Raw genomic sequence first — 144,179 nt, 5'->3', positions numbered from 1 at the left:
CGTACATCAGAAGGAAGGGAGAGAGGGAGGGAGAGAGAGTGTGTGAGTGTGTGCGTGTGTGTGTGAGAAAGAAAGAGAGAGAGAGAGTGAGAGAGAGAGGGAGGGAGCGGGGGAGAGAGAGATGATGAGAAAGAGATGATGAGAGATGAAGGCAATGAAAACACTACTAGCAAGAGAGAGTGGTGGGGAAAGAGAAAGAGAGAGCGGTGGAACAAGTGGAAGATATATATATATATATATATATATATAGCAAAGGGTAGACAGAGCTTGAGGGACAGATAATCACATTACAAAAATATAAGGAAAGGAGAAATAGAAAGAAAAAGAGAGGGGAGAGAAAGAGAGGGTGAGAGGAGGAGAAAGAGAGAATTGAGGCCGGGACTCTCGTAGTGCCAACTAAAATACATACCACCGTGATGACGTGATACAAATAATACGGGCGCTGAATGGGTTGAAAGTTAAAGAAAGCGAAACGAATGGATTTCTCACAGCTCTGATGAACATGTATATGATCAAATATGTCTCAATACTCTATGAATGACAATCGAGCTTATTTGTCTTCGCATGCTGATAAATGTGGCAAGAGCTCGTTGATTTCAATACTAGTTCTTTGTCTCTCTTAATTTATTTCAAAGGAAGGCGAGTTCCCATGGGATTCGCACACGCAGGAGCAGATCCTGGCCTCTTTCTACTACGGCTTTCCATTCTTTCAGATCCCCGCCGGTCTACTGGCTGACAGGTACCCCCGATCTTGCACCATAATCATTGGCGTAGGGTACCTCATTTCATCCATATCGAATTTATTCATTCCCCTGGCTGCCTTCAACGGTGGTGCTCCAGCAATCATGGCGTTACGCATCATATCAGGACTGGCCGAGGTGAGTAATGAACCGATTATATTAGACAGCTCCGAAATATATAGAGATGTTATTGGTCCAGAGCTCGTCACGTGATATCAATTGCAAGGATCGTAATTGTTCTATTTTCCTGGCCGGTCACCTTCGATGGTCAATAGCTCTTGTCTATGATTATACTCCATGAGAAATAAGTAGAGAATAACATGTAATATATACCTCTCTCTAGTGTGTTGAATAAATCTAGTCATCTGATTGGTCGAACTTGGAGTCGCGATTTTAGCTACCGGTCACTTGTTTCTTTTTAAAGATGCCCGATGCCCCGGGTAACTGGCAGCATAAATAAATATTTGGTGAGACCCCCATCGGTTTACGTGTTAAAAGATTACAGTTAAACAATCAGCCAACTTTCCAGCGACGATTTACAGACAGTGTCTCAGATTTTCTGTGATTGTTTAGCCAGTCTTTACTCAAGAACCGGATAAGGTAGGAATTCTTTGTAGATTTTTTTTAAATTTGGTATATAAATGATATACCGACTGCTTTAATATTTGAAACATAGCTGTTTCTATACCGGCTCTCGGGGCGCCCACGCCTCGGGGTCATATCATAATGAAACGTCCCCTTGAGCCTATATAAATAGCGATGCCTCTCATAGCAGTCAATATATCTAAGGGCGCGTTCATGCTTGATTTTGACGGCCAGAATCAGGCATCTGTTACGCGTTTAGTTTAAGGCTGCGTTCATGCTTAAATTTTGAAGGCAGAATGAGCGATCTGAAACGCTCATCGTAAACGCTCATCGTGATCGCAGTTCCACGATGTACTGTTCATGCTTACTTCTCTGGCTCCCCCAGGCAATTCTCCGTGTGTGGCCTTAATTGGTCTTCCAGCTGGATTTGCAAACCTTCACTGTGCATGCTACGTAGACCCACTAGAGGTCAGTGCGTTGACCCCATTTAAACGCGTTTACAAATTGTAAACGCATCTTTTTGTGAGTTTACGATCGGCGATCGTGATCGCCGTTTTTCGGTGATTCTACAAAAGTGAGCATGAACGCAAGCGTGTTTTAAACTAAACGCGTAACAGATGCCTGATTCTGGCCGTCAAAATCAAGCATGAACGCGCCCTATAACACGCTTGCGTTCATGCTCACTTTTGTAGAATCACCGAAAAACGGCGATCACGATCGCCGATCGTAAACTCACAAAAAGATGCGTTTACAATTTGTAAACGCGTTTAAATGGGGTCAACGCACTGACCTCTAGTGGGTCTACGTAGCATGCGCACACAGGTTTGCGAATCCAGCTGAAGGCCACCCAAGGAGAATCGCCTGGAGAAGTGAGCATGAACAGTGCACCGTGGAACTGCGATTACGATGAGCGTTTACGATGAGCGTTACAAATCGCTCATTCTGCCTTCAAAATCAAGCATGAACGCGCCCTATGTTATAAACATGTTAATATATATTTATGTAGGTTATCAGTATGATTCTTAAAATGATTGATTATGGTTTAATTGCATTCAAATCTAGAGTGGCTGTTATCCATGTATCTACTCGCTGATGTCACGCTGGGCCCCCGAGGCTGACAGAAGCAAGCTACTCGCAATCGCCTTTGCTGGTGATTACCCTTTCAAAATTAATGTTTTTTAAATACTTTTCTTGCGATTCTATGGTGGAAGAAGTATAAAGAATATGTTGTAATTGGTTTATACAAATGGTACATATGTTAAGGAAAATTTTGGTAACATCATAACGGTGAAGAAATGGTGTAAATTTTGTTAAAAACACCACAAACCATAAAAAGCACTGCCCGCAAATATCTGCGGAACTAAACAAACGTGGACTTCGGAATTTTGGTCACAATTAGTTTACGCTTCCTATTAAATCAATTTGTGAAATACGAAAGTATATCGAAAGCAATCGTATTGATACTGCTACTATCATTGACTTAAGGTGGATCCAGAGTTCAAAGGGGCGCTTGCAATATTTGGGGGAGGGGGATTGACAGATCTTTCTTTGTGGATGAAACGTGAACGAAAAAGGACCATCGAATGGAAAGGGTTCTGCAGGGGTATTTAAGATTTATTATCACGTTCTTTCTCTCCCCTTTTATTCCTTTCCTTGTCTTTTTTCTTTTAACTCTTTTTTTCATTCTTTTTTTTCTTCTTCTCAATCGCGTCTTCCAGGGTCGTCATTTGGCCAAATCATAGCCCAACCTATCTCTGGCATACTTTCAGAATCAGACTTCCTCGGCGGTTGGCCGTCTACATTTTATCTTTTCGGTGAGTAAAGATAGCATCCCGAAAAAACACGTTGGCACCCGTTTTTTTAGTTAACTTAAAGGTAATACAAAGTTTTGGGAAATTTTGAAAATTGGATGGATAGTGATTCTTTACAATTTTGATATATTTGGATGCCCCTGTGGATGAATTATAAGCACTAGAAAATTCAGCTCATAATACACTTCTGCTTTCGAGAAAAATTGAATATACAAATTTAACGGTGCTCTAGGTAAATTTTGATAAATTTCAAATAGCGCCTACGGCCGTACAATGGTAGCTGCGATCATGAAAATCTCAAAATGTGTAGTTGTGATATATAATTTCCAAACGGGAATAGCTTATCCGTCGATTTTAGTCAAGAAACAATGTTTTATAGCTTAATTAATATTTTGACCTTGAGAGGGAGCTATACAACATAAAGAGTTTATTATTTACAATTTCATAACTTTAAACTCGATTTCAACCGCGACAACGATCACTGAATATTATAGGATCGCATATGCTTCCAATATGTTCTTTTGAACCAAATTCATGACCCCATACCAAAACTTTGTATTACCTTTAAAGTTCAGCTGGTATTTGATTTAAAGACCGTCATCACTACTGGGCCAGAAGGGATTAGACCACACAGAGAGCCATCGAGGTCACTGTGACAGGTGGCTATCTCATTAACTCAGCTCTCATTTAACATAAGAAAAAGAGGATCATGGGGGACCAACAGGCACCGATTGGGAAGTTTTCTATATAGAGGGAGCAAGTAGCTACAAGTATGGCAGTGTGCCTTTAAAATGTATTTTCCGAATGCGTATTACTTTCTCTTTCATTATCCTTTTTTTTCTTCCTGTAGTGGTATAACTATATATATATATATATATATATATATATGTTTGTTTAATTGTGTCTTTTTTATTTACTTTTTTGATCTGTTGCATCTTTTGTTTTCTGGCCTCGCGGAAGACCAGCAGCAACAATACACTGTTGCAGATGGTTATGGGTTACCAGTCGTATGTTTCCGTTTTATCTCTCTTGTATTGTATTTCGTTTTTTTTTTTAAATTGTAAGTTTTTGTCTTTGTATTTGTCTCAAAGCGAATTGGGATTTCATAAATATATCGTAGGCCTATTCCTGCATTATTAAAACAATTTTCTCTGCTTTTGTTTTGCTGTTATATAGGTTCCTTAGGAATCTTATGGTATATTCCATGGGTACTTCTCGTGTACCATTCACCTACGGTACACCCTAGAATATCACAGGAGGAGAGAGATTACATCGTGACTCAACTCAATCTCACAGATGGGGTAAACCAGGGCAATTTTTCTGGTTTGGGGGGGGGGCAAAATTCATTGTTGATCTTACTGGATCATTGAGGAGAGAGCGGTTCACTATTAGATTAAGATCGACTTAAGTTGGACTTGAACTATGGCAGGTCGTTCATTCCACCGGTTGAACCGGTTCATCATTCATGGCATTGGTCTCTCAAGGAACGTGCAAATTATGGTCACAAATCTACAGAATTTACATTTTTCGATAATCATTGTTGAAGAGAAACCTTATGTAAAGATAATGATTTCTTTGACATTTCCCCTATAATGTGAACACCAGTTCAAGAACTGTTGGGGCATAAATTGCTAAAAATTCTAAAGTAGAATTTAAATTTAAGTAATATTTCCTTGGGTCAACAATGAAATATTTTTAAAAAGTCAATTCTGTAGTTTTGTGACCACGATTTGGACGTCACTTGAGAGACCAATGTTGAGAGCAACCCGTGGCATGAACGGCATGCCGTAGTGTAAGTACAACTTAAGTCGATCATAGAAATTGTGAAACACCCCAGGCCAATAAAAAAAACACGCTCTTGCTCATAAGCACGATTGGTGCCTGAGCTGCCTCAACACAAATTATACTTACTTCAAATGCCCAGTGAATCTCTTGCGAGACATGCATTAAACTGGTCAATCTAGAACCAGAGGCGTTTGTTCAGGCATAGACTTTAGGTCAATGGTTCAGGGGGAGCACCGATCACATTCTTATTGCAGAATAGCAGGTTCAGTAGCTGGGAAATGCATTGAAACTATCTGTGTACAAATACATGCCTGTTGTAGACAAATTGATAACCTGTAGACCCTTTTTTCTATCTCGGAAATGAAATTGTACATCTAAGAATTATTTCGTTTCTTCAGTAAAACGAAATTGCATTTCTCTCACCAAATCTGTCTTTAACCTCGTTCCATACAAAAATATACGGACAATGCCTTTGAGGGATTAATCGGGTAATTTGAAGATCCCTTGAATGGCTGTACAGTAACCATTAAACATGTCGCTTCACCATTCTTCCTCAGCCACCAAAGACACCGAAATACCCGTGGAAGGACTTTCTAACGTCGATGCCACTCTTTGCTGTCTGTGCCACTGATTTTGCACTACTGTGGGTCCTCTATTCCCTCACCGCAAATCTTCCCATATTCTTGAAAGAGGCCCTGCGGTTCGATATCTCTCAGGTTTGTAAGACCATCGTTTAAATCCCCACCGAACTACATATAGTTACTTTAGCGCCCTCTATATAACAAACAAAGCCTAATCGGTGACCATTGATCCCCCATGGTCACCTTTTCTTCAGTTAATTAAGAGCTGATTTGATGAGATAACCAACTGTCAGAGACCATGCAGGGAGGCATAATCCCTCCTAGCCAAACTTGTGCAGAGGGGCTTGAATTCATCGGACGCAAATTAATAAGGGCTACAACCCGCGAGGCCGACATTTAACGAGACCGAAAACCCACGAGACAGACAACCCTTGAAACAGACAGCACACGAGACCAACAGCCCAAGACAGCAATAGCCCAGAGACAAATAACCCACATCCAAAAGGAACGATCCTTTGTCCGACTGACCATGGACCTAAGAGACCTCTCTTAGGTGAGATGGATGATGGTGGTGGCAGAATTAGCTCAGGACGATGTCCATTTTCCAGCTCCACGACGTGGTCGCTAGTGGCGGCAAATGAGAAGGCTCTTCAGTGTGCAAAAGCCTGGCAGGACATTTGAGATGAGATGGTGGACACGAAAGAAGACCTCTCTTAGGTCGATCCATGGACTGACAAGCCCTCTGAAAAAGGTGCCAGATCTCCCTCGAAGGAAACTAGCTTGCTGTTTTAATTTAATTATATGTTTGTTTGTTTGCATTGTGTTGGATTGTTTTGTCTTGTTTTGTCGACTACCATTGCCTACTGGATGTCACCTTTAATTAAAAGCACATATTGTCTTCTTTTTCTGCATACGTCTATTAAAATGTGAAAAATGTATTGTTGCTAATGATGTAATTAATGTTCTTTTTTGTTCTTCATCTTCTTCTACAGTCTGGCATCTTAGCATCAGTGCCGCATATTGTTTTCTTTTTCTTCATCATGGGTGGGGGATTCCTGGCCGATTTTCTCCTGACCCACACAAAGTTAAGCCTTACTGCTGTTAGGAAAATCATGACAACGCTCGGTGAGAAAACCGGTTTTATCTCTAGCCAGAGACGCATGCATCCCCATTTCACATGTTCCTTAAAATAGAAACAAAATTTGTTTCTTATAGTTGGATCAATGTATGAAGTCTGTGGTCAAATTAAGTATACGGACAACATTTTATCAGGGGGTTGTGGTCACACGGCCAAACATCAGCCTTCCAGGCTCTAAAGCCTAATGCAGACTAGATGTTACTCGACTACCACTTATTACGCAGACTTCAAGTCAATAAAATTCACACCAGAGTAAAGCGTAAGCGTCAGGCCTTCAGACAGTGACGGCTGCGACCAGACTTGGTGATAATGATGATCGATGATGATTTTATTTTATTTTATTTTATTTAAACTGACTGCTAAGAAAGCAAATAGGGTTGTAAGTAAGCAAATAGGGAACCGACAGCCAGTCCTCCACGAAGGACATAATAATGCGGATTAATACTTTACCAAAAGGCGCTATATATATAGCTCATCGACTCGGTTTCGAATCACGCCAAGATCACTCCTTTATGACCAATGAGCCATCGCGCCTCCTCAAACTTTTCACACGAACTGTTCTGTATGCACTCTTTTGGTTGTGTAGATTTTCCGTCAAAACTGTTGTTGTTTTTTAATACAAAATTGTTAATGCGAAACCTTGCGCTATAAGTCAATCACACCCTGCTTCACGGAGTTGCGTCAATGGCCAGGGATGGCACCTGAACGTCTTCTGTGTATGTATCATGTTTACATGCATGGATGTCCTGGAATGACGTAATTTGAATAACGCCTCGTGTGCATCGGACGTAATGGTCATTAAACAAAGCACACGGGCAAAATGTTATCAACACATAGTCGCATGTAAGCCTTACAGCTTTCGAATGAGAAATGCCAGTCACATCTAGTCATGGCACCAGGTCAGGTGTGTCCAGAAGATCGGGGAGCGTCGTTTTTAGTTCGGGAGAAGAATCGATTCTGAAAAACCTTTCTCAGGATCAGATCTTTTGAGGTCTTTAGGTGGTATCCGCAAGCGTAGTTCGAAAACGATATCTGAATTTCATTAAAGTTAATGAATTTGACATTTTTATCTTTGTTTTTGTTTTGTTTTGTTTTTGTTACTTTACAAGGGCTTGTTCCATCTGGAGCGTTTCTTGTCTTAGCGGGATATGTGGGATGTAACGCAACTCTAGTTCTCATATTCATCTCGCTGGGACTTGCCACTACCGGATTAGCTTACTCAGGAGCGTCCCTCACCATGATGGAGTTTGCTCCCGCCTATGCCGGAATGGTCGTGGCCATAGCAAACTCGGTTGCCACCATACCCGGCTTTGTTGCGCCTATTGTGGTTGCCATTTACACGGAGAACCAGGTATGTACCATTGATATAAATTGCAATGTATTTAAACTTTCATGAATGAAACTGGAGGGTTTGTTATCTTTTCCTCGCAGCAAGTGGCCGAATTGAGTATGATGTACAATTATAAAATCATACACATTTTAAAAAATCGCCTGATATATATATATATACTTAAAAATAAATAATTTAAAGGGTATTACATAAAAATAGTTTAATGAACTTATTTAAATTAGGAACGTTCACTAATGTATTGATTTAACTACGTGTAAATGCATTCAGGAGTTATCCTATACAGAAAAATAATGTCCATCTTCCTGAATTAATTTGTCTGAACGAAGGAATGATTTCAAAAGCAAAATAAGTTAAATTCGAGCTTGACAGAATACACCCTGCTCCTACAAAATAAAGAAAATGAAACAACTTATTAATACATGACTAAAATTTACAGAAATGTGGAATACTGGTTTAATAAAGGATTTGGCATTCTTCATATTTAGGTATTAGTATTAGGCAAGGAGCTTTTCAAATTTTGATATATCCATCATTTCATAATGGCGTCCTTATAAAGTGACCGGCATTTCCGTTAACCTTTATGATCTTTGCAACATGGGATCATTTATATCTAAAGTTCTAAACATATGAAGAAAAATACATTTATGATGATGATGACGTTAATAATGACGATGATGATGATGATGATGATGATCCCAGCATCTATATTTATATGTTAGAAAGCATGCAATGGCGCAGGCCTCTCCAGTGAAGTCGGTACTAACCAATTTGTAAAACTGGGTAAGTTACTATGAAAGGGGCTGTAGCATGGGAAATACTGGTTGACGCCACCTACGTCTGTGAAGCTGCTAAAGTGTAACCTCACGCTATAGTGTAACCTAACGCCTAAGAAACTGAAAAAAGGTTCACTTCAGCGGATACGCTATATACACACTGATACACAGTGGAACCGTTATTGAGGAGCACACGCTAACCGTATTTTGTTGGGAAACACAAGCGAACCATAATAGTGGCTCTGAAGGGACATCGCGAATCACAAACTTTGAAGTGAAATTCGTGATGAAAATATGCGACAAATCTCATATTTTGTCTCGATTTTTTAATTTATTTAGTTATATTCTATTTCCTTTATCTCTGCTTTCTTTCTCCTTCTCTCTCTTCCTCTCTTTCTTAATATATCTCACTTCTATAACCCCCCTCTCTCACTCTCTCACTCTCTTTCTCATCTCATTCTCTCTCTCTCTCTCTCTTTCTCATCTCATTCTCTCTCTCTCTCTCTCTCTCTCTCTCTCGTTATCCTTCTCTCTCTTTCTCTATATCTTCCCCCGCCCTTTCTGTTTTTCTCTCTGTCTCTCTCATCTTCTTCTTCCTTTTTCTTTCTATCTATTAATTGCTGTTTTGTGATAGCCGAGCTTTAGAGCCTTTGTACATGGTTGGAAGGCCCACCAATTTGATAGACACCATGCTGATGGACACACTTAAGACACACTTCTGCATGGATTTTCAAAACATGTTTATGAAGACGAATATAGTGATGAAAGTACAACACAAACCTAAATAAATTATTGGGCACTCCTTCGTCAAATTCGTCTTCAAACATATTTGTTTTATAAATCATTGCAGAAGTGTGTTAAATGACATCCTCTTTCACATCATTATATAATTTAACTGAAATTTTGCTATAAAATATTAAGACAATTTTGGGCTCCCAACACTTTAGAGGGGCTGTGTTTATAGTGCGTTCATTACATACATTCAGAAACATAAGGGAAAGCTCAATTTGATACGCTGACCGTTTTAAACGTAGTATAAATTCAAACATCTTTGGTTCTAACCAACCACATGGCCACATGATTGTTTCACGTTTATTTTGAAAATCCTTGCAGAGGTGTGTATTTTAAATGACATCCACTTTCACATCATTAAACAAATATAACAATACATGGTTGGCCAATTTGGGGGTTCCAACACTTTAGAGAAGCTTTATCTTCAATTTGTTATCTATTGGTACATAATTATGGGCCACTTTTTATGCCGTAGAGCGGTGGTGGTGATGATGATAATGATAATGATGATATGCGAGATGGCCATCTCGTGCAAGATTTCCTAACGTAGGCCTACCCTATCTCCCTAAAAATCGTTATGGCTGATAAAGATATTTTTATTTTCATTATTTTTATTTTTATTTAAAGGGTGAGAAAAGAGTTTTAAAACGTCGAAACAATTTTGAAAAAACAACTAAATGATAAGTTAAAGCCCCTCTAAAGTGTTGGGAGTCCTACACATTAATGGAAGAAAAAAAGTATGCACCAAAGTAAGCCATTTATGCATCAATTAAAAAAAAATCACATCTGAAGGGGCACATCCCCCTCAGACACCCCCTCACCTTGCGTTCTTGTTCCTGTTAATTGAACTTACGACTGTTTTCTTTTTAATTTGGCAAAAATTATGCACCAAACCGAGCAATTTATGCATCAATTGAAGAAAAAAAAACTTAAACTCTGAGGGGGGTACATCCCTCTCAGACACCCCCCCCCCCCTTCCTTCATTGCACGTCCATTCGCCTCCCCCCCCCCCCCCAACAAAATAACCTGGCGCTTAAGTGTAACCTGCTGCTAAAGTGTAATCTGCTGCTAAAGTGTAACTTGCTGCTAAAGTGTAACCTGCTGCTAAAGTGTAACCTGCTGCTAAATCTGATCGACTCCTTAATTCTCCCAACTATATTATTACAATTTAATTAAAATTAAGGTGATTGTTAATCACTAAAAAGCAATGAATTGGCTCTATATACCATTCAAGACATTTAATTGTTGAAAGATTTAAACAAATTCTGTCTTACAGTATGTCTTATTTTCATGGAAAAAAAGGTTGGGAGAATTCAACCAGAACGTCAATGACGTAGCGCTCATCCGCATCTCGCAACAACAAATAACCAAAATAACAATATGTTAGATTTCATATTGAAACGGTATTAATACTATTTCCATGAAATGTAGAAAGACTATTTATAACTGGATGAGCAGATGAGTAACTGTGATGTAGATGCTGGACATAGTGTGGTAACGCATGACGGTCAGTCTCTAGATCTCATCACGCGTGCGCCTTGCCTCAGCTCAGCTAGCTAGCTCCAGACGTATACACGAACAACGAACGCGCGCCGGCATCACGACCGCTACGGCCGCGAGCCCGTTCGCTGAAGTGAACTTCTTTTTCAAAAACTTAGGCGGCAGGTTACACTTTAGCGGAGTTTTCACTTTAGCAGCTTAACATACGTCTTCTTTTGGACAACTGCACGTAAACGAATGGACTTGATTAATATATATCACTGGGTCAGCACACGCTAGCGTTCGCGGAACAGACCGAAGGTCTCCTCACGCTTCAGTTTCGCGTATGTTGCACGCACGTGAATTTGTAGGCCTACTGCGGTCGCGTCGTCCGTAGTCGTATTATACCCGATTTTCCCCGAGTGGGCCTCGGAAAAGACGCATAGTCTGACTCTCGTCATGCTACAGCCCCTTTAAGTCAAGCTTTGGGGTGATTTTGACTGTCAGTCTCACGAAGAGATGAAGGAATTTTTATTAATAATACGCTTCCGATAAATGTTTGTACCGCAGGCAGACCTCGGAGGATGGAGAACATTCTTCTGGATATCCTTTGGGATCTGCATGGCAGCCTGGGTGATCTTCATGATCTTTGGAACCTCTGAGCTTCAGTCGTGGGCCAAAGTAGTCGACGACGAAGATGGCATTGATTCCAAAAGCTACACTAATGGAAGAGCCATCGAGAGCACCGATTTTAGATGCAGCACAGATAAATCACTTTAACGAAAGTCGAGCAATAAATATCCTTTTTTTAACTATTTAATAGACATGACCTGTTTGTAGATTCGTTTTACAAGTCTAATGACAGGAGGGTGAATTTTGTCATTGAATAAAAGTTAAAGTTTACTGAGGTTGATTTTTATACATACAGGTTGTAGAAAATGTATAGGTGATTGGGAACCCTGTAAAAAATCAGTACCTAAATGACTCCCACACACCTCCACACACATAGACACACGCACACATCATATCCCACGAGCGTGCAGACACACTCTAACAGACATCAACAGGTTTTCGTCATTTTTCTTTTGTTTTTCCAATTTGTTCTCACACCATGCCTTATTTCATTCCTTATTATTTGTCTGTTCTTCTCTTCATATCTCTTTATTTTCATATCTCTCTCTGTTTCTCTCTCTCTTTCTCTCTCTTTCTTCTGCATTTTTCCCTATTAAGTAACCGATTCTTGAAAGTTTACTATGTCAATAATACAACTTGATTTTTTTTTAAACAAAACTGTTGAAAGTACATAAAAGATTTATTAGATTCAAAATACATGTACTAAGACGGGGTACAATATCAATCCCCCAGAATATATACTTTGTATAAAAGACAGTTGTTCAATTAAATTTAAGGTAGGCCTACATCACTTAAAAGTATCCGGTAACTTTGTCTCAGATTCTGAAACAAAATCCTGGATTTAGCTCATGCTGCAATGATAATTATAAAGCTTTAGGTCAGTCAGGAACCCCATGACTTTTACAAGCCGATCGCCTGTCTGATTATCAAGATTTTATGATTAGAATTACAATTCATAACACTGCAGTCTATTGGGGTAAACGAGTATGGTAAAAACCGATCACTCAAAGATTTTTACTTTTTTGAGGCACTTCTTGATCATTTTGAAGCGCAGTTTTTTTCAGGGCTTCAATATTATACCATATCACAGACACTGATAACACGTAGGGCCGTGCATCTCAGATCTAACATTGTTAAACGATGCCTTTAATTCAAACGTGCGTTCGGGTGACCGTGAGGTCATCGCCAAACCGTATGCGAAGTACATTGTAGGACAGGTCTTTCAACTAAGATTTTTTTTTCAGAAATGTTGCGTGTTATGTTTTTTGTTTTTTGTTTTTTTTTCGAGAAAGAATTTTTTTATAAAGATTTTACAATCCCTTCTGTTTTCAAACATTTTATGATAGGTTAGCGTATTACAGTCTTTATTTTTTTTTAAACCATTATGAATTCAAACATTACCTTGAAATTAAAAACTATAATTGTTCCAACGAAACAGTGTCAATATCTATTTTGTTTTTAATCAAAGCTATATTTTAAGAAAAGCAATGAGAGGAAAGACTTCGAGGAAAACAAACAGAAGAAAAATAGAGAGAGAGAGAGAGAGAGAGAGAAAGAGACAGCGAGAGACAGACAGACAGAAAGAGAGAGAGAGAGAGAGTGAGAGTGATAGAGAGAAAGAGAGACAGACAGACACACACAGAGAGGTGAGACAAGGCAGATGTCAAGTCGAAGCTTCATATCTATTCCCAACGTTCTATTATAATCTCAGCCCGACTTTCTTCGAAAAGACATATTATTAAAAAGCACACTTTCATCCAATAATGGCGATTCGATCAGGAATAGTGCGGATACAATGATGTTTCTTTCTCGTTTCCGATGCCCCCGTTGCCGACGTTGCCGACATTGCCGGTATTGCCCCTGGAGCTGGTGTTGCCGACTTCGCCCTACTTGCTCTCTTGGGAATCAATATCCCCACCACCTTTGACCCCTTTGGCCCATGGCTGAAGCTCAGAGGTTCCAAAGATCATGAAGATTAACCAGGCCGCTACAGAAATCCCAAAAGTTATCCAGAAAAATGATCTCCATCCACTAATGTCGGCCTGTAATATACAAAATAACACGCATAGTTAAAAGGATATGTGAATAATTTGAAACAGCTGTTCATTGGACAACTAATACTAAAATTTGTTTTACGACGATTGATTATATTGATTGAACTGATCTACTTTAACTAAATTGTAAACAATCATTTTGCTCTTCATGCGATACATAATAAAAACAAACCTTCACCAGGGCGCAGACTTCCAAAAATCAACTCAAGAGAAATCTCAATACCGTATTGTATATCTTATAGATATAATCACTATGAATATGACGGACAAAGAAAGAGGACAAAATATACAGTTCCTCATTTTACCCTCAACAATTGCGATGGTAGACAAAGGTAAATCCCTTCACTGCTATTGTGTAAAAATGTGTAACATGCATATATCTGTTCTACATATTTTTACATAATAGCAGTGAAGGGATGTTCCTTTGTCTACCATAGCAATTGTTGAGGGTAGAATGAGGAACTGTATATTTTGTCCTCTTTCTTTGTCCGTCATGTTCATAGTGAATACCCAGATTACTCATACCGTAATGCTAATAAACTTTCGTTTATTACAAAGTGATGAACAAGGCTATTGAAATAAGCCAGTTCGTAGATACAATCTGCGCATGGGCAGTTAAAGGTCATCTGTACCAAAAAGGTAAAACCCACAGAGATGAATACTGGATATGCGCTCATGAAAGTTATGTAACATTATTCATTTATGCACCGACGGTACATTCTATGATACGCAGGTGGAAGTATTCTTTTCAAGAGGGCAAACAAAAGGTATTCATGGAGCACATCTAGGACTTTGGCAGTTATTATTCTAAGATGCTCAAAGTGGAACTTCTCCATGTGTAAAAGATATGTGGATATTTGGGGTCATTTGTACCATGTGCTATCTGTAAACTCCCTTATTGTCTGAGGTTTACATTTTTTGTGAAAGCCTTTGAGATCGTGTTTATCCAAGGAGTTACCACAGCGTGTGCAACATGCATACTGTACATGGTTTTACCTGATTTTCGGTGTAATTGGCAACAACAATTGGCGCAACAAAGCCGGGTATGGTGCCAGCCGTGTTTGCTATGGCCACGACCATTCCAGCACAGGAGGGAGCAAACTCCATCATGGTGAGGGACGCTCCTGAGAAAGCAAACCCAGTCGAGGCCAGTCCCAGTGAAATACACGTGATTACTAAGATAGCGTTACATCCCACGTAACCAGCTAAGACAAGGAAGGTCCCTGCTGGCAAAAGACCTGAAGAAAAAGAACATTTTTCCCATGAGAAGATCATGGATATAAATTTGTGTTTTTATGTTACACTAGTTATTAATAATATTAATGTTTTTGCTTATATAGCAATAGAGCAGTAGCGAGTTTCTAAGTACTTTACATTATTACCCCGTCATCGGATTCTGGCTTGCCCGCACACAATGGATGTACTTCCTCCACTTCCTAGGGAGCATTCCAGCACGAGCTACTAGGCTCAGATGCTACATTGGCATTTGCATCCTACCAGGTACCCATTTAACACCTGGGTGGGTGGAACCGCGGACCTTGTGATCGACAGTCCGGTGACGTATCCACTTGACCACAACACCTCTAAACCCTGGTTTGGGACTTTCTAGTTACTTTCCAAATGGTTACTGACATTGACTATATAGTAGTAAACCCGTTGTAAAGTGACAAAAAGGCCCACAAGACAGAGTTGGCTGATTGTGCTAGTTTCTTCAGCCACGAGTGGTCTAAAGCGATATCCCCGACAGCAAAAGAACTTTTGAACATTATTTATGCACAACCAATGTGCACCCCAGTTGGCCAATTCTGCTTTCTTCATTGACACACATGATGACGAACTGCCCCTACCCCACCTGTTATACCCCCCCCCCCCCCCCCCCCCCTCCATTCAAGATATTCCTGTAGCACCAAATGGTTCTCACCTCGCACTTGGGACGACTAATTCTATTTTTTTCCTTTCAACATGTTTACGCATTTCTTTGATTTTATGCCATTCCTTTCTTCTTCTTTTTTTATCCTTTTCCGATTCATTTTTTCAGATATCGTATTCTTTGATACCGTTATCTTGTATATTTTGTCATTCCGAACACCCAGGAATAGCCTCATTTAAATATATGGAGGTGTCCTGGTATAATGTTCATTAAACTTTACTCTCAATCCTGCGAGGTGTCCAAGGGTTGAGGGTTCGAATCCCAGCCCGGAACTAACGTCCTATGGCAAGATATTGATCCACATTTTCCACACTCCACCCGGGTGTAACTGGGTACCTGGCAATTTTTTGGGGGTAATCATGATTGCAGTCCCTCGGGAAGAACAGCATTGATTTGAATGGGACTTCCCTTGGTAAACAATGTTGTCATTGATATTTCATTTTTCTTATTATTAATATCATTAATTTAATTCCATTATTATTATTCTCATTAATATTAAAGGTATAGACCAGTTCTGGTCATGCGATTCCATTGTGAAAGAAACGTTGTGGAATTGATCAGAAAAGGTTGATCATCTAGCATATAAGTATTGCAAGGTTCTGGAATCATCAAAATGATACGAATTTTGTCCAATCTTGGTAAAGTTACAAGCACTGTATACAGAAAGATGTATATGGGACTACGCGATATCTATCCAGTCCGGATAATAATTTACCAAATATATCAATTAGTAGGCGGTTCCGGCAAAATTCGTATCATCACGTATTAGTCAAAACATATTCTTTCACATGATTAGTAATGTGAGCTTCCAGTTCATATTTTGAGAGGGGGGCGTTTCCAAAACTGGTCTATAACTTTAATCATTATTATTATTTATTATTTGTATTATCATTATCTATCCAATCTCCTTACCAAGCGTGGTCATGAATTTCCGGACGGTAGTGACACTTAAGTTGGTGTGTCTAAGGATAAAGTCGGCCACGGCTCCCCCGATCATGATGAAGATGGCAAAAGTAATATGCGGCACTGCTGACAGTATACCAGCCTGTTTTAAGGATACAGAAATAAAGAGATTTAAAGACCGTCGATACTACTAGGCCAGAAGGGAATAGACCACACAGCGAGGTCACTGACAGGTGGCTATCTCATTAACTCAGCTCTCAACTAACATGGGGGACCAACAGGCACCAATTGGGGAAGTTTTCTATATAGAGGGAGCAAGTAGCTATAAGTAGGACAGTGGGGCTTTAATGTTAACCACACGACCGACAATACTCACAGAGGTGGAAATATTGATGTGGTGACGGGGTGTAAATCTTTCATATGTGGAAGTCTTAAACAAGACTATTTAGCCTCAACATCAGAGATGTGAGTTAGTCCAGTGGCACGTTCCCTTGGTCGGCTCTTTGTCTTCGCCTCACAGAGGTGGAAATATTGATGTGGTGACGGGGTGTAAATCTTTCATATCGTCCTTGTTTTCACGAAGTGACGGTAGTGAAGTAAATCGTAACGCAAAGTGAATGCAATTTTTGTTCACTACCGTCACTTCGTGAAAACAGCGACGATATGTGGAAGTCTTAAACAAGACTATTTAGCCTCAACATCAGAGATGTGAGTTAGTCCAGTGGCACGTTCCCTTGGTCGGCTCTTTGTCTTCGCCTACAAACTGCCTCCGTAAAAACCCAATTACACACTCACACATGGATCTCGTAACCAAACTGCGTTTAATTTCGTGTTTTTCTTTGGTCGTTCTGTAGTACAATTTGACGAAGAAAGGGAATATGGGAATACGGGCCATGCAGGGTCGGGTCCGTAAGAATAGGGGGCTTTTCCGGGAGTCGAAGTAAATGATGAATCTGAAATTCTATACCGTTTTCATACGAAATAATCTCTCTGGGCGGTTTACGATGACGACACTTGCTCCAGTGACAACCTTGATCACTTCAAAGCTTCACTCAAAACTCACATCTTCCTTCAGACATTTAAATGCTAACTTTGTTGGAGGAGCTCGAGCCTTTGAATGATTTTTGAAACAGATAAATGGCGCCATACAAATTCTGTGAATCATCATCATCATCATCATCATCAATCGCTACGTACATGATCATGATGATTTCCAACACTAACCGAATTCTTAACTTCAACCCCGGATTCAACACTTTCCCTAGCCCTAGTCCCTTAACATTAAATCCAATTGCACTCTAAACCCGACTCTATTCAATTGTACGAATCCCGGAACAATTATTGTCGTGGGGCGCAATAAGCCAGATCATAGATACAACCTGCGCACGGGCAGATAAAGGTCATTTGTACCAAAATGGTAAAACCCACAGAGATGAATACTGGATATGCGCTCATGAAAGTTATAATAATAATAATAATAGCCTAATAGTCCACTCCAAATTTTATTAAACCGAAACGGAAATTCTTTTGCCCAATTGATCGTGAGCCCGGCAGCCACTGAGCAGCGCCAGATCGACGTTGCTCTATCCCCTTATTGTTGAACGCCAAACAAGGTAGCAACAACTCCCATCCTTTAACGTCTTTTGGTATGACGCGGCCGGGGTTCGAACCCACGATCTCCCGGTTGTGAGGCGGACGCTCTACTGCCTGAGCCAACACTACGTTATTGTAACATTATTCATTTATGCACCAACGATACATGCTAAGATACGCAGATGGAAGTATTCTTTTCAAGAGGGCAAACAAAAGGCATTTATGAAGCACATCTAGGACTTTGGCAGTTATAATTCTAAGATGCTCAAAGTGGAACTTCTCCATGTGTAAAAGATCTGTGGATATTTGAGGTCATTTGTACCATGTGCTATCTGTAAACTCCCTTATTCAGCAGGCATGGTGGTGCAGATTCTAGACTCTAGGGCCCGAATTCACAAAGGAGGTTTGTCGACAAACCTTGGTTTTCGTACGTCATATGACGCGTTTTTACGCGTTTTTTACAAACCTGGTTTGTAAAAAACAAAAGGAGGTTTGTCGACAAACCTCCTTTGTGAATTCGGGCCTAGATGACTAGACATTTACCACATGGTGTGTCAAGAAATACTGGACATCTTTACGAACCTGAGAGGTGTCAAATCGTAGAGCCTCCTTCAGGAAAATGGGCAGATTTGCGGTGAGGGAGTAGAAGATCCAGAGAATCGCAAAATCGGTGGCACAGACAGCATAAAGGGGTAGTGAAGTCAGGAAGTGCTTCCAAGGGTACTTTTTTGGAAGCTAAAAACAATGAAGTAAATTTCAGGACATTGTTCATGGATTTTATCACAGGGGAAAATATCAACTGTTCTCATCTTAGAACAAATTTTTTGGAGCTGCGATGTCAGAAAGTTTATATTTTCGGGTTCGAATTGTAAAAAAGAAAAGAAACCAAAGTAAAATGTTCAATAAGATTTGAAAACTAAGCCATTGTTTAAATTTATCCATTAAAAAATACCACTAGCTATATTTTGCAAAAATAAGTAATGAAAATGATAATATTCAGGATTATATAAGTTTCGTTAATTCGCTAACTAAGATCAATAATGCCACTTTGAGGGAATAACAGTTTAACTTCTTTACTTAACTGGTGAAATTAATAGCTTAATCCTCGTTAATCACATTGTCACGTACAAGATTGTTTGTTGATCATTCTGGGAGGCAGTGAACTCCTTCATCGGGCCTCAGAGTTCTCAGTTTGATCGGTGTAGTTATTTCTCATAATTATTGGACAAAACTCCTCTTAATAGGGGTTTCATCCAAACGTTTCTTAAATTAGTTCGCATTCATGAATACCAGCATATAGGTGTTTTGCCAGTAGCAGATATTGATTATTATATTCTACATACAAAGAATCTTGCGCTACGATTGATCAAAAGTAAATCACGTGATGAAAGATAGTTCGCCCATCATTGATGGGAGAAGAAAAGTTCGTTACACTGCGTAGATAGTAGTACTATCTACACAGTGCAACGCACTTTCTTGTATACGTTACGTATAAACGTACGTACGTAAGTACTGCATGCACTGTACGTATCGTACACCGTTTTCTAGCTGTTAATTGGTGATTTTTTTTTTTGCTCTAAAATGACGGAAGAAGTAAAATATTTCCGATGTGGAATATAAAGCAAATAATCACCTTTTGGTTTCAGGCGATGGCAAACTATCACTTCCTCGGCAATCTGAATGTATAAGCCATCTTTCCGAAGCGAAACATCCAGATCGCCTCGGGAGTGATAGTTTGTCCCATCACCTTCACCAACGGTAATTATTTGCTCACTATATACGGTTACCTTGTTCTGAAGATCGAGCTCTGCCATGATGTAATCTCTCTCCTCCTGTGTTATCCTAGGATGTTCCATAGGTGAGGAATACACGAGTAATGCCCATGGAACACACCATAATACTTCTATGGCACCTACATGCAGTTGTTTGAATAAAAAAGACAGACGGACACTAGTGCCATAGGTGGGACTCGAACTGCGAATCGTGTGATTCACAGTTCGGTGATGTGTCCACGATACCACCAGACCTCTTCTTGTATTCATTACGTCCATAGCTCACAATTCGATTTCATATGTTTATACAACTTACAGTGGATATTGTCGTTAAAGCAGTGTGATTTTCGTTGCAAAACGGTGTGGGAGATTCCTCTTTCACCTTGATAAATCAGTATATCTGGCTAGGTGCAAAGAATGCAGATTAATATCATGTTAAAACTGTCATAAAAATTAAGGTTGTGTAGTTTTCCATAATTTGGCAGCATCTTTCAATTGATTAATAACATATATCACCAAACGATATATATTTAAGTTTTTGTATGGCTATTATTTGTATTTTGTTAATAATAATTTTTGTCGTTGACAGGATCACTAAGGATTTACAGTTTTACTCACCGAAAAGATAAAAAGTGGATGGCCAACCGCCGAGGAAGTCCGAATCCGAGAGTATGCCGGAAATGGGTTGAGCGATGATTTGTCCGACCGACGAACCTGTTTAACAATAACAATAATATTAATCTGGATTGATATAACACTTAAATCCCGTCTGAACTAGTTTGGCCAGGGGGATTAGACCTCCCTGCAAGGTCACTAACAGGTGGTTATCTCATCATAATTATCAGCTCTCAATTAACTTAAGAAAAAGGGGATCATGGGAGACCAATAGGCACCGATTATAGGCATTGTTTGTTATATAGAGGGCGCAAGTAGTTATAAGTAGTACTGTAAGGCTTTAATATGGATACCGTCTCTAAGTGCTTTAGATATATTATCACCCCGGTCAAAGGATTCATTTACGCACAATGTGCATCATCTCCACTCCCTGGGGAGTATTCCTACCATATGGTTAATGTGAGGGAATGGGCAAATACTAACACAAATGTTTTCGTCATCCTATCGGGTCCCTATTTCTCTCTTGGGTATATAGTGGCAAATGTAGATCAATGCCTTGCCAAAGGACATTAGGGCCGTATCAGGGATCGAACCACGACCTTTGACTTTAAAGTCAAGAGCTTAAACCACTCGACTACGACACATCTACACTTTAACCGGAAAGTGAGAAGAAATGAGGTTAATACATAAAGATAGAGGGATTTAGAGATGGAGGTTTAATAGAAAGTTAACGGGAAAAGTATCATTGATTTTATTTATGAAATAAACATATTTAACGCGATCGTAACTGCTTTCGGAAAAATCACTATATCAGTAGGTTTGTGCGTCACCGATTGAAATGTACGGAACATGCCAATGAGGTATTACCTAATCTGGGGGGTGTTTAATCAGTTAGAATTGATTGCAATTTTAAGATCGATTTTAAAGGTACTACAAAGTTTTGGGAAATTTTGAAAATTGGGTGGATAGTGATTCTTTACAATTTTGATATATTTGGATGCCCCTGTGTATGTTTTATAAGCACTAGAAAATTTAGCCCCTAAAACATATCTTATTTCGAGAAAAAAAACTGAATATAAAAATTTACCGGTGCTCCCGGTAAATTTTGCTAAATTTTCAAATAGCGCCTACGGCCGTACAATGGTAGCTGCGACCATGAAAATCTCAGAATATGTAGTTGATATATATAATTTCCAAACGGGAATAGCTAATTGGTAGATTATAGTCAAGAAGCAATGTTTTATAGCTTAATTAATATCTTGACCTTGAGAGGGAGCTATACAACATAAAGAGTTTATTATTTACAATCTCATAATTTTAGACTCGATTTCAACTGCGACAACGATCACTGAATATTATAGGATCGCATATGCTTCCAATATGTTCATTTGAACCAAATTCATGACCCCATATATCAAAACTTTTTATTACTTTTAAGTCTTGATCAAACAAGTTCAAGTTCAAGGTTTTATTTCCACATGTGGCTCATAAAAAACAAGTGTACATACATCTTCAGACATATAAAAAAAATGCAAAGTAACACAAGATCAACAAACAATAATATTTAGAGACACAAATAGCAAACAAAATCTAAAGTCCATTAACACAGAACAACTAAATACATGTAGATATAAAAAATATTAAAAAAGCATGTGGGGGACCAGCAAAGGTCTGTTGAGGCTAATCCCCAGTACAATAATAGATATTTTGGATATTTTATAAAACAAACAAACAAACAAACAAACAAAAACCAACCACAACAATCCCCTGAACGGGATGTACAATGGGGCATTGAAATTTCCCGTGAGTTGATTTTCGAACATAGGTGCGATCTTGTACAAATTCTAAAATTTAGGTAGGGGTTGAAGCAATAAATTTATATCTTTTGCCTTCAGACATTTACGTTTTTTCAAAGATACGCATTCTTACTGTTTTATCTTTTACAAAATCATAACCGGCCGACATTTTTCTTTTCTGATACAGATGAATCTTGAAATTTGAATCCTATGAGGACCGAAATCGGTAGCTAGAGCCGGGGTAATATTAGGGACTTTTAGATTTACACGACGAGAGCTTGGACTGCGCGTGAGACATTGTGGTAAGGCACTGGGCCGTACCCGGCAGTGCCTTAAAATGACTTCACATTACCTTAAAAGGATGTCACACGTGGCGGTCCACGTTCTCCGTCGTACAAATCTAAAAGTCCCTATTGTAGCGGCTTGAGCACCTTATGTGGCGGATATGTGCGACATAAAAATATCCAATATTGTTATCATAATCACTCAGATAAAGAGAAGAAAATTTAATTGTATGATTACCTACCAGCTAAAGCGATGGACATTTGCCTGCCTCTGTCCGCTGTGGGCGTCCATCGTGACAAAAGTGAATACAGACAGGGATATGTAACACTCTGTAAAACAAGTGCTTGACAAATTAGAAAAATCAGCCTAATTTTATATTCTCAATGCAATTCCGTGACTGAAAATAGGAATTTTGGAAGGACGGAAACAAAAAGATCTGAAATTTGATATTTGACATTTTCACCCTTCTCCGCAGATTTTAATATTGAGGAGAGGTTAGATGTTCGTAAGATAATTTTGCTTTCTGGAAGCGAGATCCGGTGTTGAACTGTTATAGTTGCGGTGGAAAATAAATGATCGAAGTGACGGTAGTCTAGTGGATACGTCGCCGCAGTGTAGATCACAAGGTATGTTGTTCAAATCCCTGCCCAGCACTAACGTCCCGTGCCTCTCTCCACCCAGGTGTAAATGGGTACCTGATGTTCTTTAGCGCTATTTACTTTGGCGGCTCAGGTAATAATGTCAAAGCGCAGTGAGTGATATTTAAGTGGCCATTATTATACAACGCCCCTTTAAATAATACAAATGACTGTTTCTTGTCTTAAGCGCTTTTACAGTTAAAAGACCAAAGTGCTTAAAGTGCGTAGGCACCCCCCCCCCCTATCAACCTTTTTACCAGCTCGCACATGCTAATCCAATCACACGGTCTTTCGCATCCTGCCTGATATACCACACCTGGGTGGAGAGGAGCAATGAAGATGAAATGCCTTACTCAGGACATAAGTGTCGTGCCGAGGTCCGAACCAACGACATTTGCATTTCCAGTCAATAGTTCAAAATGTTTGACCCCCCACCCCCCGTATGCGGTAAATCTCCTTGTTCACTAAAGATTTCTTGTAAACATTATGCTCATTTAAATATTGATTCAATCGGTATAGTGAATTGGAATTGGAATTCGTAAATAATCAGATTGAATTGAAAATTAAAAAGACCCACCTCTGCTACACCCGCAATAATCCGCAGTGCGATTATTGCGGATGCACCACTATTGTATGCACCTAGCGGAATCAGCAGATTAGTTGAGGCTGCTATAAAGTACGCAATACCAATGATCAAGGGGCAGGATCGAGGGAACTTGTCGGCCACCAGGCCAGCGGGGATCTGGAAGAGTGGTAACCCGTAGTAGAAAGCTGCCAGGATGAGCTCCTGAGTGTGCGAATCCCATGGGAATTCACCCTCCTGCAAAAATGAACGAAGGTTAATAAAGAAATCACCAGGGAATTGTTTTACTTCATTCACTTTCACTTAGGCTTATCTAGATTTGTGTTTGGTAATTGATTCAGTATTCAGTCATGTGAGGACTGTTTTTTCAAAAAGGCAGCCAAAGGATCATAATATAGCTCATCTATATATTGAAACTTTATAGACATCTTTTAGCACGAGATACTAGTTGGCGAATATTTTAAGATGATTTTCATCTCTTGGTGTAAGTGAAATTCTATCGTGTACAGCGAATAGATAAATAAAGTAGAGCGATATATAAATTATATCGAGATATTAGGATATCTGTATCGATATTTCGGTGATTCCACAAGCTTGGAGAAATTAATGTAAATTGCTCTGGATGCTTTTAAAAGCTATTCATAGGATTTTATAATGTCTTCAACTCAGATAAATTACTCTACCTTAACGTTTTCACCCATACTTTCGTTCGATCTTGCAGGACATACTTCAGCCGAGGAGTTGACTACGTCATAGGTCGAGCTATATGTACTGTTGGCCATCGCTGTTATGGCAACGCTAAGGTTGACACGGTTCATGTAGCCACATGTCAAAGCTAAGAAAGACATGTAGCTCACGATGTAACGGCATGACCATGCCGTGTTAGCCGGTCCTGCGACGAAGCAAAAAAAATCACGGCAGATAGATCACAATATTTAGCAGCTAACATTTCTATTAAAGCAATAATAAATTGATGAACTTTCTACCCGTGCCTACTAGACATAGGACTCGATGCAAGATCAGAACTAGCACAGCTAGGGAAGTCGCGAGTTATGGGACCACACTTCACACATTGAAAAAGAGGTTTAAACTTACTCCCTATAAGGAGTAAATGCTTGTCGCATAAGTGACACCCCTCAGGGAGTAAATTTACACCCAACAGGAAGGTGTAAATTTGCACCGGTAAAAGTTAAAGACAACCTCATAGATTTGCTAGAAATCAACCTAAGACTATCTAAAAAAAAGCATCGTCCATCACCATTTGAAAGGTCTGGACGTCACAAAGAGGTATATAATGTTCTGGACATAATTTCCATTCAATATACAATCCGTATTAATATTTCCCTACAGAAAGACTAACCAAAATATTATTTCTTGAGTTCAATCTTCATCATCTTTTGAAATATGCGAGCCTATGTCGTATTTCGTAAGCAACAAGATTTCTATATGGGATTTCCATAGGATATCAAAGTTGCCCTTTAATTGATTTCTTAAATAATCTTGTGTTATAATTCCTTTCTGTTTTACTCACTTGGTATTTTTTTAAGCAGGGGCTCCGATTCCTCTTTCCCTGAGTATTCCATGTGAAGGATATCAGTTGTGACAGTAGATACGTCGTCCAGACCAGATACCATTTTTATTTTATTTTTATTTGAAGAAGAAAAAAATGACCACGCAGAAAGATATCCACGTTTGACCAAACGACGTCAAGAGTGTGTACATCGAAGTGTTCTAGCCGTCTTTGGTGAGTTCTCTTGTATGTGTCTTATCCTCTGTGAGGTTAAGACACATCTAAAATCGATCTTAAACGATCCTGGACCACTACTTATTACAGCGATCTCTCTACTGTCATGTATCGTTTGATCGTTGACATTGGTGACTCATATAGTGAGCGTTCGATCCCATATAGCGTTCTATTCATAATTTTATGAAGCTAATGTTAATATCAATCTCAAAGGGATCAATAGAATTCTGGATTTAATCCACAAGATCTATTCTTTTGGAGCAGACAGGAATCTGACTAATCAAAGAGAAAGAATCATGATCCTTCCCTCGATCGAATCACATAGACCTTCCCAAACATATCATCTATCGAAACCCCTTCCATTACATGTACAAAAATGAAAATTATAATTTCTTTTTTAGTTAAGACAATAATGTATTTTTTTTTTAATTATTTTTTGTTTTTATCTTTCTTTTTCTTCGTGTTTGTATTTAGATTGTTCATTTGGTATTTTCCACTTTTCTTGTATGCTTGCCATATTGTATAATATTGTATTTATGTTTAGCATAGGCTAGGTTTAGATCATTCCTATTTATCGTTATACTTATACTTATATTGTTGTTTTGTTGTATTCTGTATTTTTTGTATTATTAAGCTATGTTAGTATTCTTTATTATGTATCATTATCATGACATGTACATGTGTTGTACCCTTATACCCCAGAAGGGGGTCGAATGAGTCAATAAATTCTATTCTATTCTATTCTATTCCATTTTCCTTTTTTGTTAAATGACTTAAGGAGACTAGTGCAGGTTGGCCGATTCTCGCCTGTTAATCGGTCAAATCTTTCGTTCAGACAGAGAACTGGAAAAGGTCGATAACTGTGTTTTTAACCGATCTGTTTATCATCCGTATGGGTTGAACTTAAAGGTAATACAAAGTTTTGGTATGGGGTCATGAATTTGGGCCAAATGAACATAATTGGAAGCATATGCGATCCTACAATATTCAGTAATGGTTGTCGCGGTTGAAATCGAGTCTAAAGTTATGAAATTGTAAATAATAAACTCTTTATGTTGTATATATAGCTCCCTCTCAAGTTCAAGATATTAATTAAGCCATAAAGCAATGTTTTTTTTACTAAAAAAGACCGATTAGCAATTCCCGTTTGGAAATTACATACCACAACTACACATTCTGAGATTTTCACGGTCGCAGCTACCATTTTAAGGCCGTAATATATAAGCGCTATTTGATATTCAAGTTTTTTCGAAAGCAAAAGTGTTTTAGGGGCTAAATTTTCTAGTGCTTATAATACATCGACAGGGTCATCCAAATATATCAAAATAGTAAAGAAACACTATTCAGCCAATTTTCAAAAATTCCCAAAACTTTGTATTTCCTTTAAAGGGATCGTTTAACAATGTTAAATCTGGGATACACGGCCCAACGTGTTGTCAGTGTCTGTGATATGGTGTAATATTGAAGCCCTAAAAAAATTGCGCTTCAAAATGATTCAAGAAGTGGCTCAAAAAGGTAAAAAAAAGTCTTTGAGTGACCGGTTTTACCATACTCGTTTTCTACAATATACTGTAGTGTTATGAAAACCGTTTAGCAAACGGTTTTCAAAATTTGTAATTCCAATCATAAATATCTTGATAATCAGACAGACGATCGGCTTGTAAAAGTCATGGGGTTCCTGACTGACCTAAAGGTTTATAATGATCATTGCAGCATGAACTAAATCCGGAATTTTGTTTCAGAATCTGAGACAAGTAACCGGATCCCTTTAATGACATTGGAGAGCCAGCCATAGACTCCATCGAAGTTAAAAAATAAATAATATCCGATCGTGTGTCATACTTTGACCGAACTTTATATGATCGTAATGCAGCGACAACTAAACGATATTGAACGAAATGGGAGAGGTAAAGAAGTGTGAAGTATGTCATATATGATGATAAAAACCAATAGTTTACAATAAATCGTATTTACTTCATAAAATGTGGACGTCAATTTGATGAAGCATCATAAATGATCATACGTGCACGTAAATTCCTCTGAACTGGTTTAATCTGGAAAAATCTGGATACATTGTCGATTTGACAGCAAATTCGAATAAAAAGTTTATCGCAGTTGTTCTAAACTTTCAGTTAAGTTTGCGCAAACTCCATTTTCGGTGGAGACGGTACGAACAGAAGTATATCATGCCATGCTTAATTGAATGAACGTGTGACGAAAAGACGAGAAACATAACAAGTTGACTGACGAAGATGCAAATTTGAATGCACGGATCAAGAATTTGAACTATAGAATAGAAAGGCCGGGCTAGATTATTTTGTATAGAATGGACGCAAAATTAATTGCATTGGTGTAGTCACACATTAGGCCAGGAAAACATATGACGAAACGATTAATAACAAATATCAAAATTCAAATGGCTGTTTAACAAAACTGTTGTTGATGATGGTAGTGATGATGATGATGACGATGATGATGAAGTTACTGATAATGATTTTCATCATGTCTGTTTTCACTGTATTTGATGTCATTTCGTCATTTCGAATTGTTAGTTATTGTCTCGGCAAAAGCAAATCAGGTGCAAAACTTCACTCCGGATATTTTGATTTTATAATTAACAATAGAGTGAGGGAAACAAAAGCGGTGCAGGAATGTTACAAGGAAAGGCAAACAGGGGGTGAAAGGGTGAAATACACACCCACCAATTCGCGCGCACACCCACCCATTCGCACGTACACCCACCTATTCGCGCGCACACCCGGTATCCATACACAAACAGTACCCTGCACCCCTTGCTATGGGTGCGTGAAAATGAATTTCATTGGCACTGTCATTGCGAGTCACACTTTATTAAAAAAACAGCATCATAATTCTTATAAACCATTTTTACTTATTTGTTATCTTATTTATTTCTTTAATAAATATATTAAAAAACTGATGGCAGCTTGATTAAACAAATGATATGTTTGATAGGCCTACGTTATCAATATAAAGTAATCATAGCGTTAAATTACGTACAAGAATCATAAAGGATTTGTACATAAAGGGATATATTTTAATGATTCATCGTAAAGATATGAATCCTCTCAATGGTTTCAACTGGGTCAATACCGTGCCTTGTAAAACTGACTTGAAATTTGCCGACACAGCGATTTTCGTGTTCTACTGCCCTGTCCTATTGGATATAGTAGGCGACGATAATGTCCATAAACATTTTTTAAACATTATTTATTAGATCTATTTAAATATAATCACATTATTTGCGTGTCATTGAACATGATTATGAGCCAAAATACAACTGTGTAAAGAAGGGGTGACAGAGAGGATAAATGAATCAACTACAAAAATTAATAGGCAACAATTGAACAGGTCCTAAACCACCAATGGGTGCAATAGAGAAGGTAACCCAATGGGACCCCTATACAGAGGCGACACCCATACGAGTGAGCAGACCGGACAGCTAGAGTCCCGGTCGGACAACCATGCCGTGCACCACACGGGACAGACTCAATGATGCACGAACCTCCATATATTATACCCGATATTATACCTAGCTTGCCTGCAATTTTTCATCTTACAAAATTTTTCTATCGAGCATCAACAACAGCCTCACCAACTAGATTCACAACAGTTTACAACTTATGATGGACCCTATATCTGCTCCGTGTCGCGAACCCCCCCCCCCCCCCCCCAAACCGAACGAAACATCCTGCCACACGGCCGACCAGAGCAAGGCAGGGAGGTAGGCGATGCCTCCGTAGTCAGTGATAATTAGTATTACTGTAAACGGTGCATAAAATTGTTTATATGAGTGGCTGCAGGATTAAAGATCAAAACTACAAATTCAATTCAAAACATAACAGAATCAAATCAAATATCAAAACGTCACTTATTCAAATGAGCAGAGAGTTTAACTTTTACCTTTCTTGGCTGAAAAAAAGTCACTCTTCTTTTTGTTAACCCCCCCCCCCCCCCCCCCAGAGCAACAAGATTAGGTGAGCTTTTGTTAAACTTACAAGTCTAAATATGATATTTCATAAATAAGAATAGATGTGACAAAATCACTACAGACTCCAAAATATAAAATACATGTATATTTAATTTTTACAAACTTTTTGGAATAATCTATAACAACAAAAATTAAAGCTTTTATTTCTTTATTCAGACTTGCATAATTATACAAAATGATAAAGAGGAACATAATTGTTCTTATATATATTGTCTCAAACATTATAAACACAGACATATTTTAAAAACATTCCAAATTATCCAAACTAATAGTACATATTAAATCAAGTATATAAATTTTGATAGAGTCAATTTTGGAGAAAGAAAAATAGATTTTCAATATGAAAAAGGAAAAGGTGATGGTAATACTTCATATTAATATTTTCGGATACAACATCATAAAAAGATATGATTTTTTTACAGCATAAACATAACTTCAGTGCAAATTATTTAGTTCAATATAATTTAAGCAATCTGAATAAAGATTTTCTTATATAAACAAAAAGTATAAGGTGAAAGTGTTTCTTCATTACCCATTATAAACCAATTTGTTATATTTACAAAGAATGACATGGTGCATTTTTGTTAAACTCCTTTATTTTATTATGTGGGTCTTGTATCAGTGGAGGTCTGTAACTATACTGTTATTTTAAAAAAACGATGAGATGAGAACACGTTAGGAGAGCGCCAACTAGTGGCAAATGTCGAAAGGCGAATATTTGTTTGTCACTTGCCACTGAATCGTAGAGATCAGTGTATTCGAAATTGAAATAGCAGACCCTTTCTCTCTCTCTCTCTCTCTCTCTCTCTCTCTCTCTCTCTCTCTCTCTCTCTCTCTCTCCCTATCTCTCTCTATCCCATCTTTCTGTGTGCGTTGGGTGTTGAGTCTGTCTCTGTCCATCTCTCTCTCTCTCTCCTCCCTTTCTCTTTTACTCTCTCATTTTTTATCTGCCTTTCTCTCTCTTATTCTCTACCACCCTATTTCTCTCCCTCTCTTAGTCTTACATTCCTTCTTTCCCCTCCATTCCCTGTTTCTGTCTCCTTTTCTCTCATATCCCCGGACTTTTTTGGTTACACCCCTTCTTCTCTCTTTTTATAATTCTCTCCTTTTACTTCCTTTTTTCCTATGACTGTATTTTTCATTTTGATCAAAGAAAGTTAAAAGGTATTTTGATCCTTTTTCTTTCATTTGCATCCTTATAATGTGTTTGTTTTGTTTATTTGTTTTGTTTTTTTTTCTTTGAGGAAGTTTTTTATTTTTTACTAATTTCTGTATCACTGGAGCGATTTCGTTCAATTCTATTTTGTGGGGGGAAAACCGGAGGGCAAAATACAAATCACAAATTGGAACTTGAATGTTTCTATTCATGTGAGGATAACGTTTGAAGAAAGCCTTAACCCCTCCCCCCCCCCCCCCCCCCCCCCGCTATAGTTCTTTGAGGAGGGGGGCTTAACCGAATAAACCAGCGACTCGTTAAACAAAACTAAATAAAACATGCACAAAATGTGATATTTAAATGGCAAAAAAGGCCGGGAAAAAAGGTCGCTTTCATCTGCTTTCGAAAGTCAAAATATGATAGATGATAAGAATAATACGATATGCGGATTATTCCGTGGGATGTTTTGAAAGAAACCAAATAACAGGTAAAAGAATTGGCATTTCAGGAGCGAGTACAATTTCTCGAAAGGAAAGGATGATATCATATATCGCTATTTCAACACCATCTCATGACATCCTTCCAAAAAATTTTGATACGGTTCATAGATTTGGCTGCACTTGAAAAAAGATATCCCACCACTCGTACAACACGTAGGCAGTTTCTGATACCACAAGACCTTTTTTGTTCTTCCTCTTCATCTTTTTGAAGTTTTTCTTTCTTTCATTTATTCTTCCGCTTCGGCTCCCTCTCCTTCTCTTCATTCCGTTCCTGTTAGATTCTCTCTTTTCCTCCACCTTTCTTCTGAATACTATTCTTTTTGTTTTATGTCGTCAATATGATATTCCCTTTATTGTATACATGATGTATTCTACATCGCTTTTTAGTTCTATCTCTTCTTCTCTCCTTCTGTCTTTCTGTCCTTTTATCCTTCTTTCTCTTTCTCTCTCTCTCTCTCTCTCTCTCTCTCTCTCTCTCTATCTCCCTCTCCCTCTTTCCCTCTCCCTCTCCCTCTCTCCCTCTCTCTCAGTCTATAGATATAACCACTCTGTATTCAATATGTTCAAGTGAAAATTCAAATTGCTTGAACTGTGAACGACTTAGGATTTTGTGTGTGTATTAAGGTAAGAAGTGGGGTTGTGATATTTTAGTGCTGAGCATAAAAATACCCTAGCGGCTATGATGCGTATACGTGTTTATATACAGATATACGTTTATTTTGTCAAACATAGATTATAACAACAAAATTGCGTGCTATTATGTTCTACAAAATGTTTCCTTTCCTTTTTTCAGATGTATCACGTGTCTGATCAGGTGATCACCTTGCTCGTTCAACAACAAGAAACATTGGAATGATTTTATATCCCTCCTCCGAAACAAAAATATAGAAAGACAAAAAACGCTTTCGATGGCAGGGATGATATATTGAACCCATAACAATTTATCTTTTTCACTTTCACATACCTTGTTCATTGTAGTTGGAAAGATTTATTTTAGTAAAGTATGTATTGCTTACTAATTATTGCATGCCGAAAAGTTGAGTATTCATCGATAAAAGTGAAAAGTAACCGTTATGTTGATAAAGAATCATTTATCTTCCATCGATATAATATATTAATTAACATCAGTAAGGAAGAATTTAATGTTTTATTTCGAAATTAAAACACATACAAATGTATCAATAATTGAATGAAATATCATATTAAACTAAATATCATGAAATCGTACTTTTCCTGCGGAAAGTAAATCCATTTCAATCTTGAAGCGTACTTTATGACTGTTCTTTCTTGGAAATGTGGTCGTCTTACCGTGTACATGTATTCTCTCATTCTTAGAAAACCTTGCATTTTTTAATCACCCCCAGGTCTACCTCGCATCTGTCACGTAAATTGAAACGCGTGACTATTGAAGAAAAACAAAAGTTTTAAAGATACGGTTGACATCAGGAGATGCGAAATTGCGATTGCAATGTCAAAAAAATTAAAGAAAAGGGTAGTTTAGTAGTTTTTAGGTATACTGTATGTTTTGAGGTCGTAAATTGTCAAGATGATAAGAAACTAAATACTACTGAAAATCAAATACGGTGAAAACCACTGCACTCAGAAAAGGGGCAGGTGGAACTACGCAAAACATGTGATGTTTCAGGGTACATTTAAACAGGAATATGCTTCCACCAGAACTGAAACTTCTTTTCAAAATACATCACTATCCCATGCTACTGTAATGGCGGAATCCTGGTTCAAAACAACCACCAAAAACATGCTCAATAGATTTTATAACCAGGAAATTAAAGAAACGTTTTTACGGAAATTTACGAACGCTTACCCTTTTTAAGTACGTGCGTCCTGCATTGTGAAAAATATGACAGTGTGTTACGCATCGAAACCATGACCTTGGATTGTGACATACTAGACAAATATTACGAATTTAATATACCTTAGACTATAATAAGGCACCGTCTATAAATCATATTTCCGTCTCTGTAAACCAAACCAAACTTTGTTGATTAATGGTTTGGTAAGAGGTTTGGGGAGATATGGCTCTTCGGGGAAAACGGACTCTCGAACGAGTCGGACAACAGGATTTCCCTGTAATTTTCTCCACACTATTATATGCAATAAGCAAGCCGAAGTTTATTCATTTGTCGGTTCAATGATGGCGGATCTGGGGATCGAAGGGGCTGGATTAAAAAACAAACTGGATGCTGGATTCTGTTCTGATCGACTTTGGCTTTTCCCTGCATGGTTCACGAACTCCTTAGGATTTCGAAGAATCAGTATCGTTTACGACGATCGTGGCGTCGAATCAACCCGCTCTTATCCTATATTATGAAGAAAACATGACGCTACAAACCTGTATTATTACAAATGACAAATCCCGCCGCTCCCCCTTGCGAGTCCTTAGGGGGCTAGCAGAATTTTTGAAATCAAGATCCTTGGAAAAAGAATTCGGGATTCCTCCCATTTTTTTTCATTTTTTTTTCATTTTTTTTTTTGGGGGGGGGGTACATTTTTTCTAGATACCTTTGCACCCATAGGGCCTTCTACCTTTCTTAATTTTGTGGCGCCTATATTTTTGTCTTTTTCCATCATTTTTCAATTCAATAATAATGACTTTATAAAAGTCATAATTACATTGATTACATGAAAAACACATGAAACATATTAATATCTCAAAGTTAATTACGGGCTTTTTAACACAATTAATATTTTTTTCCAAAAGAGATACTTTTCAACATTTGCCCTCCATAATATTTCCTTTAAATAGATGTCGAATATGTAAGTAAAATTAAATTTCTTTTTGTGTGTATATAAAACAAAAGAAGCTAAATTAATCAATAATTTTTTTTTTAAATACATAGGCCTATTTTTAATTCATATAATCACGCTTGTCTACAACTATGTCACTGTAATGATTTGTTTTAATTATAAAACAATACTTCTGTTTTTCTAAGAACAATTAAGACCTTGTTCCAAAATATTTTTGAGTAATTACAATAAAAAAATAAATGATAATAATATTTTGTGCATTTGCACTTCCAAAAATAATCGTGATCACATTTTTTGAAACGATATAAATATTCTTCACATGTAATTTGAAATCAAACGTATATATCTTATTTTTTACATTTTTGTTGGTCTTCGGACTTAAAGGCTCACTGCACTACTTGTAGCTACTTGCGCCCTCTATATAACAAACAATGAGTAATCGGTGACCATTGGTCCCCCATGATCCTCTTTTTCTTATGTTAACTGAGAGCTGAGTTGATGAGATAACCACCTTTCCAGTGACCTTGCAGGGCGGAATAATCCCTCCTCTAAACTACGGCAGATAAGCTTTAACAAACATATAACATAATTTATGTATTCTTTAATTCGGATATGCATCTATGTAATCATACAACAGCCATACGATAATGTCACAACTGTTGGTTTTCCAAATACAGGAAGAGATAAGATAGATAACTTCCTCAGATGCTAAACCGGGAGTTCTTATGAGCAACGACGGTTTATTTAGTCGCACCTGATCTGATGGTATAATTCGTAGACAAATCTCACACGCACAACTTTGAAACCAGCTGGTATGACGTCATCCGATTCGGGTTTTCTCGGAGCATGACCTACGGGAGATCGGACAGTTTTCGGTTTGGTTCGGTAGTATAATTCCAGGATTCGTGAGAATTAATACCCTTATGGGGGTGGTTCTTTGAGTTTTATTGAATGCCAATCTGAAAGTGTTTTGATCACTCAAACCCGGTAGCGAAGAAGGGGGGGGGGGGCAGAGGGGAGAGGGTGTCTGCTGATGGCGTGGATTTTCCAATGGAAAGTCACTTTTGTATGTCTGTAAACTGAACGTTATTATCCTTGCAAATGATATCATGAAATTTGTTTATTCTCATAAATATGATACACTGCTAATCGCTTTTAATTAGTGTCTTCATAGTTAAATCTTTCAGAGTGAAAGTAATAATTTGGTATGATTTGTGATGTTTGCATTTAAAAAAATACAACGTAACATTATAAAATTGATATGATTATGGCAAACTTGGACTAATTTTATATTAGTTGAAGAATAATGAAAAAGGGATGTCAATATTGAAATGCATTTATCAAAATTCTACTTTTACATGAAGTGAAAATTGAGCATATTTCTTTAAATGGTTTGTTTGTTTGTTTTTATCTGACTGCTAAGAAAGCATGTGTATGCTTGTTAGTAAGCAATTATAGGGGACCGACTGCTTTATGTCCTCTCCGTAGAACTTGGTATTGAGGATTAGTGCTTTACCAAAGGGCACTGGCGCATATAACTTGGCTTCGAACCCGGGACTTCCCAGAAACAAGACCGCTGCTCTACCACTGAGCCATCGCGCCTCTGAATGTAAATTTAAATTCGTGTCCATGATATGAGTTGTTCAAGCCAAAGCGCCCCTCATTCCTTCACTGCTCCCCCGCCCCCTTTGTTTTAAAGAGGAATTTTACCTGTGACTTCCACCTGTAAACGACCTCATGCCTGTCATTGACACGATGACATCTTAATCCTTCGTTGAGATTCCCCGCTGATGCATTTCTCGCCTCATATCAAAACAAACATGAAGGAATTATTATCAACATATGATCTGCCGGGGTCGCCCGAAGCCCCCCTTGGAGGTACTTTTCTGCTTTTAGGTTTGGGAAAAGAGGACATGTGCTGGAGTTCGTCTCCCTTTTCCGCCGGCATGCAAGCAAGTGACAGATAGCACGTAGGCAATGAAAGAGAGATCGGGTTTGACAAAATCATGCGAAATGGATGCTCTGTCGAAACTTCGAATCTCTCAACCGCACAAGGCGAAGATATTTTGTAAATGATATGTCGGGAGTATACTGATATTGCTACGTCATTGTTTCCTGCATTACGTTATCGAGACAAATATTTGAAGTAATGAATAGCCATGGCAGATGGCTTAATTCATTGGCATCATTAGTCACTAGTACTACTGACTAAACCATGACCATTTTCGTCATCGAAATCGCCATCATCATCATCGGGGGGGGGGGGGGGGGTATGAGCATGATTTTTTTCTCGCTTTTGCCCCCGAAAATGTGAAAATCGCGCCGACCAATATTTCGCTCAGTGGGGGGGAGGGGGGGGGGGGGGAAGAGGGAGGGGGGGGGGGCTAGTGAGCATATTTTTCGTTTTGGCCCCCGGAAAGATAAACTTGAGTTTTGGTTAAAAAAAAATGAATTCTCACAGAATCAAACGAAACTTTCACTGAATGTTCAAGACTCAACAATTTTGGAAGAAATGTATATTGACTAAGTAATGAGCATAGAAAGTTAAGAAAATCAGGTAGTACTAGCCCCGACACCATTTGTGTAGTCCCATATACATCTTTCTGTGTACAGTGCTTGTTACTTTACCAAGACAGGGCCAAATGTATTATGATTTTGATGACTCCAGAACCTTGCAATGCACACCAATACTTACATGCTACATGATCCACTTTTTCTGATTCATTCCCCGCCTTTTCTTTCACAATGCAATCGCATTACCAGAACTCACCTTATCTTTAAAGCCTAAATGGACTTGGTAACATTGTTCAGATGAGAGATAGTGGTGCTAAGGTAGTGATGCTAATGCTAGATGTACAATTAAAGATAATCTGAAAATTTGAGTGAAAACGGACCATTATTCATGGTACAAATTGGGAAAAGCTGATCTGATCGATTCCTTAATTCTCCAAACGATATTATTACAATTTAATTAAATTTTAGGTGAATGGAAATCTCACGAAGCAATAAAATAGCTCTACATTCCATTCCAGACATTTAAGTGCAGACAGATTTTTTATAGCCTGTTTTATGTCATTTTTTCATGCAAAAACGGTTGGGAAAATTCAATTACTGTTAATCACTGTTAGAGGGTGTCGGACATCGACGCCTTCAAAGAAAACCATAGATATCTTCGTGGTTTGAGAATTTTTTTCAGGATATTTTGCATGTCAGAGGGTTAGAAAAGTAGAAGGAATATAGTAAGTAACATTTTATACAAAAATTAAGCAATTTTTTTCATCAACCTTCAACAATGTTACCAAGTCAGGCTCAAAATATAATCGTTCATAAATCGCTCCTTATGATCGACATTATTATTTGTACCTAAAGCCTGTTAAAATCAAGTTTCCAGATACACAACCTGTAGGCCTAAGGTATAAACAGGCAAATTAAGTGAGATTTTAAAACCATTTTGAACCATGTTGGTTAATTTGCCTACTACCCTCATGACACACAATTATACACAAATTCAAAAGTAAGTAGTAACGCGAAATCCCCGGCAAAATCTTTGAACTGGTTGGTTCGTTTCCTTGCATGTCAAAATATAATCATGTAATTTAATTCCTCTCAGATAAGCACGGACAATTATTGCATGTAGGTCTATACACTCGTGCGAGTCCCAAGCAACTCTCAAAAGGACTAAGCCTTATCTCCATGCAGAGATTCGATATGAGCCCCCCCCCCCCCCCCCCCACCTCCACTCCGTTAACGGAGGGATACCATGCGTGTTCCCAAAATGTCCTGTAAAGGGGTACTCTTCATGCACCAAAGTTCGGCTCGTAGTACACAAAAATCCGGCCCGTATTGACTTTACACACCGGACAAAAGCTATGGTCACAAATCAGAGCAGCGACCGGCCGATAAGTAGCTGCTTGGTCGCCACTGGAATTTAGGCATCGCCCGACGATTTTTTTTTTTTTTTGAGAATTCAAACAGGCTGTAGAGCCCCAGCGATGCCTGAGTCTGTCGATTTCCCGTCGGTCGCCGGTCGGTTTTAGGTCAAAACTGGGCGAAATCGGAGACCTTCTCCGGTTGGCATCCCGGCAGTGACCGACCGATGACCCACCGATACCCGAGCGGTCTCCCACCGGCCACCGGCTAATTTTAAGGAAATTGCCAGGCAGCCGGCCGGTGACGGCGACCGCCCGGGCACCGAGCGTCCTGTTGGCGGCGAGTGAAGGTGAGCAGGCGCAGCCCGAATTTTAACTCCTCGCTCAAACTTCAGCAGCGACCGAGCGCTGCCCTAAAAGCAAGCGGTGCCCGGACGGCCGCCGCCCGGTGCCTGGGCGAAATCAGTTGGCTCAAAACTCGCCGCCCGGCCGCCGAGCAGGCTACTTTTAGGTTATGTGACCATATCATTAGGGGGGAGTGTTTTCAAAAGGATGTATACCCTAAATAACACTGAATGAGGGGGGGCAGGCAGGACACAAATTGGTGTGGGGTCCAGGGGTTAGGGGTTTTGGGCAATACATTTGGGTCAGATGAGCATATTTTGATACCTTATTTGTGACACTGGCAGGACACATATTGGTTTTATACATTAAATTATCGTCAGAAGAGCATATTTTTATACCTTGTTTGTGACACTGGCAAGTCACGAATTGGCGTGGGGTCCAGGGGCGGAGCCCCCGGAAGCTCAGGGGTTTTGGGCAATACATTACGGTCAGATGAGCATATTTTGATACCTTATTTGTGACACTAGCAGGTCACGAATTGGCCTGGGGTCCAGGGAGCGGAGCTCCCAGAAGCTCAGGGGTTTTGGGCATTTAATTACGTTAGTTGAGCATAATAATTATACCTTATTTGTGACAATAGCAGGTCACGAATTGGCGTGGGGTTAAGGGGCGGAGCCTCCAGAAGCTTAGGGGTTTTAGGCATTTTATAACTGTTAGACAAGCATGTAGGGGCCGCCTTAGGGCCCCTAGTGGGGTCGAGGGGGCGGAGCCCCGGAAACTTAGGGGTTTTAGGCATTTAATTACGGTCAGATGAACATATTTTGATACCTTATTCGTGACACTGGCAAGACACTTATAATTGGCGTAAGGTCCAGGGGGCCGAGACCCCAGAAGCTAAGGGATTTTAAGCATTAAATTACCGTCAGATTAGCATCTAGCCGTCGCCTTTGGGTCATAGGTGAGGTTAAGGGGGCAGCGCCACCGGAAGCCAAGGGGTTTTAGGCATTCAATTACGGTCAGATGAGCATTCAGATGAGAGAAAATGTGCTGAGGTAGTGACTTGAATGATAGATGTACATTTAAAGCTAATCTGAAAGTTTGAGTGAAAACAGACCATGATTAACGAGAAAAATTGGGGAAAACTGATCTGATCAATTCCTTAAATCTCCCAACTATGGTTTTACAATTTAGTTACATTTTAGGTGAATATTAATCGTCACAGGGCAATGAATTGGCTCTATATACCATTTCAGACATTTAAGTGTTTACAGATTTTTAAACGCCTGTCTTCTGTCTTATTTTCATGGAAAGCGGTTGGGAAAATTCAAAACAACACCTTCCAAGAAAACCATAAAAATCTTTGTGGTTTGAGAATTTTTTCAGGATTTGTTGCAAGTTAGAGGGTTAGTAGGCCTACAGCAGAAGGATAATAAGTAACATTTCATACAAAAATTACGCAGTTTTTTTTCTAGTCACTTTAAGGAGCGGTTAGCAAAGAGCTGCAGGTACTAAAGCGTTACAAAACAAATTTGTAACTTGCAAATCGCAATAAATTAAGTTGTTACACTGCAACATTAATATATGACCCATATGGATACGCTTAGATAGACCTACAGAGAATGATAAATCTAGCCGAAATATGCAGTTTTTAATCGACTTATAAAATTACTACCAGGTTATTGTCCAGTTAATTAAATCATTTTTCGACAATCGCCTTTAGCCCTCCCTTTTCGCGACAGGCATCATTTTGTGACTTCGCTCAATAAGGTTTGATTCAGAGCCCTAGAAAATATCCCAGGTGAGTGTTTCACAAAGATCCTAAGTTGGACTTATCTCTAAGATGGACTTAAAAATTATGGAAAGCCATTAGCATCTTTGAAAATATTTTGTAAAAGTTTTTTTTAAAGGCATAAAATGTTGATTCAAATCATTCATATTTTCTATGATCATGGGAGATTTCATGTTCTTGATCTGGAATTTATGAAAAGTCTAAATTACTTGTATTTTTACTTTTTAATATATTTCATTTTTAGGCTACAAATGGCTCTCCATAATTGTTAAGTCCAACTTAGAGATAAGTTCAACTTAGGATCTTTGTGAAACACCCCCAGGGGAATGTTTCACAAAGGCTGAGATCGATGGCGAAAAGCGCGCTGTGCTCGGCGATGCCAGAATACCTTTCATTTAATCTTTACAAATGCATATTTGCGAGGTTCAAGCCATTCAGAACCGAATTATCATATTCTTCAGCTCCAAAAGAAGCAAAACCCACTTCTAATCTGTAACCTTGTAAATTTTGTTGGATGGGTATCTGTTACTAGTTAGTCATTATGGAAGAATCCCACGGCCAGTCTCCAGTTGTTGGTTTCTACATTAGGTGAATATGAAAAACAGATCTCATGTGACCTGATCTCCAAATTGAGCATTGGCGTAATGAGCAAAAACTTTGGGGGAGGGGGGGAGGGGGCAGACACAAAATCCGCATCACCCCCATTCTTACATGCAGGCCCCGCTGAACGTTTTTCTAAGTGGGTGGAGGAGGCTAATTAAAAGTATTTGTGATCAGGTAGAGCGTAGCATAAATTGGCGTGGGGTCTAGAGGCAAAGGACCGGCGGGGGTCACCGGCGGAAGCTCTGGGGTTATGGGCATTTAATTACGGTCAGATGAACATATTTTGATACCTTATTCATGATATTGGCAGGTCACTAATTGGCGTGGGGACCAGGGAGCTGAGCCCCCTGAAACTCAGGGATTTGAAGCTTTTAATTATTGTCAGATAAGCATTCAGGGGGCGCCTTACGCCCCCTGGTGTGGTCGAGGCGGCGAAGCCCACGGAAGCTCAGGGGTTTTCAGGGGCGGATCTAGCTTTTTGTTAAGGGGGGCTGACCCAATGACGATGCAGGGCATTGTCCACGAGTCGCGAAGCGGCGATTTTTGTTGTTGTTGACCCAATGACGATGACAAATAACGGTCAGATGAGTATCAAGGGGCCCGCTCTAGGACCTTTGATTAGGTTCAGTGGGGCAGAGCCCCCGGAAGTTCAGGGGTTTGAGCGTTTAATTACGGTCAGATGAGCATTTTTTTGATACCTTATTTGTGACACTGGCAGGACACTAATTGGCGTGGGGTCCAGGGGGCAGAGTCCCCAGAAGCTCAAGGGCTTTAGGCATTAAATTACCGCCACACGAGCATCCAGGGGCCCGCCTTAGGGCCATAGGTGGAATCCAGGGGGCAGAGACCTCGGAAGCTCAGGGGTTTTCGGCATTTAATCACGGTCAGATGAGCAAATTTTGATACCTCACCTGGCAGTTCACTATTCTTTCTTTCTTTCTCTCTTTCTTTCTATTTCTCTTTAATATACTTTACCCTTTCAAAAAAAGTGGGAGGGGAAGCTCCAGGCCCCCGAGCCATGCAGTTCCTCGGGCCCTGACATCTAAGCTTTTAAGTAAGCATTTTTCTCGCCTGACGGTAATTTTAGGAATTCGTCATTTTCCAAGAAACGAATGTAACTGTAAAGGTGACATGTAATTGTTCCCCCCCCCCCCCCCCCCCCCCCCCATGCTCAAGCTCGAATTGACGCCCTTAATTCGGGCCACAACATTGATGAATGCGGATTTTCGAAATCTGAATGACTTTGTCACTTCCTTTGCACTGCATCAACAGCAACTTCTCTTATTATTAACCCTTAGAGTTCAAGGGATAGAAACAAGTTATCTTACAGCAGCAGCGCACACGATCCTACAGGAAAGCTGGTTGACGCCAACCCTCAAATCATTCAGGAAATAGTTCTAGGGATTATTAACCTACAAAAAACCTAACCAATAACTAGAACGCTAATCTCAGTTTTTCATCAAATATTTGAGAGTGGAAATTTACAGTAAACCGTGCCACCCTGCATACAGCAGCGCACGATTTAATTTGAACTGAATTGAACTGAATTTGCTCTACATTCGATGTGGAAGGGAATCATCGCACTATATGAGAATATAATCATTCACCAATGAGAGCTAATAGATAGTGCCGTTGAAACAGGCAGGTGTGAGCTTAAACCTCCCTGGTTGAAGCAATTCTTGTTCCACTTGTTACAGTCAGTCTCTGTATATGACTCCCATGACCCAAGCGAGGGCATTTTACTCAATCCTTTGGTAAAACCGTATTTGTTGTTCGTCGAGCGTATAAGCCTAAAATTGTCGATATTATAGTGTACAAACATTTTGTTAGAGAAAAATCAAGCAGAGGTTACAATTTTCAGATAGCAAAGGTAACAAGATTTTGTCGAAGGGCTGGCTAACTGTAACATATTGATATCTGCATGCTGACCATAAAAGGCGTTTAAAACAAAAAAACCACCATTACTACTGCTACTATTACTACTACTACTACTACTACTACTACTACTACTACTACTACTACTACTACAACTACTACTGCTGAATACTACTACTACTACTACTACTACTACTACTGCTGCTACTACTACTACTACTACTACTACTTGAGGGGGGGTTAAAATTTGAAAATCACGACTCACAGCCAGCCGCTGAATAAGCGGGGAGAGGGGGGAGGGTGGGGGGGGGGGGGGGTAAGAGCACATTTTTTTCCGCCGCTTTGCCTCCGAAAATGTGAAAATCGGGCCTACCAATATTTCGCTCAGTGGGAGGGAGGGGGGGGAGTAAGCATAATTTTTTGTTTGTTTTTGCCCCCGGAAATTTGAAAATCGCGCAGACCGTTAGTTTTACTAAGTGGGGGTGGGGGGAGGGGCGGGTTGCGTGATTGCTTACTAAAAAACATTTTTTGTTAAAGGCAAGGGGGGTCGGGCCCGTCGCCCCCCCCCCCCCCTCCCCCGTAGATCCGCGCCTGACAAAGACTGCGTTTAAGAAGTAAAATTTGTAGTACATTCACGGAAATGGAAATCCCAGCAAGGTTAAATCCTTCTTCTTACGTGCGCTAGTGAAGCACATTTCTCATACACCATTGCAAAATGTGAGAGAGAGAGAGAGAGAGAGAGAGAGAGAGAGAGATAGATAGAGAAAAAGAGAGAGAGAGAGAGAGAGAGAGAGGGGAATGAGAAATAGAGGATGCGGGGGAAAAAGTAAAATGAAAACAAACACATCAGTGTGGTCATCCCAAGCCGAGGCTTAGAGAGACTATAAAAATGAGTGGTCCGTAAACCTCCAATCAGTGCCAAGAACAGAACTCTTGCGAAGAACATTGTCAGAGAACAGAAGCAGCGAACGCGAAGATGCGGATAATTTTACCAAAGAACGTTCCAATCTCTGTCGTCTAGCTACAGGTAGCCACTATAATTTTGGTTATTGAATAGTTTCTCTCACAACACAAGCATAAATTCATTTGAAACAGACGGATATCTTTGGAACAGACTTGACGTTTCACTGCTTCATTTAATTGTGAATTGTGAAGAGGATTTGTATTTCTTTTAATTTTCGTTGATCTTATTTGCTGGAAACGTCGTGGCATAACTGTGGATATCAAACCTGTGTAAATCATCGCCTTTATTGATACCTGAAAAGAGGTAAGCTGAGAGTTTAACTAACTTAAACTTAAGTTAAGCTTTTATTTTCATTACACTTGCCTTTATTCTTTGACGATGCATGAAATTCATTCAAAATTGTGAGGTAACGATTTGTATGAGAAGGAGAGGACACGCGGGTAAATGAAATGTTATACAACGTGTTAAACTGCTTCACTTCTCATATTCAGATGAAAGTCATATGTTGGTTTGTTTTAATCAGTCATTTCTCACGTATCCTTAATATAGTCCATTAAAAATAAGATATAATAATAATAATAATAATCTTTTAAATTCCACTCCAAATTTTATTAAGTTAAACCGAAAATAGAAATTCTTTTTGCCCGATTGATCGTGAGCCCGGCAGCCACTGAGCAGAGCCAGATCGACGTTGCTCTATCCCTTTTTGTTGAACGCCAAACAAGGTAGCAGCAACTCCCGTCTGTTAACGTCTTTTGGTATGACGCGGCCGGGGTTCAAACCCACGACCTCCCGGTTGTGAGGTGGACGCTCTACTGACCGAGCCAACACACCGGTTACAGCCGGAAGATGATAGCTTTATAATTATTACATTTTCAAAAAGTTGTGAAGTCATGCTAATTTGCTGCGTTGGATAAAACTCCTACCATTTTGCACGTCTTTTAGATCGAGATTGTGTAAAATGTTTCCCTTCCCTCATGCTCGTCCGAGACTCTGGGTACAGAATTCAATTCAAGTACGTGTACTGTCCACAGATCTTCTCATGGTCATATAATCGCTTTTATAAGATGATGACGTAGATCCTAATCAAATGATTGGTTGAGAGCGTACACGTGACCAGACATTTATTTTGCCTAACGCGTAATTTGGATAATGACCGGTCATTATCCAATAGTAATGACCAGTCATTATCAAAATCATGTTATAAAACATCATTTTCTAAAACAAATAAAGCTTAATCTTATAAAACAATTAGACTGTTCCAAAGGGACCTCGTGTGGGTAATTCTTACTAATGCCCTCACTGCTGTGTATTATTGGTATATTATTAGCTAACAAATGCACTTGAAATTTACTTCAAAATGGTAGAAAAAATTTCGTTTGGTTAATCATTCATTCATTTTACATTAATTTTTATTTTATCAAATTATCATTGTTCATCATCCGGTCAATTTGAATTCATCAATTACTTCAGTCAGACTCTCTAATTAAAGCTAATCTTGAGCTCTGGTATAAGAATCGTCTTTTGAGAGAAAATTGCTATGATCAGTATTGTTTATCCTGCAGCAAATTGCTTGTTTGAAGTTTGAACCAGTGAAATAAAAACAAACGCACAAAAACTTACTGGGCATCATCTTCGCTAAAACATGGTGTCGGGCCGATACTTACCCGGATTTCCGTATCTTTCTATGCTCATTACCCAGCCACTATACATTTTCTACCAAAATTGTTAGGGACATGTCATTTATTTGTAATCTTGAATATTCAGTGTACGTTTCGTTGGATTCTGTTATAATTTATTTTCAATATTTATCAGAACTCAATTAAGTTTATCTTTAAGCCATGATAGATAATTGTGACATATTATATATATTTTTTTCTACGTATAATAGGAGGGGTTTGCGATGGATGGGGAGCAGTTCAAACAGAACTCGGAGGAGATGTCATCGTACATCGTAAAGTACTTGGACAATATTTCTGACTATCGTGTCTTTCCTGATGTTGCCCCTGGCTACCTCCGGAAGATGCTACCCGAGGAAGCGCCGGTCAAAGGGGAGGAGTGGCAGGATATCATGTCAGATGTCAACACCAAGATCATGCCTGGGGTAAGGATTATGGGTGTGGTCACTGTGGTGGTGGAAGGGATGATAGCTAGGACCCTATGAAGGGGGAGGAGTGGTAGGATATCATGTCAGATGTTAACACCAAAGATCATGCCTGGTGTAAGGATTATGGGTGTGGTGGTGGAAAGAGTGATAGCAATACCCCCTATAAAGGGGAAGGAGTGGTAGGATATCATGTCAGATGTTAACACCAAGATCATGCCTGGGGTAAGGATTATGGGTGTGGTGGTGGAAGGGGTGATAGCAATACCCCCTATATGAAGGGAAAGGAGTGAAAGGATTTCATGTCAGATGTTAACACCAAGATCATGCTAGGGGTGTAGTCTGTTTGGAACCAGAAGGGTGTTACATCAGCTTAATATATTAATCGGGCATTTTTAGCATTGTCCGACCTAGTGACAAGTAATATGTAATTATCATTTTGACTTTTTAAATTTAAAAAGACCCATATGTGAATTGATTTAAGATTCTTGGAGCAAAAAGAAGTCTTCTTTTATAATGAATTACACGTGTATAGAGGCCTGGACGATGACAATCGAACCAGATGGTTTAACTTTATACCAACTAAGCCAGTGTTTCGGAAATAATATCGACAGTGATATTCGTTTGTCTCACAATGCAATCGCATGACCAGAACTGGTCTTTACCTTTAAGGAACTCTTTCTCTAACAAAGGCGAAGGCCGGCAGTAAATGGTCGAGGGATAGTGATACGTTGAGTAAGAGACAATCCCGGCACAATCTCCACGAACATGACATAAATTAGCTAGTGATCGGATTATGATATGGCAAAGTTCACTCAGTCAAAAGCCAAGGCAATGTCTTGACGTATTGGAAAGACCAGAAGTTAAAGCTAATCTGGAGCTCTGGTATGGGAATCTTATTTTGAGAGAAATTTTCTATGATTTATTGCTGATTGTTTATCCTGCAATAGATTGACAGTTTGAACCTGTGAAAGAAAGAGAGACGCACAAAAAAAACTTACAGGGAATCATCCTCAATAAGAACCACAACTCCCATTTCATATAGTGACCTGTTTAAGCACATGGTGTCGGGCCTACTTACCCGGGTTTCCCTATCTTTCTATGCTCATTACTCAGCCACTACATATTTTCTACCAAAATTGTTTGGCACATGTCATTTATTTGTAATCTTTAACATTCGATGTAAGTTTCGTTGGATTCTGTGAGAATTTATTTTCTATATTACCAGAACTAAATTTTATCTTTAAGCCGTTGGGAGAGGGATTAGAGAATAAATTGGGAAATGTGATGAATACGAAAATGTTTCATTAACACAAACTTAGGAGGCGCGATGGCTCAGTGGTAAGGCAGTGGTCTTGTAACCGAGAAGGTCCCTGGTTCGAAACCAAGTCGATGCGCTAGTGCCCTTTGGTATTTCTTTTTTTAACAAACCTTCTTTGAAAAATGAAGAAATGTTTTTTACTTCTTTATGTGCAATGCAACAATGCAGTTACTTGACTTGCAAAATGGTAATATTATTTTGAAAGTCACAGCATATTTTCCTACTTCCAACAAATCAAATATGAAGCAAACTATGGTTTGTTGGAAAGAATTCACAATGTACTAAAAACATTGCTTTAGCCACCTTTAAATGTTTTCATGCCACCGTCATAGCAGACATAAATCCTGCTCGATTGTTGTCTTTGCCATCTAAATCCTAGCGAGGCCAATTTATGGCGAGAATGTCGCTTTTTGACGTAAATCGCTGCAAAAACACATAATTCTGGAAGGATTGGGAAGAAAGCACTATCAAGGCGCTCACATATGGACAAGGGCTGGGCCGGTACTCACTTTCACGGAAAACTGTGGCCTTTTAAGACCCTTTGATCGTCCAATGGCAGAAACTGTTTACCCGGCACGTAGTTAACGAGACAGTCAAACATGGAGAAATATTTGTATACTCCAATATCGGAGGACTGCATTTGAAAAGTGTGCGTGTATCTCACCCCATATACCCCCCCCCCCCCCCCCCGGGCTCTTTCTCTCTCTCTCTCTCTCTCTCTCTCTCTCACACTCTCTCTCTCTCTCTCCCTCCCTCACTCCCCTCTCTCTCTCTCTTTCTTTCTCTCTCTCTCTCTCTCTCCCCCCTCTCTCTCTCTCTCTCTCTCTCTCTCTCTCTCTCCCTCCCCTCTCTCTCTCTTTCTTTCTCTCGCTCTCTCTCTCTCTCTCTCTACCGCCATTTGATTGGCATGATTTGGGGCTCCCGGTAGAATAAAAGAGATATGACCTTCGTTTGCTTGTTTGTCAGTTTGTATATGTAATCATAAGAGGTTTGATCGTTGATTTGCCTTCTACCCTTTACCCTTTACCGCTCATAATAAGTCGATGGTCTAGGTCCACGGTACTCTGTCGAAATCATAAGGCTTTGTGAATTTCATTATGTGCTTTGATGTTTACTAATTGAAATCTCAACCTGTTTAAGAGGACGCTATTGACTGGATTTGATTTGATTTGATTCGATTCCGTTCGATTTAATTTGATAAGATTTGATTAAATTTGTTTCTTAAAAAAAATGGTCTATACATCATCTTTACAAATTGAAACAATTGCGAAGATTTTCAAGAAATGGACTCAATGGTGATTTCAGAAGCCTATCGTATTGCATATGGAAATAATGTTCAGATTATGTTTTATTAAAATAATATGCAATCTATATGCAAGTTATACCGCCTTCGAATGAAATGTTGTGACAAAATGGTCTAGTGGTAGAGCAGTGGTCGCGTAACCGTGGGGTCCCGGGTTCGAAACCAAGCCAATTTGCTATAGCGTCCCTTTTGTCCAGCATTAATCTCCATAACCAAGTTCCTCGGAGATCACTAAAGTTGCTTACTTACAAACATATACACATTGTTTTCTTAGCAATCAGGTAAAAAACAAACAAAGCAAAACATTTTTTTCTTGAGAGAAAACGACTTCAATGCTAGATGTACAATTAAAGATAATCTGAAAGTTGTGAGTGAAAGCAGACCATTATTAATAATAAAAATTGGGAAAAATTATCTGGTCGATTCCATAATTCTCCCAACTAAATTATAACAATTTAATTACATTTAAGGTCAATGTAAATCGTCTCAAAGCAATGAATTGGCTCTATAAACCGTTCCAGACATTTGAGTGTTGACATATTTTAAAAAGCCTGTCTAATTCTTTATTTTCGTGGAAAAACGGTTGGGAACATGCATGTTAGAGGGTTAGTACAGTAGAAGGAATATAATAAGTAACATTTAGTACAAAAATGACGCAGTTTTGTCATCAACCTTCATCAATGTTACCGAGTCACTTTAATGAAATATTTTTTTTATCCCACAGGTAACCCATTGGCAACATCCACGTTTTCATGCCTACTTTCCGGCGGGAAACTCATACCCAAGCATTTTAGCAGACATGCTTTCTGATGCAATCGGCTGCATAGGCTTTTCATGGGTAAATAAACCACTGACAATTTCTTCAGGATGGAATGTACTGGTGTTAAGCTTTAGTATGTCTGTATCATGTCTATATTAATAGTTGTAATTGGTCAAACGCAAACTTATCGACAACTGTGGGAATAACCTTGAGCATCTTACCTATTTGTTACGTAATAAAATTCCATAATTTTCATCTTTTATCTGAAGAATTATTTTGTGCACATGTTCCCTAGATATATTGTTATGTAAATTCTATTTTGCTTATCATCTTTCTTCTTCTACTTCTTCTTTCCCCTCCTCCTCCTACTTCTTATTATTCTGTATTTTCGTCTTCTTCTTCTCCTCCTCCTCCTCCTCCTCCTTCTTCTTCTTCTTCTTCTTCTTCTTTATTTTCCTTCTTCTTTCCTCTCCTCCTACTTCTCGTTCTTCTGTTTATTCTTCTTCATCTTCTGATCCTCCTTCTACTTCTTCCCCTTCGTCTTCTTCTTCTTCTTCTTCTTCTTCTTCTTCTTCCTCCTCCTCCTCCTCCTTCTTCTCCTTCTCCTTCTTCTACTTCCTTCCTGATGAACAGGCAGCGAGTCCAGTATGTACGGAACTTGAAACGATAATGATAGACTGGTTAGGTCGGATGCTCAACCTTCCAAAGCATCTTCTTCCGTTCACAGACAACTGCAGAGGTGGTGGAGTCATCCAGGTATTTCCCAAATATTTTCCATCTTATAATAATATTTCTAATAATAAATTTACATAGAGCAGCTTTTATACAAAATATATTTAGCTGCGCTGGGTTCGTTGACATGCATGGTGGCAACTGTAAAACATGCCATACATCGAGAAAGGGAAAATTGCTCACTATTTTACCGTAATCTAAACAAGTTAAGTTTAATAACAAAAACACAAAATGATGTCTAATAAGCATTACTGTTTTTCACGTTGATATCGAAAAATGAGTACACGCTTCATGTCACGCACTCACACACACGCACACATTTACCATCATCTTTTTTTAAAGGAAGGGTGTTATTTTATCATATATGTAATATTCAAAGGGTGCGGAGAATCATATGCCACTGTCTTCTCTTCCAGTTTCTTCTCCCTCCAAAAGCTCCGGTACAAAAAGCAAATGTTTTTTGGGGGGGGGGGGCGGGGAGGGGGGGCTAGTCTTTTATTCTGTAACACTCCCTCACCACTTTGATACCCTAGTTCCTCCATGGATCCTTTTTCATTGAAGATCTCCAAGTTTGATAAAGTATATTCCCTTGCGAAATAAGCCAAAAGATAATGATGTTATGTATACTAAAAGACTGGTGCAGACGTGCAAAATGCCATTGACTTTAGGCATAGATGGAATACCTCGTATGATATACGCGTACGTGTTGTCTAGACCGGATATGGTATCAATTTAACCATTGTAATCCATCTCTTTAATTACGCTGTTTGTGTTATTATTTATTGCGATGTACATATTTTCCGTGCAGGGTTCAGCAAGTGAATGCACTCTCGTGACAATGCTGGCAGCGAGAACGACGGCGCTGCGAAGATACAAGGAAAAGTACCCGGATATAGAGGATGGTGTACTACTGACAAAGCTTGTAGCGTACTGCTCAAACCTGGTAAGAAAAGATAAATAAATTCTTGATTAATTATACTTATACCTGTACGGTTATTACAGTGTGAAGAACAACGTGTGATGACAATTTCAAACCTATGATCACATTGTGATGTTCACACGCTGAGATTTCATTGTATGCACACTTTTTCATTATTTTTCACATAGTATCAAAAAAAGTGTAAACACGTTATCCTTACATTCACATTTTCAACATTAAAGTCATGGCTAAATATAAATACTCTCGGGGTGATATTGTGGTGTGTTAACATTACGTTTCTCCCTGTGTCCACAGTCAATTATGTGTGTGTGTACATGACGTATCACGTTTAAGTCATACCAGGGAAGTGTTTTAAATAGTCGTGTCCACATCGATAACACTGTATGAATTCCAAATGCTCATTCAAGTAACACTGTGCAATGAACCTACTGTGGTTCTTTTTTTTTTTTACCACAGTGTGTAATACAATATCATAAGGTGAGAACAAAAATGTGAACACAATGTGTTTGCATTGTGTCATCGCGTCGAAACAGTTCAAAATGCTTTCTTGGAAAACACCGCGATATACTTACACCTGACTATCTCTCTCTCTCTCTCTGTCTTCCTCTCTTTGTCCACAGTGTATCACACTGTATTCCACAGAATGAACATAGTTTGAACACTGTCTTTTCAGCTGATACATTTTCAACATTGTATACCTTCTAAATGTTCTCTGGAGTAATGAGTGCACACATACACACCCACACACCCACACCCACTACCATTCGTTGATCACTGGGTAACAAAAAGTGTGACCACACTTCCACAGTAGGCTATTTTCACAGTGATAAACACTAATTAATTGTTCAAATTTATCTCATATTGTAGTTTTATGCTTTTTTTTTCTTTCGTTATAACATTTCCACAGTAGGCTATGTTCACAGTGTGTAAACACTAACTCATTGTTCAAATTTGCTTTCCCCCCCCTTTTTTTTCCCCCTTTCGTTATAGTGTAGTCACTGTGGTAATTCAATTAGTCGTTAAATTTGGATCCAAATATATTACGATCTTTTAGACTCTTTAGAGTTTATCTCTATCTGTTGAACATTGCAATTAGTCTACGAGGAAACCTTCAGTCAACACGTGCTCCCAATATTATTTCAGAGTTGTAAGTGTCCACAAAAGTTTACGTTCTATGTGATACTAAGGTAGCTCTGCAATCTTAAACATTCAACGACAGAAATTTGTCAGTTTTCTTATTAACTCTTTTCCTTGTTACTTTTGTATAAGGCACACTCGTCAGTCGAAAAAGCGGGAATTATTTCATTTGTGAAAACACATCAGCTTCCAACGGACGACCAGTACTCCCTACGGGGGACCACACTCCTAGAAGCAATTCAGGTCTGCATAATTATGAACCTTATATCATTAACCTCACTTGGGTAACACTAATAATGAAAGAAATGTCTTAATGATTGACAAAATGCCTGATCAATTAATTTAGTCGAATATGGCGTTGATCTTGTCACGTTTAGATGTTGTTGTAGATGAACTTATTAAGGGCATGAGCAACCAATAAATCATCCTAAAAAAATGCCAGGAAACATGGACTTGTAAACAACAGAAATATACTTAATAATCCGTAGTTTTAGTTTTGATGAAAGTGCAAGAATTAGGGTACCTGTAATGAACACATGATTTAGAGCGCAGTCTTTCATTGTGTATTTTCTTTCTTATCACTAATAGCTCGACGAGGAAAGAGGACTTATACCTTTCTATGTAAGTATCATGCAACGTTAGTGTGTAATTGGAAAATACCAGCAATTTGCAATGACTAAATCTATATGAAAAATGCCATTGTTGATACAAACTATATTTCGTTTCCGATTTCGGAAAAACTACTCACCATATTTGTTCATGTTTTGTTTTCTTCTTGAAAACTCAATTTTGCCATTACTGATAATTAAGCATTTCATGCTACAGGCCTATCATTAATTTTTTTAATAAAAAGGTGCATCGACAGCACTGATTAGTTTGTTCATCTTTAACAAAAAATATCATGAAATGAGTGTTGATGCTTTTTGTTGATGCTGGTGATGTTTGTGGTGGTGGTGTAATTGTTGTGTCTTTGGTTTTGTCCTGGTTTATCTTTGTTTGTTTGTTTGTTTTTTGTTTTTTTTAAACTCAATCTGATAACTGATAATGTTATAATCTTCAAATTTCAATAACTGAAACATTCATAATATTGCTTGCATATTCATCCGTTCATGAAGCATAATTTCTAGGCTTTTTCCCATTCGCTCTGACTGTATTTCGCGTACGGTTGATCTTACCAACAGGTGTGTGGAACGCTCGGAACGACTGGGTGCTGCGCGTCTGACGCAATTGACGAGTTGGGCGAGATCTGCCAAGAACGGGGGCTCTGGTTTCACGTCGACGGCGCATACGGGGGCAACGCCCTCATATGCCCCGAGTTCAGTTACCTACTAACCGGCTTTGAGGTGAATAAATATTGTCGAGCAGGATTTTTATGAGTTTGTCGAATGAAGAGGGGGAAAACATTGTTCTAACATTGATTTCCCACGAACTTGTACGGTTGATCAAATGGAGGGGGAAATGATATTAGATTGTTCTAACGCAAAATTTGTCGATTATTTATTAACATTTTGTAGATATTAGTTTCGCAATTGTTATCGTAGATATTGGTAGTGGTTTCATGTTTGAGGAGGGGGCAGCACAATCGGAATTCATTATAAATTAAAGAAAGGGGCTCGCATCAATAAAGAGAAGGTAGAGTTCTCGGGACAGGTTAAATATAATTTGTGAGCGCTTTCATTGTTATAATGCAAGTGTGGAAGAACATCAGAGAAAATAATGTTCCCTGAAAAGCATGGCTCTTCAAATGCTTTAATATTCTGAATATGACATGTAAACGTCGCCTCGTTATACTGTACAATGAATTGAGTCTCTAAAGAATGAAACTGAAAAATGTCATGAATTATGAGATTCGATGCTGTTTTGTCGTACCTGATATTCAAAAGTGTGTTTTGCAACTTGCATGTATTTATCAACACCTAAACTCGACTTTGATAGCTTTCTCTCTCTCCCTCTCTCTCTCTTTTATTCACAGTATGTAGACTCCTTCAACTTCAATCCCAACAAATGGATGCTCGTAAACTTCGACTGTTCCGTAATGTGGTATGTAACAACCAAGTCACACGACTTACTAAACCCGTTCTAAAACGATAACCAACAGCTTTGCAATTCGGTCGGGTGTCGGTTAGGAGTTGGTCGGGAATCGGTCTTGTCGGTGTGACCGGGGCATCAACGCTTGCACTTTTCTGTTTGTTTTTGCAAACCCCTTAAAAGAACAAACAAAAGAGTCCTCCCGGGGCATTGAGAGCACCTGTAAATAAGAAGAGGAGTGACCCTCGACTTTCCTGGGTCGCCAAAGATGGGTGATTTAGTGCTTCTTTCGCAACCGATGTTTGCTTCACACATCGGCTTACGTGTGGCGCTGTCTCGCCGTGTATCCTGCCGATTATGAAAAAATGGGAAAACAAGACTCGCCTCTGTGGTGTTGATATACTTTACACAGTCACCCATTGGCCTATACATGTATATTCTGTTGTGCGTTAACTGCTCTTGCGACCATAGCGACCATTGCTCTAAGTTCAATCAATTTTGCATAATCCTAATCCTAACTTCATACTTAAACTACTCTGCCGAACCCTAACCTTAAATCTAAACCCAATTTATAGCTATTGCAACCCCTCTCGACCACCCAAACTTCAGCTTGAAACTACTATGCATAACCCCACCCAAAATTTAAACCTAACGTAAAACACAAATGTAACCCTTACCCAAACTTAAAACTCTCACTATCCTAATATATACCTAACATTATTTCAACCCTCACCAAAACTTAAGACATAATGTACTAAAAAAAATTGTGAATCCTAATTCTAAACAAAGCCCTAAACACAATTGCAACTATTCCCCAAACTTCAGACTCATACAACTGTACCCGACCCTAGAACGAAACCTAACCTAACACTAGTAACAGACACTTGCGACCCTTACCCTAACTCCAGACTCAAGCTACACGACTTAACCATATTAATCTAAACCGAACGTATTGGAACTCCTCTTACCTAATCTTCAGATTGAAACTACTACTAACCTTCTCCTAAATCTAAACATAATCTAAACACAATTGCAACTCTCATCCTTATCATATATCTTTGACGAAACTAAGCCCGTGGTAAACGTCGCTGGAGCAAATTTCTTCTCTTTGGATCTTCTTCAAACAGCCAAGAAATATTTTCAGGTTCCTTCTGTGAAATATCTCTGTACCAGTGTTTGAAACCGAATAGGCGGCCTTTAGGTATTTTGGTATCAGAATATATCGAGACTAAAGTTCGCCTCCAATGTCTTTGGTCTAATAGCCGAATTCCATCCATTTCATTTTAGAGAGGAAAACAAATGTCCTCACGAACCTCTTGAATCTCACATTTCTCTTTTATTGTGACAAACATGCCTATGTCATGCTCCTTGAAATCGACAAGCGGAAACAGATTTGTTATCTCAAATATCCATTCCTATCATGTGAACCATCAAACTTTTCCAAATATTTTCCACATTTCTGGTTATAAATTCTGGTTAAAATAAGTATATAGCAGGCTTCTCACTTGACGCACGTTCACCTATTATGTTGGCGTCATTTGAAATGACTTCAGTTCGACGGTTCCTTTAATAAAAAGTGGGTCTTATTTACCTGTGCATTGGAAGCCACATCGGTATCAAGACTGCTATTCCTGCTGGACCTGCAATTATTACCCTAGCATTACCCTAGCATTACCCTAGCATTACCCTAGCATTACCCTAGCATTACCCTAGTATTACCCATAGCATTACCCATAGCATTACCATATCATTACCCTAGCATTACCATCGCATTACCCGTAGCATTACCCGGGACCCATTTACACTTTGATGGAGAGTGGCTAATGCGGATTAATGCCAGGCTGGGATTCGAACCCTCATACTTTGAATTAAGATTCAAGTGGATGATCCGCTCTATCACTACAGCTACTATTTAGAGATCACTTCTAAATTCTTCCTATCGATTTCACTCTGTTTCACACTGTTGTGTTCACACCGATTATACTCTCTTTTCACGCAGACTGTTTATCAATTTCAAACATCTTTTTGTACAACCTATGAGACACTATGCTTTCCTTTTTTCTTTACTAAGAACTTGTTCTTTTGATCCTGATTTATAGAGTTTAAGGCTTACAACTGCCCACTCAAACTTTATGTCACATGGCGGAAATAATCTTTTCAGATTGGACAGCCTTATAAACCCAACAACAAACTCATTTGTATTTCTGTATTGCTCAAATATGATTGATTAAATTTCCTTTATATTTATCATCCTAACAGGATACGGGACAAAACAGCTCTTACCAGTACTTTCAATGTTAACCCTCTGTATCTACAACATGAAAATGACGGTAATTTTCTTTTTTAAAGTTATTCATTTTAGCTATTGTACATTTGACAGAGAAGTAACGCTTAATTTATCTCAAGTGTCATGATGAAAAGAATGATTTAGATAAACCTTTCGAGTCGTTCGTATAGTTAACTTTGTAATAAACAAAAATTGAATTCGTCTTAGATCAGGAAATGATAATGATCCTTTTTTTCCTCTTTAGCCTGGTCAAAAGGAAACCACCTTAGCCTTTCATTTTGATTTGTTGTTTCGTTTCATTTACCGAAATGATCCATTTTTAGATTGTTATTCGTCTTCTCATTTATTTATTCCACCTTTTCATTTATTTACTTTTCATTCTTTGTCCTTCAGATGCTGCAATAGACTACAGGGTAAGTCTAGCTCAATTTTTGTTCATAAAACTCGATATAAAATGTTTAATTTTCGTTTATGTAGTTTCTCTTGACTTCCCTTACTTCTATTTTATGTAGTGTTACTGCTCTCTGTTATATTTTTTGTTCTTTAGGGGACATTCAATCGGGTCGCATTTTATGTCACAAATTTATGTTACTTTTCTTTTTATATCGTTGTATAATGTTTTTTTAATCTAAGTCATTCTCTAAATCATTATGTTACAGTCAATATAATTGTACATATTATCCGCTCATTGAAATGAACACTTTATTTTTCATTACAACTTTACAGTGATAAGTAGCGTTTTTATTGGTTATCTTGATTTCCCAAACATGAAATATATATCGTCATATGATTTCGAAAATCTGCATAAAGGGCCGAATGCAGATAGTAGTTTTGTAATTAAATTATCACTCTACACACATGAAAACAATTACTTAAAATATAGAGTGTATGTATTATAAAGAAAAGAGAAATACATCGTATATCATGTTGCTCTTTTTTCCTTCAATTTTGCGCTTCAAGATGATCTATCTCTTTCATTCTTAGAGTATTGAGCTTCTGTTCTGCAACGCTTTTCATCTTTCAGACGGTTCGGCCGGGTTAAAAATCCATTAAATTCTTTTAAACATCTATCTTCAGCATCGCATACTAAATTTGCAAATTAACGAATGAACTGAATGAATATATATTTTTTATGATTTTCAATAATGCAGCACTGGACAATTCCATTGAGTAGAAGATTTCGAGCATTAAAGCTTTGGTTCGTGATAAGGACCTATGGTGTAGAAGGACTTCAAAAATATATCAGGAATGTAAGTTGACCATTCTGTTCTTTTTTTAAAAGCATATTCCTTGCAAGATGAAGCTTTTGATTATTCTGATGGGCATTCTAGAACCACCCCCAGCCCCCCTCCCCTCCCCCTGGAATACCCCACCATATTATGTAATAATTGTTCTTATAAAGCACTTTTCCAGTTACAACCGTCCAAAGCGCTAATACAGTATAATTACTGGATTCAATTAATACTCCGCACATCACAGAGAACACTCTCCTTTTCTACGGGCGTACACATGCTGATGCAAACACAATAAATTCGTACCCTACCGGGGGGCGAATTTTTTTTTCCCAAACAGGTTTACCTACGAGAGTATAATCCTGCCTCCTGATTGGTTCAGAGGTATACGCATCATGAATATTCATGACTGAGCTGAAAGATACTAGTAGTATTACGCATGCGCGTGACACCAGGCGAAGCTGCTCATGCAGCTCATCGAAATCCAAGTTTGAGTTCGTTGATGCAGCGCAGCTATAGTACGTAGGCTATACACTGCATGCATGGATATGCATGCGCAGTGATTGGCTCTAAGTTATAACCTTTACATGAGCTATAGTATTATGGCGGAGTCTACAAGTACAACTCTCTGCAATTTTGGTCGCTCTAAAGAAGAGAATACCGATTTCTTCTGCAAGAACCATACAAGTCTTTATGTAAGTACCACAATATTATTGTGAAATTGTAAATTGGCCCATCCCATTTTTATTTTAATGCTTTGAAATTGTCAGTATATAGTGTCAGTAGGTTATGTTATTATGTATTCTGAATTAGTCTCAAAAGCAGTGACACATGCATGCAATATAATTTATATGGAGTCTCAAATTTAGTTGACAGAGGCAGTGAAATAAATGTGTGTGGGGATTGTATCTTAATAACAGAAAATGTAAAATCATATCCTGTGCATGTCATATCAAGTTTAAATTCATGAAAGTAGGTCAAAGGTTATGAACCTGCTGTTTGTATTTATTGTTGAAAGCTCAAATTAATGCAATGAAATGGATGTCCTTTAAATATTGTTTTGATTCTGATTTAAGTAAGATAATCTTGAGAAAAGAAGTTTGAAGATATAAAGATTGAAAAGGACTTAGTCAGATATTCATGTTTAAATAAGAGATGAATCAGTGTAATGTGCACTTGGTATGCATATTAATAATAAAAGCTTGTCTTTGACATGTGTGTAGAGCCTGTATATATTACTTTATGTCCTTTGTTTTCTTTGGCCAGGTTCATCTGTCACAAAGGAACCAGAACCACTGATATGTTTGTTTGTTTTGTTTTATTTCCACTTTTTCATATCAATACAAAGAAACATACAAATAAATATAATGAATAACATGTAAGTTTGACAAAATTTGTTTCTAGTTAAAATAAAAGTTTCATACAAAAGGAAAAAGCAGGAGACCACATGTCGTAAGCGTAAATGCTTGAACATGACCGTGGCCTCTGCCGAGTTAACAAAATAAAAGAACAACCCATGCAACTGCATTGTATTCAATGTTAAATAAGATATAAGTGAAGTGATTAAAAGTGAGCATGGCTGAATTAATTTGGAGTGAAAATAACAAAACAAATTTAGTGAAATATTTCATGTTGAGAAGTGCATTTGTGCAAGGTGCAAAAATTAGCTTGGTGGAACAAAAAAGAGACTAATACCGTGATATTAATTGTGTGTTGGTTTCAGTTACGGGTGATAATATTAAATGTTTGTCAAGATATCATGCTCGGAGCAACACAGTGGCTTTGACCCACATCCAACCATCTCATGTCGGACCATCCTGATAAGATAATTATACCCCTTGTGTGTGTCTATTGTGTATTCTTGACAGCTAGTGTGTGCATGTGTTGCTTATGTGTTTGTAAATACATGAGGGTGGGTGGGTGTGTGTGTTTATAGAGAGAGAGAGAGAGAGAGCGAGAGAGAGAAAGAGAGAGAGAGAGAAAGATAGTGTTTGTATGTATAGCCTATGTGTGAAATTGGAATATTAGTGTGTGTACTGTAAGTGAACTCTTTGAGAAAAAAAATCCTCAGTGTAAAACTATATAAACCAAGCACCAGAATAACCAGAAATGTTCAAAAACAAACAGACCCCCCCCCCCCCCTTCCCCCAATAAAAATCCCCTCGCACCACAGCTAGCTCACATACATTTTGTACACCTAAATGGCCAGCAAAACTGAAGTCCACGCGCATGCGTAATACATATACTAGGTACTGCAGCTCAGCCACAGTGCTGTGAACTCAGCTCGTGAATATTCATGACGCGTATACCTCTGAACCAATCAGGAGGCAGGATTTTACTCTCATAGGTAAACCTGTTTGGGAAAAAAAAATTCGCTACCGGGGGGGCGGTGTTTCACAAAGATCCTATAAGTTAAACTTATCTTTAAGTTGGACTTAATAATTATGGAAAGCTGTTAGCATCTATTTAAATATTTTGTAAAAGTTACTTTAAAAGGCATAGAATGTAGATAGAAATTATTCATATTTTCTATTATCAAGGAGATTTCATGTTCTTGATGTTGAATTTATAAAAAGTCTTAAATACTTGGGATTTTCACTTTTGAATATATTTATTCTAAGGCTACAAATGGCTCTCCATAATTTTAAGTCCAACTTAACAGTTAAGTTCGAATTAGGATCTTTGTGAAACACCCCCCGGGTACCCATTTAACACTCGGGAGGAGAGGGGCGATGTAAATAAAAATACGCAGAGTGCCATGCCGGTGCTCGAACCCTTGACCCTTTTTAATTCCCTCTATTTATATTTTTAAAATGGATCGAGACATGTGTGTCAATTCTCCAACATTATTTGATATCAGTAATTCAGTATGATAGTTTTGTCTGGTGTCAGATTGTGTCGCTAGTTTCTGTTTTTGTTAATATAGGTCAGATTAAGAATACAACGGCCACACACGAGATAGAAACAAAATAATAACCGATACAAAATTCTGCAATCATAATATTACATCACCTCCCTACGGGGTTACTCGAGACAATTTGGAATTCAGATCGCTAGGAATATCAGAATTCAAATAGGAGGGCAGATCCTTTTTCTTTTTTTCCAAATGGCGTACTTGTTTTTATCCGTGTATAAAACGAGAGAGTGTGAGGTTTTTATGTTTGAGTTATATAACCATAATAAGGAATGAAGTTTATGTGAAAGCATGAATAATCTCGCATGCTCATAATGAATTTCGATTTTGTTTGCTTGTTTCCTCGCTTGTTTGTTTGCTTATTTCGATTGTTTTGTTTTGCTACACTACCTTTGTTTCGTTCTGTTTTGTTTTCTTAAGTAACATTTCGCATTGTTTTGTTTCGTAATGTTACGTTTTATTTGGTTTTGTTTTAGTTCGGCGTTGTCCTCTGTGTGACAATAACCCGCCCCCTAAAAAAAAGGTTTAACAAAAAGTAGTATGACGAATGCTGCCAAATGCACTAGGCTTATTTCAGTGTATATTGTTACGTGCATCTGGCAAGGTTTGCATTTTGTACACAGAAATTCTGGCACAAAATTTGGAACTATTTGGAAGATTTATTGATCAATATTAGCCTTAAATGTGTCGGAGAAAAATGCCATAGGAATAAATCACTTCTTACATCGTACGGGATGTTACGACCGCACCGAAATACCTAGGTCAGTCAGTCAGTCACACATGCCAGATTGACTCCAAAGAGACCCGCTCTTAGCAATTGGTGGTAATGGTAGAGGTGCTGTGGCCCAGTGGATAAGTCTCAAGACTGTGAACCACGGGGTACCGGGTTCGAATCCCTGTCGCAGCACTAATGTCCTTTGGCAAGACATTAATCTACACTAGGAATAATCGAATTGAAACACTCGAGCGCTTAAATGGCAGCAGTGCTAAAGCCAGAGTAATAATAATAACAGAACACCAGGGGGATGTTTCACAAAGATCCTAAGTTGAACTTATCTCTAAAATGGACCTAAAAATTATGGAAAGCAATTAGCATCTTTGAAATATTTTGTAAAAGTTATTTTAAAAGGCATAAAATGGTGATTCAAATCATTCAAATTTTCTATTATCAAGAATAGATTTCATATTCTTGATGTGGAATTTATGATAATTCTAATATACTTGAGTTTTTGCTTTTGAATATATTTTATCCTAAGGTTACAAATGGCTCTCCATATTTTTTAAGTCCAACTTAGAGTTAAGTTCGACTTAGGATCTTTGTGAAACATCCCCCAGGAGTGGCAATGTGCCAGACATGAGTGTTATACAAGACTCCACTATTATCATTAATGTAAATGTTATTCGATCTCTTGACGGTCTGATGATAGTTTCGTTAGTGTGACAAGGGTCGTGCAATGACTGATTCGTATACCAGTGGCCCGAGTTTATAGGCTACCCTTAGCGTACAACCTTTAAACAAAAAATCTTAGCTAAAACATAGCTACAGGCAATGCGTCAAAAAAGGGCAATTAAAGGGCGTAGCTACAGGGGTCATATGGGCATCCCCTTTCCCAATCAATTGGCGGAAATAGAGATAAAGATAGGGGTGAAAGAAAGGGAGATGGAAAAGCAATGTGAAAATAAGTGGCATTTACAAGTAAAAGATTGAGTTAATGGGCTGCCCCCATCATATCACAACTAAGGGCATATCTTCAGGCCGGCGGAGCAAAGGTATTACTAGATTGGAGGTACGGTGTCTTTAATTTCTGCGACCTCACAAAATATTATTCTGTAAACTTGTTATTTGACACTAGACCTACTACAAAAAAGTAGCTTTTGAAACTGAATAAAAAAAAGTTGTACGCTTATAAAATATTTGGTATCAATACACGTTAACAAAATTCTTGATGCTGGTATTTATTTTCTGTTTGTTGTTGGTATAGTGGTGTTATTGCAATTGCGCATTTTTTATTTGTGAATTATTCTTCATTATTTCAGCACGTCAAACAAGCGAAGGCATTCGAGGAGCTCGTCTGGAACGATAACCGCTTTGAAGTCTTGGGCGAAGTCACGATGGGTCTTGTGTGCTTCAGGTTAAAGGTCAGTCATGTTCATCCAATTATTAGTTTCACTCAATTTCGTTACGGGATTCTGAGCAACCCATTTCCCAAAGCATCATCATGTTGCCTGGTTGATGAGCCTTTATTTCAAATCCCCACTCTCCAACGTTTTATTCTTTTATTTGTTTTTTCTTAATTGTTTTGTTTTCAAGGAACTACAGAACTAAGGCCCCGTTTCATAAACTTCATCGTCAATTAGTGTCAAAGGTCACCAATAACAAGTGTCAAAGGTCGATGACAAAGTCGCTTATATCCATTCAAAGCCCTCTTTTGACAATACACCAAAATGTCGACTACTTAGTGTGCCCTTTGCTCGCGAGGCACCATTTCGATTGCGTCACCACCCGCCTGTGCCAATCAAACCTGTGAACTCAATTAGCTCATACGTCAGCGCATGGAGTTACTAGTCTCCATGGTCAGCGTTTTAAACGGAATATTTGCACTTTTCAATATGGATTATTTTTGTGGTATTCCCTTTTCATGTGGCGCGTCAACAAGCACGCCATGTCACTGACGGAGACCAGCGTCAGCAAAAAGACGGGTTGTGTGAATTGGGCCTCAGTGTGCTTTCATATAGAGCTATGATTTATAGTTTCAAGTCCGTTCTCTAAAAACGGATATTAATGAAGAGGAGGTACCTTTTTATTAATTTGACAATATCAGTTCCAGAAAAGAAAGGTCGAAACAATGTCCCACTTTTTTTCCATTGGCCTTTGAACCCTCCTCGTTATTATTTATGCCCTATTTCTGGTATAGTTTACTATCTCTTTAGTTTGTACAGGGGCGTACGGATTGTCGTGTTATGTTTGTTTGTATAGTATTGACGTGTTTTCCCGATATTTATTGGTAAAAATCACTTTCAATTAGATGCAGATTCGAATTCACTTGTCATTGTCATGAATTTGTATCCCTTTCAGCACTAGAAGTAGTTAGGTGATCTGGTGCATCTAGAAGAGTCTGTTGATTATTTCAGATTTTATATTTAAAATAAAACAATGAATAAAATAAAAATTACAGTTCGTTGTATGTCATCTTAAATGCGGTTATACATTGGACATTCTATATTCTATTTATTGTACTTTATACAGTCAAAAATTATTTAATTTATTCATTAATTATTTATCTATTTATTTAATTAGTTAATTAATTAATTTATTTATTCATTTATTTGTGCATTTATTTATTCATTTATTTATTTATTCATTCATTCATTCATTTATTCATTTATTCATTTATTCATTTATTTATTCATTTATTTATATATTCATTGTATCTTATACTTTTAATAGGGCGAGAACAGTCTAACGGAGAGACTCCTGAAGAACATCAACGACTCCGGGAAGCTCCACATGATACCGTCGTCACTCAACGGCAAGTACGTCATCCGATTCGCAATCTGCCACCAGTACGCGAGCGAGGACGACGTCAGTTATGCCTGGGATGTCGTCAAGATGATGGCCGACGAGGTAAGGGTCGAACGTAATCACAGGGGTAGCAGAAATGCCTAACAATTAGACGGTTAAATGGTACCCTTTGTGCCTCAACCTATAGGATCCCCCCCCCCCCCCCCCCGAAGAAGACATGCCATGATCCTCCAGTGCTTATTTTGATTTGTTTCTGCATTTAATTAACAAAATCAAAATGAAATGTACACAGATCTTTTTTTTTCAATAAATTTTAAATAAGAAAACAATGAAATTAGAATTATACAATCTTAACATATAAATGTGATAATAATTTAACTAGTATCATTAAAAATGTAAATATATGCAGTAGACCGACCACCATGAGCAGGGAGAGTGGATAGTGGCCTGGGAGAGGGAGGGGAGGGAGAAGCTACAAATGGTGTCAAATAGACGTTGGGTAACATTCAGATTGTCACCTAAATGCGTAATTTTAATTGTAAAACTTAAAATAGAAACAAAAATATTTCAAAGAGTGTTGTGTGGGTGCAAGTGGGTGTAAGTGCAAATGTGCAAGAGCAAGCGTGTGTTTTTTTCCTAGTGTACAAGTAGTGTATAAGATCAAATTTCGTAGTGTATAAGATCATATAGCATGTATGAACGAGCGTGTGCGGGTGCAAAACACACATATTCGACTTCTGTATACAGTTGCGCGCCATAAAATTGGTCAATATCAATATTGTACCAATAAAGACTGATATGTAAAATGGAATGAACCGGAAATAAACAGTTTGAACAATAAAATGATCAGGCCTTGATGGAGTCTTAGTATAATATTTTAATATAAGATTTCTTTCATATTAGCTTCAAAAAAATAAAGGGATGTGCATTCGTTTATATTTCGGGTTAAATTATTCCTAATGTCTGGTTCATGATGTCTTATAATTCGTCGCTGTGACGGTAGTGAAAAAAAATTACATTCACTTTGCGTTACGATTTTCCTCACTACCGTCACTTCGTGAAAATAGGGACGAATTGTGATAGATCTATGGGCTATTAAAAGTTTGGGATTATTAAGGTGAAGGTCAGATGAACGACGGGTGGGGTACGAATGAATATCGGTATTGTATATAAATAAGGTATGGAATGGTTTAGGAAGTATATTGATTGAAATATTATACATCAGTGTGTGAATATCATTTATTTTCAGGGTTTTAAATTCATGAAATATAGAATCTGTGTTTGCTAGAAAATGTGCATGTCTGATTGAGCGCATATACGTAATGCTTCATGGTATGTTACAGAATTATATATAAAGGAGTATGAAGATTATGTACCGTAATTGGTGTCCTTTTTAAAAATAAAATATTGCAACTGATATAATATACCTATAGCTCTAGAGACGAGAGTACAAAGTATTATTTATATGAGGATGCCATGTCAAATTAGAACTTTATTACGCCTAGAATGTTAAGAGAATATTTGTGTACGATAGGAATCCTGTCAATACATATATTATAAGCAAGTTCGTGTGTAGAGTGCAAAATCCTAAAATATATAAAGTTGGTTTTGCTTATATTTAAAGATAATTTATCAAATCTAAACCAAATAGATAATTTGCTTAATTCATAATTCAAAGTTTCAATGAGAGCATCTAAATTTGTATGTGAATAAGATATATAAGTGTCATCTGCAAATGAAATGCATGTTAAAAGTGGTGATGTGTTTACATTGTAATTAATATAAATAAAAAAGAGCAAGGGACCTAATATAGTTAACGACGAATTACATTTAAAATCGATGAATTGTCGTCTATTATTTAGAAAGAACGGTGCGTCTAATTCCATACGCTTCTGATTTATAAATCAATATTCCTACAATATCGAAATTCGATAATCGAAAATTCGAAAATTCGAAAATCGAAATTCCTACGATGTGTTCTTTCCTAGCGAATAAATTAGTAATTTTATCACATAATTGCAAAATAACATAATCAGTTGAGTGATCTTTTCTGAATCCATCTTGGTTAGGTATAAATATATTATTAATATTCAAAAATGAATACATGTATAATCTTATATGTACAATTATTTCTAATATTTTAGATATATTCGGTAACAAAGAAATTCCACTTGTGAAGGATAATTAAAACACAACGGGGAAGCAATAAAAATGAATAATCTTTTTAAACAAATAGCCACTTGATTCACTACACTTTAATGACTGTGTAATTTTCCAAAATGACATAAATAATTGTTGGTCAGAAACAAAGATTGTTTATTATTATATTGCATATTTATGAATAGAGTTGTCTTGGAGGTGGTATCTGAGATTTTAATTCTAGACCAAGATTTATAAAATAATCAATAAAAGCATTTGCAACTTGGCCAGGGTCTTGTATATTTTGCCCATTATCAACGATCTCATGATCATTTTGCACATTCTTTTTAGGATCAAGAATTGTGTTTATAGTATGCCATAAATAACTTACTGTTATTCACATTACTATCAATTGTATTCGAATAATATAGTTTACGGGATAAACATATAAGAGAAGTTAATTTATTACGATATTGTTTATATTTCTAATTATTTTCATTTGAGGGGTGTCGTAATGATTTCTTTGAACATAATTTCGAGTAGATATTGATTTTGATATACCATGAGTAATCCAGGGTCGTTAAGGTTTATTTTTTTTGTATTCAATTTAGACCGAACAAGAGGTGTGTATTTATTATAATAAAAAGTGAGATTGTCAATGAATTATTTATGAGATTTATTTACGTCCAATTCATTATAAATGTGTTGCCATTCTTTCTGGCTCAACTTAATTTGAAGAGATTCAATATTTTGGTCAAACTTTTTCCTTTTCATTGTTATATTTGGAACATTCTAATATAGGCAAATGATATGAGATATCATAATACAATATTCCACTAGACCTGTTATTCATTTCGTTGGTGAATATATTATCAACTATCTTTAAAAAATTCATATCAATTATACTATTAGGCGGTCAATAAATAATACCTATAATTTTATTTTTTACATTAATTTAAAATACTTCAATGGATACATTTTCAACTCCTTCAATATGAACATCTTTTCTTATGTTAATTGCTAAAATATATATGTAAGCAGCTACTCCTCCCCCTCTACAATCTTTACGATCATCACGAATCAAAGTATACTTATCAATACTAAATAATGGTGGAGAAAGTGAGTGCAATCAACATAGGTGGAGCTCCCGAGGGGGGGGGGGGGCAGGGGGCACAGTGTCCTCCCACTTTTTCAAGTACCCTAAAAGTGCCCTTTTTACTTTGAAAAGTGCCCCTATTAATTTTTAAAAGTGCCCCTTCCCCTTTCCACCTCTGATAAGTGCCCCTTTTATTTTGATACGTACCCCTTTTCCTTCGACAAGTTCCCATTGTCCTTTGCAATGAGTTTCCATTTTCCATTCTCATAAGTGCCTTTTTTAATCTCTAGTAAGTTCCCCTTTTTAGGTACGAGAAGCGCCCCCTTCACCTCCGATAATTGCCCTATTCAAATCTGAGAGGTTCCCCTTTTGCTTTGACAAGTTTCCCTTTTCCTTTGTAAAAAGTGCCCCTTCCCCTTTTAATAACTACCCCCTTTTTAACTTGGATAAGCGCACCTTATATTTTCACATGTGCCCCCTTTCCTTTTTAATAAGTGCCCCTTTTTCTTATGATAAGTGCCCCCATTTAAAAAAGAGCCCCTTTCCCTTCTCATAAATGACCCTTTTCATCTATGAAAATAGTTCCTTTTCATTCTCATAAGTGCCCCTTTTCATCTCTTGTAAATGACCGTATTCAATTATGAGAGATACTCGTTTTACTTCCTAATAAATGCTATGTTTCCTTATAAGTGCCCCTTCCCCTTCTCAAAATTACCAATTTTCGTCTTTGATAAGTGCCCCGTTTATTTTAACATGGGCCTCTTTTTTTTTTATAAGAGCAACTTCCCCTTCTCATCACCTTTTTAACAATGATATGTGCCCAATTTCCTTTCTAATAAAGAACCTATCCCTTTTTCATAATTGCCCCTTTTCACCACTTAAAAATGCCCCCTATAAAAATCTGATGGGTGCCTCTTTTCCGTCGACACGTGCCTCGTTTTCACCTCTGATAATTAGCCTTTGTACTTTGACACGTGCTCCTTTTCTTTTCTAATAATTGTCTTAACCCTTTCGATAAGCGTCCCTTTTTCCTCTCATCATTAAACGTGCCCTTAATTTCAAGCGACTAAAAGCAATTTCCCCCAAAGCTCGCTCTCTACGCTCGCTCGTAGATATAGATGTTATAATTATGTCAAGTTATCAAAGATCTGTTCAGTCTTCCGTTATGAGAATGTGCTTATAACCCCATCAGGATTGGATTTTCCTCTTTATAAGATGTAAATTATCGCACTGCGACCTCACAAATCTTAACAATTTTCCTCGCTCGCAAATGAATTTTTAGATCATCACACCCAACTGCAAAGTATGATACTTAAGCAATATCTTATATGATGTATAAAGAGAAACAAATATTGGAATCATCCCCGATAATGTAATCACAATATAGGGGTGTATACCAATGTCTAAAAAATTCTTTATTTTCCCTGTGAAGGTGCCCTTTTTTGTTGGTGCCCCCCCCCCCCCCCCCCCACACTTTGGAAGTCGCTCCGCCGCCTCTGGCAACCAATATATATGCAATAACTATTATAGATAATGAAAACGCATCCATTGATGACAAAAATGTTTTTAAAATGTCAAAATATGTTGGGAGGCTCCTAATATTCATAATGATGTAATAAGCTAAAATTTGAGTGTAGGGTATCATTATCATCATTATTGTTATTGTTATTGTTTCCTTGAGAAGTATTAGTAAAACTAATCTCCTCAATCGTATAATATTTATTTTCAAAACCTTATTACCCATAATATCATTATTCATTGAAAACAATGTTCCAAATAAATTAAATCACATCTTGGTATACAAAAGAAAGGTTTTATCTGAGCGCAAAAAAAGTGCATTTGTGTTTGTAGTGTGTGACAGTGAGTATAAAACAAAAATAAACAAATAAAATCAAAGGGAAGTTACAGTTTATGCACTGCAAATAAGAGCATTGCTGAGTTTAGCTTCATATTCATTTTATGAAACTGTGATCGTCACTTGTTATGACTGTGACGTAGCTACAATAGCACAATGGTGTAACTATATAATTCACTTCATCTGGCATATGTACACGATTGTCCTTTCTTTAGAGTATGAATTATGGTCCCTTTTTTATACAAAAAAGTGGTGTGCAATTGCAGTTGTATTATCTTTATTTTATGAATTGGGGTCTCTTCATATTAACTTTATCAATGATGTGAATGGGTCCCTGTACATTTTTATGAGACATGATCATATTTTCTGTATAGGGTTAATTGAGGTCCCTTCGTATAAATATTACAATTATGGACATGTGATTGTCTCATTAGCGCATTTTCTTCTGAGTGTGAACAGGGTTAAAAAAAAAAATGACAAGATCCCCGGGCAAGCCAGGTACTGATCTCTTTAGATTCGTGATGAAAGCTTTGTCATTCAATCTTACTTTCTCCTAATTTTCTCTTCAGGTCTGTCGACCACCGAGTCGTCTTCTTCGTCAACGTCGTCCCTCCGTACTCGACAACCGAATCACTGCCTTCATGCACACCACGAGCTCACAGTATGCGGAGATGCTCCGCGAGACACCCGAGTCACCGTCGACATCAGAGACCAGTAGCACCAGCGAAGACGACATCGAGGTCAAGGGCGAGCAGGAGGACGAGAAGTCGTTGAAGGCGAGCATCGCCATTTTGGAATCGCGCTTCAGCGACGCAATCAACATCCCTAACGTAAGAGGCACGCGGGATGAGATCAATAACGCACGCAGTCCTCGAGGTGCAGGCAGTCATCGCGGTGTCCGTACGGTGAGCGATTCGACCCCGCACTCTCGCCGTCGGAAGCAGAGCGTCTTCCAGCGCCCTGTCGCATACGAGATCGACGCGTTCGGAAAACTGAAAGAGAGCTTCAGAGTCCAGCGGTTGAGTTTTGATAATGGGGAGCAGAAGAACAACAGCAGACTTAACAACCGGAGGATGACTATATTTTGAGCATTCCTTGAAAGATTTGCAGTTGACGATAATTAGCGTAAAAGAAACTCCTATAGGCCTACAGAGTATGACATTTGCACACGAGGCGTTGTTTCGATTGCGTTTAATTACATGCGCTATAATGAAGCCTATGGGCATTTAGCCCATTGATGCGCCAGGTATTGTTTGCTAATTAATTTTCGCCTCATTTCCTGCCATGTAGTATTGTAGATAGCCAGTTGCTGTCATATATATCTCTTATTTTTGTTGATAAACAGTGCATTTTGTATTCACTTCTTGCCAATGTAGAGTTGTATATAGCCAGTTGCTATATATATCTTTTGTTTCTGTTGATAAACAGTGAATTTGCATTCACTTCTTGCCAACGTAGAGTTGTAGATAGCCAGTTGCTATATATAATGTTTTTGTTGGTAAACAGTGCATTTTGCATTCACTTCTTGCCAATGTAGAGTTGTAGATAGCCAGTTGCTATATATATCTTTTGTTTGTGTTGGTAAACAGTGCATATGCATTCATTTCTCGCCAATGAAGTGTTTTAGATGACCAGCCGTTATATATATCTTTTTCTTTTTTGTTGATAAACAGCAGCAAAAATGGGCTCGTTCTATATCAGGAAGATTGAGATGATCGCACGATTATAATTTAGCAATTATATGCCCGTTTCGCACGATGTGTCATATCCACTGGTGATTACTTGCGCCAATTAAGTAGATGCTTGCCTAATCAAGCCTTTGAACACAAATGTCCCAAACGCCAATCATTATTATCAATAAACAACATTTTTTTTCGCTAGAAAGTTGCCTACATAATCAGCCCACCAACTCCCCCCCCCCCCCCCCGCAAAAAAATGCGCCAGTGAAGCACTTGTACACATTAACATTTAAAACACATTGAATTTCATATCGGGGAATTCCATTCATGCATGGTTGGCTTCTCCATAAAGCTTAATTATGTTCTATAGTGGTTTAATGGTTATGCTGTATATATTCCCAACGTCACTATCATACATTATGAGACCGTTTGTTTTCAGGTATGACATAATTCATTTTTTCGATGACTTTGCTCGCGTGTCATGACCTCTTGTGGGGAAGTTGGCGAAGTCAAATTCGCCATCTTGAACACATATATCTCTTTGGTAGCAGCAAAATAAATGTCGATGTCACCTCCCACGGCGGTCGTAAATTATTCACCTTGTTATTTCATAAAAAAAGGAATGAGTAATTTTTCGTATTATCCTTGAATCTGCGCGACCGGTTCATTCAAGAGTGTCAGATGTGTTTCTTGTTTTCGTTTGCAAACTATTGCGTATTGGGGGCGTACCTATATAGAAAGTTTGAAAATGGGGTATGGGGGGGGGGGGAATTATTCCGCTGACGAGTTTGCCGAATATTGTCCAACAACCAAAAGAGAGTCGATAAACCATGTGAATTAACGTCAACAATGCGGAAGCAAAGAATCAAATAAGTATATTACAAGGTCTGTCAAAATTCCCATAGCCCTCTCACCCATCCTCCCCTCCACCTAGAATTTGTTCTTGTTCTTTTCTTCTTTTTTTTTGCTCTTGTATAACAAATTCGCAATATTGGCCTATAGTTCCTTTAAAATGTGTCGCACAGTCGCTCGGACCCCTTCCCTCCCCCATATATTAGAATAGTGCTTCTTGACCTGTTAATGTATGACATATGAATTATCAAATTATACCCGATAATAATAATAATAATGATGATAATAATCATACTAATAATCATAATAAGAATAACGATAATTATAATAGTAATAATGATAATAATATGTCTTTTTCACCAGGGTAACCTTATCAGTATTAAAGGTATTACAAAGTTTTGGGAAATTTTGAAAAATGGGTGGGTAGTGATTCTTTACCATTTTAATATATTTGGATGCCCCTGTGGATGTATCAAAAACATCAAAAATTTTAGCCCCTAAAAGACTTCTGCTTTCGAGAAAAATTGAATATAAAGATTTACCGGTGCTCCCGGTAAATGTTGATAAATTTCAAATAGCTCCTACGGCCGTACAATGGTAGCTGCAACCATGAAAATCTCAGAGTATGTAGTTGTGGTATATAATTTCCGAACGTGAATAGCTAATCGGTAGACTTTAGTCAATAAACATTGTTTCATAGCTTGATTAATATCTCGACCTTGAGAGGGAGCTATTCAACATAAAGTGTTTATTTTTTGCAATTTCATAACTTTAGAGTCGATTTCGACCGCGACAACGATCACTGAATATTGTAGGATCGTATGTGCTTCCAATATGTTCATTTGAACCAAATTCATGACCCCATACCAAAACTTTGTATTACCTTTAAAGGCCCACTGCACTACTTGAAGCTACTTGCGCCCTCTATACAACAAACAATGCCTAATCGGTGACCATTGGTCCCCCATGATGCATGTTCTCCCTGATGCAGTCATATTACATTTTAGGACATTTTAGCCAATCAGTATGCGTTTCAACATACCAAATTTTATCATGCATTGGTTTAGTGAAACAAAGATGCTTCGCCCAAAAAGACTCGGCTTCTTTTTATGTGGCATGAGCAAAATGTTTATCTTTCAGGTTCTGACTTCTGAAGGATGGATGCAGCGATTTTGGAAACATTTACAGGTTTCGTTATTTGAATATGAGTATTAAAACATTCATTAGCGAAACGTTACGTTGGTAGTTTAGAGTGAGTGCTGTATTTGAGGTCGCCTTGAAATAGAGTGTATTTGTTTATAATTTTATGTTTTATTATCTGTGTCATCTATTTTAGATTTAGTTTTAGAAACAAAGCAATTTTGATTAGCAAAACTTTCCTGGTATATAGTTTGCTTCTCAGTTTTTAAACTGTATCTAATCATGTTTATGAAAGACATGTATACCGTATTCAATGACATCGCAAATATGTGTATCATCTCTCTCATTTCCAAGTTCAATTCAATATCAACTGTGTTTTGTGTAACTATTAAATATGTCTATGCTGTATGTGCATTTATTTTCTATAGGTGATACATAATTCGTCAATACAAAATTGGTGTTCTGTACATATGATTATATGAACACTAGCCAGGGCAGTAAAGTAACTTTCTGTATTGATTTATGTTTTTTTTTCAAGATCAGAGACCCGTTTCACAAAGTCTTTTTTCAATGACAATTATCAGTGACAAATCTGCTGTTAACCAATCAGAAGCAAGGATTTCAGTAGCTTATAACAACAACTGTCATTTGACACTGATGACAAGTTTTGTGAAACATCCCCCAGTGCGCATGAGACGCTATTTCGGTTGCGTTGCGTTATTCGCTATTTGCGCTAATTAAGCTCACAAAGTCAATTGGCTCATGTGTTTGTGTTGCATTTACCTTGTTAATGATGCCAACTTCCGAAGGCGCGTCAAAAGCGGCGTCAGTCGATGACGCAGTCCTGCGTCGTGGGAAACGGCGCATCGTGTTCAACGGGCGTTACGTTAACCCTAGGCTCTTTCAGGATTAGTCTTGCCGCAAATTTACATGTATATTTCGTTCGTTGTTACTTGTTTTCTATATATTAAAATGTATTCACCCAAGTTGCAGATCCAAGATTTTTATTATAGAGGGGGCTCGATCCTTGTAACTAAATTCCTGCATATTATCCCCCCCCCCCCCCCCGAATAGAGCGGGCGTTCGCCCTACGCCCACTGGATGCGCCTCTAGTGTACTTGTTTGTTGTGCTGTTGATGATGTGAATATTTTTCAGGGTTTTAATGAATAATGACTTGCATATTTAATTTCATGTGAACCAAAATTAGCTTATACGTTTTTACATCTCTTCATACATCTATTTATATTCGAATCATAAAATTATTTACCCTATTTAAGTGATGTAGTTTTCCTGAAAGCTAGTTATTCAGTATACCATTGCCATCGTATTTGTATTTCTTGAGAACATATTGACGGACTTCAAATATTTAATTACATTACGTATTCTTGTTCAAGACTGGAATTTCGGTGACTGAAATTCCATATAAATGGCGTGTAATTAGCTGTCAAAATGTGTATTCTATTAAATAAATATTAATCCTTTTCATATATGATATTTTCTAAGCGTTGAAAGTATGGAGAAGCAAATTATGATGTCAATAAGGTTTTGCACTTTTGCATTAAAAAGTCAGAAATAAGAATCCATATATTCGTCTAGCTTATTTTGGACTTGTACATTATGGAGCATACATTGGGTGTGAATGTTTGGTCTTGTGATCTGTGTGGTGAGAAGAGAGAAGGAACCAAAATTAAGACATACATTTAAATAATTCTAGAAGTTGCGATTCCAAGAGGTACCTCTTGAAAATCAGTAAATCTTATTTTCTACTCTTTTGCAAATTTAGTCACCTTATTGATAGAGACAATGGGTAATTCCCATACCTCACACAAGTTTGACGTTCACCCTCCCGAGTTTGGGGCTAGGAAAAGAAGGAAAAATGAACTTATCGACATTAAGAAATCAATTAAATATAACCCCCCCCCCCCCTTCGAAGTGACATGACCCTGGACCACTGTTCATATTCAATTTGTAAAGTGATATAACTTTATCTTGTTTGAAAGGGACGGCAGAGAAAGAGAGTCGAAAGAGAGAGAGAGAGAGAGAGAGAGAGAGAGAGAGAGAGAGAGAGAGAGAGAGAGGAGAGGGGGTGCATAAAATGTGAGAGGATGAGAAATGAAGGGATATCCAGTGAGAAAGAAAGAGATAGAAAAGGAGAGAATGGGAGAGGGGGACATAGGAAGAGAGTGCATGCATTGACAAAGTGAAAGTAGAAAAAGAGAACTTGAGAGAGAGAGAGAGAGAGAGGTGGAGGGAAACCTGAAGAGATACAAAAGGAGAAGCAAAAGATCTACATTATAGCAAGGTTCTGAACTTACAAAAATTGTCACGCAAGCTGAAATCTTAACCTTTTCCTCTTTCTCTCAAGATATAATCATATATATATATATATATATATATCCTTTCCTTTTCTCTTTCTCCCCCTCCCCCCCCCCCCCCTTTTTTTCCCTCTCTCTCTCTCTCTCTCTCTCTCTCTCTCTCTCTCTCTGTCTCTCTTTCTCTCCTTTGTTTCTAAATAGAAAAAAACTATTGCATTGGTAAATTTACCCATTTTCTTGTAACATAATGTACATGTCCTTACACATTACAAGAAAATGCCTAGTAACCAAATTATTACACGCTAAAAAGGAATAAATTGTTGCATTTTTTATTATTTAAGTTTCAGTTTATTACTGAAACCTTGTTCACGACAGCTATATACATGATATATGGGCTAGCCTTTTTAAAGCAACCCATGTCAATATAATTCACAGATGAAATAACATTCATAACGTACCTTTGTATATACTGAGTGCATTAAAGATGTGTCATCACTATTAATTTTGCAAGAATGAAGATTAGATCAAGTTTGAGAAGCTGATGAAAAAGGAGGACCAGAAACATGTTTTGCTATTGTCCTCATTAAATTTGGCCCACTACTTTGAAAGCAGCTGCTAGCCCTTCTTTAGAAGAAGAATTGCTAAGTATCAACAGTCCAATTTTGTTTCCTTCTGAACCACAAAGAATTGAGTCTGCATCGAACATACAGATAGTGAAGTAAGAATATCATCAAATGTAATCCTACAGCTGACATTGTTCTCAGTTATCTTTTGAAATGTTATTTCTAACAAAAACTGTAGATATTTGAATACATCTTAATTGGTACATTACGAAGCATACTGCTTTTCCCTATGACAACCGAATGCTCTCACCCCTCTCAGGCAAAAGATTTTGACCATGCATTGTTTCTTACAGTGTTTAGTAGTGTCCAATATCATTCATGTTAAATCGGTCATCAGGTCAGATTCACATGTAGCTTTTCACCCTCTCATGACCATTATCCAAATATCAAACAGCATGAAGAAAGTGATTACTTGATAAACATGCAGTACATTATGAACTGATAAAACCACACACTTTTTGACATGAACTGAAGTCTCGTAGCAGCTTTTGGAGACAATTTATATTATTTTCTGTCTGTATCAATTGCCACATAACTTTTTTTAAGGAGAGACACAAAATATTTGGACTTCAGTCTGATGTGAAACTATTTTCATGCTTGACCAATCATCGTATTTCAAGGCTATGGTCTACAGATGTCAAAGTTTGATACCAACATGACTACAAGGTCCATTTCGATTACATCAGAATATCGGATTAGATCAAATCTTATGACATTTTGCATTTTGTCATCTGTTAAAAAGACTCTCCTTAGCACTTCAAAAGAGGCCATTCCATTGCAAGCATGTAACTTGAATTAAGTCACAAGGATTGATGAATAGCATATCACATGGGGCAATCTTCACCATTTGAATAAAACATATGAATATATTAGCGTTGCTATGACGATGATGCCTCTGTGCTCGGCTGCACTTCGACTGCCTTAGGGATATCTGCTACTATGTCAGGGAGAACCTGAGGCAATGAAAGAAAAACACATATATGATAAAAGTCATTACTAAACATAAGCACAGAAATATCTAAACTGGAAAGTCTACTTGTCTAAAAGGACCACACTTTTTGTTTCCCTTGAAGATAATTGAAACCTTCAATAAAGGTAAAGACCAGTTCTGGTCATGCGATTGCATTGTGAAAGAAACGTTGAGGAATCAATAAGAAAAGGTTGATCATCTAGCATATAAGTATTGGTGTGTACTGCAAGATTCTGGAATCATCAAAATGATAAGAAATTTGGCCCAGTCTTAGTAAAGTTACAAGCACTGTACACAGAAAGATGTATATGGGACTATGCGACACGTGCACGATATCTATCCAGTCCAGATAGATATAATAATTTACCAAATATATCGATTAGTAGGCGGTTTCCCGGCAAAATTTGTATCATCACGTATTAGTCAAAACATATTCTTTCACATGATTGGTAATAAGAGCTTCCATTTCATTTTTTGAGAGGGGGGCGTTTCCAAAACTGGTCTTTACCTTTAAAGAAACCTGTACGTAAAGACAAGACCACCTACCTACATGTATAAAGAAGGCCTTTTCTGTCTCCCTTGAGCTGTACTCATATACAGGTTTCAATGTGACAATTTTTTTGTTTCATCATATTATCCTATACCCTGAGTAAGTGAATTTTCATTCTTAATGATATCCCTATTATGCTTTGTATTTCATAGAATTAATATTTCAAATTTAAACACCATATCCAAAATCATGATACTATGTTACCCAAAAACACCTTGCATTTACTTCAGATAATGAGTCCTAGCAAAATAAATGAGATCTTAGCATATTTGAGATTTCGTTTTAAAACTTCACCTGATAGGACCCTTTTGAAATAACTTCTGAATTTGATGAGAAGAAAATAGAGTTGTCTGATTAAATATAAAGAAAAATACAACAGACAATCTTGGGCTTTCAATTTAATTGTTATACATGTATGAGTCATTTCTGTTCACAAATTGCAATGTTATTCACTGTTCATACTGAGAGTAGCCCTATACTTTAGTCCTCTTTTTGAGTACCTCACTATCTCTAAATGCTTCCAAAATATAATGTTACCTTTACAATCTTGCCACGGACCCTGAAAGGATCTCTGAATTCATGTTGACAGTTGGCGTAACCCATGCCAAGTCCTGCTCCTGACCCGAAGGCTATGGGCCATGGTCTTCCTGCAAAAAAAGATATTGGATAAAAAAACGATGAAGGGGAATCCATGCAATTTTTCCTGTACAACATTGACATAATTTATTAAAACATATTTCATCCATAAATGAAAATCTCTTGATAATACCACTGAATAATGCTTCTTTGAGGTATCATTTGTAACGTCATGTCAAGAGAATATTCTTATATGAATGAACTTATAGAGTAGATGAATATTGTTTTATGTCGTACAGAATATATGGCACAGAATCGCCCTAGTAATGTTTTTGCAATATCAAAAATTTCTTATTACGCTCCAATCAAATATAGATTTATGGAAACAAGGGGCATCCTTTCACCACACTGTCACTTTCACCAACATCATAAGCGAAACGCATATTACATTTAATACACACGTTTCAATGGGTTGTCTATTTCATGAAACGCAGCCCAGGTAGGCTATGCACTACAACAGCGTTTTGGGAAATTATTACCATGGTCCCTCTGTGTGGCCCCTCAGTTCTCACTCCCCCCCCCCCCCCCCCCCCCATCGCTGCCCCCAATTGAATGATAAATGATGAATGAAAAGGATTCCACTGAAAGTACTTACTCTTGAATAAGAAGACTGAAAAGACAACTCCAAGACCGAGACCACCACCTGTATAATTAATCAAAAGAAATAAGAATAACTGTTCAACTTAGTTACACTTTTTTTTCTTCTTCTCAGGACTCGGGTACGATGTAATATTAGCCCAAAGTGTCTAATGCATAGTATTTACGGGATAAACTGTTGTGTAATCCTGTTAAGTCAACACAATTGCACCCATGGACTGCAGATCTTATCCCTTATCCTTAAAGATAAACTTGAGTTCTGGTAATGCGATTGCATTGTGAAAGAAAAGGTGTGGAATGGATCAGAAAAGTTGATCATATAGCATGTAAGTAATGGTGTGTAATGCAAGGTTCTGGAGTCATCAAAATCATCATAAATTTGGCAGAGTCTTGGTAAAGTAACAACCACTTACACAGAAACATGTATATGGGACAACACACATGGTGTCGGGGCTAGTACTACCCTGATTTCCTTATCTTTCTATGCTCATTACTCAGCCAGTATACATTTTCTTCCAAAATTGTTTGGCACATGACATTTATTTGTAATCTTGAACATTCAGTGTAAGTTTCATTAGATTCTGTGAGAATTCTCTTTTTTTTTCCAGAACTCAAGTTTATCTTTAACCTTTACCTCCTGAACCTTCTGAATTTGGAGGCAGCAGGGCGGTATTCCGCATGTCGCTTACTTGTATGGCAGGTGATGCATGCTAAAGTGTGTTTCTGAAATTCTCAACAGATGTGGCTATTACAGACTGCTGGTCAAGGGCGTTTCATGCATTGCTCGTCCAGTTCATTACCTTCCTATTCATTCTACTTCTACGGCGAGTGGTACAAAACAACTAAACTCATGAAATTGATGGAACCATGGAAATGCATAATTAAATCTTGGGAGCTAATGTTATGTTACGTTATGCTAAAGTTATGTGTAGAGAGTCTAGAGACTACAGTGACAGTCTATGGTCTGGAGTGGGAATGAGAAACCCAAATTAATGAGACAGAATGAGACACGCCTGTTGGCCCTGAGAAAGTAGTCACTAGTGCCAAATACTGCACTAAACTACTGCCCTAACTACAATAACCAATTCATTTTCTTTTCTTGCCAATTTTTTTTTAGAAATAAAGGCAGTCAGTTTTTCTCTTCATGCCGTGGACGTCTTGATTGATTGATTGGTTTTATTCGCCAAACCTCCAACATGCAACAATATAAGAGAATAACAGATAAAAACTAAGTCAGCTTACAGAGGATAACGCACGGAAGCTCAAGAGGGGGGGGGGGGGGGGGGGGGTCCCTGACATGTACAAAATTAAAATCGTATTACAGACAGATACAAATAAACTTATTGAAGATAATAGTCCGATGATAAAAAAAACGACATTAAAAAATGATAGAAAATTTAGAAATGATAAGTACAAGAAGCAGCACTTTTCTTGGAAGAAGAAGAAGAGGCGAGTTGGCTCAGTCGGTAAAGCGTCTGCCTGTCGAACCAAAGATCCAGGGTTCGACTCCCACCCAGGCAGATGACTGAAGTCTGCGTTGTGGGTTAACGTGCCCCTTCTCTTGTTCATAGACGCAGGTTATGTCAAGTGGAAAACACTCCCTCCCTCGGATAGAACGTTAAATGGAGGCCCCGTGTACAGGAGAGTCACCACCCTTACACGTTAAGAACCCATTGCACTATTCGTATAAAAGTAGGGGTAGGCCTAGGGGGAAACCCCGGTGTAGGCTAATGGTCCACCTGCACACCCCAATCAGGCCGAGTATAGGCCTACGGCATCTGCAAGAATCTTCAGTATTGAAGGAGGCAGATTATCTTGAAGAAGAAGAAGAAAAGGTCGGGCCACCAGCCGGGCCATGTCCATGACGTCCGGCTCGGCCGATGCATGGGCAAGCAATTCAGACGTCCGCTGCTTCGACACCTCGCGCTCGCCGCGCGCCGCATATTACTAGGGTGTCTGAACGATTTTTCAAATTTCAATTTGGGATCGTTTTTCACCATTTTTGTTTGATATTTGAATAAAAAATGTTATCAGAATAATACATTTCAAATTTCAAGTCTCACCGATGTTTCTATCAAAAGTTACAGCCCCTCCAACACGCTGGTATATTCATATCATTTTGGTCAAAATCGTCGAAAAAGACGTCCACACAGAGTGATGTTGTTTTGCTAAATTTAGCCAAACAGCTGTATCGCGCGATATGCAAGCGTATGCATATCGTACGCATGCTGCTAAGCCAATCCGCGACTTGCAGCTTGAGCTACGCTGTCTCCGCGACATGTGCGATTGACTAGTATGGTTGGCGTTCGTCGCACAATAAACCCGGAAGTGAATGCACGTTATAGTCAATGGCAATATCGCGGAGACAACGCACGTTGTCTCCGCGATATTGCCATTGACTATAACGTGTATTCACTTCCGGGTTTATCGAGGGAATTTCCAACCATAATTTCAATCACTATAATGTGTAATTGAATTTGGGGTTTCGTTCGTGCGCGGAGATGTTACGCGATGTAACCATGGTTTGGACTGAGCGGAGCGCACGCCCCCTAATTAGCTGATCCACCAAATAGCGAGAAGGGTATTTTTAAACTGTTATCAGTTGTGATCCCTGGGGGCTAGCGAAAATATAATCACATAGAATTGTTCCTTAGGACTGGGACTACTTATCGATCGGGGCGTCATATCTCAAAAGTGACAAACCTCAGAGTTAGCCAGGACACAATGTTTAAATTGCTGTTTTGACCAAGATATTTTTAGAATTTCGGGGGCTACGCCCCTTTGGAAATATTGGAATTCACCTGCTCTTTCATATGACACCTCATTCATTGATTATCACCTTCAGGATCACAACTGATAAAGGTTTGAATCTCGATTTGAAAAAAAAAAATTGACTTTTTTTGCATGGTCGCGCAATGCACGTAGGCTGCATAGGGATGCGTGTAATCTCTATGGGAAGAATTTTAGCACACAACATCGGGTGCGCGATCAGACGGTTCCATGTCAGGTCGCCCAATGTCAGCCCGCCCCCTTACAAAGTCGCCCTCAATTGGTCATGTCGCCTCCCGATTTTTTGTGCCGATTTTGGGATTCTTGGTCAGCTCGCCCCCACTTTTTTGGTCATCTCGCCCCCTAATTTGTTGTTTTAATTTGATGTATTTTACAAGTTCAAAGTCAAGCCATTTTTAGTTCCTTGCATCTCAGTACTATGTTATTACTTTGTTATCACTAAATATTGAAAATTTTCCTCGTAACTGCATATTTTTGAGGATATTTGCATCTAAGTTTCCACCGGCTTACGTAGTAGGTCTACTACCTCATCGCTCGTTCTGACTCGACTGGCTTAGTTCTAGTGACGGAGCTTACGGATGAATGCTTGAATTCAGGTAAAATAAACTTGAATACAACCATATTTTCTGTATTTGTAATGAAAGAAAGTGTTCTCACAGTGAAAAGTTGGTAAAAGTTAAATTTTCAAACAGCTACATTTCAACTCTAGACTATTGAATTATTCATTCGGAAGTTAGCGCTGCTGCGGCCTGCGCCTGCTCTGCATGTACTGGCCGTACAACCGCCCACTCGCACCGGCGTTTTTTTTGTAAACAACACACCCCAAATACAGACAGACACACAAAAAACAACATGAGCGAAGCTACTTATTTGCATCTGGCCCATTCTGGGATTAATGTAGGCCTATAAATTTGTTTTTTATGTATGTGTTTTGACAGTATTTGATAGGTAATGTACCGGTATGGCAATAAAATTCATTGAAATGTAAGAAATTCTTTTATGGTAAGATTGGGTTTAATATCAACTTATCATAGATTTTTTGTAATTAACAACAAACGCTAACACCACAACGCTGTTAACAGTAACACAGACAAACAACAACATGAGCGAAGGTTTTTTTACAATACAGCTTCTTATATGCATCTGGGATTAATACATTTAATTTATGCATACATTTGTGTGTTTATGTATGTGTTTTGAAAGTATTTGATAGCAGGGGCGGCGCGCCACGCCACGCAGGGGGTGTCTGAGGGCATAAATGGCTCGCTTTGCCTTTGGTGCATACTTTTTGCAAAAGAAAAAAGAAAACAGTCTTAAGTTCAGCTAACAGGACAAGAACGCAGGGGTGTCTGAGGGGGGATGTGCCCCACTCAGTTTATAGATTTTTTTTTAATTTGATGCATAAATTGCTTGATTTGGTGCATAATTTTTGCAAAATCAAAAAGAAAGCAGTCTTAAGTTCAACTAACAGGAACAAAAACGCAGGGGGTGTCTGTCAAGCAAAGAAGGACATGAATGAACATTTAATTAAAAATTGAAAATTAGATAGTCCTGCCCTGAAAATGAATAAATGGCACCATCCGAAAAAGGAATACTTTTGGTTTGAGACTAAGTAATCATGAGTAGTCTACCTTTTGGGGAACAATTTCCACATATTTAGCTTAGTTTCTCTCATTATCTGTACTCTGTGTCTGTAATATCCAAAGGCAGCACTTTAGGACCCTTGGTCCCTCACCCTATACAAAAATTCTTGTAAACAATTGTTCTTGATACCAGCAAATGTTGCCCAACTCCACTTCATATTTTAAAGAATTTTCCAAGCAAGCACCATACTAGATGATGTACATGTTTCACTACCAGTCTCAGTGGTAATGAAATTATGATGATGTTTTTGCTTTCACTTAGTTGCAGATGCAGTAGATACAATTTGCACTTATATGAAGGAAGCACTGGGAAAGTACATCTACTTTTCAAAAATGCCACAGGCCAGAAACAAATCCAGGTGAGAATAGTTTCATGATCTGTTCAGGAAAATCACACTTCAGCAGCAAAGTACTAAGCACACTCACTGCGTATGTGCATTGGGGTGGTTGTTGTCTGGTAGAGGCAATTGGAAAATTCTATTTTGGGGTAATAGGGGCAATTGAAAACTTCTGTTTGGGGTCAGTTATGCCTAGTAATTAATTTGATGTACAAAAGATAATATTGGATTCATTTTCTTACCTCTGCTTGCAAAAAAATGAAAGAAAATAACTTGTAATTATTTCTTTCATTCTACAAAATTAGATTGGATACAGGGACCGACATGCTGGGAAGATGGGTCCTTGATAATTCACTGAACACAGAGCTGCAGATGTGACTTGGCATAGTGACCTAAGAGTGGGAGCGGTACGGAACCGTTGAAGCAATTCACCGAACACTGTTGAAGCAATTCACTGAACACAGTCAGAGCTGCATGTGTGACTTGGCATGGTGACCCTTAAAGTCTCCTGACGGCTCCGATTGCGATTCTGATGATGAACCATTGTCTATGCTTCTGAGCGAGTCAAAAGGTATCTTCTTTCCTTCTTGATTGTCTCCCAATAGTTAAAATTTAAGATATTCTTAATTGTTTTTTAATGCTTAGGTCCCTTAGTTAAGGGAATGAGTGGCCCTATCGAGGTCAGCATCTAAGTTTTTTTTTTTAATCCTTAACAACAAATGTCAATACTAAGGTGATACCACATAAAGTATTTAATTTATTAAGAGACTCTCTAAAAGTGGGTACCAAAACTACACACAATAATTTCGCCCAATCATAATGCACTGTAAAGTTTCCCTTTCATAATTGAAATTCTGATAATGGTTTTCTATTGATTTTTACTTGGACTTTTTTAATTATGATATTTCTTTCTCTTATTTCCTTTTGCTTTCAAGCAGTCTAGATCAAGAATCTTCGCTGCTTCAACCACTATCGCTTGGATGACATACGTGTGAAGAAACTTGAAGAACTTGTGTTGAAGAGCATGCTTGAGAAACTAGAATCAATTACATTGATCGTTTTGGCAATGCTTCAATGTTTCAATACCTCAATCTCTCTTTTATACTGTTTGATTTTAGACATTTTGAATATCATAAATAAAGCAAACTCCACTCATAATTGTAATTGTGTGTAGTAATTGCAATGAAATAGATCCATTTAAAATCAATGAATTGATTTAAAGCAAACTGGTAACATTTTCCATGATTTCTTAAACAATGAACTGAATGGTCGTAAAGGTGTTTGGTAAACTTTGTAGCGTTTGAGACTGTGTACTAAATTTTATTGAAATATCCTAGAAAGAGATTGTGTAAACTGACTTGGTTCTGATACTCTACTCACAAGATATTTATGAAAAACAGAGATGAACAAAAAAAGTAACGATGATGATTATATTAGTCATTTTTCCTATTGAAAAACTTCATGATACATGTAGTACATGTATGTCAAGCATTTTGTATGTCACATGTGGCATTTCCTCCCTACGATTGCTGAACAAACATGATAACCAGGACATGTATAACGAATTAGATAAAGACATTTTAGCATATTTACAAGTACTGTATAATGAATGAAATAACCTTTGTATTCCGTGGATGTATACCTGATGAGTCTTTTCGAAAAACCCTAGATGTACATTTCAAAATGCAATACAGTATTGATGATAATTGATGATGATATGTTTGGTATGAATTATTTAATATTTTTGAATTTATGCTCTATTTGCCACTTGCTGTTCTGGTTCCAAATGTTTGAATTAAAACTGCTCAGTCGAAATTCATTTTCCGTGTTTATATTGCAGAGTTGAGTAGTTAACTACAGATTATGGTCAATGTTCAATACTGAATCTTTTTCCTTCATTCAAAAATATTTCTTAACATATTTGCTTTATTTCCTATGTGAAAAAATATATTTAGCTAGACCCCTCTCTAAAATATTTTAAATTCCTCATAGTAATAGAGTAGCAAAAGCCCTAATATCACCCGCATGAATTTCAACTAGAAATGGCAGAATTTGTGTGATATTAAAGGGAGATGGAGGGGGTAAAGAGAGAGAGAGAGAGAGAGAGAGGGGGGGGGGGGAGGGGAGACTACTTGAACGTGTTCTTTTCAAGTATTCGAAAGCACTATAATTAGGTTCCATCCTTAACCTGTCTAATAATGTTTGTTTTTTGTATAGATGTCACTTTCTTTTAATCTGTGCACAAATAAAAAGCAGTTATTCTTTCAAATACAAAAGTCATATACCTTATTGTATGTCGCGGCGCTTTTGTCCTTCATTACTAAAAAGCGCGCGGAGGATAAAAGCGCCGAAACAATAATATTGAAACATTCAAAGGCTTTACCGCTTTCAATGAGATCAACCCTCATTATACGACAAAAGCGTCACTGATCATGTGTCATCAGGTTCCCGGAACTGTTCATCATTTTATGGCCCCAGCTTGGTTTTCCACAACTTTGTTTTTAAGGTTCCAAAATGTAGGTCCGCTGCCTATTTGATTTTTTTCAAACAAAACGAAATTTAGTTTGCACTCCTTGATGGACATAGTTACGGAGCCCCGGAAGTGACATGGAGAAAAAAAAAATTTTCTCGTTTTCCTGAGATAAATTCTCGTTTTCCTGAGATAATTTTTCGTTTTCCTGAGATAATTCCCGTTTTCCTGAGATAAATTCTCGTTTTCCTGAGATAAATTCTCGTTTTCCTGAGATAATTTTTCGTTTTCCTGAGATAATTCCCGTTTTCCTGAGATAAATTCTCGTTTTCCTGAGATAAATTCTCGTTTTCCTGAGATAATTTTTCGTTTTCCTGAGATAATTCCCGTTTTCCTGAGATAAATTCTCGTTTTCCTGAGATAAATTCTCGTTTTCCTGAGATAATTTTTCGTTTTCCTGAGATAAATTCTCGTTTTCCTGAGATAATATTTCGTTTTCCTGAGATAATTCCCGTTTTCCTGAGATAAATTCTCGTTTTCCTGAGATAATTTTTCGTTTTCCTGAGATAAATTCTCGTTTTCCTGAGATAATATTTCGTTTTCCTGAGATAATTCCCGTTTTCCTGAGATAAATTCTCGTTTTCCTGAGATAATATTTCGTTTTCCTGAGATAATATTTCGTTTTCCTGAGATAAATTCTCGTTTTCCTGAGATAAATTCTCGTTTTCCTGAGATAATTTTTCGTTTTCCTGAGATAATTCCCGTTTTCCTGAGATAAATTCTCGTTTTCCTGAGATAATATTTCGTTTTCCTGAGATAATTCCCGTTTTCCTGAGATAAATTCTCGTTTTCCTGAGATAATATTTCGTTTTCCTGAGATAAATTCTCGTTTTCCTGAGATAAATTCTCGTTTTCCTGAGATAATTTTTCGTTTTCCTGAGATAATTCCCGTTTTCCTGAGATAAATTCTCGTTTTCCTGAGATAATATTTCGTTTTCCTGAGATAATTCCCGTTTTCCTGAGATAAATTCTCGTTTTCCTGAGATAATATTTCGTTTTCCTGAGATAAATTCTCGTTTTCCTGAGATAATATTTCGTTTTCCTGAGATAAATTCTCGTTTTCCTGAGATAATATTTCGTTTTCCTGAGATAAATTCTCGTTTTCCTGAGATAATATTTCGTTTTCTTGAGAAAATTTCCGTTGTAAAATGAACAGTTACAATACAATTTTCTTCTAATTTTATAACGTTTTGGCATCTGAATGCCCCCCCCCCCCCCCTGAGTACGATGTCATATACTGTAAATTGCGAGCGAGCGAAGAGCGCAATTAACAAATAAAAGACACTAGTCTTACTCGTACAAATTTAGGTACAATACCAATTTGGATGATAAATCTATCTTGATTCAAGAACACTTTATTAACAGACTGCCCGATTACAATAGGGGACAGCCCACGAGGCCGACGGCCGTCAGCCTAGGGCCTAAATCCAGTTTTAGGGGGGTATTCAGCAGGCGCGGATCCAGGATTTCTTAGGGGGGGGGGGCCCAAATTTGAAATTTTGCGAGCCAAATATTGGTACGTAATGGTGACCAACAGTGACGTAATGCCGGGGGGGGGGGGGGGTCGGTGCAGGGAGGGGCGATTTTCCCCTCCCTCCTCCGCGAAACGCGGAAGCTTTGACGTTTCATTAAATTATTAGAGAAAAAAGACGATTCGTTGTACCGTTTTCGAAAATAATTCTCGTCTAAATTTAGTTTTCCCCCTCCCGCGCGAAGCGCGGAAGCTTTTACGATTTATTAAATTATTAGAGAAAGGAGACGATTCGTTAATTGTACCGTTTTCGAAAATAATCCTCGTCTGAATTTAGATTCTCCCCCAACCCCCTCCTCCCGCGCGAAGCGCGGACGCTTTTACGTTTCATTAAATCATTAGAGAAAATAGACGATTCGTTGTACCGTTCTCGAAAATAATCCTCATCGGAATTTAGTTCCCCCTCCATCCCGCGCGAAGCGCGGAAGCTTTTACCTTTCATTAAATCATTAAAGATTCGCATTACCGTTCTCGCCTCTGAATCCTCGTCTGAATTCAGGTTCCCCCCCTCCCGCGCGAAGCGCGTAAGCTTTGACGTTTCATAAGATTATGAGAGAAAGAAGACGATTCGTTGTACCGTTCTCGATTCTTAATCCTTGTCTGAATTCAGTCCCCCCCCTCCCCTCCAGTGCGAAGCTTTGACGTTTCATTATATTATTAGAGAAAGAAGACGATGCGTTGTATCGTTCTCTATACTCTTAATCCTTGTCTGAATCAGGGGCCGTCTAAGGGCCCCTGGGGGGGGGGTCGAGGCGGCGGAGCCGGCCCCGGAAGCTCAGGGGTTTTAGGCGTTTAATTAAGGTCAGATGAGCATTTTTTTGTATACCTTATTATTTTGTGAGACTGGCACGTCACTATTTGGCGTGGGGTCCAGGGGGCGGAGCCCCAAAATATCAGGGGTTTTAGGCATTAAATTACCGTCAGATGAGCATCTAAGGGCCCGCCGTAGGGCCCTAGGTGAAATCCAGGGGGCAGATTATTTTCGAAAATAATTTTCGAAAACGGTACAACGAATCGTCTTCTTTCTCTAATGATTTAAGGAAATTTAAAAGCTTCCGCGCTTCGCACGGGAGGGGGGAACCTAAATTCAGACGAGGATTAAGAGTCGAGAACTCAACAACGAATCGTCTTCTTTCTCTAATGATTTAAGGAAATTTAAAAGCTTCCGCGCTTCGCACGGGAGGGGGGAACCTAAATTCAGACGAGGATTAAGAGTCGAGAACTCAACAACGAATCGTCTTCTTTCTCTAATGATTTAAGGAAATTTAAAAGCTTCCGCGCTTCGCACGGGAGGGGGGAACCTAAATTCAGACGAGGATAAAGAGTCGAGAACTCGACAACGAATCGTCTTCTTTCTCTAATAATTTAATAAATCGTAAAATTTTCCGCGCTTCGCGCGGGAGGGGGAAAACTAAATTCAGACGAGAATTATTTTCGAAAACGGTACAACGAATCGTCTTTTTTCTCTAATAATTTAATGAAACGTCAAAGCCTCCGCGTTTCGCGGAGGAGGGAGGGGAAAAATCGCCCCTCCCTGCACCCTCCCTGCACCATTTTCAAATTTGGCCCCCCCTAAGAAATCCTGGATCCGCGCCTGCTGAATACCCCCCTAAAACTGGATTTAGGCCCTAGGCTGACGGCCGTCGGCCTCGTGGGCTGTCCCCTATAGTAATCGGGCAGTCTGTTAATAAAGTGTTCTTGAATCAAGATAGATTTATCATCCAAATTGGTATTGTACCTAAATTTGTACGAGTAAGACTAGTGTCTTTTATTTGTTAATTGCGCTCTTCGCTCGCTCGCAATTTACAGTAAATATATATGACATCGTACTCAGGGGGGGGGGGGGGGCATTCAGATGCCAAAACGTTATAAAATTAGAAGAAAATTGTATTTTTTTAATTCATTTTAACTGTTCATTTTACAACGGAAATTATCTCAGGAAAACGAAATATTATCTCAGGAAAACGAGAATTTATCTCAGGAAAACGAAATATTATCTCAGGAAAACGAGAATTTATCTCAGGAAAACGAAATATTATCTCAGGAAAACGAGAATTTATCTCAGGAAAACGAAATATTATCTCAGGAAAACGAGAATTTATCTCAGGAAAACGAAATATTATCTCAGGAAAACGGGAATTATCTCAGGAAAACGAAATATTATCTCAGGAAAACGAGAATTTATCTCAGGAAAACGAAATATTATCTCAGGAAAACGAAAAATTATCTCAGGAAAACGAGAATTTATCTCAGGAAAACGGGAATTATCTCAGGAAAACGAAATATTATCTCAGGAAAACGAGAATTTATCTCAGGAAAACGAAAAATTATCTCAGGAAAACGAGAATTTATCTCAGGAAAACGAGAATTTATCTCAGGAAAACGGGAATTATCTCAGGAAAACGAAATATTATCTCAGGAAAACGAGAATTTATCTCAGGAAAACGAAAAATTATCTCAGGAAAACGAGAATTTATCTCAGGAAAACGAGAATTTATCTCAGGAAAACGGGAATTATCTCAGGAAAACGAAAAATTATCTCAGGAAAACGAGAATTTATCTCAGGAAAACGAGAATTATATCTCAGGAAAACGAAAAATTATCTCAGGAAAACGAGAATTTATCTCAGGAAAACGAAAAATTATCTCAGGAAAACGAGAATTTATCTCAGGAAAACGAGAAAAAAAAAATTTCTCCATGTCACTTCCGGGGCTCCGTATAGTTGTATATTACGCACTGGGTTACAATATGATTACCAGGTCTCTACTGGTAGCATGGTATAGGTTGCCAATAGAGGGTAGAAAGTGAGAAATGCCATAAGGGAGTATCCATATAGGGATAATAAGTACTTTATAGATTGGCTTACTTAGCTTTTCTCGAGTATAATATGTACACGCAAGCATATTAGAGCATTTTCAGATCCCTTTTTAATCCCATATTTGCGTTTGCTACTACTAGGGCCGTAGCCAGACTTCGATGTTTGTGGGGGGGGGGGGCACATACATATAGATCGACGTCCTGGGGATGGGTCCAAAACAGTTCAACCGATCTTTGATTTTTTTTTGGGGGGGGGCACGTGCCCCCTCCCCCCCCCCCCCCCCCCCCCCCCCCCCGTGGCTGCGGGCCTGGCTATACTACAAGACCCAAACTAGCACGTTGCCCATAGAGGGTAGAAAGTGAGCAATACCATAAGAGAGTATCCACAAGCTATATAGGGATAAAAAGGATTTTATAGATTGGCTTTCTTAGCTTTTCTCGAGTATATTTTGTACACGCAAGCAAAGTAGAGCATTATTTTTCAGATCCCTTTTTAATCCCATATTTGCGTTTTTATGAGACCCATACTAGAACGTGTCGTAATGAGATAGTTCAAGTCTAAAAATAGAAATAGAAGAGAATGTCTCTACATTGAATTAAAAGTGAGCTATAATTGATATGGCTAATATAAGTTTATTATGAAGCAAATAAATCGAAATAAAATTGAAAGCTTTCGGTGGAAGACTCAAATGAACGAAACGTTATCTAATTTTACTCTCAATTCATTCTATAAGTGCGTGATTTTGTTTAAGGAATAAGGGACGACCATGCGTGACCAATGAACACCTGCTCATCTTTTCAAGTATTCGAAAGCACTATAATTAGGTTCCATCCTTAACCTGTCTAATAATATTTGTTTGTTTTTTGTATAGATGTCACTTTTATTTTAATCTGTGCACATAATAGAGCATTTATTCTTTCAAACGCATACCTTATATTGTATGTCGCGGCGCTTTTGTCCTTCATAAAAGCGCGGAGGATACAAAGCGCCGAAACAATATTACTGTACATATACTATATAAAAAGTAAAACTTTTTAATGTAAATCTCTGTTGCATTAAAATAAAATGAAACGTTTATTACATTATACTTAAGCACAAAATAGTTATCTAGAAGAAGGTGGACAACATAAGTAGAGAAAGAATGAAACTTTCTCTTTTATTTACAAACATTAAATAGCATAAAGAATATTACTGTAATATTATAAACAGTAAAACTTTTGAATGTAAATCTCTGTTGCATCAAACTGATATCTAAACAAACTAGATGGAATTCGACTGCGCGCAGTCGAAAATGATGCCTCCGTCATAGAGCAATTTTACAAACCGAAACGTTCATAAGTTGACCTCTGTGACCCTTGACCTTTGACCTACGTGCTCCAAAATCTAATCAGATCGTCTTCCTAAGGTGATACATACTATTCTTAAGTTTGAAGTTTTTACATCTCCAGTGGTTCTTGAGATATCATGATAACAATCTCAATGTATGGAATTTCATAAGTTGACCTCTATGACCCTTGGCCTTTGACCTACGTGCTCCAAAATGTAATCAGATTGTTTTCCTATAGTGATACACACTATCACTAAGTTTGAAGTTTAAATCTCCAGTGGTTCTTGAGATATCATGATAACAATCTCAATGTATGGAATTTCATAAGTTGACCTCTGTTACCCTTGACCTTTGACATACGTGCTCCAAAATCTAATCAGATCGTCTTCCTATGGTGATACATACTATCCTTAAGTTTGAAGTTTAAATCTCAAATGGTTCTTGAGATATCGCGCTAACAAACTCAATACAAGGAATTTCATAAGTTGACCTCTGTGACCCTTGACCTTTGACCTACGTGCTCCAAAATGTAATCAGATTGTTTTCCTATAGTGATACACACTATCACTAAGTTTGAAGTTTAAATCTCCAGTGGTTCTTGAGATATCATGATAACAATCTCAATGTATGGAATTTCATAAGTTGACCTCTGTGACCCTTGACCTTTGACATACGTGCTCCAAAATCTAATCAGATCGTCTTCCTAAGGTGATACATACTATTCTTAAGTTTGAAGTTTTTACATCTCCAGTGGTTCTTGAGATATCATGATAACAATCTCAATGTATGGAATTTCATAAGTTGACCTCTGTGACCCTTGACCTTTGACATACGTGCTCCAAAATCTAATCAGATCGTCTTCCTATGGTGATACATACTATCCTTAAGTTTGAAGTTTAAATCTCAAATGGTTCTTGAGATATCGCGCTAACAAACTCAATACAAGGAATTTCATAAGTTGACCTCTGTGACCTGTGACCTTTGACCTACGTACTCCAAAATCTAATCAGATCGTCTTCCTATGGTGATAAATACTATTCCCGAGTCTTAAGTTTAAATCTTAAATGGTTCTTGAGATATTGTGATAACGGTCAAACGGGACGGACGTATACGGACGTACGGACGGACAACCCGAAAACATGATGCCTCCGGCACCACCTTCGGTGGCGGAGGCATAAAAATGTTTATTATGCTATATTGACGGTATACGTCGGACATTATATAAACAAACAAAAAAGAGACAAACTAAAGAAAAAATCTGAGCTGGGGGGGGGGGGGGGGGGGGGGTGGGAGTCGGTGAGAAAAATATCATAATAATAAATACAGTACAGACTGCGTCCAATTTTCTACCTCCCCGCCACCCCCCTCCCCTTCTCTCTCCCTCTCTCTGTCTATGTCCATCTTCATCTTTGTCCATCTTCATCTTTCATAATGTTGTCTATTCCGCCATTTGCTTGTATGCCGGGCATCATCCCTTCCTTGAGATTAATTATTATAACATATTCCTGATGTTATACGTCGGACATTATACTCTAGTGAAAAGATATGATCAAACCAACAGAGACTAACTAAAGAACAAGATCAGAGGTGGGAGGGGGGGGGGTGATCGGAGAGACAAAATATAAAACATAAATACAGTATACAGGCTACGTCCAACTCTCTACCCCCCCCCCCCCCCCCCCCCCCCCCCCCCCCGTTATCTCACATAATTATACTTATATTTAGTTTAGGGAACGAAACAGAGAACAAGCGGCTGATAATGTCGAAATGAGAAGAATATTACTGTATACAATACTAAAAAATAAAACTTTTGAATGTAAATCTCTGTTGCATCAAAATAAAATGAAACGTTTATTACATTATACTTCAGCACAAAAAGAGTTATTTTGAAGAAGGTGGACAACAATATAACAGAAAGAATGAAACTTTCTCTTTTATTTACAAACATATTTAAATAGCATAAATAACCTGATTCTGACCGCTGCACTATAGCGTACTGCCTTTGTACGTAGGGGGCGACTGTGTATAGGGGGCGACTGTGTATAGGGGGCGACTGTGTATAGGAGGCGACTGTGTATAGGAGGCGACTCGACCACACAATTTGGGGGCGACTACGTTAGGAGGCGACTGCGTATAGGAGGCGACTGTGTATAGGAGGCGACCGAGTGGGGGGCGACCTGACTAGACGCCGATCAGACACCCTAATAGTAATATTACAGCTTCGATTCAATGGTCGGTGCACTAATTATGCAGAATATTCATAAAATTCAACTAATTACAGTTCTGCATTGATCATTTGAAAAGGAATACATATCAAACAACTATTTACCGATCTTGATCAAGGTATCAGACACACATCTGTCCCATTTTTGGCCTAAAACAGCTTCACTTCCAGTAGAATTCGTTTCTGCCATGATTTCGGTGTTCCTTGAACATAGAGACAAATAAAAGCATTCGAATTTGTTTTATAAGGTATTGTCAAAGCGTCTGATTTTTTATTGTGCAGTAAAACCAAATGGCATGCCGGTTGGAAGATGCTTCTTTTAGCAGTAGAGTCAGGCCATTGCAAGAAGTGAGTTATTGATGTAGACAAATCCTTTACAGCTCATTTTATGTACGTTATTACCAAAGAAGAAGAAAAAACCAGTCAGTCACTCAATACTGACAATAGTGTCTGACAGTGAAGTCCAGCAAGTAAACGGGTTTCCTTGCATAATTTGAATATTAGGACACTGCTAACTTCTAAATTTCACAGATAGGACATACATAACATATTCATAATTCATGCAAAGTTCTACAGAATTTGAGGTTGGCTGCAAAAGGGACATAGTATCTTTAACCGAAGAGTTAAGTGGATTTATTAAAAAGTAAAATGGGTCGCAAGAGACAAGGACACTATAAAAGGTGAGGTGGGCACTTATGAGAAAACACAAAAAGGGCACATATAATAAGAAGAAACATCATTCATTAGAGAGGAAAAGGGGCACTCATTAAAGCAGTAGTGCATCAAATTAAAGGGTCAATTATCCTTTAAGGCCCGGTGAGAGCAGGGCACTTATTAGAAAGAGAATGGAGAACTATCAAATGTAAAAAGGGACACTTTTCCAAAAATGACACTTTCTAGTGTAAACAGGATTTCGTTGAGGTTACTTAAAAATTGGTGGCACTGGTATATGACGAGTAATTCTATATTCAAATGTAGGCATTTGTTAGTATGTCTAAAATTGGAACTGTCGCTGTCCTTTCAGTTTGGTTCTTCAAATGAGCCTTTCTGTTTGAAAGTTTAACTTTGATCTCAATACAACTACTCCGATATTTTAATTAAACAGAGGTAATATTCAACCACAAGGATTGACTGCCGGTAACGCATTATCTCAGAAGAAAACAGAGGAAGGGGCAAAATGTTCTAGCTAGGCCCGTTCCCTCTCAACTTTTTTTGTATCTATCAACGTAGTGGTTATTCTACCTGACTGCTATAAGCATAAATGCGTGTTATTAGTAAGCAACCAGTGGCGTAATGAGCAAAAAACGTTTGGGAGGGCTGACAAAAAAAATCCGCACCACCCCACCCTTACATGCAGGCCCCGCTGAACGTTTTTCAAAGTGGCTTCTAGGGGCAAATCCCTGGGCCGGGGTCAAGGGGCGGAGCCCCCGAAGCTCACGGGGTATGGGCATCAAGGGCGGATCCAGGAATTTCTTACACGATACCGGGGGGCACAAAATGGCATGGGGTGAAATATGTTATGTAAAACGATGAAGCGATAGAGCGAGGCTTTAGCCGCGAGGGAGCGTAACGACCAAGCGGGGGTGGGTCTGGGATGGGGTTCTGACCCAGGCTCCTAGAGTAGGAGGGGGGTAAGGTCAGGTTTTTGGCGTCACCCATTTTATATATATATAATTTTTTTTTCTTTTTTAATAAAAAAAAAATCGCAAAGGGGGGGGGGGGTATTCCAAAACACACACATACAAAAGTCAAAGGGGGGTCAACCCCCAACCCCCCCCCCCCCCCCCCCCTTCGTACGCGCCTGGTGGCCACTATAAGTATAAGGCCCATTAGTGACTATAGGAACATAATTTATGCTCTTCCTGGCCCGTCCCCCACTAGTACGCCAGTGTAAGCAACCATACAGTATATAGACCGAATTAGGCATAATATCTCTCCGAATGACCTTTGCTCACGGTATGACCCCCCCCCCCCCCTCCCGCCCCTCCCCCTCCCAGAACAGGTTCATGCTAAAGATATATTAATTAAGAAATGATAAATAGGTACAATACACCGCCGGTTCCAGGGGGCACAACCGACCCGCTTCCCCGTTTTGAAACCTAATTTAAGTGGCAATATTTTCTTATACCTAAACTTCCCGGGTCCTTCCCCTTGATCTATCCTTTTTCCTTTTTTGTTGTAGGTGCTTAGCAAATATTATGAATACTTTGCCCCCTCTTCCGCAAAATCCTGGATCATCTCTTGATTATATGGTTAAAAAATTGATGATATGGCCATCTAAAACCATGGACCTACTACAATGCACATTGAAAAATCACGACACAGGTGCTCTTTAACACTACCATACATTACAAGAAGAAGCGACATGAACCTCAAATAATCTGTAACTTCAACACTAATTTGCGCGTGCACGATCTAAAAATAGACCATGATGCAGTAATGCATGTGATCGATCGCGAACGAATGAATACTTTTACTAGTTTTCCTTTCGGCAGAAGAACTTTGCTCTCAAGGAAGTAAAGATAATCCATAAACACGGCTCTTTACGCGGTAGGCGTTGCTGTCGACAAGATGGCAGCCAAAGGAGGGGCGAAGGGGCCTGAACCTGCGGCATCAGATGGAGCGATAACCTTCGAGGATTTGGGGATTCCGACAGGGACTGGCGGAATGGTTCGTACGCCGGTGGGACAGGTAAGAATGGTCGGGAATCAACGGCCTATACTATAGCTAGGCCGTTGGCCAGATCTGGGCTGGACGGAATCTCGAGCATTGGCGCGAGCCGCGCGAGTGCGGGTAACTGATGACGGATACCGGATTATGTAGTAGGCCCCTAATAATACGCATATTAATTTGACGTTTATTTCTTTATTGGCATTTTATGGATTGTTTACTTTTTAGCCTGTAATTCCACGAATATTGTATTGTTTCTATTTTAATGATTTTGAGACTTTATTCATGACATATTCGACAGTCTTTAAATCAATTATGTCTCTTCGTTTTGTCCTGTTTTGAATCTTGACATTTATTTTGTTATATTATTTGTTTGCTTTGTTGTGTTTTGTTTCATTTATTTATTTATCTATTTTGAGGTTTTGTTTCCCCGGCCCGAGTCCCTACTTCTGGCTTCCTCTACTTCCTCTAAAACTGGCCCTACTGCTACTGTACTACTTACTAATTAGCAGATAAGTATTTAGTAATAGTAAATTTTTAGTAACAAAACTTCGATTTGGTCGATCTGACTAAAACTAACTCGCCGTAGTTATACTGTTTCTGTCAATATATATTTGTCATTCTTGTCATTAATGTCATCAATTATTATCATCTTGATAGCGGAGATCCCTGAAAGACGTCACAACCTTAGAATGGATCTTTCTCGTTCTCTCAACACTGAGCATCCTGGTGGTCTCCGCGCTCACCATCTTTCGCCTCGTAGAACTGATCAGAGACTCGAAGTCGAACGTAGCCCAAACAACACAGACACCAACACCATCAGCATCGGCATCATCAGAAGCAAGCGATAATGAAACTGATACCGTGTTTGCAATCTTACTGCTCTTTAATGCTGGTAAGAAAATATATCCTGTATTTTCCTTATAAATTCATTCTTGTTTATCTGGTTCGTAGACACATATTGCAGGCACAGATTAGGCGATCGGGGGTATAGCCTGTACATCCATGCCACTTTTAATTTTGTACATGAAGCTCCGACAGATCCAGACAAATTTGCATTTTTTTTTCTAGAAAATCGTATAGACCCTAATTGTTTCTGTTTTTGTTTTGTTTTGTTTTGGTTTATTTGACTATGAGGGCTCTAGAAGACAAAAAAAGGAGAGTGTAATTGTGGTTGTATAATTTGAGGCATATATTTGCTTTGTAATTTTAAAGATTACCTTGAGTTCTGGTAATGATAGTAAATAAATTCTCACAGAATCCAACAAAACTTACACTGAATGTTTAAGATTACAAATTAATGATGTGACAAACGATTTTGGTAGAAAATGTATAGGACTATCGGGGCTGAGAAATGAGCATAGAAAGATAAGGAAATCAAGGTCAGTACCACAGGTCACTACCGGTATGTGCAAATGAGATTTGCGGTTTGTATTGAAGATGATCATGATTTCCAGTAAGTTTTTGTGAGGATTTTTTTATTTTACTGGTTCAAGCAATCAATCTACTGCATGATAAACAATCCAGAATGAGTTATAGCCATGTTCTCTCGACATACGATTTCCATACCAGAGCTCAAGATTAGCTTTAAGAAAATTGATACTGTATGTACTTAAACAGTTATCTTTTTCCGGATTCATGTTTCAGTGTTCACTTAGTAAGTGTATCCAAAGCAAACTGAGGTGTGCATTATTCATAAGATTTCAAGACGATAGTTGAACTTGTTGACAGCTGTTCCTAAATGAAAATCTTACAATTTATTTCTCCTCCTTTTTGTCCTACCTTCTACATCAACTGTTTCTAATCGTTCACCAATATCTTGTCATCATTCTCTTGCTTTTTAGATCCTTTCTCCTTCTCCAATTCTTCATCTAAACACTTTTGCTCTCTTTCATGACACCTCTTCTCTGTTTCTCTTTTTCTCTCTTTCTCTCTTTCTCTTTTCAATTGTCATCTCTCTCTCTCTCTCTCTCTCTCAAACATTTATTTTCTCTCTGTTTCATCTTATTTTTCCAGTTTACATCTTATTTTATGTTCTAAATGGCGTGTTTGGAGAAAGAGCCAATGAGTTGCTCATATTTGTGGCTGGAATTTGCATTGTCCTGGTCTATTGTATCATCAACTACTTACAACAAGGATCAACATCTCATGCAGTTAAACTGGTATGTGTGCAATTTTTCGAAATATCCCCATTTTCAAAGAAGATGATAAATGTATAATAAGTATAATAATTTATTTTACCTGACTGCTATTAAAGAAAGCATAAAATGCTTGTAAGTAAGCAACCAGACGGCCGACGGCTTTAGGTCCTCTCCGAGGGACCTGGTTTGAAGATTAATGCCTTACCAAAGGGCACTAGCGCATCACCTTGGTTTCAAACCCAGGTCACAGGATTACGAGACCACTGCTCTACTGCCTGAGCTATCGCACCTCCTGCGTGATCATGTTATTTAAAATGAGTTTGACTCCATAATCCAAAAGATTCACAGTTTCATTATCTGGAAGGAACAGCATCCCCAAAAGTTAAACAAGCAATTCTACAATAGTCAGTGCTTCCTATGTGATTGAGAGTTTGACCTGATATTACAGAAAGTTCATTTATTCCTTATTTTCATATCATATAGAAGGAAACACATCCAAACAACTAAAAAATTTGTAATTCTTCAATTTGCTGAGTACTAGTACTCCATTGCCTAGTTGCATAAAACTTACCATTGATGGTAACTTTGCCATCAGTAATAACTACCATGCCAAAGTCACCCAACAGCCAATGAAATCAAGGTTTTCATGAAAGTTGCCATTAATGGCAAAGTTATACCAACAGAGCCCAGTACCCATTTATCTCCTCCTTTAAACAAACAAAAAAATGGAAGAATTTATAATGATGTTCTAAATGGTAGAATATTCCTCATTTTCATGATGAGAAGGGGACAACATCCTAACATGTGAAATTGGGAATCCTTTTTTTTTTTGATAAATAATTTAATGTAATCGTCTAATTACAGCTCCCCCACGACAACTGGTCCCCTTACAACTCAAGACCTTTCCCCTGATATCAGTCCCCCCCCCCCCCCCACCACCCAGCATGCCAAGCTACATGTATGCCACAATTTTACAGATTAAATTTTTATGATTGTTTTTCACAGGCCCGCTTGATCCTGATCAGTGCGGCAGGTCCGGTGCTGGGCATAATGGCTCTCTACATCGCGTACAGATATTACGACTCCCGAAATCTCATCTTTAGAACCGTCGGAGCAAACATTGAATTACAAGGTCAGTTTCAGTCGGACTCTGTTATCATATGCAGTTTGGATATAAATGAAATGATTTGTTTACCGTCAAGTAAAATTATGATATTGATAATTATACTAATTAATTATTAATCATTAAAAAAAAACATTTGAGACATAGATATGAAACTTATTCTTTATAAGATACTCTATCACCATGCCTGCAAGGGAATTTTTCTTCATTCCATGACCGAGATTCCAAGGGGTCAACTGTTATGGCCACTAAAAGAATGATGTACATGTACATGCATACATGTGACTATTAGGGGCAGTTGTACTACCGGTATATCTATGTTTGAAATGCTTTTAAAGAGTCTCTAATATTCTTTCAGGGGTTATTGTACCAAACTAGATCCTTTTCATATTAGTAGTATATATTCAACAGATATATGAATTACCTTAACTTCCAAATGAAAGTGTTTTTTCATATTTTTCTTTCTCCTTCCTGTATTTGGAACGAGGTTTTCCTGTCACGTTACATTCATCCTGTTCAAATGTTCATGTACATTTAGATTTGCCTACTATATCAGCATTCTTTACACAATTATGTAAACATTAAGAAGGACAGCAACCTTTTGTAAGTTTTGTTTATGGATAGTATATATTTTGTGTATAGTATACTCTCTATAGTATAAAAGGTTTGAAATTCATTATCACAATTTTGAATAACAAATACCTTGTTTTTCTCTCCAACCACCCCCTTCTTTCTCACTTTTCTTTGTGCCTCTCTCTCTCTCTCTCTCTCTCTCTCTTTCTTCCCCCTCTCCCCTCCCCTCTCTCTCTCTCTTTCTCTCTCTCCCTCTCTCTTTCTCTCTCTCCCTCTCTCTCTCTCCCTCTCTCTCCCTCTCTCTCTTTCTTCCCCCTCTCCCCTCCCCCTCTCCCCCTCCCCTCTCTCTCTCTCTCTCCCTCTCCCTCTCTCTCTCTCTCTCTCTCTCTCCCTCTCCCTCTCCCCCTCTCTCTCTCTCTCTCTTTTCTCCCTCTCCCCCTCCCTCTCTTCCCCTCCCCCTCTCTCTCTCTCTCTCTCTCCCTCTCTCCCTCTTTCTTTTTCATGTAGATATGTGCCAGTACATGTTTCTTTGTGAATCACTACTAAAGTTTGATTTTCAGCTTGAGGCAAGTTTGTTTGTTTGTTTGTACTGTAAGATTGTGAGAAAATGACATAAAAGGGTCTTAAAGATAAACTTGAGTTCTGGTAATGCGATTGCATTGTGAAAGAAAAGGTGTGGAATGGATCAGAAAAGTTGATCATATAGCATGTAAGTAATGGTGTGTAATGCAAGGTGCTTGAGTCATCAAAATCATAATAAATTTGACCGAGTCTTGGTGAAGTAACAATCACTTACACAGAAAGCTGTATATGGGACAACACACATGGTGTCGGGGCTGGTACTACCCTGATTTCCTTATCTTTCTATTCTCATTACTCAGCCAGTATACATTTTCTTCCAAAATTGTTTGGCACATGACATTTATTTGTAATCTTGAACATTCAGTGTAAGTTTCGTTTGATTCTGTGAGAATTAATTTTCTTTTTTTTTACCAGAACTGGAGTTTATCTTTAAAGAGAAGGTTGAGTTCTGAGAAGAGGGGAAAAATAATTTGTGAGCCTTATCATTGTATTATGCAAGTGTGGAAGAACATCAGATACAAAATGTTCCCTGAAAAGCATGGCTCTTCAAATGCCTTCATATTCTAAATATGGCATGTAACATCATACAAATCAGGACAGATTTTTATGCCACATGTCCGTGTAGTCTCATATACATCTTTCTGTGTACGATGCTTGTAACTTTACCAATTAGACTTGGTTAAATTTCTTATCATTTTGATGATTCTAGACCCTTGCAATAATAATACACACAAATACTTATATGCTAGATGATCAACTTTTTCTTTCACAATGCAATCATATGACCATAACTCAACTCCCTTTTGGCTCAAAAAAAGATAAAATTGCCTTCTTTCATGACAATGAGGCATTGAACTATAATGTACTGTTTTGGTCTTACCTGCATACGAAATGAAAATGTACATGTACATTGTATGGATGCACATGCATAACATTAACATTTACAATATGTTGCTGAATGAGTAAGGAAGTATTTTGTTTATGTAGACATGTAAATGTATGCTATCCTGTTCATGTACCAGCATTTTATTAGATTTTCACCATATTGCTCAACACTAACCCAAAGGACAATTGCCAGCTAACATTGAATGGCTCATAAAGGGAGGGTTTGTCATATTTTGGAAGATGCTGGTACTATCTTTAAAGTGTGTCAGATTATGCAGACCTACATGTAGTGTTCATTTGATTATGTACCTATGTTTTGTCTGTACAGCACCAGTACAATACAGTGTACTGACTCTTTCTGTAATCACTTAAAGCAGGACTGCACTACTTATAGCTACTTGTGCCCTCTATATAGCCAACGATGCCTACCCGTTGATCCCCCATGGTGCCAGTTTTCTTATGTAAATTGAGAGCTGACTTGATTAGATAACCACCTGCCAGTGACCATGCAGGGAGGTCTAATCCTTCCTGGCCAAACTAGTGCAGATAGGCTGTGTTATGAGAGGGTATTTAGATTCTGAAACAAAATCCCAGATTTAACTCATGCTGCAATTATAATCATAAACCTTTAGGTCAGTCAGGAATCCCATGACTTTGACAAGCCAATCGCCTATCTGATTATCAAGATATTTATGATAGGAAATCGAGATTTCATTTTTCGTTTTCCTAACGTTTTTTATAACACTACAGTCAGTTGGGGAAAATGGGTATGGTAAAAAAAAAAAAAAAAGAGGCACTTCATGATCATTTTGAAGAGCAATTTTTTAGGGCTTCAATATTACACCATATCACACACACTGATAACACGTAGGGCCATACATCTCAGATTTAACATTGCTAAACGATGCCTTTAATAGGAAACAGTGTACATGTACATGTTTTTAACTTTAACCCTATTCAAATAGAGTAGATGTTATCATTGGGATCTCCGCCAAAGAACGCCACATGACTCGATCACTGATTTAAAACTTGGCATGCAAAAAGGATATGCAGGAGAATACTCAAGGAGGGAGAGAAAATGGGGGGGGGGGGGATAAAAAACGAAATTGAAATAGCTGTAGTCATAATAATAATAATAATAAAAACGGTGCTTATAAAGCGCTTATCACCGAAGTCTCAAAGCGCTATAACTAACAAAATACAATGCTAAACCGTTCCAAAGGCCTCCAAAGGGTATGACAACCCCCCCCCCCCCCCCCCCCCCCCCCCCCCCCCTCCTCCCTCCCTCCCCCTTGGTTTATGGTTTTAATAATTGTCTTTTTGTCATGATTTGATTTGTAGGTCAGCATAGTGATTCTCGTACTGGACGACCTATCTTCCATCTCATTGTTTGAAACGCTCATCATATGTTTTGGTGTGACCTACGGCATGATATGGGCCGTAGTCGGATTTTTATCGGTAAGATATGTCTGTTGTCATTAATTTTACGTCAATAATCCAGTATACAAAGACCACACAGGTGAGAGAAGAAATGTAGTTCTTGTGTTGCCCCTCGTGTAATATAGGCCTTTACTGGGTCTTTATCAGTTTGATTCGTTCATTGTAATGGACCTATATCTTGAAACCTGTTTCTAAAGACCACTATCTCTCCCTTTCCCTCTTTGTCTCTTGCTTACTCTTCCTCTACCCCCCCCCCCTTTTTTCTCTCGCTCTCTCTCTCTCTCTCTCTCTCTCTTTCTCTTCAGTCATTTCCTGGCTTTCCCGGCTTTGGTTGAATAATGGAACAAACAAGACTGCCACAATTAAATTTTGTCAATACGAAACTGAAAGTTCCATGATACTCCAAAAATATGGCATAACGTCTGTCACATGATGCTCCAAAGAATATGGCAATCCAGGTTTTGAAATAGAGCTAAAGGCCCATTTATTGTTCAATTGATGCCTTTCATTTCCTTTTTAAAACTCGAAGTCTAAGTTTTTTATGGAGGCATAAGTAGCAAAAATATAATATGGAATTTTGATAACAGCCCATTGCCTTAAATAGATCTATGGATGAATTTTGGAGGTACAATATAAGAAAAACACAGGCTAGGCCAGTCATTGTACATATACATAATACAAGAAGAAATACATAATACAATAATATCAAATGTACATCGTCACAAATATAATAACATTCTGAAAATGATTGTTACATTGGAAACGTTACAATATATACATTGATTGTAGTTTCTTCAGCATGATATTATGAGTTATGATTGCTGTATGTTATTTCACTTGACATTGCATTACTCTCCATATCTTACTCTAAAAGTTGAAGAATTTTTTTTGTTTGAATTATGTTGTCAGACAAAATAGAAGACCTACGCCCTGTAACACAAAGGGTGGTATTCTCGAAAGCGGACTAACTTTAGTCCATGGTTTAATCCACAGACTAAGTATGGAACGCCAAATGTCCATATGAATATTTTTTTTTAAATAATTTAATCTGTCACTAAATTAAAATAAAATGTAATAACATAATCAATAAACAACAATATAACTATGATATAACTAGGTTATCATGGTTATTTAGGGACATATCAAATTATTCAAAAATATATTCATATGGACACTTGGCATTCCATACTTAGTCGGTGGATTAAACCATGGACTAAAGTTAGTCCGCTTTCCAGAATACCACCCTTTGTGTCTGCAAGGATGATCTTGAATGGCCATCGACATGGTGTGAATGCCCTTGTTATCATTATCAAGGAGTGTTATTGCCTTATTCCATCACACGTATATGTCGTTGATTCCCTTGTCATTGCAGATGAGATACGAGAACAAGCATCTCACATGGATATTTTTCGCCACAAGCGTTTTTGAGCCAGCATATATCATCTTCAAAATAGTCAGGGTAAGTATGAAGTTTTGTGGGAATCCTTCCCCTTTATTTTCTTCTCCCTCTATTACTTTTTCTCCTATCTCTTTTTGTCTATCCTTCATCTTTTCCTACTTTCTGTTTTTCTCTTCCTTTCTTTTTTCTTCTACCTTTTCCAATTCATTGTTTTGTCTCCCCTTTCTCCTATTCTTTTGCTTCATCTTTTCTTGTCATTTCTTGATTTCAAACTCAAAGGCTCTATTTCTTATTTAACCTTTTTGTCTCTTCTACCTTCTGTTTTATATATTTTCTACTTTAAAAAAAAAATTCTTGCCCTTTCCTCCTTTACCTTATCATCTTTACTCTTATGATCTACCACGATTTTGTTCCTTTCTGACATTCTTTTTTCCTTGTTTTTCCCCTCTTTTCTCCCTTTCCTGACTGACCTAAAGGTTTATAATTATCATTACAGCATGAGCTAAATCAAGGATATTTTTTAAGGATCTAAGACAAAGTTACCGGATTTTTAAGGGACACAGTACAGGTGACAATTATAGATAGGTGGCCAGCATTAAAGACAGGTTTGAATGTACTTGTATAGTCAAACCTGCTTAGGTGACCACCTGTCTACAAAGACCACCTGTCTACAAAGGCCATATTTGTTGATTCCCTTGAAAATGGTTTCTTATTAAATCATGTACTAAAGGAACCCGTCTACAAAGACAACCTGTCTACAAAGGCCACTTTTTGTGTTACCCTTGGGTGGTCACTATAGACAGGTTTGACTGTATCGTAATGTTATTATACTTTGTCTCGGTGATCAGCAAATTCATTCCTCTGTCCCTTTTCCATATTCCCAGGTGGCCCAGGACTTTGACCCTCATAACTCCAGCATGCAGCTTCTTAACTATGCCATCATAGTCTGTTCCGTCCTTGGTCTTCTTGTCAGAGTGGCCGTCGTCCTGTGCATGTCCAAGGTGTATTCGAACTTTGGAAAGGGACTCAAGGAGAAAGGTTGGTTATTGAGAAAACTTTTCTTTTTCTTTCTTTCAAATGAGAAGTGATAATAGGAAGAATTAGAGTTAGAAGAAGAAGTAGTAGTAGTAGTAGTAGTAGTAGTAGTAGTAGTAGTAGTAGTAGTAGTAGTAGTAGTAGTAGTAGTAGTAGTAGGAGCAGGAGGAGGAGGAGGACATAGTCTGTTCAGTCCTTGGTCTTCTTGTCAGAGTGGCCGTCGTCCTGTGCATGTCCAAGGTGTATTCAAACTTTGGAAAGGGACTCAAGGAGAAAGGTTGGTTATTGAGAATTTTTTTCTTTCTCTTTCTTTCAAAAGAGACGTGATAATATGAATAATTATTTAAAGGAAATGGAGAAGGAGGAGGAGAAGGAGGAGTAGGTGGAGGAAGAGCAAGAAGAAGAAGAAGGAGGAGGAGAACTAATTAGAAGAATGAAGAGGAAGGAGTAGGAAGAGAAAATAAGGAGGGGAAAAGAGAGGGGGAGATTACCTCGAAGGTGTGAGTCTGTAGTGCTTCACATTTTACATTTGGCCTTTCAGTTTTTTTTTTCAAGAATCTCTTCAATTCATTCAATGTGCTGGCAGGGAATTCTTTGAGGGCTACATGTAATTCTAAAATTGTGTGCAAAAGGATTTGACTCTCACCCAATGTAATATATTTTTTTTCAGAAATACAGGTTTGAATTTTTTTTCCCCACTTCTCCCCTTTGAAGAAAGAAAAAAAAATATATAAATGAAGTGGCCAACACATCACATGGATGTGCAGAGATGCCAACCGCTCAGTTTTTGCTGTATTTGTTACGTTTTTTCACTTAAATTTGTTTTCTTGAAATTTCTATCATATGTATATATATCATCTTTTAAAATAATGTTTTTTGGGTAAAAATACTGTTTATTACCTCTCACTCTTTTTGGGTTGTGAAGGTTGGCATCTCTGGATGTACCATTCCTTGCTTGATTAGGAAAAACTTTAATTCAATGAACATTTCTAAACAATTGCATAAATCCCATCTTTTATCATTGTATACTTAATCTCAATTTAAATGACATAACGCTTCAGTAAATGTACTTTGTAATTTGTAATGTATTCCCCCTCCCCTTCCCTTCTCCTTCCCTTTTGTTTTCTTTTGTATTGGGGTTCAGGTTTCTCTGCTTTTCTTTTCCTTTTTTCTTTTCTCAACATTACAGTGTATACGTTCATTTGGCCAATTGCCCTTTTTGTTAACCCCACATATCCATACAAGTTTTGTTTGCTCCTTCCCTTTGTATTTTTCTTGTAATCGATCTTTTATCTGTATATCATGTATTTCATGTTTGTATGTTTAATGTTTTTTTATGTAGAATGAAATAAATGAAATTAGAAAAAAATGAGAAATGAGAATTATACGAGCCACACTACTTACTGTTGTTCTTCCTTCTTTCATCTCAAACAGCATTTGGTGATGAAGGTGATGGCGATACGCAACCATTCCGTTCTTCATGATCTCTCAAACGTGAGAGAGAGCCTGCCCGTGCCTTGAACCTGTGACCTACAGGAACTATTGGTCCATCCATTAATCCTTGGAAATGAGAGAAGTGTTTACTCAACAGGTTGATAACCTGGGTCCATTTTCACAAAGCCCCTTTTTCAATGACAAATGACGAAAATCAGTGCCAAATCCGCTGATAACCAATCAGAAGCAAGGATTTCACCATCTTGTAACAAAAACTGTCATTTGTCACTGATGGCAAGTTTTGTGAAACAGGGCCCGGATCTCTTGGGTACAGAGCCTTCTTTTATCAGGAATTTCATTCTTTGCATTGCTTTGTGCAAGTAGATTAAGTGAGTTATCAATATGTAGCAGTTCGTTTTTTAAATAAACTTATGGTGCGAGTTGGATTCCTCAGCAGGATAATAATTATATAATAATGATCAAACGGTGCTTATAAAATGCTTTCCACCAAAGTCTCTAAGCGTTAATACTGTTTGCATTGCTTTGTGCAAGTAGACCAAGTGACTTATCAATATATAGCAGTTCATTTTTGAAGTAAACCTATGGTGCGAGTTGGACTCCTCAGCAGGATAATAATAATATAATAATAATAAAACGGCGCTTATAAAACGCTTTCCACCGAAGTCTGTAAGTGTGAACACCAGTACTGTTCAATCCACCAATGAGAGCCAGAACTTGAGAAGGGTGTTAACTCGCTGTTCAGCTAACTTCCTTCTGGCTCTCAATAGCAGTTCATTTATAAAATAAACCTATGGTGCAAGTTGGACTCCTCAGCAGAGTAATAATAATAAAACTGTGCCTATAAAGCGCTTTCCACCGAAGTCTCTAAGCGTTAATACTGTTTAATCCACCGATCAGAGCCAGAAGGGTGTTGAATGTTAAAGATAAAGTTGAGTTCTTGTCATGCGATTGCATTGTGAAAGAAAAGGTGTGGAATGGATCAGAAAAAGTTGATCATGTAGCATGTAAGTATTGGTGTGTACTGCAAGGTTCTCGAGTCATCCAAATCATAATAAATTTGACCAAGTCTCGGTAAAGTAACAAGCACTGTACACAAAAACATGTATATGGGACTACACAAATGGTGTCGGGGCTACTAACCTTGATTTCCTTATCTTTCTATGCTTATTACTCAGCCTGTATACATTTTCTACCAACATTTTTTGGCAAATGACATTTATTTGTACTCTTGAACATTCAGTGTAAGTTTCGTTTGATTCTGTGAGAATTCATTTTATTTTTTTACCAAAACTCAAGTTTATCTTTGACTCTCTGTTTAAGCCTATGAACTAATGCCCTTCTGGCCCCCAACACGCGAGCTGTCCTCCGTCCAAGTCAAGTCAAATGTGTTTAATAATAAAAAAGGTGCGAATAAGGTGCTTTCCACCGAAGACTCTATACAAAAAACAATAAAAAACAAAATACAATGATAAACAAAACATTTACAAATAAACCTACAAATTACCATACATATTAAATATACATCAATGTATACAGAGTAAGCTAACCATCAAATGCAATTTCGAATGAATGTGTCTTAAGGCAAGTCGGTGGACTTTGGATGATCAAAACAATTTTCAGGTTGACACTACATGCATGCATTGGTGTATTTACAATGTATTACCCTTTTTTGTACCGGGTAGAATTTGCCCATGTTATTTTGCCCTTGACATCTTCCTCGCTTGGTATTGGTGCATATACAATTATGTCTAACTTTTCCTGATTTGATTGCATCTTGCTGGTACTAAAATTGTATTATTATAATAATAATAATAATAATAATAATAATAATAATAATAAAAACGGTGCTTATACAGCGCTTTCCACTGAAGTCTCTAAGCGCTAATGTATGGTATTATGGAACAGTTCATGCAAATCAGAAGTGAGAGGTTAAAGTATTAGCATGCAAGTACAGATGCTATTAGACTGGTTTTCTTGATTTTTAAGAACACACTGGTATTTCTTTTCATCAGCTTGATGCCATTAAAGCCCCACTGCACTACTTATAGCTACTTGCGCCCTCTATATAGCAAACAATGCCTAATCTGGGACCATTGATCCCCCTGGTCCCCTTTTTCTTATGTTATTTGAGAGCTGATTTGATGAGATAACCACCTGTCAGTAACCATTCAGGGAGGTCTAATCCTTCCTGGCCAAACCTAGTGCAGAGGGGCTTTAAATCTGCTAAGAATTTAATTGCTTTTTATTCATGAAATTATTTGTTAAGCAAGGAAATGGTCATGTCCCATTATTCTATTGTTTTGTAGTCCACTTAGTCAATGTGTAAATCTGTTTTAGCACTCTATGCCTTGTAAACTTTCTGGGCGATACTTTTACTTCTAATTTTGTATGCACTGAAATATTTCATGTGGGTATGTGTATATATAGCTGTATTATATGTTCTCAACTGTATGGGACATCCTGGTGACATTTTGGGGTCTTCAATTTCAGATATTTTAAAGGCACACTGTCCTTCTTGTAGCTACTTGCTCCCTCTATATAGAAAACTTCCCCAATCGGTACCTGTTGGTCCCCCATGATCCTCTTTTTCTTATGTTAAATGAGAACTGAGTTAATGAGATAGCCACCTGTCACAGTGACCTTGCTGGCATGCTGGGTGGTCTAATCCCTTCTAGTTGAAGTAGTAAAGCCTGCCTTTAAGGACTATTTTTATCGAAATTAGCATTTGCTTGGGTGCTATTCACCAAGAAATCTCTTACCAGGCAAACTAAAACCTAAATATTATACCTTCGTTGCCCTGGGGGTGTTTCACAAAGATCCTAAGTTGAACTTATCTCTAAGTTGAACTTGACAATTATGGTAAGCCGTTAGCATCTATGAAAATATTTTGTAAAAGTTAAATAAAATGTTGATTCAAATCATTCATAACTTCTATTATCAAGGAGACTTCATGTTCTTGATGTGGAATTTATAAAAAGTCTAAAGTACTTGAATTTTTGCTTTTGAATATATTTTAATTTAAGGCTACACATGGCTCTCCATAATTTTTAAGTCCAACTTAGAGTTAAGTTCAATTAAGGACCTTTGTGAAACACCCCCCCCCCCCCCAGGTGGCAGTTAAGCACATTTTAATGACCTTGTGGTATTTTACGACAATACTAGTATTGGGCTACTAAAACAATCATCTAGGCATTCTGCCTGGCAACTCTAATGAAAAGTTAAATAAGAGCCCTGATAACTTTTGCTTTTTTATGAATGTTTAATGTTATTCTTTGCCTCCAGTGACGGCAACATACTTTGTCAACTTCAGAATTTTTAATTTTGTATGTCTCATGGACATGTATTAGGCGAGGCGTCAAAAATAAATATACCAGCCAGCGGCAGCTAACTGCACTTGTGCGTCCTGGCTGCATTTTTTAAATTAGCTCAGCCGGCTACCGCTGGCGGTAGTAAATGGCATTCAAAAGCATGCGCCGGCTGCCGCCTTTCGAATGGAAACCGAGCCTCAGATCCCAGCCTGGCGCAAGCCGGCTGGGCTAATAAAAGAAAAATAATTGCCCCAGCCAGGCTTCGGCCGTAATTGCAGCCTCGATGCGCCAATACGTGAGGCGGCAGCCTGCTGGTATCGATATTTTTGACGCCTCGCCTTACATTGTACATTTCAACTCATTTTTCATTCGTAATTATAGGCATTAACATGTAACCATTTTTATTTTGTAGATTTACGCAATAAAGTGAAAGATATATTATTGAGTTCTCTACATTTTGTCTAAAAGTCTGAGAACTCAACGTCTAAGCAGGCATGGTACTGAAAGTACGGTAACCAAATATATTCTGATCCCGTATGTTTTAAATTTTGGTCTAAAGCCCTAAACTCCACAGTTCTTCTATCAAATGTTTTGATAATTTTTAAGGTAAAGATTTCATATTTGTGTTCTTTTCTCCTTTGGTAAACGCTGTCTAGAATAAACCTGCCTTTTCTGCTAAAGTAGTCTTGGGTAGCAACAGAACACGTGTTTCAACATATATGCTCTGGGCCTGTATTCAATTTGATATTTAGAATAAGTAAGAAATTGACTAAGTAAATCGCTAAGCTAAGAACTTAACTTATTTCATATTCAAATCGCATTTTAGACTTTTAGGCTTTATGTCATCCAACATAGGGCTAAGCTTTTTTGTTGTTTTAGGTTTAGGGTTAGGGTTTGGTATAGTGTTTGTTCCAGGTTCAAAAATTTGAAATTAAGAATTCAATAAGTGAATGATATTGACCGCGGAGCAGTTGTCACCTGGGGGGTGTTTCACAAAGAATATGATCAACTTGGATTTAACTATGGCAGGCTGTTCATGATGGTTGCTACCATCATTGGTCTCTCAACTATGATCTTTAGATAATATATTTTCCTTCAATAATGAACTATTAAAAAAGGGAAATTCTGTAGATTTGTGACCACAATATGTACGTCCGTTGAGAAACCAATGCCAGGAATGGTTAGAGGAATGAGTGGCATGCGTGAAAGGCCTGTCATAGTTACGTTCAACTTAAAGTCGATCTTAGTACACCCCCAGAACATGTGTCGTTCATGCCGAGTGTGAGGTGAATTCCCTCAGAAAATATGCCCACCTAAATTATCAAAAGTCACATAACATGAATATTATTTATTAAAATAAAGATGAAAACTCGAGCTGTATGTCTTGGCTGGTAGCTTATTTCATCATAGACATTGATTTTGATGATGAAATTGTTCATTATGTATGTTCATCATATCAAGCAGTTGTAATAATCACTTTGAAAATGATATCTTTTAATGGTATACGCTTTATTTTCAGTACTTCTCATTTAAGTAAAACTGTTGATGTTCTTGTATATACCGGTATCTAGAAATTTCTTTTATATAACATGCAATATACAATCCTTTCACAATCATATATATATATATATAGTCCCACCAATTTAGCTATGATTTTTGTTTTTGTAAAGATGATTGCCGAATTTATTTTAACATGATATTAATGACAGATGTATTTGAAAGACTATATGGTTATACATCTTGTGAAAATAATTATACACTTATATGATGCACAATGTTCATAAAAGCTAATGCAATCCTATTTACTCATTTTTGCTCTCATTTTATGTTCCACGATCACCTTAATCTGTGCAGTTTTTTAAATATTTTTGATGTGTTTAATTATGTAAAAAGGTATGACACAACGCCTGTGTAATATTTTCATTCCATGTCCATTAGGTATCTTATGAACTAATTGTTATATTCTTCTATTAATGTTTTATCATGCAAACATTTTTATACAAGCGATGCTATTAAATGGTAACAATTAATTGAGACCTGATTCTAGTACATGTATATTTATTCATATTTTTTCTAATTTGAGGTCATGTCTTTTAATTGTAAGAAGAATGGAAAAAATATGTTATAAACAATCTATATGAACAATGACACTGAAATGCATAACATGGAACTATAAGCATTGATAAAGACATGAAGATTCAAGATGTTTATATAATCTTCATTATTGTCTTCAACAACATTCAGACACACTAGACTGTGATCAAATCAACATTTGAACAAACCTCTTCTTTCCAGATATCCTAACAAGGCCCTCTTAGCTAAGGTATTACTTTTCCAAATTCCTTCTTCATCCTATCCACTCTCCTTGACTAATGTCTTGTCCTTTTCAAGCTTTATCTTTTTCTGTCACACAACTGCGATATGCATACAGGGGAGGGGCCGGCTGCGGCCCTAAGGAGTTTTCAGGCAATATTATCACCCGCACTAGCTTGGCCAGGGAGATGTTGAAATGTGTATTTCCCCCCTTCATGATTAGGCATTTTGATGATGAAATATCACTTTGATCATGAAAAGGTGGGTATTTTGGGGGGGGGCGTTCTCTTTGGTCTCTATAAATAAATAATATCAAACAAACAAACTTGCAAAATTGAGATGTTCAGGCAATCCCTATATCCCTCATTTTCTCTCTTAATTACTGCCTCGCCCCTCCCTCCATCTCCCTCTCTCGCTCTCTCTCTAGAATAAATAAAATCAAACAAACAAACAAACTTGCAAAATTGAAATGTTCAGGCAATTCCTATATATTTCTCATTTTCTCCCTTAATTACTGCCCCGCCCCCTTCCTCTTTTCTCGCTCTCCCTATCTCTCTCTCTCTCTCTCTCTCTCTAGAATAAATAAAATCAAACAAACAAACAAACTTGCAAAATTGAGATGTTCAGGCAATCCCTATATATTTCTCATTTTCTCCCTTAATTACTGCCCCGCCCCCTCCCTCTTTTCTCGCTCTCCCTATCTCTCTCTCTCTCTCTCTCTCTCTCTTCGATCGATCGATCCCACCTCTCCCCTCCCTCATCTATTTATTTCTCATTCTTTATGTTTATCATCACTTTCATCATATCAGCAGCATTAATTGCCATTTGTTGGTTATGCATGTTCATTTATAATCAAAATATGTAGGCCTATATCAAACTCAAATTATATAATAATAATAATAATTATACATAAGATTTATAAGGCGCAAAATCCACTCTTGACAGTCAAATTGTGCTCAAGGCGCAGCTTTTGCAAAAGATGAACGTACATGATACATTTATACAGAGTGCAATAGGAAAGATACAGACATTAAAGGTTATGGTAAATTAAACAGATATTTCTTATAAGATTGTACAGCAGTATACGTCACGTATAAGTCATGCACCATAGGCCTCATCCATTTTATTGTCAAAGCATGGTTTTACAATGCTATTCTGGAATGAACTTTATAGCTTTCCGTCATGGTTAATGAACATGCTGATGGCCTAGCTTCTATGCATTATTGTTTGCCCGGAATGTCCATATTTTGGAGAATGAATTATTTCATTGTAAAGATTCATCTATCTGGAACATATAGGCAGTGGCATTATACAACATAACCCCCCCCCCCCCCCCCCCCCCCCCCCCGGTGTAGAATACGGAATTGACATTTTCATATATGACATTTTCATAAAAGGATGTCATAGCCTGCGTGAATGGGTGTGGAAAAGAACGGACTTTGTCGAGTATAATAGCTGAAACATAATTATAACTAAAAGTATTAACTCGCTTGTTTGAAAACTATCCATCATTTGGCGTGGCATGGTCATATCATGCAGGTAAAGAAATAAGAACAGTTGTGTTTGTTTAGTCTGAAAGCGCTCAAGAAAATTGAAGTCCATTGTAATCAATCCAAAAAATAAACAGCTGGCTAAATTGATATTGTTGATTGAAAGGGTTGAAGATTGGGGGAATTATTGTGAATTGTCATGTTTATAGAGGGCGGGGTCTGTGTGGGCCTTTTATTCTATCGCACTTGCGTTGGGTTTAGAATGACGCTATATGGCGTTGATTTTGTGCGCTGAGGAGGAAATACAAGTTGGTGACGAATGCTTTAGTGGCATGCACCGACGGCGATACATGCAATATATACACAGCAAATTTGTAAGCTACATGTTCACAGTGCTACACGAATTACATTTCTCTTTTGATTCGTAACTGAGATAAATATTGAGCTGATTATCTTCATTAGAATGCCAAACCAATGAGAGAAAACGGGGCTTGTCGACCTCTAACACAGTCAGCATAGTCAACATGGTAAGTGCAATTCTGTATCTGTTTATTTGTCATCTAATCTGACTGCAGCTGTATCGCCGACACTGACCGCGCACTGCTGCACTGTGTACTGTAGTGTTATTGTTAATTGTGCCGAGACAAGGAATTGAGTCTCTTTTTTATTGATCGACTTCATGATTTGTTGTCAGATTGTTGATGAACTTGAATGCTCTCTCTGTTTGACCAGGCCATGTTAACTGATTTTCAATCCCGTTGTTGTTGTTGTTGTTTACTGGAGATCTTGTTGCTTGCACTTTCAATTTGACTTTGTTGCACTGGAAAATTAGTAATTATCAAAGTAAAAAGTCATCTGATCTGGTGATGACTCATGCCATGGTATAAAACTAATGACATGTCCTGGATACCATGTATCCTATTCCTACAACCTTTTCACACACGGGTAAAATTATTTAAAGCTGATTAGTCTAGTCTAGTCTAAAGAGCTTTAAACTAATCAGCTTTAGATATTCAGATCTAGATCTAGATACAAGCATCATTCACACACAGAAAATTTTGGTGCGGTCGTTCGAGATTCACTGCTCTGTCACTGCTTGTAAATGCGCAATGGCCCTACTGTACTGAGCGTTTAAACACATGTTTTAACATGTATATCCGTTCACACACATAATGTCAAGCTCTCTAGATACGCACTTCGTATCTGCAGCCTGCTTTGAAGGGCGTATGAATTGCGACTTTGTATCTGTCCGAACATCGTATAAACGACGTTCACACGGAAAATTTACTTTAAAGCTGTTGAGTTAAACAGCTTAATCAGCTCTAGATACGATGATTTTTAGCTGTGTGTGAAAAGTCTGCTCCTACCAACACATGGACAGAAAAATCCCTCAGCTCGGCTTTATTAGAGGAGTTTTTTAACAATATTTAATTTTGTCTGTTGACACTTAATTTCCTGCAAGACAGACGGAACCCTTCTACTTATACAGACAGAAATAACCGTCTGATGCATACCGTATTTGCCGGCGTATAGGCCGCAGTATTTTTGGAAGAGAAAATATCAAAAAGTCGGGGTGCGGCCTATGCGGCGAAAGAGTAAAGTTTTTTTTTTTTTTTTTTTTTTTTTAGTTTCGATTTATGGCGCTATGCCTGGCAATGTCTCCCAGCTCAGTAATCAGTGTGTTGACTCACCACTCGGAAACTACAACAACACTAAAATTTGACTGTCATCTTGGTTTGAAAGTAATCTTTCTAATAGATCTCAATATGTAGTTTATAATAATAGTTCCTCAAATTTTTTTCTGTAACAAATGGTGTACCACAAGGTACACCACTGGTACTTTATTGTTTTTAATTCACATTAATGATCTTACACATTCTTCTAAAAACGACATTGTTACTATTATTTGTGACAAGTTTACAAGCACAAATCAGCGCCTTTAACTGCACCTCGATGTTAAATGAAGGTCCTTCCACGCATGGGTTTTCGGCAGCAAAACAACAACAAAACAAAAAAAACAATTTTTTTTTTTTTTTTTTAAATGTCGAAATCGGGGGTGCGGCCTATACAGCGCTGCGGCCTTATCGCCGGCAAATACGGTACCTGGTATGGTGAATTCTTTAATAAAACTGACATTTGTCAACTTTCCCCATACACAGACACTCTAATTGCCACACGCACAAGTGTGGGGGAGGGGGGGGTTATTATTAACTAAGGATTTTAGCCAGATCAAGTCTGGCGAAAAGTTTGCCCTTGGTTTTCCTTTATCTAGTAGGCCTAGACTTAACAGTTTGATTTAGACTAGATCTAGAAGATAAAAATTGATGATTAAAAACAAATCACTGTAAAACATAAATATAAAGGGACTTACTTTCAGGTAATCTGCATTTTCATGAAGCTCCTGCATTTTGTGCGCGATGAGATCAGCAATCACACACAAACTGCATTGCGTAACATATATCCCTATACAATACACTTCAATCACTGTATTGAGGCGGTCAGTGAAGCCAGACGTTTTCTCAATGGAAGAACCGTCGACATCAGAAACTGAAGCTCTTGGTCTGCCTCCCAGCATGATCTGGAGTTTGTGACTGCATGCCGTCGTAATCTTTTAATTGTAACCAATATTAGGCCTGAACTAGGATATTGGCAAAAAGTATTTTGCTTTACCGCCTGTTTGAAATTAGACATTGTTTAATTTTGTTTTGTTTTGTTTTGTTTTCACCAGGTTCCCAGAGAAATTTGCAGAGATGGAAACTAAATTGGCATACTGCATATGATCAAGCTGAGTGTCAAGCTGAGTGTCAAAATGTGAACATTTTTATTACCTATTGTTAAAAGAAAAATTCTGCCTTACACCTGATATGCCCTATCAAAAGCACCTTGAAGTTGAAGAAGAAACCTGTGACTGACAAAACTATGCCATAATGCACGACTTATTCAGCCAAGTGCTGTCCCGAAGAGATCTCTCGCGGGCCGGAGATCTCTTCTCTGTACCGGACTCCGACATCGTCCACGATCTGTCTGCTGCCCTCTACTGCATTCAGGAGATAGCGTCCTCTGAGAATTACGTGAGGAGTGACAACGACCAGGCCGTTGTGGAGATTTGCATCACAAGAGTCACGACAGCAATCAGGTCAGTTTGAAAGGGTCACTCTCTCTCTCTAAGTGCCATATCGATTGACTTTGGCGATCATGCTGTTCCACAACCCTCGGTTTCTAGCCTTCTGTATTAGTACCACTCCCAGTTCTTTCACTCCTCTCTCTTCCAACAATTTCTGCAGACTGTCCATCCAAAGTATCCTCCTTCTTTCCCTGCTCCTTCTTCCCACAATTTTCCCTGTCCTTTTTGAAAGCGTAACTATGGGAATGGGAGGCAAAATTTGCATTGTCCATGTCCATGTAATGTCGTAAAAGTAATGATAGAAAATTCAATTTTTTTTGTAGTTACCCTTTAAAGGTACTATTATATGTCCCTTTTGCAGCCAACCTCAAATGCTGTAGAACTTTGCAGGAATTATGAATATGTCATGTATGTCCTATCTGTGAAATTTAAACATTAGCAGTGTCCTCATATTCAAATTATGCAAGGAAACCCGTTTACTTGCTAGACTTTACTGTCAGACACTATTGAGTGACTGACTGGCTTTTTTTCTTCTTTAGTAATAACATACATGAAAAGAGTTATAAAGGGTACATGAGCATTTGTCTACATCAATAACCCACTTCTTGTGATGGCCAAGATTAAACTGATTGAATCTTTGCGCAGCATAAAACATGTGACCATTCGGTACAATTGTGTGAAAATCAAGATTATTACTTTTGGGCTCTATAGCCCTAAAGTCGATTTGACAACTAATAGTCATTATTTTCCCACTTGAAGACATTTTCAAGCCCCATCTTTTTGAGGGAAGTTCTAAATTAGTATTATCTTTCAAATGCAGTTGGAATTTAACTTTTTCATTTGTTTGGCCTGCAAATGGGACATAGTACCTTTAATACATACCATCGTGATGCCATCATCTAATATACAGTTAACAACTGAATTATTCATACTCCTTGTAAATTTGAATTTTGTGTGTGTGCATGTGATATTCATAACTCAAGAATGCAATATGGACTGGTTGAATTAGGATCTTTGTTGAATACTTTTAGTATACAATAAGCTTTAAACGCCCCCCTCTCAAAAAATGAAATGTAAGCTCTTATTACCAATCATGTGAACAAATATGTTTTGACTAATATGTGATGATACAAATTTTGCCGAGAAACCGCCTACTAATTGATATATTTGGTAAAATATTATATCTTATTTGGACCTGATAGATATTGTGCGCGTGTCGCGTAGTCCCATACACATCTTTCTGTGTACAGTGCTTGTAACTTTACCAAGACTGGGCCAAATTTCTTATCATTTTGATGATGGGCAATTCCACGGTAACGGAAGGACACTCAGACAAGATTTTTGAACTTCAGGTTCATACTAAAAGAAATGTTTTATTAGTATGTATTAAACTATGGGGAACAAAATGTGTTTCAGTCAAGTGGAAAGCTTCATCAACTTCACAAAGTTTGGATAAACACTAATTAACTGGAAAAACCATGTCCATTTTTATGTCCTTCCGTTACCGAGATAATTAATATGCACATTCTTAAACTACTTAACTATAATGACAATTTTTTGGGGGAGAATTAAAGGCACTTATATAGGTATTATATCTGTACTGTTTCACATCTTATACTAATAAAACAGTTCTTTTAGTATGAACCTGAAGTTCAAAAATCTTGTCTGAGTGTCCTTCCGTTACCGTGGAATTGCCCTGATTCCAGAACCTTGCAGTACACACCAATACTTATATGCTAGATGATCAACCTTTTCTGATCGATTCCACAACTTTTCTTTCACAATGCAATCGCATGACCATAACTGGTCTTTATCTTTAAAATTCTGAAGAAACACTAATCGGTATAAATCAATTGTTTACCTTCTTTAAAAATGACAAAACTTCAACTTGGTAATGGTATGAATAATTTAGTTGTTTAACTGTAGGCCTATACATATATTCCTCTCAAGGGGCTGTTTTTATATTGTGAACAAAACCTAAATCGATGAAAACAAGAAAACTGCATCATTACGCAGGCTACTTGGAGGGCTTGGGGGTGAGGTGACCTGTGCCAGACTGTCATTATTCAATTGACCTTGGGACTTGGGTGGCACTTAAAGGGATAGTTGAGTTTTGTTGCAGAGGGCGCTACACAAAATAATTTTTTTGTGAGATAATGAAAAACTGAGTGTCAAATTTGAAAGAACAATGACAAAATCATCTTTGTTTGATCAAAATCGGTTCAGAGATGGCTGAAATATCCATAAATATATGATTTCTAATACTTGTGTACCACCACAAATATTAGATAATTTGAAAGAGCCGTTGAAAAAAAACGAAATAGCTCCTTCTACGTCGTATTTCAGCCAATGCCGATGTCGGCTTTTTTGGTGGCATTTTTGTGTTGGGTATATTACGCACAAACCAGCCGGCCCATGTATTGTTATTTTTAATTAAATAACTAATTAACGGTCACCATATTTTTTTTGAAAAAGGAGCTGAATTGGTATGATCGTATTGGATAAATTTCACACATTTGGGGGTCTAAAACTACCTTCATAGCAATTTTAGCTTCTAAAAGGGCACTAGAATTGTCATAGATAAGAATAAGAGCAATAACCATGCACTTTGATGGCATTTCTGGACTGAAAACAGAACTCAACTATCCCTTTAATTTAAGCTTTCAGCCAAGTATTGTATACAGTATGTAAACTGACAGCTCCCTTGCAGACTTAAGCAGAATTTGGACTTAAAGGTGGCTTACTAAAGTTAAATATAATCGGAATGAGATTTACGCCATTTCACTTGAAAAGCTACACTAATAATGAATTACTAGCAAAGTTACCTGCTAAAATTGAATTAAAGTATTAAATTGAATACTGGCCCTGTTCTTCAGCCAAATGTATTGCTTCTTCATCATCATCATCATTACTGTCATCACCATCCTAATCATCTTTGCAACCAATATCTTCATCATCATCACCATCATCATTAATATCATCAACATCATCATCACCTACACCATCATTATCAATATCATCATTATCATTAAAATCTTCATCATCATCACCATCATCACCATCATCATTCATTAATATCATCATCACATAATCATTATCATCTTCACTGTTATCATCACCATCACCATTAATATCATGTTCATCATCATCACCATCATCATCATCATCATAATCATCATCATCATCATCATAATCATCATCATCATCATAATCATCATCATCATCATCATCACCACCACCACCACCATCATCATCACCATCAACATCATCTTCATCATCATCACCATCATCACCACATCATCATTAACATCATCATCATCATCATCATCACCACCATCAACATCATCTTCACCATCATCATCATCATCATCATCATCACCATCACCACCATCATCATCATGATCATCACCACCATCATCATCACCACCATCAACATCATCTTCATCATCATCATAATCATCATCATCATCATAATCATCATCATCATCATCATCATCATCACCACCGTCATCTTCATCATCATCATAATCATCATCATCACCATCATCACCACCATCATCATCACCCTCACCATCATCATTAACATCATTACGATCACCTTATCATCATCATCACAATCACCATCATCATCATCTCAACATCATCATCATCATCATCACCACCATCATCATTAACATCATTAACATCATTATAATCACCTTATCATCGTTATCATAATCACAATCACTAACATCATGATCATTGTTGTCAGGGAAAAAAATACACAGAGGCTCGGGGCGAATTAGCCACCAAAAGTAAAAAAGAGGGCCCCAAAATTTGCATAGAGTTCAATGCAAAACAAATTAAAGAGTGTTATTTTCATGCAAGCAAGCTTGAAAAGTAGCCCCCAAAATGTTTTGATTAATTTTGTCCCTGATTGATGTTGTTGTTATTGTTATTGTTCTATTTTCATGTTATTTTGACAGGGATACTGGTTCCATTGAAGAGCATGTGGAAGCCCTGGTGTCTCTCTGGCAGTCTTGTCTTCATCACAATCTCAAGCTTACCACGAGAGATGAGGATCCACCCCATGCCAAGATCGCCTCGGACATCATGAGCTGCTTGTTTATGGTAAGCCTTCGTTCACACACAGACAGTGAGCTACCCGGGGGCTCGGGGCGAATTAGCCCCCAAAATGCCCAAAAGAGCCCCCGAAAGTCATAAAAGAGCCCCAAAAATTTGCATAGAGTTCAATGCAAAACAAATCAAGGAGTGTTATTTTCATGCAATGATGCAAGCAAGCTTGAAAAGTAGCCCCCCAAAATTTGTTAAGTATTTTTTTCCCCTGAAACGATCAAATATTCTCAATTCCTTTGGATTTCAGCAAAACTACGGCAAGCGGAGCGTGATGGAGCTGGCTCTTCCGGTGGCGATACGCTTCCTGCGTCACGGGAATCGAGATCTGATTAGGAACGTGTCTAGTTATCTTGCCCTGGCTGCTATAGAGAATGCACATCTGCTTGCAGAGCACTGCAGAGCTATCATACAGAGCATCACTCAAGGTAGATCTCTACACCAGGGGAAAAAATACACGGGGCTCAGGGTGAAGTAGCCCCCCGAAATGCTAAAAAGAGCCCCAGAAAGTCATAAAACAGTCCCCCAAAATTGCATAGAGTTCAATGCAAAACAAAATAAAGAGTGTTTTTTTATGCAAGCAAGCTTGAAAGTAGCCCCCAAAATTTGTAAAGTATTTTTTTCCCTGCTCTACTCATGTAATATACTCATGTAGGGCATATTAATAATGCGAGGTTTAATATAGAGAGTCTGCATCTGCTTATACTATGTACATGTATTTTGAACGAATACAGCAAAGGATGTCTCTGTTTTCCTCCTGTAACGATCAGCGTATGTTACTATTTGGAACTGTAAAACGTTAATTCTAAATGTTGCTTGTTAGGAAAGCCCCCCCCCCCCCAAAAAAAAAGAGTTCCACAGACTGACTTTGCTCCTGGATATTCCCTAATTGAGTACACCCATTGTTTTTTGTGATACGATTCACTTTAATAGACTTTTATCTTTTTAACATTTACGTGAACAGATATTTTCAGTGTTATTGGTCTGATGAAAAATATGGAAAAAACGTCTTCTCGACCTCCATGTTTGTGTCGATAATGTATATATATAAATATATAAAAACAGAAATAAAATAATCTTCTTGATTTTCATAAATGTGTGAAGAAATTTAAAGAGTGTTTATCTAATCAGTTTCCTGATAAAGAACAAGATACCAATGACCAAATTCAACGGACTTTCCAATTTCACCTATCCTTTTAATATATCTCTTTAAATATTTGTGATGGATGTAAATGCATATGTTGTTATTGCAAAGAAGTTGGTCAATTTTTTCCTCTACGATTCTCAGGCAACAGATCCCTAACCCGTATCCTGCCGCAGATCTACACTGAAGATCCTGGCCCCATTGAGGACTGTCTTCCAGACCTGGTCTCCATTCTACCAGACTGTGATGAGAACGAGAAGTCCAACATCCTCCAACTCATGGCACTCATGGCTAAAAGGAAACCTAAAGTTAGTCCAATTGAATTTCAATTGTGTTGTGGGTTGGTGTTTCACAAATATGCTAAGTTGAACTTATCTCTAATAAAGTCGGACTTAACATTTATGGAAAGCCGTTAGCATCTATGAACATTTTTAGTAGAAGTTTTTTTGAAAGGCATAAAATGTTGAATCAAATCATTCATATTTTCTATTATCAGGGAGATTTCACTTTCTCGATGTGGAATTTATAAAAAGTCTAAAATTTGTGAATTTTATATTTGATTTTAAGGCTACAAATGGCTCTCCATAATTTTTAAGTCCAACTTAGAGTTAAGTTCGACTTAGTATCTTTTTGAAACACCCCCCAGATTTCCCATTTTCAATCATGTGATGAGAGCAGTTAGTTTCATACCTTGTTAGAGTTTAATGCATTGAATAATTTAATGAGATGAAAAAAAAAGAAAGATTCATTGAGAAAGAGAGAAAGAAAAAAGAAAAGAGAGGGGTAGGGAGAGACAGAAGGGGGGAGACATGTATACAGAAACAGATGGAGAAATATATATTGTTTGAAATAATGGCACAGGTGAGAGAGAGAGAGAGAGAGAGAGAGAGAGGGGACAAAGAGAGAAGGAGAGACAAAGAGAAAGACAGAGAAAGAGATACACACATACACAGAGAACATGTAGGTGTAATATCTACTCTTAAAGACGCATAGTAGTGGGCTCTCTTGGGAACTTCCACACTGTTCAGGTGTTTACCCTATAACAGGCATTGTCAATCACCGGGATTAGCCTCAAGTTTTATGACCAAAATGCCTTATGTAATGCTTTGTATTTCCTCATCGATTCCTCCACAAGGTAAAGTCATTATCTCACTGTTCCCTCACCCGAAAACTCTCCGAGAGACGAAAGGGTATTTCTTGATGGACCTACGGGTTTGCTGTGTGCAGACTTGTAATTAAATTTCCCCCAAGTCTGGTGTCAGCGAATTATGGCCTTCTGCACGTGGAAACTGATGACCCACTCGCTTTCAAACTAAGCCACCCATTGTATCTCCTTGCCCAGATCCTGAAGGACTATGTCCCTGTCCTGGTGGCCAATCTGAACAACCCAACGACCTCCCAGACAGTGCTTTCAGCCCTGGTCGACATCGCATCCATCGACCCAGCTCCGTTCACACTCTGCCTCGCCCAACTGCAGGCCGGGATCAGGAGACAGCCCGGGTTACTCTCCATGGCTGGCAAGATATTTGGTGCTGTGGGCAGGCTTAGTCCTGTAAGTTTACCCTTGACAATGATAAGAGTAATAGTAATAGTAAGAGTAAGAGTAAGAGTAAGAGTAATAGTAAGAGTAATAGTAAAAGTACTAGTAAGAGTAATAGTAAGAGTGATAGTAAGAGTAATAGTAAGAGTTATAGTAATAGTAAGAGTAAGAGTAATAGTAAGAGAGTAAGATTAATGGTAATAGTAAGAGTAAAAGAGTTTAAGTAATAGTCCATCGACCCAGTTCCGTTCACACTCTGCCTTGCCAAGCTGCAGGCCGGGATCAGGAGACAGCCAGGGCTGCTCTCCATGGCTGGCAAGATATTTGGTGCTGTGGGCAGGCTGAGTCCTGTAAGTTTACCCTTGACAATAATAGTAATAGTAATAGTAAGAGTAATAGTAATAGTAAGAGTAAGAGTAATAGTAGGAGTAATAGGAGGAGTAATAGGAGTAATAGTAAAAGTACTAGTAAGAGTAAGAGTGAGAGTAAGAGTAAGAGTAATAGTAAGAGTAAGAGTAATAGTGATAGTAATAGTAAGAGTAAGAGTAAGAGTAAGAGTAAGAGTAATAGTATTAGTAATAGTAATAGAATTAATAGTAGTAATAGTAATAGAAATAGTAATGATGATGATGATTATGATGATGATGAATATATTAAAGCCCCACTTCGCTGCTTATAGCTACTTGCGCCCTATATATAGCAAACAATGCCTAATCGATGCCTGCTGGTCCCCCATGATCCCCTTTTTCTTAATTGAGAGCTGATCTGATGAGATAACCAGATGTCAGTGACCTTGCAGGAAGGTCTAATCCCCCTTGCCAAACTAGTGCAGACAGGCTTTAAAGAAATTCACCCAACAAGGTGCTCAGGGCGCTTCAATATTTCCCTGGCTCTATCTTGGCTGCCGGTATCGGTGCTCAAAGCATTCAAGGAAATCCTTCCTATCGGTAACCATCGAACACCTGGGTGGAGAGTGGTAAATGTAGATTAATGTCTTGCCAAAGAACACTAGTGGGCTCAGCATGAGTGCGCACTGACGAATGACCAGCTGTCATGTCAACTGACTTCTAAACGAAAAGTTGTTATAACATTATTATTATTATTTATGGTCTGTACATGTACGCTCCTTTCGCTGTACAATGATTCTTTATGGGCTTCTTTTAATATACCTTTCTTTATACCTTTCTTTATACGTTTCTTGATACGTTTCTTTATACGTTTCTTTATACAATTCTTAATAGAATTTCTTATCCGTTTCTTTATACAATTTCTGTACGAACATCCATAGTCTGAGCAGTCTATTAATCGTACCTGCTTCTTTCATGCCTTTCGCAGGAGGCTGGTGAGGACTGTATCGATTTCCTGGTCCAGGAACTTGCCTGCGTGGACCAGACCGCATTACCCGCCATCCTGATCGAGATCAAGAGCATAGGGGACCGGCACAAGGGGATCCTGGGTCCGTACATACGACAGATCAGCATGCAGAGCCAGAGCAATTCCACGGCGGCTCGTATGATAGTTCAACAGCTGCAGAGGGACACGGTGGGCAGGTAATAATAACAATGATAATAACTGGCTTTAAAGGGGAAGTCCACCCTGAAATTAAGTTAGTTTTAATAGGAGTAGAAAAATGAGAGAAACAAGTCAGTGAAAGTTTGAGCAAATTCCGATTAAAAATAAGGAAGGTAGGATTTTTGACGTTGTGATCAATCAAACACAAATTGGCAACTCTATGACGTATCATGCGAGCTCAACTTCCATTTGCTCAGTACTAAAAAAATCTAAAATTTTCAATTTCCCTCAAGAAAAATTTCAACCATACATGCACCCTAAATATAGTAATTGCAAATATGTTTCTATACTGCCCCTGCAAGGAACAAATATATATTCCGTCATCAATAACGAAGAAAACATGATTTTATGGAATATTATGCACAAAGCAAATGAAGGAGAGCTTGTATAATAAGTCACAGAGTTGCCAATTTGTATTTGATTGATCACAACTTCAATAATTCATAACTTTCTTATTTTCATTCAGAATTTGCTCAAACTTTCACTCACCTGATTTTCTTATTATTCTGCCTCTATCGAAACAAACTTATTTTGGGGGTGGACTTTCCCTTTAAAGGTAATACAACGTTTTGGTATGGGGTCATGAATTTGGTTCAAATGAACATATTGGAGGCATATGCACTTTTACAATATTCAATGATCGTTGTCGCCGTTGAAAAATCGAGTCTAGAGTGATGAAATTGTAAATAATAAACTATTTATGTTGTATAAAGCCCTCTCAAGACTGATATTACTTAAGCTTTAAAACAATGTTTCTTGACTACAATCGGCCGATTTGCTATTCCCCTTTGAAATTATATATCAGAACGACATATTCTGAGATTTTCATGGTCGTAGCTACTATGGAATTGCCTTAGGCGCTATTTGAAATTTACTGGGAGCACGGGTAAATTTTTGATTATTCAATTTCTCGAAAGCAGAAGTGGTTTAGGGGCTACATTTTCTTATACATCCATAGGGGCATCCAGATATATCAAAATTGTAAAGAATTACTTTCCATCCAATTTTCAAAATTTCCCAAAACTTGCATTACCTTTAAAGATGCGTAGGAGAGATGTCTCATGGGGCATCCTACACTGTTCAGTTGCATTTACACAATAAAAGGTGTTGTTAATCACCAGGATTACCCTTCAGTATTATTACCAACAGGCATTATGTAATGCTTTGCACTTCCCATCCATTCCGCCATATGATAAATTCATTTTCTCACTGTTCCCTCACTCGAAGACTCTCAGAGAGACTAGGGGGTCTTGCTGTGTGCAGACTTGTACACACATTAATGGAACTTCCACCAGGAGTGGTAGCAGCAAATTATGGCCTTCTGCACATGGAAACTGATGCCCCAATCCTTTAAATAGTGCCTTTCCAGTTAATCAAAGCACTCTACCCCAGTCATCGAATTCAGTTATGACTCTTTACTTTACGTTTGCACATTCTCCACTTTACTTGGGAGCATTCCAACTAAAACTAAAACCCTCTTGCAGCCTTATATAGTTGATTAAATAAAGCCAAGAGCACATGTCGCAGCAGCAAATGTCGGATCTCCTAGGAATCAGTGAAAAACCTTGAACATGAGTTTTCTCTTATCCAGTGAGGGAAAAATCAGGAAATTTGATTGGTTCAGAAAAAAGATTGGTATTAAAATGGTCTCTTATATTTTATCTCTTTCCCAAACTAGGTATGGATGATTGGCTATGGTGGCATTTCAGTTTTAAAAATATTGCCATTTATAATTCTATTAGGCAGACTTCAGTAAAAAAAAAAATTAAAAAAAAAAAATTATTAAAAAAAAGGGAGAGAATAAATCAGGGAATTCAGAGGAATGTCTGAAAAGTCAGGGATTTTGAGTTCTTCATAAAATCCTGGGAATCCATATTTAAGGGATTTGTATAACAATAACATAAAGAACATTTGATACTCTTTTTCACTTCATTTAATGTGTATGATGCTGTACTTGAACCTTTTCATTTCATCTGTATGTATCATAAATTTCATTTCATCATTAAACAATGTTAAATCTGAGATGCATGGCCCTACGAGTTATCAGTGCCTGTGACATGGTGAAATATTGAAGCCCTCAAAAAATTATGCTTCAAAATGATCGTGAAGTGCCTCAAAAAAGTACAAATCTTTGAGTGACCGGTTTTACCATACTCATTTTTCCCAATAGACTAGTGTTATGAAAACTGTCAGGAAAACACAAAATATGATTGCGATTTCAAATAAAAAATATCTTGATAATCAGACAGGTGATCGGCTTGTAAAAGCCATGGGGTTCCTGACTGACCTAAAGGTTTATAATTATCAGTGCAGCATGAGCTAAATCCAGGATTTTGTTTCAGAATCAGAAACAAAGTTACCCAATCCCTTTAATTGTGCCTAAGAAATGAAAAGATATGCCACATTTTCTTCCTTACTCAGAGCAATGTATGTGTACATGAATTGCAAAATCTGTCTATGAAAATAATTTTATGCCAAATGAGGTTTATGTGTGTACAGTGATCACATATATTTACACTAATATTGGTTGTTTCTTGCAAAGGCCAGTTTATTTAAACTTGCTGTTACAAATTTTCTTTCCTTTACAGCGAACATGGGCTGCACAGACCAGTGAGTATGATTGAACCAAGACATCTATCCCAGGATAACAGGCCATTCAGCGCCACCAATATCAGTCAAATGTCCGAAGAGAGGAAGAAATTGTACCGCAAAGCCCAAGGGCGCCCTCACACACGCAGCGACATGCAGGGTTCCTTGCAGCCCCTACGGCATCCGGGGCACGCATATTCAGAACAAGCCTTGCACCTCCACCACACCACGCCTCTCGGCGTCGGGCGTGTCAACTCAAACAGTCTGGGTGTCCTGGAGATGGCCGGGAGGAGCGAGAGCAAAGGGAGCGTGCAATCGAGTGCGGGCAACACGGCGGCGCTCAAGTCAGGGCCGCGCAAACAGACTGCGACGACATCACCTACAAGGAAGTCGGAATTCGAACGCAAGATAAACAACAGGCAGCACCGGGCCAGCAAAGGAAGCCTAAATCTTCACGTTTCATTAACGACTTCTCCCGAGAACGAAAGTGCAACTTCACCGAAGTCTCCCCCGCCATCCTCGGCACAAACTCACGCTGAAGCGAATGGTAATTCCACGCCTACGCGTAGGACATCCCTACAAGGCAGAGTCTCACCCTCGAGCACGACCACGCAGTCGCCAACGTCGCAGAACTCTCCAGGGATCAACGACGGTCCTCGGTTGAGCGTTAGACTCTCAATGACGAGTGGCGGGAGTAATCGAGATAGCAGCTTGCAGCAGTACCTGTTCAAAAGGCAGAGAGAAATGATCAGTTACATGGATTCTATCAAAGATAGGATTCCCATCCCAGAGGAATGCACAGTGCAAGGTCAGTCAGTCAGTCAGTCATTATCAGACATTTGCTCAAGATACTTGATTTAACCTTTAAGTGCCTCAGAGGGTTAGCTCCTACTTATTTAACGGAATTACTTACCCAATATGTTTCAAACTGAACCCTCAGATCTTCCCAAAAGTCTCTCCTCACTATTCCACAAATTAATACTAAATTCTACGGGTCTCGTTCTTTTCAGGTTGCATCGGCCAAACTTCGGAATAAATTACCGGAAAATCTAAAAAAATATATGATACTGTTGACAACTGGGGCCCCTTAAAACATTTTTTTTCAAAAATACTTTCCAATGTTAACGAGAGAAAGTATGTTGAGCATATTTCACTCTTCTTATGTTACTCTATCCACTTTTCCTTCTTACTCTTTCTTACAGCGCATAGAGACATATTGTGATATGCGCTATATAAGTTCGGTATATTATTATTATTATTATTATTATTTGCTTCCGCGACATACAGTACATGCATTCACTGGGCTTTATTTCGTCAGGGTTATGTGGTTACGGTTAGGGATGCAATTGGCTTCAGGGTTTAGCTTTAGGGCAAGAGTCAGGATTAGGTATACTGTTAGATCCACACCTGAAGTTGGGACTTTGGTTAGCATCCGTAAGGTTTTTGACCCAGGGGAGGTAAACGGGTACCTGGCAGGAATTAACTCCTTGAAATGCTAGAGCGCTGTAATGGCAGCCATACTAAAACCAGGGTAATAATTTCCAAAGCTCTTTGGAACCACATAGAGGCGTTATAATGTGATATGCACTATACAAGAACCAAACATTATTATTATTAGTATGCAATACAGGACCAAGACATTGGTTATAGGACACATGCTCCAGCGTCAAACAAATTTTTAACTTCATGCCCGACCAAAACACTGTAACTGACCCGAATCCTATATCTTCGATAAAATAAAGCCGGAAGCAATAGATCGTATTACTAGCATATTCAAATGTTATGCATCTTTTTAAACAAATGTTGTTCCTGACAACCTGACAGCCTGCCCAAGGCTTGCTTAATGCTTGCCTGACATAGCAACAATATATATATATATATATATATGAAGACTGGATTCCGAGTATTGTAGTTCATTCATAAATACCAGGTTAATGGAATAACCCGTCACGAGGTCCCCATACCAGGAAATAAACATCTGTAAATTTGAATATGTTAGTAAACTGGTCTATGATTCGAAAAAGCATACTGACGTTGGCTTGTGATCTAAGCATGACAAGTCAGGTGTGCCAATGTAGTTCACAAATCATGGCTCTGTGCGAACGATATAGAACCAGGGGGGTGTTTCACGAAGATCCTAAGTTGAACTTAAAACTCTAAGTTGGACTTAACAATTATGGAAGGCCATTAGCGTCCTTGAAAATGTTTTGTAAAAGTTATTTCAAAAGGCATAAAATGTTGATTCAAATCATTCATATTTTCTATTATCATCAGAGATTTCATGATCTTGATGTGGAATTTATGAACATTCTAAAATTCTTGAATCTTTGTTTTTGAATATATTTTATTATAAGGCTACAAATGGCACTCCATAATATTTAAGTCCAACTTAGAGTTAAGTTTGACTAAGAATCTTTGTGAAACACCCCCCTGAAGATTTGTTTGATTCAATTTTGATTTGTTGGTTTCTGAATCGCCTTTCAAGCATGCAAATTCGTGCACATTAAAATGCCAACGGTACAATTTGTATGTAAGAAATTATGCATATTTAACATAAATTTAATACAGGAGAGCTGCAACACACTTGTAACCCTCAGTTCAACAACAACTACAATAAAAGACAGGAAGAGTATTACTTGCAAACAATTTTTTTTTTTTATTTCTAACTACATATAGTAAGACACAAGGTCATTTAGTTGATGATGCCAGGAGGGTGTTTCACAAAGATCCCAAGTCGAACTTAACTCTAAGTTGGACTTAAAAGTTATGGAGAGCCATTTGTAGCCTTAATATAAAATATCTTCAAAAGCGAAAATTCAAGTTTATTAGACTTTTTATAAATTCCACATCATGAACATGAAATCTCCTTAATAATAGAAATATAAATGATTTGAATCAACATTTTATGCCTTTTAGATTAGCTTTTACAAAATATTAACATAGATGCTAACGGCTTTCCATAACTTGTAAGTCCAACTTCGAGATAAGTTCAACTTACGATCTTTGTGAAACACCCCCATGGTCTACATTTTACCATCTTTGCATACTCCAATTACTCCATTTAATTTCATATGTTTATGTTTTTCAATATTTCTTCTCCTTTCCTTTCCAGAGGACATAAGGAACAGACCGGTAGGGAGGCTGGACTTCTTTTGCTCGTTAAAGGAACCTCATTGCCTCTACAGCACCCTGCCATTCTCCATGGAAACCAAACAAATGTTGCCATGGATACATCTCAAATATTTACATCTCCAAGTAAGAATATGCACAGTTTAAACCCTGAAATGTTTTTGTTGTTGGTTGTCCTCCTTAAAGAGAAGGTTGAGTTCTGGGAAGAGGTGAAAAATAATTTGTGAGCGTTATCATTCCTATTATGCAAGTGTGGAAGAACATCAGATAAGACATGTTCCCTGAAAAGCATGGCTCTTCAAATGCCTTCATATTCTAAATATGTCATGTAACATCGTAAAAATCCGGGTAGGATTTTTACGCCACCTGTTCATGTAGTCCCATATACACCTTTCTGTATACAGTGTTTGTAACTTTACCAAGACTTGACCAAATTTATTGTGATCTTGATGACTCCAGAACCTTGCAGTACACACCAATACTTACATTCTACATCATCAACTTTTTATGATCCATTCCACACCGTTTCTTTCACAATGCAATCGCATTACCAGAACTCACCTTTATCTTTTAACAGTCCAACAGCAGGATGAATTGATGAAACTTTAACCTGTAGCAGTTCCCCCTTCAACTTGTCTCCGTGAAATTTCTTGTATCATCTTTTAAACCAGGATGGTATGATCTACACACATTACATGAACAAAAAGAGGGGGGAAAATTCTTTTAGAAAATTGAAGTCTGTATATGTTGCATTGCGCTGTTCATAAATAGAGTTGATTACAAATAGGCCTTCGGAAATTGTGAACTGGGGAGTGTTTCACAAAGACTAAGATCGACTTTAAGTTGGACTTAACTATGGCAGGTCGTTCATGCCACTGTTTGCTCTCACCATTTACTGGCATTGGTCTCTCAAGGGATGTACAAGTCTTAACAAATCTACAGAATTTACCTGTTTTGATAGTTCATTGTTGAAGGAAAAAAGGTTATCTAAAGATCATAATTGAGAGATCAGTGGTGATAGCAACTAGTGGCATGAATGGCCTGCCATAGTTAAGTCCAACTTAAAGTTGGTCATATGGGTCATTGCAAGAAAGTTGCGATTGGTTGCAAGTGGCAAAATTTTCAACTCAACTTTCTTGCAACACCCCCTAGATTTCCTAGGATTTTGTTAGGATTAAAGTTTTTACAATTAAATTAAGTTAACTAGATCTAGCTTTTATATCCCCCTTGCTCTCTCTCTCTCTTACTAAGGGGCGTTGCAAGAAAGTTGAGTTTTGATCAATTGCAAATTTGCAATTAATCGCAAGACTTCCGCTTGATTTGGGGGATTTGCAATTGATTGCAACTTCTTGCCATGCCCCACCGGACTGTCGATCACAAGGTCCGCGGTTCGAGTCGCGCCGCTGCACTAATGTCCTTTGGCAAGACATTGATCAACAATTGCCACACTCAACCCAGGTGAGGTAAATGGGTACCTGGTAGGATTATTCCTTGAAATGCACTGTGCGCTGATAAGGCTGCCGGAGCTAAAGCTAGGGTAATAATTTCCAAAGCTCTTTGGAAGTGCATAGAGATGTTATTTCATGACGTATTGTGCGCCATACAAGAACTGAAATATTATTATAATATTAGTCTTTGTGAAACACCCCCCAGATATGTCGTAACCTTGTAACCATTTCTTTGTGTCTTTGCAGGCTTCCTCTCCCACCCCAGTATCGCTGGACGATAATGCAGTGCAGAGCCTCAAGAAGAGCTGGGAGAAGCAGAAGACCGTCGGTGGCAACATGACCTTCCTCAAACTCATCACCCAAAACTTCCCACAAGCAAAGGTGGGAAATATGTTCACACACTCGCAGGACAGGCTTTAAAGCCCCACTATCCTACTTGTAGCAACTTGCTCCCTCTATATAGAAAACTTCCCCAATCGGTGCCTGTTGGTCCCCCATGATCCTCTTTTTCTTATGTTAGTTGAGAGCTGAGTTAATGAGATAGCCACCTGTCAGTGACCTCGCTGTGTGGTCTAATCCCTTCTGGCCCAGTAGTATTGACGGTCTTTAAATATTTTGAGGAGGGGGACGCAACACCGAATGCTTTTCTTCCTCGAATTGGAAATGCTTTTGCTACGTTTGTCAGATAAAAGTCTTATGTTTGAAACATATGTACGCTGCCAAAAACTACCTCTGCACTAGTTTGGCATGGAGAGATTGGCAGGTGGTTATCTCCTCCAATCAGCTCTCAATTAACATAAGAAAAATGGCATCATGGGGGATCAACGGGTACCGCTAAGCCATTGTTGGCTGTATAGAGGGTGCAAGTAGCTATAAGTAGTGCAGTGGGCCTTTAGAATTGCAAATTTGTATGGACCGTCATTATTATTATGACATTATTATGACATTTTGACATTTTCAATATGTCACCAATGTAAGGATTTTAATGCTAATTTTCAAGTGATAATTTCTTTAAATCAATGCCAAGTGGAAATGGGGGGGGGGGGGGGGGGGGGTAGGCACAGTTTATGTGGCAATTTTGTTCTTTCTGCTCTTAGCGATTGAAATTGAATAGTCAAACATGAGTGCAAGCCTTGCTATACATGTATTTATGCTAATAAAGTTACCCACCTTATGATGAACAATGCTGCCGGTAAGATCTTGGTTGTTAAAGATAAACGTGAGTTCTGGTAAAAGAAGAAAATTAATTCTCACAGAATCAAACAAAACTCACACTGAATGTTCAAGATTACAAATAAATGTCATGTGCCAAACAATTTTGGAAGAAAATGTATACTGGCTGAGTAATGAGCATAGAAAGATAAATCAAGATAAGTAGGACTGACACCATATGTGTTGTCCCATATATAGCTTTCTGTGTACAGTGCTTGTTACTTTACCAAGACTGGGCCAAATTTGTCATGATTGTGATGACTCCCAGAACCTTGCAGTACACACCAATACTTACATGCTACATGATCAACTTTTTTTGATCCATTCCACACCTTTTCTTTCACAATGCAATCGCATGACCAAAACTCAACTTTATCTTTCATGATTGTGAAAGAGCCTGACTGAATGTTTAAAACTGCAAAACCAGAATTATCCGCTCACACATATTTATGTTTAATTTGTTATCAGTGAAATTCATTTCTTATTCGTCACAGGTACAACAAGGTTTGATAAGGCAGCTGTGTCGAGCCAGCTACTATGATATGTTCACCTATAATACCAAGACATGTAACTGGACGTGTTTTCTCTGCAGCAATCCAAATAAAATGGGTGAGTTAAATAGTTGTTTAATCACATTGATTTGTGGGAAGATGAGTGAAGGGATTTGACTTGGCTGTTTCATAGACTACCACTGCAAAACAGTTACCCTATCCCCCCCCCCCCTGGCCTACTCTCTTAGGACAATTATAGACCAGTTCATAATTAGCACATGGTTCAAATGACCCTGAATATCCACAGATTTTTTTTTAAAGAGGGAGAAGACAGCTGCACAGACATAGACACTATAAGATGATTGGTCATGGTTTTTGTAAAATATCAATGTTAGATATGCGTAGACTAGTGACATAGGTCAATGCGAAGCTTGTATGTGCAACGAAGATGTCTAGTGGGCAGTGCAGTGCAGTCAACCTAAGGCCAAAAAAAAAAAACATGTTTAGCGTCCTACTTTTTTCAAAAATAGGAAGGAGGAGGCCCCTTTTTTTTCTTCAAAATGGCCACTCGGTAAATTTTCACTGACAGTCAGGCTTTTTTTTCAAGATCGTCGCCGGCATTTATTAACATTTATTTCTAATCAGAAATAGATGCATTTTAGCAGTGTTTTTCATGTTTTTTTTTCTTTTAAAAAAAAAAAAAATTTAAAATTAAAAAAAAAAAAAAAAAAAAAGAAAGCGGGCGGGGACGCCAAACATGTATAATTTTTTTAATGGCCTAACGTCGGCTCTAGACCTAGAGGTGTTGTTGATGTGGGATGCAAAGCAAATAATCGTATCTGGCGGGTGGACAACTGTCAACAAATAGCCATCTCAGGTGCTATACAATCTTCCCTAGCTGGTAGGTGAGGCAAGGTATTGAGGGTTCAGTGACACAAAGACGTAACTCCATATTTTGCCAAAATGAGTATTTGATATCAAACTGTTCAGAAAAGTGTGGGCTTTCCAGGAAACAAAAAGACTTAACTCAGTGACACATAAACCACTTTTTGTCAAAATGGAGTCTTTGTGTCACTGACCCCTCATTATTGGCCCAAAGATCACCTCGGCGATTAAAACCAGTAGTGTGTCCCATGGCCAGGGTCATCAGTAATTATTTGCTTATTGTTTCAACACCTCTATTCCTTATGATGCCTTTAAAAAAAGTATACCCTGTAAAGGTATATCTCTATAGAACTATTCATAAGGGACTATGTTTTACTTCTTATGGATGCAGACAAAATGGTGAAGCTTGGGGCACCTGATTCAATGCCATTTGGAATAAATGCTGAAGGTACTATGAAACTATTTTCGGTCCTATGTCGTGGTTCAACTGTGTGTAAATTTTAACCTATTGGGAAGTTTCAAGTGGACTAAATATCGTTTGTTGTGTTAGAATTGGGGTTTTTTTAAACTATTGTCACTCATTGATAACTCTTTTTGTTCAGCAAGCACACTTTTGTTAAAAGAATATTTGCCTTCCTAGAATGTTTTTGTCTGTTTGGCACACACACTGTGAGGAGAACTCAGTTTTGCTCTGGATTTTTGACATTTAAAAAAAATCCTACAGAGCACAATTTCACTTGATGTTTTTTCTGCCTGTAATTTTACTTTTCTTTTTTCATTGTTGATTTGTATGAAGTAAATTTGAAAAGACTTGAAACTGTGTTCAACCCGTTAAAGTTCAGTGTTGAAGGAATCATGGCTGGCCTTGATAATAATATTCAGGACTCGTATAGCAGTTTGCATCCAAATGCTCCTGTCCTTGGCCTTAGACTTAGCGTCACAATGCGGTGCCTTGGACTCAAGCACAAACTATGTCTTTGGTGACTCCTGCAGAGTCCTGGGACCTGTTTCACAAAGCCTTTTTTCAATGACAAATGACAAAAATCAGTGAAAAATATGCTGATAACCAATCAGAAGCAAGGATTTCATATAACAAAAATTGTCATTTGTCACTGATTGCAAGTTTTGTGAAATGGGGCCCAGGTCTAGACCTCTTAATCCTTACATACATGTTCTGTACTTTGTAGAACTAGCCTTCTGTTTTTACGGGTGTCTTGTTTATAAATAAATATACTGTCACAGGTTCCAGTACTCTTTTAGAGTGAGAATTAATGTGGCATATTTGTGTATGAATTGTGCTCTGAAGTTGCTAAAAATCCAAATTTTTCTCCTGAACCAAACTGAACAATTATCTCCACTAAGCAGTATTCCATGTAATCGTAAATGGTATAATAGCCCAAGAGATTTTTTCATACAGGCAAGATTGTGTGAGAAAATTGTGACGCATTGCACCTTGAAACTCACAAAATACTCTCTTTAAATGAAGAGGTGTTGTAGTAGTGTGAGTAATAACTTTTAACTGGAGATGGGAAGGTCATGGGTTTGAGCCTCGGCACAGTACTAATGTCCGTTTGCGAGACATTACCTGTGCTACTGTCCACCCAGGTGTTAATTGGGTTCTTTGTGTTAAGAAATGCTGTGAATACTGTGAGCACCAAAATCACTAGCCCTGCGAGAACTGGGGTAGTACCTGAATGCAGTTGCACCTTGCACTGTGGATATTAGCGCTATGAAACTATCCAATACATCATCATTATAATTAGTAGTAGTAGTAGTAGTAGTATTGTTATCGTTAATGTCATTACTAGTGCAATTATTATTATTATGGTTGTTAGTATTATTGTTATTGTTATTATTATTATTGTTTTTTTTAATAATCATTATTATTTTTATTAAAGGTACTATGTCCCCAAAATGAAAAGGTTAAATTCCAACGGCATTTGAAAGACAATACTAATTTAGAACTTCCCTCAAAACGAAAGAGCTTGAAAATGGCTCTTAGTGAGAAAATAAGGACAATTAGTTGTCAAATCGACTTGAGTGATTGCAATCACCTTAGTAATAGTATAATTTTCAGACCCTTTTACGGAATGGTCCTTCGTTTTGTGCTGCACAAAGATTCAATCAGTTTAATTTCGGCCATTACAAATAGTGGGTTATTAATGTAGACAAATGCGCATGTACCTGTTACAGCTCATTTCATGTATGTTATTACCAAAGAAAAAAAGATGTCCGTCAGTCACTCAATAGTGTCGTAAGAAGGTAAACAGGTTTCCTTGCAAAATGTGAATACTAGGACACTGTTAATGTTTAAATTTCAAAAATAGGACATACCGGTACATGACATATTCATAATTCCTGCAAAGTTCTACAACATTTGATGTTGGCTGTAAAAGGTAAATAGTATCTTTAATGTTATTATAATTCCTATGATATATTTCAGATTTGATTGCAGGGGATCAACCCCTCATCGAAGGTCAGCTGAAGGAGAAGAAAGTCCGCTGGAAACTCTTCAGGAGATGGAAAACACGCTACTTCACCCTGGCTGGAGAGAGACTACTCTACAGCAAAAACAAATCGGTGAGAAGGAGTGTGAAATACTACTACTACTACTACTACTACTTCTACTACTTCTACTATGACTTTTACTTCTGCTACAGTTGCTTGGGGCTTTATTCCATCAAAGATATAGTGGTAGGGTTGCAATGGGTTTATTTTTTAATTTTGATGTAGGGTTATGGTTTGAGGTGAAGTAAGGAATTGGGTAAGTGCAGGTTATACACTGTAGACCATAGCAATAGTTGCAGGAGCAAGTACATTGTGATTGATAGTGGTGGTTATTTTACCTGACAGCTAAGAAAGCAATAAATGCTTGTTAGTAAGCAACAAGAAGACCGATGGCTTAAGGTCCTCTTAATGCCTTACCAAAGGGCACTAGCACATCGACTTGGTTTTGAACCTGGATCACCGGATAACGAGACCACTGCTCTACCGACTGAGCTATCACGCCTCTCGCAGTATTGCGCAGTATTAAAGGCCTAGATTTGCTCTTCTAAAAGAAGTTTGATTGATCGCATCGAAAGTTCTTGAATTATGCTCATACATGACGTTTCTTATGAGGGATAAAGTAATTACTATTGCCCTAGTACGTATAATGATAATATAAGTGTTAACATTACAGGAGATGCAAGCACCCTAAATTCCTTGAGCTATTAAATCAAGGTCCAGAGTGTCAAGACCTTGCATCGACTTGACAACAGCATTCCGAAGGCTTCTGCGATATCTGCCCTTCTAGTAGAAATTTGATTGATCATGTGAAATGCTCTTTTCTCATGTATATAATAGAAATTTTCTGTGAGGGATATAATAATTATTATATACCCCTCTTTAGAAATCTAGCCATCTGATTGGTCGAAATGGGAATCCTAATTTTAGCCATGCCTGGCTACCTGTCAATAGTGTTTTGAAAATTGCCCTCATGCTGCGATCCCCGTTGGTTTACGTGTTAAAATTGTCTTTGAGTAAGAGCGGACACCATACAGTGCTTTTTGCCTGCGATTCCCAAATGATTGAAACTTTCAGTAATTTTTCCAGCGAAGATTAACAGACAGTGTCTCAGATTTTCCGTGATGTTTTAACCAATCTTTACTCAATAAAAGGATAAGGTAATAATTCTTGGTAGATTTTTGTTTCAATTCAGCATAATAAAAGACATATCCACCGCTTTAATATTCGAGGTCTGGCTGTTTTATAGGCTCAAGGGAACGTGCACATCCTGCCATGAACCCGAGGCGCGCCTGGGTCCAGGCCTCTCAAAGTAGTCGATATCTCTATACTATAACACTAGAATGAAACTCTCATCTTCAATGTTAACATTGCAGCAGATGACAGGGACCCTACCCATTGAACTAAGCAAGGTGCAGAGCGTCAAGACGTTGCGTCGGCGTGACCGCAGCATTCCAAAGGCCTTTGAGATCTTCACAGAGGACCAGAAGACGTACGTCTTCAAGACGCGGGACGGAACCAACGCTGAGCAATGGGTACAGTGCCTCACCTTGGCCATGCGACAGCGTCAGGCAAGTTTCCGTAGCGATAACGAGTCAACGACATAGAGTTGATGCACACTAAGGGGAAGTGTTTGTTCAGCATAGATTCCTGGATCGTGACAGGTTACGTTAATCGTGTGTGCTTTAACACATCATGCTAGGAGACCCCATGAACAGTCACCGACGAACAGAGCGACGGCATGTGGCACACCTCCGCAATCACCTGGGGGGTGTTTCACAAAGATCCTTAGTTGAACTTATCTCTAAGTTGGACTTAAAAATTTTGGAAAGCCGTTAGCATCTTTGAAAATATTTTGTATAAGTTATTTTAAAAGGCATAAAATGTTGATTCAAATCATTTATATTTCCTATTATCAAGGAGATTTCATGTTCTTGATGTGGAATTTATAAAAAGTCTAAAATACTTGAATATTCGCTTTTGAATATATTTTATTTTAAACCTAGAGTTAAGTTTGACTTGGGATCTTTGTGAAACACCCCCCAGACTCACAGCTTTGTAGAATGGACTGATGCATGCTCATTACCAAAATACATTTGTTGAATCAGGTAAAACTTAATCAAAGAATCTAATCTTCATGCTATGTAGCTTCTGAGAATATGGACCAATGTCTGCATATCATTAACTGTTTTGTGTTGATCCAAAGTATTTGTTAATGCATTTTTTTCTACATATTCTTGCAAAAAGCCAAAGATCAGCTCCAGTGTCTCAATGTAGCTTCCCTTCAGAGCTATAAGGTCATTGAGCTCATAAATAGTGGTACAAGTTAACCCCTACTGGCTCTGAACAGAAAATTTTCTTATTTATGACACAAAAGATTAATATGATTCTCATTCAGTCTATAACTGATGAGCATATCATATGTTTACAGCTGTAAGGGCATTAAACTCATGTACAGTGATATCCTTCTGGATCCCAGCATACGACTATCTTATTTCTTATACAAAAGACCAAAATGATTCTCATTTGACTGATGAGTATATCATCTGTTTAGAGCTATAAGGGTGTTAACTCCATCGCAAAGGACCAAAGCAAGTCACGTATAGTCTTTAAAGATACTATGTCCCTTTTGCAGCCAACATCAAATTCTGAAGAACTTATTGAGGAATTATGAATATGTCATGTATGTCTTATCCGTGAAATTTAAAGATTACCATTGGCTAGTATTCAAATTATGCAAGGAAACCCGTTTACCTTCTAGACTTCACTGTCAGACACTATTGAGTGACTGACTGACATTCTTTTTTCTTTGGTAATAACATCAATAAAATGAGCTGAACCAGGTACATGATCTTTTGTCTACATCAATAGCCCACTACTTGTAATGGCCAAAATTAAACTGATTGAATCTTTATGCAGCACAAAACGTATGACCTTTCAGTAAAAAGCTTTGAAAATCAGACTTTAACTTAGGGGATCTTTCGTTCTAAATAAATATTATCTTTCTAACGTGTTGGAATTAAAAAATTTCATTTTTTTGGCCTGCAAATGGGACATACAACCTTTAAAGGATGATAATATTCGTTTAGAGCTATGAGGGTGTCGACTTCATGTATCGCAAAAGTCCAAAGTAAGTCTCATACAGTCTTTAAATGATGAGAATATTATCTGTTAAGAGCTTTAAGGATGTTTACTTCATGTATCGCAAAAGTCCAAAGTAAGTCTCATACAGTGTTTAAATGATGAGAATATTCTCTGTTTAGAGCTTTAAGGATGTTTACTTCATGTATCGCAAAAGACCAAAGTAAGTCTCATACAGTCTTTAAATGATGGGAATATCATCTGTTTAAAGCTATAAGGACATTAACTTTATGTATAGTGATACAGGTTAGTCCCCCTTATGGATCTCAGCAGACAATTTTCTTATTTATTACACTATAGACAAGACTGATTCTTATACAGTCTTTAATGTGACTCGGTAACATTGCCTCAGATTCTGAAACAAAATCCTGGATGATCCTCATTTTTATAAGCGCACACTTGCTCATCTAACCACATTAACGTTTGCATCGTACCGGGTACCCATTTAATACCTGGGTGGAGAGTGGCAAATGTAGATTAACGCCTTGCCAAAGGACATTAGTGCCGTGGCAGGACTTGAACCCCGTACCTTGTGACCTGCAGTCAGGTAACTTATCCACTCGACCCATGTATAGCCTTTCAGGCTCTTAGCACACAATATATTTTTAATCTCTGTGAATTTAAATGGAACGCGGCTCATACTAGTTGCCTTTAACATTTCAGTACTGATGTTTAATCTAGGAGGAATAGAAACTATGGTGTTACAATGACCAAACATAAGCACTTTGTTGGCTTATATTTCTACAGCTTATGCTAAAGCTATGTAAGGAATAAGTTTCAACAATTTACACAACTCGATCAACATTTTGTTTTGTGGTTGATAGATGAAAATTACCAGATAATTGACATTTTACGATAGTAATTATCGCATTTAATGGGCCAATTGTTCATCTAGATCCCACTTTAACAAAACATCACATTTTCTTTTGAATTTTTGTTCTTAGTCATATAGAATAATTTTAATTATATGCAAATAATTTGTTATTGTTTCAATCTCTTTTAAAGAGGACTGTGCCACCATATATATATATATATATATATATATATTTTGATGTAATGTATAACATATTTTCTATTTGTTTATCATGTATTCAAATGTAGTTGCCATTTTGTTTGTTTTTTCATGTTAAGATCATTAGGAGGTGGGGAATGCAGTACTTAGATTGACTAACTTGCAGCTAATATGTATAACTCTTATGTATATGTTTGTAACTTTGCAAAGCATTAATAGTGGAGAACTTTTATTGTATTCATTGAGGCCCATTGAGGTAATTAGCCGCGCAAATAGAAGGAAAAAAAACTGCCATGCCAAAATAAGGGAAGAAATACGTTTCTCTTTTTTTTCTCCATAGTATGATACAGAGAACGGCGAGGAGGTAGCCGTAAGGGACCCTTGTTACAAAAAAAAATTGTCCACCTCTCTGGATAATTGTCACTCGCTATTATTTATGAACCCACAAAGTTTGGCATGGCTTTTTTCCCCTTTTTTTTGTGGTACCGTTTATCTTTCCAAGTCTGAACTGGGCTAAAGGGCCTTTTAGTGCACAATCAAATGTGCATGTAGTACAGAAATGTGGTTTTCACTGAGGATAACAGCCGGGGTGCATTGAGGGTATACACCAGGTACAGATTTTTTTGTCCACACAAAAAGTATGACCTCTTAAATATTTTGCATTTTTCCAAGAACATTTCCCACAGAATACAACCCCAGTTTTTCCACACACAAAAACGGGTACAAAAAGGGCGATCAATATAACCCTGTTTGGGGCTTATGGAGTATACATTCACAAAAAGTACCTCATTTTCACAAAGATGAGTTGGTACCATACATTCGCATCCATGTGTGTAAACATCCTGAAATTCTTTCTCTTTCAAATAAACCCTTTTTTTCCCTTTCTAAATATGCAGACATTGGAACATCCACAAACGACCTCAACATTCTGAACTATCATGCATACACAAGGTCACTATGAAATTATACCTGGGTGTGTCAAATGCAGTTTCAGGGCTTAGGAGTAACCATGCATGAACGCTGTGAGCGTACAATGCATTGTACACGCTTGATGTTCCCTCAATGCACAGCTCAATCTCAACATTTCTGGTGCGCCTATTACCATGTACAACAATATTTTTGTACTTCAAAGGGCCCTTTCTTATTATGTGATTGTACTAGAAAACAGTAGGGTGAAAAGCCGGCTTTTGGAACTACTGAATCGGGTTAAAGAGAAAGTTGAGGTCTGGGCCCTGTTTCATGAAACTTGTTATCAACAACAAGCCCATCAAATGCAAGTATTTTATTAGCATAATTATATAATAATTATCACTTGTTATTGATAGCAAGTTTCATGAAACCGGGCCCTGTCGTATAAAGAGATGCGATTGATTACACAGTTGTGGTTAATTTCAATTTGTGATTGATTTGAATCAATCGCAACTCTTCAGAATACAGGGCTTGAACCACTTCACTATGACACCCCCAATCTCATGCCCAGGGGGGTGCTTCACAAAGATCCTAAGCTGAAATTATCTCTAAGTTGGACTTAACAATTATGGGAAGCAGTTAGCATCATTGAAAATATTTTGTAAAAGATATTTCAAAAGGCATAAAATTTTGTTTCAAATCATTCATATTTTCTCTTATCAAGGAGATTTCATGTTGTTGATGTGGAATTTATGAAAAGTCTAAAATACTTCAATTTTTGTTTTTGGAAATATTTAATTTTAAGGCTACAAATGGCTCTCCATAATTCCAACTTAGAGTTAAGTTTGACTTAGGATCTTTGTGAACCCCCCCCCCCCCCCCCCTAGAACTCAACTTTATCTTTAAGCATCCACGGAGGAGATTTTTCACTCTAAAGCCCACCGCACACTAGACGACCATCCTGATTGGTTGAATGTTCATAGCAAATGCTATTGCAAATCCATTCAAAATGGAATAGTAGTCGGATCGTGGAGTGCGGGGTGGTTTTTATACATGTACAGTACTCCAGTCACACTAACAAGACGACATCAAACCGACATTGGACCAAACGAATCACATGACACCAAATGGCCCAAAATTGGTTTGTTTGGAGTCGATGTGGAGTCGGTTTGACAGTGTGATGAAGGTAATGTGTTTATCGCTCGTTGACCCATAGCAGTTCAGAATTATTTTCAAAGGGTCTAAGTGCTTAGGCGTTTTTCCTCCAATTGGCAACAGTTATTTGTATTTTCCACTCTTTGAAGTCACGAAAAAACTGTATATCGAATGTAAGAGTGAGTGGATTTTTGTTGTGATCAATGAATTGCCAATTTACACAAAAATAGTGATTATCAATTTGACTCTGTGTTGCCAAGTTAAGAGATTTTTTGAATGAGCTGCGCTGCACTATGTACTTCAACAGAAATCAAATCAAATTTTCCAGTGATTTTTCGCACTTTCTGCTCTTCTGCACAATTTGGATCTAAAGATGAAGAAAAAAAAGGGCACTGAAAGGC

The 144,179-nt window shown here is 38.0% G+C and overlaps 6 protein-coding genes and 1 long non-coding RNA gene across 11 annotated transcripts in view; 5 read left to right on the top strand and 2 right to left on the bottom strand.

Moving 5' to 3' along the window:
* Positions 1-12,699, top strand: part of LOC594709 (putative inorganic phosphate cotransporter) — a 22,490-nt gene extending 9,791 nt beyond the window's left edge. Inside the window, exons 3-10 of the mRNA XM_030986925.1 lie at positions 636-878; positions 2,388-2,475; positions 3,044-3,139; positions 4,313-4,437; positions 5,479-5,637; positions 6,495-6,627; positions 7,750-7,991; positions 11,606-12,699. Coding sequence (XP_030842785.1) covers positions 636-878; positions 2,388-2,475; positions 3,044-3,139; positions 4,313-4,437; positions 5,479-5,637; positions 6,495-6,627; positions 7,750-7,991; positions 11,606-11,815 — 1,296 coding nt within the window. The 3' untranslated portion in view covers positions 11,816-12,699. The remainder of the gene's footprint in view (positions 1-635; positions 879-2,387; positions 2,476-3,043; positions 3,140-4,312; positions 4,438-5,478; positions 5,638-6,494; positions 6,628-7,749; positions 7,992-11,605) is intronic.
* An 855-nt stretch (positions 12,700-13,554) lies between these two features.
* Positions 13,555-25,471, bottom strand: LOC105438525 (vesicular glutamate transporter 3-like). The gene is made up of 8 exons (XM_030987426.1): positions 25,369-25,471; positions 24,566-24,729; positions 23,832-24,074; positions 20,539-20,634; positions 18,692-18,883; positions 16,565-16,697; positions 14,719-14,960; positions 13,555-13,710 (listed from the first exon to the last, which is right to left on the bottom strand). The coding sequence occupies exons 1-8, from the start codon at positions 25,469-25,471 to the stop codon at positions 13,555-13,557; spliced, it is 1,329 nt and encodes a 442-aa protein (XP_030843286.1).
* Positions 25,472-43,486: 18,015 nt separating this feature from the next.
* On the top strand, positions 43,487-70,728 carry LOC594040 (aromatic-L-amino-acid decarboxylase-like). The gene is made up of 15 exons (XM_030986924.1): positions 43,487-43,763; positions 45,352-45,564; positions 48,913-49,026; positions 49,582-49,704; positions 50,489-50,623; positions 51,890-52,000; positions 52,346-52,378; positions 52,939-53,100; positions 53,730-53,797; positions 56,045-56,115; positions 56,466-56,485; positions 57,224-57,322; positions 62,256-62,357; positions 63,667-63,843; positions 69,401-70,728. The coding sequence occupies exons 2-15, from the start codon at positions 45,364-45,366 to the stop codon at positions 69,917-69,919; spliced, it is 1,935 nt and encodes a 644-aa protein (XP_030842784.1). The 5' UTR covers positions 43,487-43,763; positions 45,352-45,363; the 3' UTR covers positions 69,920-70,728.
* Positions 70,729-75,131: 4,403 nt separating this feature from the next.
* Positions 75,132-93,628, bottom strand: LOC100889031 (MICOS complex subunit Mic10). The gene is made up of 4 exons (XM_030986923.1): positions 93,501-93,628; positions 78,193-78,240; positions 77,499-77,608; positions 75,132-76,394 (listed from the first exon to the last, which is right to left on the bottom strand). Exons 1-4 carry the CDS (start codon positions 93,583-93,585, stop codon positions 76,320-76,322), a joined length of 318 nt encoding a protein of 105 aa, XP_030842783.1. The 5' UTR covers positions 93,586-93,628; the 3' UTR covers positions 75,132-76,319.
* Positions 81,186-84,784, top strand: LOC115924535. 3 transcript variants are annotated; one of them, XR_004064348.1, is made up of 4 exons: positions 81,186-81,580; positions 82,896-82,986; positions 83,271-83,536; positions 83,904-84,784. It is a non-coding gene; the product is annotated as an uncharacterized LOC115924535 (long non-coding RNA). The 3 variants fall into 3 exon arrangements; XR_004064346.1 differs by having other exon boundaries at positions 82,890-82,986; XR_004064347.1 differs by having other exon boundaries at positions 81,186-81,881; positions 82,890-82,986.
* A 2,155-nt stretch (positions 93,629-95,783) lies between the features above and the next one.
* Positions 95,784-107,026, top strand: LOC100889110. 2 transcript variants are annotated; one of them, XM_030986921.1, is made up of 10 exons: positions 95,785-96,086; positions 96,726-96,960; positions 98,082-98,227; positions 99,212-99,338; positions 100,410-100,468; positions 102,711-102,827; positions 104,182-104,268; positions 105,093-105,168; positions 105,443-105,520; positions 106,678-107,026. In XM_030986921.1, exons 1-10 carry the CDS (start codon positions 95,967-95,969, stop codon positions 106,725-106,727), a joined length of 1,095 nt encoding a protein of 364 aa, XP_030842781.1. In that variant the 5' UTR covers positions 95,785-95,966; the 3' UTR covers positions 106,728-107,026. The 2 variants fall into 2 exon arrangements, with proteins under 2 accessions (XP_030842782.1, XP_030842781.1); XM_030986922.1 differs by lacking the exon at positions 105,443-105,520 and having other exon boundaries at positions 95,784-96,086; positions 105,093-105,246.
* Positions 107,027-114,001: 6,975 nt separating this feature from the next.
* Positions 114,002-139,389, top strand: LOC582128 (ventricular zone-expressed PH domain-containing protein homolog 1). Of its 2 annotated transcripts, XM_030986919.1 has the most exons (14): positions 114,002-114,336; positions 116,538-116,945; positions 120,899-121,043; positions 121,297-121,474; positions 122,335-122,498; positions 123,533-123,742; positions 125,066-125,280; positions 127,891-128,699; positions 131,004-131,146; positions 132,715-132,849; positions 134,175-134,289; positions 135,448-135,504; positions 137,500-137,636; positions 138,938-139,389. In XM_030986919.1, exons 2-14 carry the CDS (start codon positions 116,737-116,739, stop codon positions 139,166-139,168), a joined length of 2,748 nt encoding a protein of 915 aa, XP_030842779.1. In that variant the 5' UTR covers positions 114,002-114,336; positions 116,538-116,736; the 3' UTR covers positions 139,169-139,389. The 2 variants fall into 2 exon arrangements, with proteins under 2 accessions (XP_030842779.1, XP_030842780.1); XM_030986920.1 differs by lacking the exon at positions 135,448-135,504 and having other exon boundaries at positions 114,003-114,336; positions 138,938-139,388.
* Positions 139,390-144,179: the final 4,790 nt, after the last annotated feature.

The sequence above is a fragment of the Strongylocentrotus purpuratus genome, unplaced genomic scaffold (assembly GCF_000002235.5).
Source record: "Strongylocentrotus purpuratus isolate Spur 01 unplaced genomic scaffold, Spur_5.0 spur5_scaffold_16, whole genome shotgun sequence".
Lineage (NCBI taxonomy): Eukaryota > Metazoa > Echinodermata > Echinoidea > Camarodonta > Strongylocentrotidae > Strongylocentrotus > Strongylocentrotus purpuratus.
The sequence above is the reverse complement of the archived record's forward strand: the minus strand, read 5'-3'. Positions and strand labels throughout refer to the sequence as shown.

Excerpts from the sequence above, each read along its gene's own strand:
- LOC105438525 (XM_030987426.1), bottom strand. The coding sequence starts at position 25,471 with ATGGTATCTGGTCTGGACGACGTATCTACTGTCACAACTGATATCCTT. Across the intron at positions 24,730-25,368 it reads CCTGCTTAAAAAAATACCAA|GACCGGCTAACACGGCATGG; the intron begins GTGAGTAAAACA and ends GCTTCGTCGCAG. Across the intron at positions 24,075-24,565 it reads TAGTCAACTCCTCGGCTGAA|GAGGGTGAATTCCCATGGGA; the intron begins GTATGTCCTGCA and ends TCATTTTTGCAG.
- LOC594040 (XM_030986924.1), top strand. The coding sequence starts at position 45,364 with ATGGATGGGGAGCAGTTCAAACAGAACTCGGAGGAGATGTCATCGTAC. Across the intron at positions 45,565-48,912 it reads ACACCAAGATCATGCCTGGG|GTAACCCATTGGCAACATCC; the intron begins GTAAGGATTATG and ends TTTATCCCACAG. Across the intron at positions 53,101-53,729 it reads ACCTACTAACCGGCTTTGAG|TATGTAGACTCCTTCAACTT; the intron begins GTGAATAAATAT and ends TTTTATTCACAG.
- LOC100889031 (XM_030986923.1), bottom strand. The coding sequence starts at position 93,585 with ATGGCAGAAACGAATTCTACTGGAAGTGAAGCTGTTTTAGGCCAAAAA. Across the intron at positions 77,609-78,192 it reads TTCAGTCTTCTTATTCAAGA|GAAGACCATGGCCCATAGCC; the intron begins GTAAGTACTTTC and ends CTTTTTTTGCAG. Across the intron at positions 76,395-77,498 it reads TCCGTGGCAAGATTGTAAAG|GTTCTCCCTGACATAGTAGC; the intron begins GTAACATTATAT and ends TCATTGCCTCAG.
- LOC100889110 (XM_030986922.1), top strand. The coding sequence starts at position 95,967 with ATGGCAGCCAAAGGAGGGGCGAAGGGGCCTGAACCTGCGGCATCAGAT. Across the intron at positions 98,228-99,211 it reads CATCTCATGCAGTTAAACTG|GCCCGCTTGATCCTGATCAG; the intron begins GTATGTGTGCAA and ends TGTTTTTCACAG. Across the intron at positions 102,828-104,181 it reads CCGTAGTCGGATTTTTATCG|ATGAGATACGAGAACAAGCA; the intron begins GTAAGATATGTC and ends TTGTCATTGCAG.
- LOC582128 (XM_030986919.1), top strand. The coding sequence starts at position 116,737 with ATGCACGACTTATTCAGCCAAGTGCTGTCCCGAAGAGATCTCTCGCGG. Across the intron at positions 122,499-123,532 it reads TGGCTAAAAGGAAACCTAAA|ATCCTGAAGGACTATGTCCC; the intron begins GTTAGTCCAATT and ends CTCCTTGCCCAG. Across the intron at positions 125,281-127,890 it reads CAGAGGGACACGGTGGGCAG|CGAACATGGGCTGCACAGAC; the intron begins GTAATAATAACA and ends TTTCCTTTACAG.